Here is a 130,878-nt window from a genome sequence, read left to right as displayed (position 1 = left end):
ATGTTCATATTTAAGTTGTAAACATTATGCTTATAGCAAACATAAACAATCGTGCTTTCTGCATAACTTAACGATGAATGAGAGTGCCCTATATTAACTCTATGAAGCAACAGTGCCACCTAGTGGTGGCTAAGTCAATACTGAACTATTCAGGAACACCTAGATACAGGTTGTTAGGGCTTGTATCTGCACAGAAACTTACCGAATTTGTGTCAGTGATGACTTTTTACGGCAATTTATATTTTCTGTAATATAATAGACCAGTTCCTCTCACTTTGCCTCACTGAAATGATGCACACTCTACCCAAAGGAGGGCATTGGCTACCTGCTGCTTTTGCATACTTCACCTGACATTCTAACATTCTTTGTTAAAGAAATGAATTCCTGATGCCCAAGATGCTTTCTTTATAGAATGACCTCAAGTGGACTTTGAGATTCTCACAAATTTTCCTAACTCTATCATTCACTGAAAACCTTGGTAGAAGGGGAGGGTGAGGCGGAGAGAGCTGGAAATGTGAAGCTTGAGACTTAATCAATTATCAGCTTCAAAATCTTTTCCTTCTATGTAGGTTAGAGATTTTTTCCTTCTCATGCAGTCAAGAGGATCTATGCTTTTCTTTGGGAAAATATATTACTCTCCTGAAATTCAAATTGAGGTATAAATATTGTATTATAAATTTGTTTCTGTGTTAATTGGGGACCAATGTCTACTCCAGATTTATTTTATAACTTCTGTCCTGGGGCTTCTCAAAGAGATGAAAGATTTACAGTTCATTGGTTTATGCATGTAAGTAAAATTTTCAGAAGTAATGAATAGTGCAGTTTTTGTTCACTTCTAGAAATGTCAAGAGAAATTAAGATAAGAATCCCAAGTAGCCTTTTGGGGAGATTTTACTCTGACCCTATTTAATCTATTTCTTATATGAGAATAATATAGAAGTCCCAAACCAGAATCCCATGGCCTAGTGGTCAGCAGACAGTTAAATTAAATAAACTTGGCATTAAAACTGGTAATATATCAACTCAGATATGACTTGAGAGTTATTAATCAATGACTGTACAATATTTCCTGAGTTTGTGAGAAATATATATGTATTTTAAACATCCGTTAGGAATCAGTCCTTTTAAAGAGCCAATCTTTTTTTAGGTATATATTTTTTTAATCCCCAGATAATGACTCTCAATTACCCAAGAATTTCTGTGGCTCCCAGACTTTCCACAGTTCTTTCCTCCCCCAGACTCCTTCATCCAAAATCTTTCATAAATATTTCATGGTTGACATTGTTTCATAATGTTCCTAGACTGGTGGGAATTCTGACTTTCCCTTTTTCTCCTGATAGGAATGAGTAAGGATATGCACATGGATAATTTATTAGGGAGTGCATGCCAGAGTCCCTAAAGTCAGTCCTAAACATGAGCAAAAATATATCTCCTGTAATTTTTCTTTCCATCTCCTCTGGTTGTTCCTGCTCCTCTTGATGCCTATTTTTAGAAGTTAGGGCCTAAGCTTTAAATGACCAGAAGCAGATAGCCGAGACACAATTCTGCCTTGCAGAAATGCCAGGCATCGCAATGGAGCCATCACTTAATCCTCTAAGAAACTTCAGCTCCTTCACACCTGGGAAACCAGCTCACTATGTCATGTCTATTTGCAGGACATGGATGACTGCCATGGCAAGAAAAGCTCAGTTTGAAGTAACAGATGATATTGCACATTGCACAGTCCCTTGAACTCATTTATGAAAGTGAGATGAGGAAAACAATGACATGTCCTTCCATGAGCTTACTGCTTATCTGAATATGTTTGAGAAAACCAAGCAGCTATGCAATGACTGTTCAACCATACCAAGTCTATTCCTTGAATAAAAAAATTGCTTTCAATCAGGAACATTTACCATCTGAAAAATATAGGGTTCTTGTTCAGGTTTGGATGTCTTATTTAAGAGCAGCAAATACTTCAAAATTTAGTTTCTCAATTTCCTCACTAGAATTGAGAACGGGCCATTATTGTTGCAAATGAAAAGAACACAAAGATATGTGCCCTTCACTGCCAGTCTCTCTGCAGCATTTTCATGAATAATAATAAAGGAGTCACCCAATTTTAACCCATGTAAAAATAAGAACAATGATGCATATACACACATATATTTATGTAACAGCTTTAGTAATGACTTAATGGTAAGCAGCTTCTCTACATCTTAATCCACTGAGTAAGAGATCTAGAAGAAATTCCTAATACACAAACCAACAATTGAAGCTTTGTGGGGGCCACTCTGAACAATAATGGGTTTAACACTTTGAGCAAGAATTAAAAAGAAAACTCTGATATGACCAACAGACTTGATAAAAACCATTTAGGTTACAAAGCTAATGATCTCCAAATACATTCCTGACCAACATTCTATACCCAGAAGTGGTCATGCTTTGAAGAGCAAGTAAAAAACAGATATTGAAACTTTCAGAGAATTGAGAAGTATACTAGTTGAAAAGAAATTAAACTAAGTATGAAAATGAATTACAGTTTCATCGCACACAGGTATTAAATCCAATCTTCTTACTGTCCCAGCCTTTTACATCTGCATCTGATTATTTGGAATAATCAGATGTTTCTGCAAACTCAAATTAGGAATATCAGACTTAAGGATATGGAGAAAAGATAAAAAACAGAGTGAAGGAGATTCATAGGGGTGGAGGACAATAACTACATTTAATTGTCTAAAGAATAGCCCTTGAGTAGCAACAAGAAGTGAAAACAATGTAAGAAGCCTGCTTTTCTGGAAGATCCTACGGGCACAGCCATATTGGAAACAAACCACATTGAACTAAGCAGGGAGCTGAGTTTAGGCTTTCCCACTGACACGGTGATTTGGGGCAGATTACTGAACCTCTTCAGATTTCCGAAACATATTTACCTGAAATGTGAGGTGTCATTTTCCAAGCCTACAGTCTTTCCACACTATCTGTCAGCAACCAATTCTTCGCCTTTTTCTCCTCGTATTTCCTCTTCTCCCCTTGTGGGCTCACCCAGCTCTACATTACTGCAAGTGTCAACCTGCTGCATCTTACCCAGGCTGAGGTGAACTAACCTCTGCTTTAAGGTTGTTTTTTTTTCAGGGTTTCAAAAGGATACCAAAAAAGCACAACTTAAATACAATCAGCAGAGACCATGGAAGCATCTTGTAAATCCAGGGCATTCTCCACCATCTTAGAAATGTCCTCAATTCTCCCAGTGGAATAATTGGAGAACTCAACATCCTTCAATTCTCCCAATGAACACTGAGCAGCATTCTTTGCTAGAATTGTCAGACATTAATTTGTCAATAATCACCAACTTCAGAAATGCATAGCCTTTTTAGGAGTCACAGGATTAGAAGGAATCTCCTCAGGTCTTACCTCATTCAATCATCTGTACTTTCTGACTCCTTTTTTCCCTAGAAATACCAATATTTTGTTTAGACTGAGGCTTCACAGAGGTATTGTATAAGCCTGCTAGGCATAGGCAGAGCCTGATTCTTTTCTACAGTACTTAGAGTGCCAAGTGCGTTCTGCCAACAAAGACAAATACCACGGAACAGTCCAATTCAGCATTGCCCGGCCATCTGCACTATTTCCCCTCCTGTCACCTGCACAAGCATTCTGGCTCTCCAGTTTCCCCATCTGTGCCAAGCCACTGTGACTTCCTTAGGTGTTTCTGAAATTCAGCAAAACATGTCCAACGAGAAGAACTGATGGTGGGACATGTGCCCTGGAAAATCTGTCATTCTAAGAAAAAGAGAGTATCCTTAGCACTGTGAGGAATACAGTACAGTGGAAAAGTATCTTTCTAATGAGAAAAGATTCCTTTCATGAAATGAGAAGTTTGGAATTACCAGGTAGATATCTGGTGTCTGTTACCTGAAAGAGTCTCTCAGTTTCTCAAATACTCTCCAGAAACATAATGTATTAGAATATTGCTTAGTAAATCAGACCTCATATGAACAAAAATGCAAATAGCATGTTCTGAGCAGATTCCTTGGGTAGAGAACTAACCCCTGAAAATACTTAGATTGAGAGATTTTAATTCTATTAATATTTCTATCAGGAAGGTAGCATTTTATGTGTTGCCCATTTACTTTTAGAATACATTCAGAGAAAAAAATTAACTTCAGCTCAGTTTCTTTCTCCTTAATAAGTAATTCTGTCCTAAAAGGACTTCTCAGCTTGGAAATCCTAATTTTTGTTACACCCCACTCTAACAAAATTATACAGCAAAACAGATGGAGATCATATATACCTAATTTTGTACAAACTGACCTAAAGCCCCACACTATGATTAGGAAGTTTTTATTAGCTCAAAGGAAGGCCATAGCAGCCATGCCAGATGCTTCTCTGAGCCCCAGTTGCTGCCTAGTGGTGGACAAGAATCAAAGCAAGGCGGACAGACACACACACACACACACACACACACACACACACACACACACACACACACTCCTCCCTACATCATGTAGTACTTGTCTCTTGCCTTGAAATCAGGAACCTAACACCTACCTTTTGGCTCCATCTTTTTCCTCACAGTTTTAGGATTTATAATAATCCACACTAAGCTCCAAATTGGAATGCAGTGATTCAAAGTGCCAGAGTCTTAATCCTTCAGGAAAAAAAAGAAAAGAAAGAAGAAAGGAAAAGAAAAGAAAAGCATTTCATCACAGTCACAGTCAGACATTATTAAGTGGCTCCCTTTGAATGGTGCCTCTTCCGACATTCAAGCAGGCTCCTTCTGTGTGCCTTTGACCCTCTTACACTAGCAGAGCCTTCCCCACATATCCCTACACCTTGTTATCTGAGGCTAATGGAAAAGGAGCAGCATTGTTGACTGGTCAGAATACCATCCAGGGTGAGTCAAAAAAGACCTAGGTTTATAGGAGAATAGCAATAAAGGCATCACTTTTTTGTTTCCTGAAAACATATTCCTCAGATGATACAAGGATATAATCCATGCCTTTGGCTAAATTTCCTTTCCAATGGCCCTATGCACATTTCCACCAATTTCCAGTTAGCATCTTTAATTTAGCATGTCTGAAATCAAACTCATTTTTCACAGAATCCAGGCTCTCTTCCTGAATTCATTATCTTGCTACTTGGAACTAATACTGCTACAGATAACCAAGACAGAAAGCTTAGAGATCTACCCATGTCCCCACCTTCTCATTTGCTCTTTGATATTTTAGTCAGCTGGTCTGTCTCTTAAATAAAGGTCTGACTCTATCTCCCATTTTCAGTTCTTACTGTCATTAACTCAACTTCCATTGAGTGTACTCATGTGGACTCTTGCTGTAAACTCAGATCTGGTCTTTTTCCCTCTTGCTTGCTTGTCCCCCCTTAGTTCATCTTCTACTCTGCTGACATCACCTGCCATCATTCCCTGAGCTTAGTATGCACTGTATGTAAAGCAAAAAAGCTCCCAGAAATTCAAGGTCCTCCACAATATGGAGTATAAACATTGGCTGAACACTTACTGTGGTGCCAGGCTAAGGGCTTTCCATAGGCTAATTGAGTTCATCTTCATAATAATTCCCTGAGAAAGAAACTATTATTATTCTATGACACATGCAGAGGGATTACAGAGAGGTTCACAAACTTGCCCACGGTCACTGCAGTGAGTAGAGGACATAAGCAAAATGTACCAGGTGACCAGTAGGAAGAAATACTGCTCCAGTTGAAGGGAACTGCACACGACAGGCCCAAGGTGCGAGCAGCACGGAAACCTCAGGGCGCTGAACGGAAGATGGCTGGAGAGTACGGAGCTTAAGAAAAGAGTGGCAAGAGGTGAGACCAGGGAAGAGGTAAGAAAAGCTGAATTACAAAGTGCCCACAAGGTAGTGTTGCTAGATAAAATGCAGGATTCCCAGTTAAATTTTAATTTCAGATAAACAACAAAGAATTTTTTTAGTATAAGTATGTCCTATGCAAACTTTGAGATACTATACTAAAAATGCATTCATTGTTTTACTAAAATTCAAGTGTGTTTTCACTGAAATTCAAATTTAACTGATGCCCTAAATATTTATTTGTGAAGTCTGGCCAGCCTGTAAGGAAGGGAATTGAGAGAATTTTCTGGGATGCCGGTAAAGCTCCCTCTTGCTGAAGTCATGTAAATTTGTGTATGTAAGCATATGCATGAAAATTTTACCTCAAAAGGAAAAAAGGAGAAACAGGTATTAAACTCTACTTAGTGACATGCACACAGAAATATTAGAAGGGAAATACATGATGTCTGTAACTTCAAAATACATCAAAAGTAAGATGGCTTAATGACTGCATAGAAGGATGAATAGATATGAAATGAAGCAAATACAGTAAAATGTTAATTGAAGAATCTAGATGATGAACTTTTGGCTGTTCACTGTAAAAAAATTTAACTTTTCTGTATGCTTGAGAATTTTTATTATAAAACGTTAAGGAAAGAAAGCCCTGCTCTCATGGAGTTTCCATTATAGTGGTAGGAGGCAGACAGTGAATGAAATCAGTAAGTGAATTGTAGAGTGAAATAGAAGGTGATAAGGCAGAGAAGAAACAGAATGGAAGGGATCTGGGAGTGCTGGGGGTCATAATTTTAAATATGGTGTCTGAGGCCGGCTACCCTGCAGCATGTAGGGGAATGGTCAGGCACACCGGGGGAAGAGCTATCCTGGTGGGGGGAGGGAGGACAAGGATGAGAGCGAGACCGCAGGGAGAGAGGATTGATCTGATTCATTTTTAAAGGAGTTTCTCTCTGCTCATTATGTTAGGAACACACAGAAGCTCTCCAAGGCCTTGTCCATTCCTAGGTTTAGAGAATGTCTTCCCTATCAGAGGCATCAAGAAATAGTTGTATGATGAGCAGTTAAAAACATAAAATGGGACTCTTTCAGAACCATAGGTTTGTTATTCTCTTAAGTACTTTTTCCTTTCAAGCCAATATTACTTATTTGACTAAGACATTTTACACAGTGAGCTTTAAAACATTCTTAATGCCCTTTTTGTCTTCTATTTTGAAAGATAAAATAATAAGTCACATGTAACCTCTGATTTACAGTGGAAGGAAATCAAAGGCTTTGGTTATAACTCAGCTGACGGGAAGTTTTTTCTAATTTTACTAGGGGTGGTGGTGGCGAATTATGATCCTTTTCTCCCTGCATTCAACTTCCCTCTTCTCACTTGGTTTTTCTCCTCTGCAAATTTTTGTCAATTTATTTAAGGGAGTAAAAGGCAGGGGTTTCCCCTGAAATGCCCTTGTGAAGCCCCTGCCCCATGCTACTTGGCTGCGAGCCACAACTCAAGCTGGATTGTAACCTTGCATCTGCAGTGATTTCTGACAAGCCCCATCTCTCTTCTTGAGACCCAAACACTTGATCTTGAACGTACCAATCTCTCAAACCAGGCTCTTGGATAGCCTGACTCCATAAAAAGATAGATTCCTGTCTTCCCCACCCCACCTTCCACAACAGCCTCGCTCCTTCCATTTGAGTAGCTCCACCAGCCCCCAAGTGTACGTACAATGTACTCACTCCAGCCCTGTACCTAGAAACAGGGCATGTGTTTCTCCCTTCTGAACTCCCTTCTACCTCAGCTGACTGCTCTGACAGCCCAGGAAACCCCCTCTAGGACATGGGGGTTACTTGGACATCCCCTGATTAATCCTGGTGTAACATGGCTGGTCTAGGAGTCTCTAGGTTCCTTCTGAACTGCAGGTCAGGAGCATTCATGCGACTGGGAGCCCTGTGGCCTGCACAAGGCTCCCCAAGTCCCAACAGCAGGTTTGCAGATTAAGCTGCCCAGGGACTTTGCCTGTGCCAAGAAGCAAAACAATTCTTTACCAAGTGCAAGTGACTTCCAGCCATTTATTTTCTCACAGCTGCAGTCTGGAAAATAACCTAGACAACAAAGGACATGCAAAGAAGAAATGCCATAAGCATTCCAAGAGTTATTTTGGTTTTTTAAAGCTCTATCAGGTGAAAAAAATTTAATCTACTTTCATTCAAAACTTTCTCAGTAATCACCATTACTGAGTGTAAAGAAAACAACTTTTTTTAACATAAAGTTACAAAAAAGGCAATATCCTTAAATGGGTTTTTGCTCTGATTATGGAAAAATAATGCCAGTACTTTAGCCAGATCTATGGTTCTTTAACCACTGGATTCAAACCAATGCAATTCTGAAAAGTTGTTGGAAATATCCATCTGGATTGTGTGGACAAAGGAGATAGAAAATATCAAGCTTCAAATAGTCCTAGTAGCTGGGGACACAAAAACTCATCAATAGAACTAATGACTAGAAAGAAATTAGTAACTGGGGACAAACAGAATTTATTAATAACCCTAAAATAATATATATACTTCTGTTTGAAACCACTTCCCCACACAACAAATGATAACAGTTTGTAACAAACAATAAGAGAATTGAGTCTCTCTTTTTCACTCTCCTGTGTTCTTCTGAGGCAAATGTAAATGAACCGAAAAAACTCCAGAGAGCACCACACAGAAGACACAGGAAAGAATAACACTTGGATCCAAATAATTCACAAAAAGTTAGGGCTCCCCTTTTTACAACAGCCAAGATATGGAAACAACCTAAGTGTCCATCAGTAGATGAATGGATAAAGAAGATGTTGTACATATACACAATGGAATACTATTTGGCCATAAGAAAGAAAAGAAATTCTACCATTTGCAACTACATGGGTGGATCTAGAAGGTATTATGCTCAGTAAAAAAAAACCAGGTGGAGAAAGCACATGCCAAATGATTTCCCTCATTTGTGGAGTATAACAATGAAGCAAAACTGAAGGAACAAAATAGCAGCAGACTCAGAGACTCCAAGAAAGATCTAGTGGTTACCAAAAGGGAAGGGTGTGGGAGGGCGGGTGGGGAGAGAAAGAGAAAGGGATTGAGGGGTATTATGTTTAGTACACATGCTGTGGGGGATCACGGGGAGAACAGTGTACCCTCCTCACCTGGCTCTGGCCCATTGCAGGCCCCATAATAATCATTCTTCTCACCTGTCTCTTCTTACCCTGTATAATAAAGTTCATCAAATCCCAAGTCGGAAAAATCTCTAATCAAGCTTTCAACCAGCTTTTACTCAGGAACTACCAGCTTCTGGCCACAGAAGATCCCTCACCCTCACGTGACCTCCTCACCACACGCTGTGGCATCTTACTACACTGCTGGACAGTGACTGCATTGGGGTATGGGTGGGGACTTGATAATATGGGTAAATGTAGTAACCACATTATTTTTTCATGTGAAACCTTCATAAGAGTGTATATCAATCATACCTTAATAATAAAAAACACAAGTTGGTGCTCCCTTTATTTGAACTTCATCTGAATAAGTGAAGGTTAGTTGGAATTGTTAAAAAATAAAAATATTTTACAGTGTTTCAGATTCCAACAATAGCATTTCAGACGGATCAGAGATTGGCAAGATGAAATCCACAAAGTCACATGCACATATGTACCCACATCTATGTGGAGTAAGATTAATTAAATTTCTGATTTAATTAACCAATGAATCAGAACATGGACGGCCTCACAGGGCAGAGGCAGACGTGTCTGTCCCCAGTTCGGCTCCCATGCTGACACCTGATGCATGACCATTTATCCAGCAATACTAAATTTTCTGACCTCAGATCCATGAATTTTCTTCAGCACACAATTAATTATTTGGTGCTTTCTAGCAGCATCATAGCTTTCAGTATTTCAAATACTCAACTATTTGATTCCTATTCATTAAACACACCAGAGTTCATTCCCTCACTTGCTTCAGATCTCTGCTCAAATTTACCTTATCAGACCATCCTACATAAAAAGTATCCCCATCATTCTCTGTATTATTTCTCTTCCTAGTACATACCACCATATTATTTATTTTTTGCTGATTGCCTCTCCTGCCCCATTAACATGTAAGCTTTCTCAGAGCAGAGGCACTGTCAGCTTTGCTCATTTCTATATGTAACAGAAAAGTTCCCAATATATAGTAGCCCCTCAATAAATACATACTTGTTTAGTGCATGAATAGGAAGACAACAATTTGTGAAGAAGAGAATTAGTTCTATTTATTCATGTTAAAGTTGAGGAGCTTGGAAACATGGATTAAAATGGAGAATGATTGAGGAGCTACCCTTCCAGGTGGGATAAATGAAGTCCAATGAAACTGGTGGGAGTAGATGCATTCCTTCAGATAGAGAAGAACTGCTGAGAGAAGAATATGGAAACTGAGTAGTGAATCTTACAGAACCCTTGTTTTTGAAAGAAGGCATGTAATAGAATTCAGTCAAAGCTATGGAGATGATGTAAACGGATAAATAAAAAAATGAACCTAAGGCACATAGTTCCAAGAGGCAGAAGACTGTCAGTCAAGCCCAAGCAGGAGCCCCAGCCATGGGGCAGGGCAGGGACGTGGGACAAGCATGTGTAAATTTTCCTGCCTATGATGAAAAATGATGAGATTTAAATAGTATAGTGAGAATAGGAGGGACCCCATCTTAAGGCTAAGATTCCATTTTAAAAACCAGGGAGTTAGGAGTAAGATTCCTAACATATTTTATGGTAACTAGCTGACAACTGACCCTATCTTAAAGCAGGGCAAGTAGCTCTGAACTAGGTTTCCACTGCTCAAGGGCAACCATTATCTTGGTGAACATGATCAATAAATTCCTTGTGTTAAGTTTGTCTTACAGAATATCTAGAGGACTGACTATGGATGGTGACACAATGTCTCTCACCAGAGACAGACATCATGAGAACCCCATTCTTGACATCCTTAAAAACCTCAGTCCTAAGCCTCTAAGCACATCTCTCCTCTGAGGCTGCCCACTCCCCTCTCTTCAAGTGCATATTTTGCCTTAAATACAGCCTTCTTGCTGCTTGCCTTACTTAATTTTGTCTCTGCACTCTTCCAAGTCTCTCAGGAGGTTAATAAGAGACCCCTTTCCCAGGGTAAGTGTGTCATTTTGTTACTTCATTCAATTTTCTAGACTTTAAGCACAAGTATTCTCTCCTACTTCAGACAAGAGGGGAAGGGCTCCTAGGGTCTCTGATTTGGGCTTGCAAGTTCCCGTTGCCTGGGTGACCCAGACAGAAACTGCAGCTGTGCAATTAGATCATGCTCTTTAGTAGCCTGCCCCAAAATCTGCTTTCTTTGCTTTGGTGAAATTCTCAGAATATAATCTCACTCCATCCAGTGCTCTGCAGCTCCCCCAAATCCTGGGGTGGGCGGGACTTAATTCCCACACAGTGCAGAGTCTGGCAGACACTCATGCCAGGTGACCCTGGCTTCAGGGGTCGGCAAGGGATCTGCCCTGTGTCAAGCAGTTCAATGAGCTTCCCTTTCCTCCCTCTGCTTCTCCTTGCTCTCTCCTGCCTGCACAGCAGTTGTCATTCGCCTCTACTCTCACTTCAATGAATTCCTTACTTACCTATACTCATCAGACCTGTTACTGAATTTTCTTGCCAGATTCAAGAACCCTCTCCCACGTGAGTATCACCAAGCACACGGGGATATCGCCCCAGAATGGACTGTCCAACAACAGTGAAATGAGGAGCTGGTGGACTGATTGGTAGGTGTAGAGAAAATGAAAATTCTTACAGCCAGGATTCTCACCTGACCTTGATCAGCTGGCTCACTGCACACGTGCGGGCAGTACATTATTACTGACTCCATATGAAGAGCTCCGCTGTAAATCTGGGGAAGGGAAATCCCAGGGCAAAATACCTAGCTGAAACCGAGATCAGTCTAAGGGAGAAATGAAGTTTAAAACCTGTTCATTGCTTACAAGCAGCCGTCCAGCATCTCTCTCCTGCTGTGGCAGAAGCAAGCAAAGAATCCCCCCAGCCTCCCAGGTTCAGATAAGCCCTGCTTGCCCAGGTAATTACCCATTGATATGGAGATGAACTACTTCTCTCCACTCCTTGGAAACGCCTGTTGATATGGAGATGCACTAAAGCCAGGGGAGAGACTCTGGAAATACTGCAATTTTACCCACATCCACCCAGGGCTTTCAGCTGTACAGCTGCAGGAGAGCAGAGGCTGCAGTGGTGGCAGCGCTGAGGACAGAGACTGACGGCTGAGGGGACGGAGAGGCCCAGAGGCCGAGACTGGCTTTCTGCACGCAGACTTGCTCTGAGGCAGATGGGATTCTAGTGCTTGACCTATCACTGTGGGAATAAAGTTGGGTATGAACCCTTTCACCCCAAGAACATTCCGTTGTCATTTTTTGGTCTCACTGAATCAAGAGTGAACTTGCCTGGGGCTGAAACCCACTGGCAACTAGGAGTCACTGATGACCTCTGAAAGATCAGTTTTGGAATAGTGGGGCAGAAATCACATCTCAGTACCCTGACATCTGAAGAGGGTGGAATGAAAAGATGCAGGTAGAGATTCAAGATTTCGCTTCGGTGTGACTTGAGCTTCAAGGGTACCTGAAATACTTGTTGAATAAATGAGTACAAAATGAACACATACAATTTCCTCACCAGAAACAAATGTGGCTGAGGTCATGAGTAATGGTAAACAAAACATTATTTTCAACAGCAGAGGTTGTATAAAAATATTTTCCTAACCCAAATCAATTTTAAGAGCGGTTCTCTCTCAATATACAGTTTATTCCTGTAGCTCTATTTTAATGAGCTCCTTTGACTTTCATTTGTACTTTTTTTTTTTTGTAAAAATACATTCTTGGTTAATGCAGCCTTTAGAAATTTACCTTGAGGCACCATCTCTCTCTTGGGGGAGCTAACTTTTGTATTCTTTGGAAATGAGAGCCTCTTAGCTGTGCTTCACTGATTTAGCTCCCCAAGTATTGAAAGGAAAGGAGCGACACACAGCAGCAATTCACCAGAGAAATCCATTTTATTAGGGAAAGGAAGGGGCATAGGGTGATTGTGGTGTTACTTCTACGGGGCTGGTGGCTGGTGGCTAGGTGCTGGGATTGGGAGGGGGGCGAGAGGTGATTGGGCTTCAGGTGGCGCCGGCGGGAACCGAGGACCCCGAAGAGAAGTCGGAAGTTTGCCATCTTACTGGTGGGGGGCCCTTCATTCCCCCCTTTCTCCTCTATGGGGTTGTGGACGTTGCTTTCTCTCTGACTGCTTCCTTCTGAACAGGGGCGGAGAAGGGAGTGAGGGCTTGAGGACTGGGAGGAAAGGGTTGATAGGACTCCCCACAATAAGGACGAGTAGATGTGGACTTCTTCAGGTTGGAAATCAATGAAGGTTCCCTGTAACTATAGGTCGAGGACTTGTTGATTATAATGGTGGTGCCAGGAGGATACGAGTGCCAGAAGCCAGGTGCCTGTGGCCATTGTTTCTAGGAACAGTTTCCAGCAGAGAGAGGGGTCCAGCTCAGCGTGTGGTGAGGAGGTCACGTGAGGGTGAGGGATCTTCTGTGGCCAGAAGCTGGTAGTTCCTGAGTAAAAGCTGGTTGAAAGCTTGATTAGAGATTTTTCCGACTTGGGATTTGATGAACTTTATTATACAGGGTAAGAAGAGACAGGTGAGAAGAATGATTATTATGGGGCCTGCAATGGGCCAGAGCCAGGTGAGGAGGGGGTTTGTTAGTATTGAAGAGAATGGGTTGGAATTGGAAGCAGAGTGGAGGCTGGATGCAAGGTCAGTGAGTTTGGTGATGTAATAGCAGCACTCTTCCCGGAGGAAGACGCAGGTGCCGCCCTTCTCGGCTGTAAGCAGATCTAGGGCCCGCCGGTTTTGAAGGGTGACTTTAGCTAGCGAAGTGACCTGTCTTTGGAGAGAGTCTAGGGAATCCGCAGTGGATGTCAGGGCTCCCTCAAGTTTGGCATTGAGATCTCTAACTGCCCATGGAGAGTGACCCAAGGCTCCTCCCCAAAACCCTGCCCCAATGGCTGAGGTGATCAAAGAGATACCGACCATGATGGGAAGGAAAGCAGCCCTTTTTGTGCACGAGGGCAAGGGAGGTTGGAGCTCAAGAAATTCTGCCATGCTGTAAAGTGTAAGCTGTGGGATTATAGTGACGAGAATGCAGGGTGTATCAGAGTTGAGAGGCAGTGAGTTGAAAAGGCTGCCATTACACCAAAAGAAGTATCCTGGTTGCGCAAAAGTCTTAGGGGTGTAGATAGAGAGGCAGTGAAGTGCGCTGGAGGGGGTGGACTTGGGCCTACACAGTGGTGGAAGGTGAGATTATCTGCGTATTCTGGTTCCCATAGGGGTATGTCTGCCAGTGGGCGAAGGGGTTGTCCTTCTGCATGGAAGGAGTAGTTGGAAATATTAAGCGGCACGGTGGCCAGCAGTGGGCGCTGTAGTGATGCGCATAAGAAACAATTGGCGGTGTTGAGGGTGTGGTTGAGAAAGATGGTGGTGTCTTGAATGAGCTGTAACCAAGAGTAGGAGGAATAAGATGAAGAGGCGCCATCAAGAGTTTGGATAATGACTTTTTCGGAATGTCTGATATCTGATGCAACTTGAGAGATCTGGGAGTGAGAGAGAACATACTCTCGAGAGATATGAAGGGTACCGTGGGGGATCAAGGACCCCCCGTAGATAAGTGAGGCTGTGACTCCGGCGGCCCATCGAGAGTCCCAGGGATCTGGGATTGATAAGGAGAATGAGCCGTTGGGATATTTCATGAAATGGTTGGAGGAGTAATACTGTGGGTACTGGAGGTTCCCCATGTAGTGAATGGTGCAAGACTAGTAGAGACATCTCCTGTAGGTGTCTGGCCATCGCCTGCAATAGGCTTGTTTTTGGTCATAGAGGAAGCAGAGGTAGGGAGAATAAGGGTAGCTGCTAGTGAACACTTCGGTGGAGGGAGGAAAGTGGAGGTATAAAGGCTCAGAGCAGCTTTTCAGAAGGCAGTCTGGTGTGGCAATGAGGGCAGTAACTTTTGTTTGATGCTGTGTGTAAGTCTGTCTGACTTTGAATCGCCATACAAAGGAGGCTGGGGTGGCGGGGAAGACAACAGGAATGAGGAAAAAAAGCGAGAGAGCAGTAAAGGAGGAAAAAGTCATGATTCGGGTATAGATAGCAAAGGGGGTGAACAGGATTTTGGAGGAAAGAGGACAGTAAGATCAGGAGTCTGGAGGGAGGGAGAGTCTGTAAACTTTTATAGGTTAAGAGATCTTTTAGTTGATGTGGGGACAGAATGGTAAGGGGCGCCCTGAATGTCAGTTTATGAGCTTCCTTCTGCAAGAGCTGTCTAGCGGCTAATGCCTGTAGGCAGGGGGCCCATCCCCGAACTGTGGGGTCTAATTGCTTGGAGAGATAAGCTACTGGGGCAAAGGATGGGCCATAATATTGGCCTAGGACTCCTAGGGCTTGACTGGACCTCTCATGAATGTATAATGAGAAGGGCTTCGACAAATCAGGAAGATGGAGAGCTGGCGCTTCCACAAGAGCTTGACGGAGCTTAATGAAGGAGTGTCGGGGTGAGGATAATGGTTCTTTAGGGGGGCCCTTGCTGAGGTCGTATAGGGGTCTTGCCAACAGGGAGAAGTTAGGGATCTATGCTCTAAAATACCTAGCCAGGCCTAGAAAGGAAAGGATTTCTGTCTTGGTTTTGGGAACGGGCAGGTCAGAGAGGAGCCATTTTCTGTCTAAGGTAATGGACTTTCTTTGTTGAGATAGAAGGAATCTGAGGTAAGTGACAGGAGGGGAAGAGATTTGAGCGTTGACGGGGGATACTCAGTAACCTCTGGAAGCTAGAAGGTTAAGTAGGGAGGCAGTGTCAAGTCCAGACTGTTCCCACAAGGGACTGCAGAGTAGAAGATTGTCCATGTATTGTAATAAGGTGGACTTGGAGTGATCATGATGAAACTGTTTGAGGTCCTGAGCTAGGATCTGTCTAAAAATATGGGGAATATCTCGGAAGCTTTGTGGCAAAACTGTCCAAGTGAGTTGTTCAGAATATCCTGTGTATGGGTCCATCCAGGTGAAGGCGAAAAAATCTTGGGAGGAGGGGTCCAGGGGGATAGGAAAAATGTGTCTTTGAGATCTAGGACTGAGAAGTGGGAGGCCGAGGCAGGGATCTGCGATTAAAGGGTGTACGGATTTGGAACTAAGGGATGGATAGGGACAACGGCCATGTTGATGAGGCGAAGGTCTTGGACAAGGCGGAAAGATCTGTTGGTTTTTTTAACAGCTAATATGGGGGTATTAAATGGGGAGTGAGTGGGTCTGAGGTAATTTTTGTTTAAGAGATCTTGAATGATGAGTTGGATGCCTATGAGGGCTGAAGTGGTTAGGGGGTATTAGGCCTGACAGATATACTGAGAGGGGTCACATAATTTGATCGAGGCAGGGGGACATAGGGCCATGGAGGGGCTTGTAATGTCCCAAACTTTGGGATTTACAGGGTGTATGAGGGCGGACCCAGAGATTTCATTGGGTAGAGGGGGGTCGTCGGCTATGAGGGCCATCAGAAAGGGACTACTGGGGGCTGTGGGAGTGGATATAGTTATGGAAATGTGGAGGAGAGAAAGGATGTCCCGTCCTAGTAAAGGGATGGGACACTGGGGCATAACCAGGAAGGAGTGGGAGAAAGGTATTGGATTGTCTTGGATTGTGCATAAAAGGGGGGGGGTTTAATGGGAAAATCTGTTTACCTCTTACCCCGACTATAGGAGTAATGGCTGGCATGGTAGGGCCCCGGTATTCTTGCAAGACTGAGAAGGTGGCTCCTGTATCTAGGAGGAAGGAGATGGGGTGACCGTCTACTGTTAAAGTAACCCTGGGCTCCTGTTTGGTGATGGAAATGGTCGGGCGAGAAGCCCCTGGGCCCTGTCAATCTTCTTCTGCCAGCCCCACTACAGTGGGCTTAGCTTAGGATGGGGGTTGTTCGTCCAGCCTCCCCTTTGGGTGGTTGGGCAATCAGACCCCAGTGGCCCTTTTGTGGCATCTGGGGCATGGGGTGGTAGGAGATCTGGGGGAGGGGCACGCCCTTGACCATTGTCCCTCTTTTGCGCACTTGAAACAAGCTCCTTGGGGGGGTGGGGCTTGTTTGTAGAGGGGTGCCCAGGTTGTGGTTTTATCAGCTGGGCCAACATTTGGAAATTGGCCTGATCAGCCTTTTGTTTACGGCGTTTTTTCTCCTCCTCCCTGTTATGGAAGACTTTAAAGGCCACTGTTAGGATCTCAGTCTGTGGGGTAGCGGGGCCCTGTTCTAACTTTTTGAGTTTAGCTTTAGTGTTGGGGTAGCTTTGAGCTAGGAAGTATGTCATAAGGACATGTTTTCCTTCAGGTGTTTCTGAGTCTAGGCTGGTATACTGTAATAGGGCTTGAGTGAGTCTGTCTAAGACCTCGGAGGGGGTTTCATCTCTCTTTTGAATTATGTCTTGGAGCTTTTGAAAATTGACTACTTTACGAGCTGCCTTTTTCAGACCTGCTATTAAGCAGGAGGCAAAAATATCTCGAGAGCGGAGACCTACGGCAGTGTTATAATCCCAGTGTGGGTCTTGTTCGGGGACAGCAGTGGGGCCAGGGGGATAGGTGGGGTCAGTCCTGTGGGTTTCGGTAGCGTGCGTTTGGGCAAAGTCCCAAACTCGTCTATGCTCTTCAGTGAGGAGAGTATTGGTCAGGAGCATGAAAATGTCATGATGTGTGAGGCTGTAAGACTGGAGGGTCCATTGAAACTCCCTGATGTATGTCATGGGATCAGTGGAAAAGGAACCTAGGCGTTTCTCTAGTTGGGCTAAATCTCCTAAGGAGAAAGGGACGTGAATGCGCACGATGCCTTCGGATCCTGCTACCTCCCGGAGGGGGGCGATAATTTTGGGAGGCCCTTGGGACCGAGTCTGAGGGGGACTGAAGGGTTCTGGCTCAGTCTGTGGGGGAGTGACACGGTCTAGCCGCGCCTAGTCGAGCAGGTCCTGAAGTGCGGAAGGGGGGCAAAGAAAATAAAGAAAGATAGAATTGGACCCACGTGTCACCAGCCAGCAGCCCAGCTGCTTCCCTCTGCTGCTCTAGTTGGGCTTGAACTCATGACTCTGAGGTTAAGAGTCCCATGCTCTACTAACTGAGCTACAGCAGGGCTCCAGTTAATTGCTTATGGAATGCGTAAACAGAATGTTCTTTGTTCTCCATTCCTGCCACATTGGCAAGTGGGGGAAGGGCATAGCTAGAAGCAGGGGTGGTGTTTCTACACATCTTCAAGGTCTCTCACTATTTTTAGAGTGAGGAGTCTTGGCTCATCTTTGAGGACAAGATATGTTTTTGTGGACAGATAACTTCCAAGGACTGCACCAGTTGTTCACAAGCTTGTGCTTTCCCATGCTACGTTCAGACATGGGCGAAGGTGCTTTCCCATTCTCCCTACAAACATGTGAGAAGACAAAGGCGGTCCCTAACAGGGGAGAAACAGGTGATGAGGGCAAAGACAGAGGAGGCCCCCGGGACCTAGTTAAAGGGGGGCTGAAAGGCTCAGGCTTAATCTGCAGGGGACGAAGGCGGAGGAGGTGAGATGGGGGAGGAGATGGTGGGGGAGGAAGGGAGAAAGGCTGTTGTAGGAGAAGAAGGGGAAGGGAGTGAACGGGAGGCTTCTGTGGGGGTGGCGGCTTGCAGGCTAGGAGAACTTGGGAGGGGGTGGGGGGAGGAGGAGGCAAAAAGCTTCGATATAGGGAATCTCCTTCCATTTTTCAGGCACTGGCAGTAGTTAAAGAGATTGCAAGTGATGTTAGGATCAAGAGTTCCCCCTGTGGGCCATTGGTTGTTATTTTCTAGGGGATATGTTGGCCAATCTTGGGAGCAATATTTACGGAGAAGTTTTGGTTTTATATCAGGCATCAGGGAGAGGGTAGCCAGATGCTTAAGCAGGCATTCAAGAGGTGAACTTTCAGGGAGGGATGAGGAGGCTCCCATGGCTAAAGGACAGAGAAGGAGACAAACAGGGAAAGACGAACGGAGATCCTCGGACTGGAAGCAGACCACAAGGAGACAAAGGGCGTCCCCAATGATCCTTGGTGGTCTGCGGAAACTCGTATACGAGTCGGAATTTCTTAGGAAGTGTGGGTCATCACCCAGACTTCCCTAAGAAGGCAGAGTGCCGGAGTCACGAGGTACCTAGTACTAGGAATTTTCGGTGGATGGAACAGAAGGAGGAGGGGGGAAAAAGGGAGCGTTCTCATCCACAAAGGAGTCACCTCGTTTATGGCTGTTGGAGGGGGGGCCTGAGGGTCTGCCGCAGCCATGAAGGCCTGAGGCGGGGATTTATGGCTGTTGGAGGAGGGGCCTGAGGGTCCGCCACAGCCGTGAAGGCCTGAGGCAGGGAGAGTTCCCTCCTCGTCCCCGAGCATCAGGGCCTTGCCAGATGATCATGGTCAATGGCACTGCGATAGCTCAGGAAGAGTGGCCCACTCCAGGGGGAAAACTTACCTAAAGGCCAGAGAGGAGTGGTGAGTGTGATGAACCAGCGCCGGATAAAGAGGACTAGGGCAAGCTGCTGCTGGTGTCGGGGGGAAGATGGGGCCCAGTTGGGGTGTCCCGTCTCCCGGGTTTCGGCACCAATGAAAGGAAAGGAGCGACACACAGCAGCAATTCACTGGAGAAATCCGCTTTATTAGGGAAGGTGCTGGGTTATATAGGAAGGGGTATAGGGTGACTGTGGTGTTACTTCTACGGGGCTGGTGGCTGTTGGCTAGGTGCTGGGATTGGGAGGGGGGCGAGAGGTGATTAGGCTTCATGTGGCGCCGGCGGGAACCTAGGACCCCGAAGAGAAGCTGGAAGTTTGCCATCTTACTGGTGGGGGGCCCTTCAAGTATACCAGAGGCAACTCTGATGCATGAAGAAGTATGTCCTGAAGCGAACTAATAAAAAGCCTAGTAAGGAAGGTAACATGGTAATAAAATTTGCAGAAGATGAAAATCCACTGGGCTCTCCACTAGGAGGACCACCAAATAGTTACATGTGTAAACATATTTATAGTGGTATTAATGAAAGGGCAAGCTCCCAGATTCTATTTCAGCCAATTGGGACCTGGATCCTATTTCAGCCAATCGGAACCTGGATCCTATTTCACCCAATCGGAGCTTAGTCCCTCTCTCCCCTCCAGTCAGCAAGAACACCCACCACCCCTGTACCCTGCCAACTGACCAAAGCCACAACTCATCACCCCCCAACTACCCCCAGGCCCAGCCAATCAGCCAGGGCCATGGCCATCACCCTCCCAAACCGCCCTGGAAACCCGTAAAACCTTTGTTCTGGGGAAAACGCGCTCTCTTTCTCTGGCATCTTGCCACTGCATTGGTGTAGATTAGAGATTGAGCTCGAGCTAGCTCGAATAAAGGCTCTTTGTTTTTGCATCAGTGTTGGCTCCTTGGTGGTCTTCTGGGATTCGTGACTTTGGGCACAACAATTAACATATCGATATAAGTGTATGATTCAATTTCTTAAATTTTCTGAATCCACAGAAAATTTATCTTAGTTTGTCTCTGTGGTTCTGAAATGAGAATGTGCATCTAAATAACCTCGAGTATCTGTTAAAACAGATTGCTGACCTGTACTCCCCCAGTTTTTGATTTAGTAGGTCTGGGATGGGGCCAGATAATTTGCACTTTTAACAAGTTCTCATGTGATGCAGATGCTGCTGGACATAACTATACTTCCAAAACACTGGTCTATGCAGACTCTCCCCTGCAGTTCCTAACTTCCTTCCCTACTTTTCTGTTGTCCTTCTGAGAAAATGAGGCAAATTCTCATTTCAACCCTACTTCCCTGGTTTCTGTTAATTTCTCTTGAGAAAAATAAAATAAAATAAAATAAAACCTTAAAGCAAGAACAAAGTGATGTTAGTAGTAACCAAGCCTGGGTTTCCAACCTTCCACACATTTTTAAGTGGAATGAAGGTTTTATTTTAGTCAATAAGATGTCAGTGCCTCTTAAAAAATAAGAGCTCAACTGAAATAATACAAATGTGATACAACTGACTAGCACTAAAAAGAGATTCTCTTTCAGTTGTAAAATATGCATAAAAATGCATAAAATACTTTTCTTCATCCATGTCTCTTAATACTTAGAAAAGAAGTATGGTAGTCAGAAAATGATAGGAAACAACAGAACTCACTTGCCACAAAGATCTTTATTTTTTTGTTTATTTTGTCAAAGAAGAAATAGCACATCTACAGTTTAAACAATCTAAGGTAGACTATAGTGTTTAAACTGGGATCTTTACAAGTAAGTTAATTATTTCCTTTTCTTAATGTATTGACAAAACGAAGAGGCACAGCATGGTATCATAAGTAGGGCATAATCTGATTGCTGTGCAGAGCTGATGGAGCAAATCATGTGAGGCTCTAAATGAGCTTCCCACCTGCTCTACACCTGAGCAATTCCAAAGAGGTTAGGGCCACGTTGATTAAAACATTTGTAAGAACAAATTAATATTCGAAGAGGTACCAGGTGTAGGTTTCTGCTTATCTTCCATTTCTAAAAAGTAGAGATTAAAAATAAAATTAAGGCCTTGTTTAATAAGTATTTTTTAATAAAATAAATATTAGCTTTCCTTAGAGATTTCACAACACTGATTTCAATAAGGACACACTATTCATTTATGCTTGATTTGCTCTTTTCTCATACAACCAGCTAAGAAAGGCATACTCAATACTAACCAAAATTCAAATAATAAAGGATTATCTATGCTTTTAACCAAACATATTAGTACATTGTCTAGCCAGAAAGTGTTTGGGATAGAGATAAAAAATGCACAATCCACACAAACCTGACTCTGTCCTACAGGGATGTTAAGTTGATTGATTAACATTTACTGAATTCCCCAACGGACATGTTGGTTTGGCCTATCCAGAGTTCATTTCCCATGGAAATTAATTGTTCTAGAACTCTTTGTTCGCTGTCTACAATGTTCATTAAGATAGCCACTAGCTGAGTTTCAGGCAAGTTGCCCAATATATGACTTAAATTTTTATACTTAAAATATTTTTGATTACTTCTCAATGCACGAACAGGCCATCACCTGACCACTAATGTTGGAAATAATGGCAACCTCAAAAGCTCACCATTTGTTTTATAAACAACTTCTGAAGTCAAAACAGTTCTCAGTCACACAGCTAGCAGTTTAATTAGCTGATAACGCTGCTTGGTTTTATCTGAACCCATTGGGCCATCATTGTCATAATCCACAGTGAGAGAATTCATGATTGTTCTGTTCACTGTTCCACAAAAGAACTTTGAGGGCCCATTTAAAGTTTCGAACACCTAAGCACAGTTATTAATCCATCCTTGAGAGTAATAGCCTTTCAGCCCTGGTAATAAATTAGTGGACAGTCAAGGTCATACATAAATGTTACCTTCACATCCACCTCCAACAGTCACTATGAAGTATTCAGAGGATAATGGCACTATTCTAATGATAAAATATTTTGAATGAAGGTAGACAATGGTACAAAATCTTTACAAACTGGACCTCTTTCCTAGAAGGAAGTTCAATTGATCAATCACCAAACATTTACTGAAATACCCAATAGGCATTTTGTTTCACTTGTCCAGTGTCCATTTCCTATTCTGCTGGCACAAAAAGTGTACCTTTTCCTTTGGGTGACCACCCCTTCTCCAATTTCAGTGTATATGTTACAGGTGGGACAGGGCAACTTATCTCACTCCCTGACTCAAGCCACATCACTCAGGCCCAGCATATATATTAAGACAGCCCAATAAAGCCAATGAACATCAGCCCCAGGGCATTCCCTGGATCTCATGCAGAGGGAAACTCTCCCTCTACTAACAGAAGGCACAGTTTTAGGGAGCTTCCTCCTGAGAGCAAACCAAGACAAAGGAAAACAGATAATACATAGAGAAGAACAGATTCTTTGGGTACCTAATTCAGCATGACTAAATATTCACCCAGACCGGTCCCTGGGCCTTCTTTATTACTTGAGCTAGTATGTGAGTTGCGTTTCTTTAACTTGCAATTAAGAGTTCTAACAAATGATAAGGAATAACTTAAAACCTGTACCACATTAGGCAAAGTGACAAGCATACAAAAACATATAACAAACAATCCCTGATTCTAAGAAGCTTTTTTACAAAGAAGTTGTAAAGATAAGACATAAGCATACACAAAAAATACTAGAAACAAAAGGCTTAACCCAGTGGTAGGTTCCATATGAGTGCAGAGAAGGGAGACACCACCATAGGCTGCATATTAAGCAAGATTTCAGAAAATAAGAAAATGATGAGCTGGGTTTTGAAGGAGACTAGGAAGTGGCTGCCTGGAAAGTACATGAAAGGACATTCATAAAGGGTGAACCATGAGAGAAGAAATTCAGGAATGTGTATACTGTATTGTGGAAACAATACAGTATAAACAATAAATAGACCTTAAAATGTTGAATCATAGGATATGAACAATAAATATATTAGTCCAGGGGTAAAAAGAATTCATAAGTGGTGTTCTAATGATAGACATATTATGTATAACATTTTAATTCTTTTCCATATAAGAACATATTGATTAGTTAGATTATAATGACTAACTGGTGTTGCAATTGTGCTCGGAGAACTAGTGATGAAAGTCTAAAGCTACATGGTCCTTTTCCTTTCCATATAGCAGAAAACCCTTTCATCAATCAGCTGTTCCTGCCCACTACTGTGACACGTCATCTAGAACTAAAGGGCCATCAAAATAAACCATGCTACATACATTTTGCTCAGCTTCTGTTTAAGAAACTAGAACAAAGAGTAGAGCCATGAACCAAGAGGAGGTTACTAAAAAAAGACAAACATAAACCAAGGAAGCAAGTGGGGTCATACAGTTTTCTGATTTGCTTAGTCCAATTTCTCCATGAGATAAGAAGTTTATAACAGAAACTATTAAAGGCATTTTCTGTTTCCATTAAGGCTTTAGCCATTTACCTTTTGTCATTATGTCACTAAGAATTTATATGGCCAGAATATGGATTGACTTTTGCTACAAGCAGGAATGCAAGGTGTCTGTGCTCCTTTTTCCTCTCCTTGGTGTACTACTATTTAGTTAATTAGAATTAAATGCTTTTTTTAAGGAACTTATTGTACCAAAGCCCATTTTCAGTTTTGTATTGAATAGGGAACTTTGCTTGTGATTATTTTCTAACTTAATAATTGCTATTTCAGATATAATATTTCTCAGGGCTATGAATTATTTCTTGGAAATTTTACTGAGAACAAAAGAACTCAATATAATTCTTTGGTGACATATTTTTTCATCTAGAGTCATTGGGCTCAGTAATGTCTGCATGAAAAAGAAGTCTCTAATATCTTACCCCTTGGTATCTATTTAAATTTCTATTTCCATTTGTGGCATCATTACAGTGGTTTCTATCTATATGACATATGTCCATTTGAAATGAACATATTACAAAGGAATAATGACACACTCTCTTTAAAGGACATCTTTTCACAAATCTCAATTAACAAAACCTCACGACTGTCAAAGATAATTACTGCTTTGGTCATTGTTTACGATAGAAATTGAAACACTGAAAGATCTTTTTTGTCAAGCTGAAGTCAGAGAAGAGGAAAAGGAGTTGGTCTATGATTAGACATGCTTTTATATTGAAAGTATATCTTTTCAGCAAAAAGCTTTAAAATCTGAAATGCTATACTTAAGTCTAATTTGTTGCTCTTTACTATTCACAGTGGAATGCATTATTTTATTTCCTAAAACAAAACACATGATGATATCTTCTCCCTATTTTAGGGAAAAGTAGTTTCGTACTTTAAGTTTAAATATGAATGTTTACTAAGTTTTATATTTGTTGAATGGTAGAATAGAGAGATTTTAAAATATCACTCACATACCTTGGTGACAATCATTGTCATATTTTAAACTTTGAGAAACCAAAGGTTATTAAATAATATGTTTATATTATACAGTAAAGCTTTGGATAAAGTTTCAATATTACTTGAAGTACAAGGAATAGGAAAAAAGAGTAAGATGGTTTCCCGTTTTATCAGGAAAAAGTGTCACGGTAGGCAGGATAATGGCCCCCCAAAATGCCCATGTCCTAATCCCTGGACTGTGTATGTGTGTTACCTTACACAGCAAAGGGATTTTGCAGGTGTGATGAAGTTAAAGGACTTTGAGATGAGGAGGTTATTCTGGATTATGCAGGTGGACCCAATTTCATCACAAGGATTGCTCAAATTGGAAGAAGGAGGCAAAAGAGAAGGTCCAAGTGATGTGGTGTGAGGAGTACTAGATCTGCCAATGTGGCTTTGAGGGTGGAAGAAGGGGTCCATGAGCCAAGGAATGTGGTTAGCCTCTAAAAGCTGGAAAGAGCAAGAATATGGATTCTCCCCTAGAGCATCCAGAAAGGAATGCAGCCCTGCTGACATCCTGATTTAGCTGAGATGAATGGTAGGCTTCTGACCTAGTAAACAGTAAGATAAAGAAATTGGTTACAGTAGCAAAAGAAAACTAATACTGGTAAAATGTTTCAAATTAGCAGGATCATTAAAAACATGACTATGACAGCCCCTTGTCCTCTTAGGAACTAGAAGAGATTTTGTTATAATCCCTTCATTGTCCAGACGAGGAAAATAGTCCAAATATAGTGAGAAGAATGGTAACTTTCTTTAGGCTTCACAGTTCGAGGCAGAGAAAGGACTAGAATCAAAGTTCACTAAATTCTAAGTCAGTGTTAGTCACAGTATGCCTCCCAGCTTTTTTCACCAATGTGGGGTTTTGATTATAGTTTAATAATAATTTGCAGAACTGTTTGGAAGAATGAACCACTGTTGGAAAGTGCATAGGTTTTCAGATAATGCAGGGAAGTATATTGCCTTGCTCTTCTGATCTGCCTCCAATTGGTTAAACATATTCACTTAAATTATCCACACATCACTTGAAACTCAGCCTGTCCAAGATGAAACTTGGGATCTTGCCTCCAAATCAGCTCCTCCTGGGATTATCTGGTTTTCTCCTTCACACGCCTCCAAGGTTTCCCACATCCAATCCTTCAACAAGTTCTGTCATCCGAATTCCTCAAGGTGCTTCCTTTCCTTGCATTCCTACTGTTGTAGCTCACACCCACACTCAGCAACCAACATAATAGGTCTCTTCTTCAGCTTTCCTTCTCTACAACTTCCAGTTAATCTAACACAGTAGTACCAACTCACTCCTTCTGAAACACATTTTTCTTTATATCATTGATTTGTCCCCACACATTAAGTAGGACTCCATTTCCAAACAGGATCAAGTTCAAACTCTTTATTCTATCCTTTGACAGATACAGAGAATTTGACTCAATTTATGGAAATGCCTCTTCTTCCCATTCCCATCCACAAACAACTTAATAGATTCACTGCCTGATGAACATGATCTATTCTCCTTTACATCATTCTTTTCCTCTAAAATAGCCGTGCTGGTTCTTTCTCCATGTATCTGAATTCTGCCTGTCAAGATCCTATACAAGTTCCAGCATCTTTCTGGGCACTTTCCAGGCCAGACAACCTACAGTGATTTTACCTCCCACTTTGACATCCTAAATCAATTGGTCTCTACCACTCATTTAACATTTAGTTTTTATTGTTAGCATATTTTACATGTTCAAAATTTAAACTCTGAGATTTTAAACCATTTGGGACAAACTAAGTCTTCTTATTTGCCTTTAGCACCCAGATTTTCTTCTTAAAGCAAATTCTCAAATATTTATGAAGTAACTGAAAATGATTTTAAAAATCCAAGATGAACACTCAGAGTGACAGCTCCTCCCTACCAGCAGTGATAAGGGCCAGCAACGAGCACTGCTCTAAAGCTAACAGCTATATTTAGGAAGTGCAGTAATACATTCAGATTTGCCCAGATAGCTTGGTTTCCTGCTATTTTTTCCAGCTCTTAATAATGTCCATTTTCACTCTCAAAAGCATCTTGGCTTAGATGATACATTATATAGTCATTCCACCCTTAGGGCAGTTTTGACCATGGTGAGGGCAGAAACCAGAAAGCAAATCCTGCTCACATTCCAGCCACCCAACCCAACAAAGCAGCATTCTCTCTTCTGCAGTGATGCTCTTCTCCATCGCCACCTCCAAATAAATCAGTGGCCTCTGGATTTCATGTGGGAGGTTCAAACACTTTGGTTATGCTCAGCTTCAGATAAATGTACTGAAGTTGAATGCAGTTTAAGATTTTTAGAAGAAAAAAAAAAAGATGCTGAATACAACAGTGACTCTACCCAGCAGTTTAAGAACAAAAGAAAGAGTTCTCTAAAGGGAAAGGAGAATTCAATGCATTCCCATAGGAGTAGAAGTAATCAAGACACAATATGGGAATTCATTTATACTATAATTGCTTTGCTATTTTTCTGAATAAAATAATAACATTCACACCATTTCAATTTTTCTGAACAATAAATACATATTACTTTCAGCACTGTTTAGAATTAGAAATGTGATTCCTTCTGATCCTCTTAGTGCCTAATACACATCCAATTGACTAACCACTGCCTAAATGTTTTAAAACCTATATTCATTTTCACAGTTGACTGGTTGAAATGATCAGTTTTATAAATGAATGCCAGTGGTATCTAAACAGTAGTAACTTTTTACTGCAAAGTAAGATTTTGCTCTATAAGTAATGAGTAAAATTATTAAATGTAATCTTATGTTTCATTACTGACAGCTTGTCATAAAAAAGGAATTAAGGTTGCAAATTTTCATTTATTTTCATAAAGTAGATCAGCATTTTCACTCATTTGTAGTGAAAACTACTCAATCTAATCTCTTTTGAGGGTAGTTTTAATTACATTACATCACTCAATACAGGGTTGAGAGTTCATGTTTCAAACTGTTCCCTCCCTAAACTCTTCAACTTTAAAGGAATCTGGGGAAATGTTAAGTTCAACTAATGTAACTATATGAAATGAAAACTATCAAATGCATAACTTGGGCACAGGATCACTCAAGTGTTTGGAAAGGATTTTATGAGACTATTAGATTACCTCTAAGTCACTAGTTCAAATATGGCCCAAGTTGGTAGTAACTAAAAAGGATTAATTTTTGTTACCATTTCAAAGATTTATGTCATTAGTAGTTAATATTTAAATATCAAATTACATTAAAATTATTGATAATTCTTTACTTGCTGAGGACTAACTGAACTCAGATGGCAGGGACTAATCACATTTGGAAAAAGACAAGAGCATCTGGAGGAATTATGGTAAAGTTTAACATTTCAAGTTGAATAAAATTGTTCAATGACTATTTTCCAATCCTCATCTCACTACTTCATAAGATAAGCATGACATAAATTCATATTTGCCTGAAGAGAAGCAATTACAATTTGGTAGTTGGTTGTTTCTAGTTCTATGTCAAGAATAAAGACCCATTTGTCATCAAGTGTCTCCATCCTTCAACTGTGCCTTCAAATGGCAAACTCCGTCAAAACAGAACATTCTGTAAAACATAACAGCATAACCAGACGTTGGCATTATCAAATGGGTTTTCCCTTCATGATAAAGTATTTACTCCAAAGGTCAGAATTCTCTAAGCTTAGTTCCTGAAAAGATAATTAAGATATTGAAAATTTTATAGAAAGGGAGGCTTCTAAGCAAACTAATTTTGAATTATCTCTCTAAAGTAGAAAAGCAGCATAAAACCCTAAAGATATATCAAAGCAACTGTTTACCAACATAGTTAATCTATCATTCTCACATATTTTGTGCTTGTTTTCAGTCTAGAAATAGGGAGGTAAACAACACCATTCAAATAACATGTTTCAATTGCAAAGCACATGTAATGTATATTCCAAACTAAATTTTCTTCATCAAATTTATAAATATCCTTAAATTTATTTAGTATAATTTATAAAGTCATACTATACACTTATTCTAATTCAGTTATCATATACATTTTTCACTGTCACATTCTTACTAAATGGTACTTGTTAAATTTTTTTCAGTTATTTTAATAAGGTTAGAATCAATGGTTATTTCAAAACAAAACAATTTTCTTTTCAAAAATTTTCTCTCACAATTTCCACCACTCCCATTTATTTTACCTATCAATTTACCTAGGTATATAATTCCAGATTTTGAGTTATTTTCTCTTAGTGCTTTGAAGATATTACACCATTTTATTCTAGCATCTGCTTTCAGTCCATTTCCATTTCTTTGTAGGTGATCTATTTTTCTTAGAAAATTTTATCTTTAGCTCTTAATAGCTTCCCTTTGGTAGTATGCAGTTTTATCAAAATGTGTTTAGGTATGGATTTGTTTTTATATAATCTGCTTAACACTCGGTATGTTTTTTCAATATGAGAGACCATGAATGTTTTTCTTCACTATTTGAACACTTTCTGTCATTAACAAGGTTCACATGCAGGTCTCTGAGTTATTTTTTAACCATTACATTTTTAACTCATGCTATATTCTTATGAACTCCATTGCTGTTTTTGTAATGCCCTCAGAACATATTTAATTGATAAAAATGTACCTTACTTCTGTTTTAAGTTGTAAAATAAAATGTAGATAAACAAATATATTTATTCTCCTATTCTTTCTTCTATCCTTATTGCTTCTTCAGTGATGATGAATGTTAACCTATATATGTGTGTATGTATACAGTCCTGTAAGAAAATTCTTTCATAGCCCAAATACCAGTGGCTCTATGTTCCACTCCACAGATGAATAGAGAAGCCTCATCTTCCTTCCATATGCCAGTCTTTCAAATAGGTTAAGGCAGCTGTTGTGAATAATTGTATCACCACTAATCAATGAATTTACTTGTGCTTTCTCTTGTGGTTCAAAATAAAAATATGCATGCTATATTACAATGAAAGAAACCTCAAGGTGATATCAGGAGGCATAATCTAAAGTCTTAATTCTGTTATTTCCCAGTTTTGAAACATACGAGCAAGCTACTTGGTTGCCTCACTTGTGAATGGAGACAATGAAAACCAAGTCACTGAGTTAATATAAGAATCAGGAAGTCATGTTATTAAAAACTACCTCCTCGGGAAAGTTTCCCTTAAGCCTCCTGATACAGGCTGAATGTTTGTGTTCCCCCCAACCAAAACTCATATATTGAAATCTTCATGGCTAATGTGATGGTATCAGGAGGTACGGAGGCCTTTGGGAGATGATTAGGTCATGAAAGAAGAGTCCTCATGATCAGGATGAGTACGCTTATAAAAGAGACCCTACAGAGCTCCCGAGCTGCTCCTGCCATGTGAGGATACAACCAGAAGTCTGCAACCCAAAAGAGGGCCCTCACCCAACCATGCTGGTCTCCTGATCTCAGACCTCCAGCCTCTTCTTTTTGGCTTACTCAGTCCTGTAAGGTGATGGAACAGATGAGGCTCATCACTTGGTAACCAAATTCTAGCCCTATTAATTACTTAAAGTAGGAAGTACATAATCAGAACATTAAACTCTTCCTGAATTGGCATACAACAGACACTAATTTCAAGTTTCATCTTCTACTAGCTCCTTCTACAGCCTACAATCATGCACATATTTCCCCATCCTCAAAATCTATCCTCAAGCCTTCCTCAACCCCCAGGGAACACCCTATTGCTATTTTCCCTTTCATCCTGTACATTTCATGGAGATTAGTCAAAGCATGCTGATTTCACTTTCTGTTCCTATTCAAGGTTCTGGGTAATACAACCTGCTTCTAGCCCTTCCACTTAATGACGCAAGGGACACCATCTTCCACCCCAATTTTCTAGCCTGGTCTTTTTCTCCTCCCCCCTGAATTTCTCAACTTTAATCAACTCACTCTTGAGCCCATATTGTAGTAAGAGAAGAGCCAAGTTTTCTCATGACCAGAGAATAGTGTGGAAGTGGCTGAAAAAGGACCAGTGGGCTGAAGAGACTTCAGTGTCAGAACAAGAAGGCACAGGACACAGGGGTAGATAAGCAGAGACCAATGTCAAGTGGACAACTCATCATGGAGATAGGACCATATCTGAGGTCTTGACAGGATGACCATATACCTCAAGGGATACCCAGATGGAAGAGAGGACATCCACTACCTATTGCTTGCTATGAGACTACTTAAAGAGCTCCAAAAGTTGGAGAATACAAGAAGAAAGGGAGGGGAAGGAAATCCTGATGGATCAAGAGTCAATCTGAAATAACCAAGAACATCCTAAAATTACCACATAAACCTGGAATTAACTAGAATAAGTTTTCCAGTAGAATAGGGACCCAAATAGAAGTTAAGCTCAGCAGAAGAAAAAGTAAAAACAAAAAACTATTTCTTGCCTGTGTTATAGCTAAAAAACTGTACCTGTTCTACTTGGTTTTGCCCCTCCCTCCTTGATTGCATTTCCTTTGCTGACTCCTGCTTTTGTACACACCTTTAATATTGTTGTCCTCAAGGGTTCTGTCCATCTGATCTTCTGACTTCATAATGTAAGTCTTTTTAGGAAATCTTCATTCCTGGCTTCAAGTGTCACTCTTATATATAAACAGTCCTTACATCAACATCACCAGATCCAACTTCTTTGTGTCAAAAAAAAAAGTTTTCATCTTCCACTGCTTCCACTGCTCTACTGTGAGTAACTGTTACAGGCTGAATTGTGTCCTCCTCAAATTTGTATGTTGTAGTTTTAACCCCTAGTACGTCCAAAGGTGGCTGTATTTGGAGATAGGGTCTTTAAAGTGGTAATTAAGTTAAAATGATGTCATTAGGGTGGACCTTAATTCACAATGTGTGTTCCTATAAGAGGAGGAAATTTGGACACAGACATGAACAGAAGGAAGACAATGTGAAGACACAGGGAGAAGATACCCATCTACAAGCCAAGGAGAGGAGCCTCAGAAGAAACCAAGCTTTCTGATACTTTGGTCTTGAACTTCAAGCCACCAGAACTGTGAGAAAATTAATTTCTGTTGTTTAAGCCATTTAGTTTGTGGCACTGTGTTATGGCAGCTATATCTAACTAATACGGTACCTTTCAAATTTAAGTTCAAACTTCACATCAAAAGTCATCCTGATCTCACACCTGCCTCTCTCTCTAATCTCAACTCCTATACCTCATACTCACTGAGTTCCCTGTACTCATTGTACAGTTTCTTTATTTGTACAATGTTACCTCTGCCCAGGCAGTTCCTTCACCTGAAATGACTGTCACTGTTCTTTATCTATTCTAATGTCTCCCTATCATTCAAAGTGCGCATTTATAAGCAGTGCCTATTAACATAATTTTAACATGTATTATGTACTCTCTAAGTACCAAATACAATCACTGTGTTTGTCCCAGAGATAGACTAGAGAATACTCCATTTAATTGAGATAACTTCTTCTCATAGCACTCTATCCACTCCTCCATCACAGTACTCATCACAAGACTAGCCATTCTTTCTTGTCTTAAGGACTTGATTAAATATATATATATATATTCTTACTAAGCATTTACTATATATTTTCTTTATTAAACACCTGCTGTGCTAAGCACTGTCTATGCATTGTCTCATCTGTAATTCATCACAGCCCATGAGATAGGTACTATTACTATTGCAGTTTTACAAAAACTTAGCCTCAAAGAGGAAATTAAGATGACACAGGTGGTAAGTGGTAGCTGGTCATCAAGCCTAATTTGTCAAGTTCCAGTTACCTTATTATACCACTTTTGTGAACATGTGAGCTCCTGGAGGGCTGTATCCCCAGCCCGAGGTAAAGGAACTGACACATAGTTGGAAAAAATTAATGAGTTTGAGTGGATTAATCAATGATGATAGAAGAAGTCTCCTTAACATAAATGCCTTAAATTCAGTTAAAGCAAATAAGGAATAACTAAGTGGGAAAGCATAGGAAAGATGGTCCAGAATGTCTGGTTAAGAGCAAGGAATTACACACATGGGTTCCCTCCCCAGAGTCTCTACTTAACAGCGTTGTGAACATGGCCAAATTAGTTTGTTCCTCTGTACCTTGGATTTCTCACTGGTGTCATGGGTTATTCTGAACATTAATTAAGATATTCCACGTGACAAGCTTACCACAATGTCAGACACACACTCAATACCAAATAGATGTTGGCTGTGGTTACTATTATTAGTTTACAATTTCTTTACTTGAAATGAGACTAGCAGCTCATCAAAGAATTGTGAGAGGGAATCTATCAGAGCAAGAACATCTTTCCCAAGAAAAAAATGTTCATTGGGAGAAAATGCAACATGGCAACTTGTCCAAGGTGTTCATGTCATGGTCAGTGAACACAGAGTGTTCTGGAACTTTTTCCAAGTAATATGGTATGTGTTAGATTCATTAAATGTCTCCTAAATATAACAATCTATTCCAGATGGTAATGTGAAAAATTTACAGATACGTTACACAAGTGATCCTGATTAAAGATTTACTCCCATCTTGAGAACTAACATACATTTCTATTTTCATTTTCCCACTGATGATCTCTCTTTCCTTTTGGTGTTTAATGTCCAGCTGGTTTGACTTTTAAATTTCTCCTCAACCATTAGCCCCCATTAGCAATGGCTTGGCCAGATTTTTCTCCATTATACATTTGGTGAAATATATTAATAACCTAAAAGAACAGAGGAGCTGGTATTCAAATCCAGATCTTGTGATTTATCAGTTGTTCTTAGAAATAAAATATGTACCAACTACTGTGCTAAGCTCTGTCTACATAATGGGTACCCATCTTTAACACTCCTACTTACATAGTACTGGAAATCCTAGCCAGAGCAGTCAGGTTGTAAAATGAAATAAAAGGCATCCAAAATGAAAATAAAGAAGTAAAACTGGGTTTGTTTGCAGATGAGGTGACCTAATATATAGAAAATGCTAAAGACTCCTCCAAAAAACTGCTACAAGTAATCAACAAATTCAGTAAAGTTGCAGAAATACAAAATCAACATACAGAAAACAGTTGTATTTCTATACACTAACCATAAAATGTATAAAAAAGAATCCCATTCACCAGTGCATTAAAAACAATACAGTTCTTAGGTAGAAATCTAACCAAGGAAATGAAAGATCTCTACAATGAAAACTGTAAGACTTTGATGAAAGACATCAAGGAAGACACAAATGTAAAGATATACCATATTCATGGGTCAGAAGTATTAATATTGTCAAAATGTCCATATTACAGATTACACATTAATTTGTAGATTCAATGAAATATCTATCAATACCTATCAAATCTCCAATGGTATTTTTCACAGAAATAGAAGAAAATCCTATAATTTGTATGGAACCACAATAGACCCCAAATAGTCAAGGTAATCTTGAGAAAGAACAAAGCAGGATGCAACACACATTCTGGTTTTGGACTATACCACAAAGCTACAGTAATTAAAACAGTATTGTATTGGCCTAAAAGTAAACCCATAGACCAATAGAACAGAATTGAGAATCCAGAAATAAATCTCCACATATACAATCAACTAATATTTGACAAGACAGCCAAGAATACTCAATGAGGAAAGGATAATCTCTTCAACAAATGGTATTGGGAAAACTGCATAAAACCACATGCAGAAGAATAAAACTGGATCCCTTCTTACACCACACTCAAAAATGAACTCAAAATGGACTAAAGGCTTAATTTAAGAACTGAAGCCATAAAACTCCTAAAAGAAAACAGAGGGGGGAAAAAACTGCCATGATTTCCTGGATATGACAGCAAAAGCATAGTAACAAAAGCAAAAGTAAATAATTGAGGCAACATCAAATTAAAAAGTGTCTGTGCAGCAAAAGAAACAACAAAATGAAATGGCAACCTATGGGATGGAATAACTCATTTGCAAATTACATATCTAACAAGGAGTTAATATCCAAAATACATACGGAGCTCATACAACCCAAGAGCAAACAAAAAGATATAGACATATACACAAAAGAATGTGATTCAGCCATGAGAAAGAAGGAAAAACTTGTCATTCACAATGACTTGCTTGGATCTTGAGGGTATTATGCTAAGTGAAATAAGTCCGACAGAGAAAGACAAATACTGTAAATCATTTATATATGGAATCTAAAAAAGACAACTCAGAGAAACAGTAAAGTGGTGGTTACCAGGAGTAGAGAGGTGGGGAAAATGGGGAATACTGGTCAAAGTACACAAACGTCCAGGTATATAATTAACAAGTTTGGGAATCTAATGTACAGCATGATGATTACAGCTAATAATACTGCATCATATATTTGAATGTTGGTAAGAGTAGATCTTAAGTGTTCTCAATATATAAAAAAAAAGAAATGATAACTATGTAAAAGGTAGCTAATACTATGGGGTAATCATTTTGCAATTTATAAATGTATTAAGTCAGCACATAAGATATCTTAAACTTATGTGTCAATTATATCTCAATAAAGCTGGAAAAGAAACATTATACTATCATCGATGTTAATTCTTAGATTTAAATCTTGCTTATATTGGTTGACTTAGATAAGGACAAACAATAAGAGATCTTATGCTCACACTCACACAAAAAACACAATTTACCTTTGATGGAGGAACAAACTCAACACATTCCAGCCATATGGTTAAAAAGAAATTTCCACATATTACACATTTTCTTCCTTGAGAGATTATGTCCCTGACCTGTGGGTACCATGTTATAGCTTGCGTTAGGAAAGGATTTTTTGCTGCTAGCTGATTCATTATAAATCTTGATGTTATTTCCTAGATTAAAAAGAATATAGTTTTTCAGATTATTTTCAAAGTAATTGTTTTACACTACATTTATTTCCATTCATTAATCTTTCTTTTGCTTTATTCCTCAGTTTCTGTTAAAGTAATTTTCTACAGTATATATAATCAATTATATTGTACTATCAGTGACTGGCATTGTAAATAAGTTCAGTTTTCAATAGCATAAGAAAAGTAAGTTACTTCTATAGTGAGATTTCTATGTCTCATTTACAGGAATCCTTGTTATAATAAACTTATATCGTTAGATAAAGTTTAGGTTCAAATTTTATACCTCTCATTACAATAAGCAAGGACTGTACAGATATTTAGATTGGATTCAAAAACTGACTGTCATATTTATTAATGTGTAAATCCTTACTACTTAAACTGTGGGTCATGGACTAGTAGAATTTGAATCACTTAGAAGCCCATTAAAAAAAATAAGATTCCAGGCTGCCCTCTAGACCTACTGAATAAAACCTGCAATTTACAAAGTTTGCCAGGTAATCCATATCTGAATCTTAATCTCAAACTGTTAAAGTTTGAGAAGCACTGGTATAAGTTATCTACTGCACTGAGTACCTGAATAAAGTTATATTAGTAAAGAGTACTGATTTCTATTAACCAAATCTCTGAATTCAATCTGTATTAAACCTATCCACATAGACATGTTTGGAAACTTCATTTTAGTTGGTAATAATAATAATATAGTAACATTAAAAAATAAAGGGGTGGTGAGGAAATTTAAACTTTTACCATGACCATCAACAAAATAAACATCTTAAAGTAAAAAAATATATATGTAACATTAAATCTTCACTGATTTAATTTTCACAAGCAAACAAAATAAACATTCGATTTACTCCACTATATGCCCCCCATTGTTTGAGACAGTAGCATACAAGTTCTGTATATATACAAGCATTGCATGAATTTCAGTAGCATATGGGATGATTTTTTTCTGGTCAAAACAAAAGATTTCTGTTTTATTAAAAATGTCCACAACATAGTCTCTTATAGAAATCTTTGGGAATTCATACATACACACACACACACACATACACATACATGCATACGTGCATCAATCTTTTACTGATTTACTCCAATTAAATTCTTAAAAATAACAATGAAATCCTATAAATTGCTACCTTGCTTTCCTAATTCTCTATCCTTCCACTTAACTAGCATCTGGACAAGCTGCCTTTATAACACAAACAGCCCGAGTATGGGTTCCTTAAATGTCTGATCCTTCAACAGTATAACCTCCTACCCACTTGAGATCATTCTCCTGGATGGTTACATAATGAGATCATCCTTTCTGACAGAATTACCCTTTTACACTAATATGACCGGAACTTCTAAACTAGATGGCTATTATCACCCTTTCTCTTACACAGAGCATAGCTTGTGATTCTGATGAAATATTGATTTTACAGGTCAGTTTTAGCTCCCAGAATTCAGTGCTAGGTCAGAAAACAGACAATGGTCCACTTACTCAAATAGCAGATGGTAGAAGAATTTGTTGAAATACATGGACCTATAAATAGGTCACTATTCATACAGTTCAGTTTCCGTTTATGATTTTTGGAACCAAACATGTTTGCTGCACCCAGTATGTCTCTTGTCAATTCTTACATTACCCATTATTTATATTCTCCTACTTGCTGCCAATGTGTTACTTTGAAAGAATAACATATACTATTGAAATATAAAGTTATTATTTGGATATGGGAGTATATACAAAATAAGATAGTATTGGCATGACCAATAGTATCTTTTAGGATACCTCTTAAAGATTTATACAATCTAATGTCATCTAGAAGTCAAAAAACCTTTTGTGAACAAATAAATTGTTCCTTTGGATTAGTTACATGCTATTTCATTAAAATATTTGCTAGTTAACTCTATGTGAGTCAGATTATTCATTCCTATGTTTAAGCCATCATAGGCTAAAATTAGTTTCGTTGTGTTCTTTTATTTTCTTTACATGTGATGACTGAATTTGAATTATAAAATTATCCATAAACCAATTATATGAATATAAATATGAAAAATTATAAAATGTAAAAACAAATATTAATTCTTAGAAGTAAATGATGAATTCTGGAACTGTAGTGTGGTCCATTGTCACTGTATGAATGATAGGCACTAACCAATAGCATCAAGAGCGAGGATTCTGAGTTAGAGTCAGATATACAAATAGGTACAAGTCCTGGCTCTGTGACTTACTACTTGTATGATCCTATTTGGCCAAGTGCTTAACTTCCCTGGCCTTGGATGGCTAATCTGTAAACAGGGATTTTTCCCAATACTATCACACAGAATTCAGAGAATTAAGTCAGGTGACATGGGAAAAAGTCTTCATCTAGCATCTACCAATGCAGTATTTTCTGGCTCACATTTTATTATAACTGAGTTAACATTAAATTTTAGTTCATAAATCTCTTAGGTAAAGAAGTATTTTAAAATATTAGCCAAAGCATAGCCTGAATCAAAAGCCCTATAATTCTTTGACAGCCCACATTATTTAATCAATAATGTTAACCAAACATCCAGTAGAAATAACTTATATTCTAAGTACAAATACGAAATGTATAGTAAATTTGTCACCTAAGAAAAAATCTTAGAGATACTTTCAAAATGCCCAAATCATTTATAGATACAATAAATAAAAATCATTATTTCTACAAAGTATATAAAAAAAATATTAACTCTTCTGTTCCTAGACCCTTACTGTTTAGAAAATGAGAAGGAAGAAATACTGCTTTCTCACCCTGTGTCTTGGTCTCAGCTATAGGGCAACATTCTTGGCCTGAACGGCTGCCTGTAAGACCACTGCCACATTGGGTTAATTGCTCATCCAGCTACCTCCACAAACCAAAATCCCCTCCACCAAGGGAGTAAGTACTCTTGTTTCCTTTCCCAAGCCTTCCAACAGCCCTTTCTGGGGTAACACTGCAGGACAGATTCTGGAGCTCAAGTGCTTGGTTGGCATCTTCATCCCAATACATACAAGTTCTGTGAACTCAGACAAGGTAATTTACTTCTCTGGGTCTTAGTTTATCTATAAAAAGGGGACAATAATAGTACCCATCTTTTTGCAGTTATTAGAAAACTAAATTACTTCATTCCTGTTAAGCACTTACAACAATGCCTTGCCCACAGTAAGTTTAATTAGTGCTAGTTGTTATTATTATTATTGTTATTTAATTATTATATGAAATGCTTGATTCCAGGAGAATGGGTTGTAAGGGATTAAACAAATTCTGCAAATTCTTGGAATTTGCAATTCTTGGAATTCTATGCAATTCTTGGAAATCTTAAGACTTCCCTGCACACTCAGTTATAGACCTAAATAGACCCAAAAAGTCCAAATTCTTGATGGAGACTCATACTCAAAGGAGGGAAGATCTGCAATCTTTAATTCATCTACCACCAGAAGACACCCAAAGACAGTCCTCTACTATGCTTTCCTATTCCTTCTTTTAATATCATCAACTTACATGACTAAAGTAAACATTTTTTCTGGATCACAGTCATTCATCCACTAGGGATAGGACAAATGAAAAGGGGTTGGAAGAAGCAAAGGAGCCTAGTAAAAAAACAATCAAATACATCCTTAGATAACAGTGAAAAAATACTTAGAGGGTTAAGGTGAAAACAAAGTGCTCCCTTTTCTTTTTATCCAATAAAATGCTTCCATTTCTCTGAATTTAGTTACTCTAGAAATCAGATATAGTCACACAGGATTCTGTAAGCAAGTCAAAGATTATGTCTAAGATCCACATTGCCAGTGGACTTGGGTTACATTAATTATCTGCTGCTTTGGCAATAATACTTTAAAATAAAACTCTTTAAAATTTAAATCATAATTTTAGTTAAAGACCTGTGTGAATAATATAAGGCTTCACCTGTAGACTCCAGACATCTTCCTGTTTTATAGCAGTAACTGGTTGTTTCAGAAACAGCGGGTTTTCCTCACAGTACAATTCCCTCAGCTTCAGAAACTGAAACTTTCAAAACAAAACAAAATCTTCATTACCTGCCAAAATAATAAACCACTTCTGAAGCTACATCTTCAATAAAATTAGACTAAAATTATTTAAGACTTATATTGCAAATCAGTATTTTAATAGCAGGACATAGTCTTGTTAGAAGCATGAGAATTGTCATGCTGGCATTAATGGCATTGACCTTAGAGGTCACTGGTGGCATTCTCCCATACTAGACAGCTGAGAAAACTTTTTCAGGATCATAGAACTGAAGTAATAAAACAGGAGTTAATTAACTAAATGCTGAGGCCATATTACAAATAATATATTAGTTAGAAAACCAAGTATCATAAAATATAACATTTTAACATACACCAAAATCCAGGTCTCAAAGACTGTCTTATAATCCATTTATGTTCAGTGAAGAAGGTAAGAGAGACAAACGAACATCAAAATGTTCTCATTATAACCTGCTGTGCACAGTGAAAATGAAAAGGGAAACATTCAGTTGGCAACTATACTGAAACTTCTATGAAGAAAACCTAAACTCAATTGGAGTTTACAATTGGAGTAGAAAAACAAGGAGTTCTCTTATATTATGGTGCCTTGCCTCCCAAAAACTCATGTGGTTTTCAAAGTTAAACACATTTGGGATTTCCTTTTCTGAACCTTAGTTTCACCTGTGAAATGGGGAAAGTAAGACCTATCTTCAGTGGTGTGCTGGTTCTCTGGAAAAAAAAAGCTCTGATTTCTGGCATGTTTTGATTCCATGATGTAAATGCTACTAACATGGCTGATTCCCATCACTGAACACAGAGTTGAGATGTAAAAAATCTGCTCTTGTAAGCAAGAACAACCTGTAGCCATTATATTAGTTCATCTCATATTTATGGGAGAATTAGAGATACTTCCCTGATTTCAGACCAGGGTTTGAAACATAGCAGGCACTCAACAAATTAAAAGTAATTGATTTAAAACATTTTTCCAGGGTATCATGTCTTTAAGGTTTCAACAGTCTCAGGAAGTATCTATAACACAGACAAGATGTAAGAATAAATACAAAGCTCAAAGTTGTGCTGGAATCACCTGTCTCTTGGTCTCACACATTCTCATTTTTCTTAATTCAGTTTCCTATGTTACCAGTCAACAAGAAGCAGCCTAAAGAGTTGAATCCATTGCTAGTCTCCAGTCAGTGCTAGGTGTGCTGAAATGAAAAGGGCACTTCTTGTGCTTAATGGAACCACCATTTTTTCCCCTCTGTCCTAAAGAATGAGATCCTATAACCTAAACCAAAACTCACAGGCCTTTTCTCCAAAACTCATACAAACTTGGACATCTTTGGTATATATAAATATCATTAACATATAGGAACCTCATTTCAAATTTGACCTTGGTTCAAAGGGCGTATGTTTCTCTTTAGGGATCATGTTTGTCTTCCTTCAAATTCTGTCACTATTCTTCCATTAAACATGGTAATAAATAACCTAGCTTACTAACTTACTATAAATAATTTATCAGAAAGAAGTTCTCTCAATGAAAAGAAATTAATTAATGAAATTCATTAGCATGCGTTTTGCAGTTTTGCAGCAAGTAAGTTTCAATAACCTGAAATCATATAATCTTTCAATGTATACTCTGAATATTCCCCAGAGCAACATTCCTTCCTATCTTCTCTCTATATGGACTACTGGTTTCCTATCAGTAAATCAGTTCTTAAATGGAACAATATTCTTTGCTTTTGTCCTTGCCCCATTAATGTAATCAGCTACATTGTCTTTTACTAATAAAGTTGTTTTAGCTTTCCAGCATCTCTTTACCATGCCTACTCAAACAACCGCTGTTACCTGAGCTAACCTCAGTGAACAATTTTGTGCTTCCCCACCAAACAGGAATCTACAGACAGTTTTGTCTGTCTCAACTGGGGTACAGAGAAGTATCACTGGCACTTATTTAGTAAAGACCAGGGAGGCTGCTGAACACCCTGCAATGCACAGCAGAGTTCCCACAACAAACAATTATCAGACCCCAAATAATGCTAAAGTTGGGAAGACTCTGGTTTGAAGACATGATGTCATAAACATTCACTGACCCATCTTATCTGGAGAGGGGTTGGCAGCTGGAGGGAAATAAAGGTTCAGATGTGAGTTTTATTTTTTAAGAAAAAACATGTAAAAAGTAAATGCCAACAGAGAGACTGATGTGGAGAGGAAGGAACAATTGAAAGAGTAATCATCAGTTGAAGAACACAGAATGACCTTTGAATACTAAAATCTTTGAATTGCTTCTCTTCTGTAGCCAGAATGACAGTGTAGACGCAGACATGAACAAGTTTGAAGGTGTGGGATTGGATAGTTGAAGGAGTCAGACATGATCCCTTAAATTCAGTCTTTGAAATAGAGAGTAAGACCATCTGCCAATTGAGTTGTGAAACAAGGTGTCAATATGGACGAAATCATGAAGAAGGGGGTGAAAGTCCGGAGGATGTGATAGACTTTGGAGGAAGGAACCCATTCAGGGACAAATAAAAATATTACACAGAGATGTCGAGGGACCCACTAGAATCCACCTAATTGTCAGGGTCACTCTCCTTATGTGGTATGCCTCTGCATAGCACCCAGCAGTCCAGATCCAACCCTAAGAATCCACAGAATGGTTATGTCAGAAAGAAAGGGAACAAGCACGTTGTATGTACTAAAAGTAAATGGCTTGGACTGGGTCTTTTATGACTAAATAGACAAAGAAGTAGCAGTACAAAGTTTCAGTGGATCAGGAGCAAAAGAAAAAGTGAAGGGACACGAAGTCTCAGTGACCTAAAAGAAAAGATGAGCTACAAAGCAATAAAGAGCTGGAACCTAGGAAAAGCCTGTGATCAAACTCTGACGCTGAACTTTATTTCTTCAAATTTAGAGCAGGTGAAGGTGATGTTAAGGTGTCGACATGCCTGTGGAGGTGGCTTGGTGAAGCGAAGACCATGAAAGTTTATTAAAATCAAGGATTCAAGGAACTTTAGACTAAGCTGTTTGTATCACACCTTCAAAAACCAACTTCCTGAGAAATGCTTCAAATATTTGGATGTCTACTGGACATTCTCCACCTGGAAATCTCACAGTCACTGTAAATACTAACATTTGTAAAATGAACTCATGTTTTCCCCCAAATTTCCTCCTTCCTTTTCCTCATCACCCATATCAAATTTCCCACCATGTCCTCTCAATTCTATCTTCTGAAAACTTCTGGAATTATCCTTTATTTCCATGCCCTATCCTACCCACCTCCTCACCACCTCTGCACAATCTCCTCCTACTCCCCTCCTCAGTCACTAACTTTTGTTTGATTGAGGCCCGCGTCTTATATGAATTATTGCAATAGCACTCAAACTGGTCTCAGTGAATATTTTTGCTGCTGAAGTGGTCTCTTAAAATGAGACTTTGGTCATAATACAACCACAACTGAGATTCTATCCTAATACAACCTTTCAAAGCTCCCTTTTATCCATAGGTTAAATCCAAAAACCCTAGTGTGTCCTAGTTGGCTCTCCTTGACCTGTTTCTCCAACCATATACCCTGAAAAGCCCCACCTTTGCCCTTATACACCAGCCTCTTTGAGGTACCCAGTAGTCTCACAAGAGGCCTGCACCTTATCTCACAGTTACTATTCTTGCTGGGCCTTTTACTCACCTCACTCATGAATCATCTCTTCAAGACTAAACATCACCCCTCTAAGCTTCTCCAGCTTCTACCAAATGTGTCTTCTCCTTGGGCTTAATATATGAATTTATCATACCACCTATAAATACCATGAGGCAATCATTGTTGAAAAGTCTATCTTCATCTATCAGGTTTTGTTCTAAGAACTGCATCTTAAGTGACTATATAATGCAAGCTCTAAATTCAGTACCTAGTACATAGTTGATGCCCAATAAATAATGGATAAGTAAATGAATGTCTTCTCAGAAACTCAGCATGCACAACTCTCCCTCAGCACTCAAGATTTTCACAAGCCTTCTCCTCCAGACTTGGTCAATTGTTATAATTGTTCCTACAAAGTCTCCTGCCTCAGGAACAATGTATTAGTTCAGCAAATCCTTCCATTGCTTCAGACTAACCTAAAATAATGAAGGGCATCAGAAGGAGTTTGGTCTAGCAAGAACATTGTTTATGCAAATACGGAGGAAGGAGGCTGAGATTTTACATGGACTCAAAAACAGAACAGGTAAGTAGGCTATGGCAAATTACCATGTATCTACTCTTTAGACCATCTCAAAGCTCACAGGGTTACCCTTTCACACAGAATTGGAATTTCTAAATAAGGTAAAGATCAACATGACAGGAAGGTAAGATTTTACGTATGGGGATTATGGCATCCAAAATATATTAACTAACAGTTTTAAAAAAGGACTGAATAAGATTTAGGATCAATGGGAAATATAAGAAAATGTATGATAAACTTGGTATCTACTCAGAATTGTGGAGTGATTAGGCTGGTAATACCATCTGAACATAAGAAAGCCAAAAACAATGTTTTGGGAATTCCTCTTTTACACACCCTACATGAGTGGGAGGAAAAATAGGCAGAAGGTGACCTAGAGTCAGAATCCTTCAGTATCTACTAGATGTTTATTCCAAAAGAAGGCCCTTAGAAGATGCTAAGAGTGGAAACCAAGAAAAGCCTGCACGGGAGGAGATCAGTGAACTCCCAGGTTCTAAACACACACACACACACACACACACACACCACAGACCTTCCTCATTCTGGGCAGGGAGAAGCAGCTGAAGGTCCCCAAGCCCACGTCCCTCCTTGCCTTCAATACCCTGGGCCTTAAAGCTAATAGGACAGTGGCTCCAGTGTCCTCTTCAGGACTTTCCATTTAAATACCACTGTAGAAAGAACAACTGATATGGGAAGGCTTATGTGTATCTACTCACAATCTTCATTCCATATGTTCTCCAGACCCCAGTCCTGTCCTTGAACTACCCAAGACCAGTGGCTGAAGAAGCCTTGTTCTTACTATGTTCCATCCCCAACAGTGTGATCTCCTCACAATGTGAATCAGATCACATCACTCCCTTGCTCAAAACCATCCAGTGGTTCTCATCTCGCTCAAAATGAAACACAAAGTCCTCACCTTGGCTTACAGGACTGTTATGACTGGACCCTGTACTGTCTCCCTGACTTCATCGCCTAGAAGTCACTCCCTCTTTTTCTTTTTCTCTCTTCACTCTGGCAACAGAGGCTTTCTTTCCAAGCATTCTTCACCTCTGGGCTTTTGTACTTTCCTTTACTTGGAATACTTTGGTCTCAAATATGTCCATACCATTAAAATTCAAAATAAAATGAAATCATATGGTTAGCAGTTTGAGAGAAGAAATACTTATGACCTTATGACCCATAGTTTCAATAACCAGACAAGTTTTCATTAATGTGCAAAGGCAATGGAAAGACATTCTCACATGCATGAGTTATGTACCTTAACAAAAAAAAATTACTCAAGACACAGCAGCTGAAAGAGAGTAACAAAAACCAACACTTCGGGAAATATATTCATTTTGCCTGTAAAAATGCTAAGAATGAAAATTAGAACACCCACTGCCCCAATACAAACAAGATTAGGGCAATCTGTTTATAAGCAAATTTGCAATGTCATTAAGAAGCCTGAAAGTTATTCTTACACTTTGTTAATTCTAGTTACAGGAATGCATCCAAAATAAATATTTGAAATGAGGACAAATACTTATGCACAAAATTTATTTCTCAGAATTATTTAAAACAAAAATCCCATCCTATATTTTTTAAAATTTGTAAGTTATATTACATATCAAATCCTCTGGCCCTCTGCCTTTTCAATTCCTATGTCTAGCAAAACCTAACCCTGGGTTATCACTGCCTTCAACTTTCCCTGCCTCTGCATCCAAGCAAATAAGTGCTATTTGCAGAGTCCCACCTCAGGACAGAGAGCGATCACAATAAATTCATCATCACCAACTTGCAATATGCCCTCAGTGGCTGCCAGAAATTTTACTCTAGTCAACATGTTCTTCAACATAACTCTACGTTTTTATTACTAGCCTGTCACTCTTTGCTCAGCCATGAAATACTTCTCCCCAGAGCCTAACACATTCTCATTTCACTTTATTTTCTTTTCTCTTGGCAATTTTTACCCATATCCATGACTTCAATGAAATCTCTATGCCTATGACTCTAGTTCCATACTCTATAGCCAACTGCCTACTCAAAATCTTCACCTAGATGTCTTTAATACATGCCAAAAGCACTGTGTCCAAAATTGAACTCATGATCTGCCCTCCCAAAGTCTTTTTCCAAATGTTTTCTATCTCAGTCCATAGAAAGCTTACTAGATCATCACCACTTCCAAATTCACCTCTTAAATGTCCAGGTCTTTCCACCCTGACTGTACAACCTTAGTCCAAGTTGCCATAATTTTTTTACTTGGCTTCAACAAGGTCTACCCAAAGACCTCCCCACATTCCCTCTGGCCTCCTTCCAATGTGTCTCCCAGACTTTAGATAGATGATCTTTTTAAAATACAAACCTGATTATTTCACTCCTCACCTAAAACCCTTTGAGATTTGCACTGTCCTTCAAATAAAGATCAGAATCCTTAGCATATTCTACATTCCCTGGCCATGGCCTCCTCCCACCCAATCTCTGAACTCCAGCCACAGTGAATTTCTTCCAGTTCCCTGATCATATTCATGGTCCCTCTCACACCAAGGTTTTCCACATTCTGTTCACTGTGTCTAGAATGTGCCTTTCCCCTTCACCAAACTGACTCCTACTGATTCTTCAAGATGTCAGCTTATGTCACTTCACCTAGGAAGCCTTCTCCAACCTACCTGTTCAGACAGGCTCCTGTTCTCTCTCATAAATCAGTGGTTCTTTATTTTGTGTACTAATCTGAGTTCATAATGAGACACTCATAATGTTAATTATTTGATTAATATGTTTCCCCACCACACTACACCTCGAAGAGAGCAGAGATTATGTCTGGTTTCCTCTCCATTATATCCCTGGTTTCCAGTGTAGGGCTTAGAATACAGGCATACCTCAGAAATAGTATGAATTTCAAACCACCACAATTAAGTGACATTGCTATAAAGTGAGTCAAATGAATTTTTTGGTTTCCCAGTGCATATAGAAGTTATAATTATACTGTACTATAGTCTATTAAGTGTGCAATTCTGAAAAAAAAGATGTTTGTGTTCATTAAAAAACACTCCACTGCTTTAAAAATCCTGACCACCATCATCGTTATCATGTGAGCTTTCAGCAAATTGTATTCTCCTTGCTGGTGAAGGGTCTCACCACAATGTTGATGGTGGCACAATGGTTAGCATGGTGGGTTGCTGAAGGTTGGAGGGGCTGTGGCAATTTCTTAAAATAATACAATTAAGTTCACTCCAGCAATTGGCTACTTCTTCCACAAATGGTTTCTCTGTAGCATGTGATATTTCATAGCATTTTACACACAGAACTTCTTTCAAATTAGAGTCAATCCTTTCAAACCCTGACATTGCTTTATCAACTAAGTTTATGAAATATTCTAAATCCTTGTTGTCATGTTAACAGTCTTCACCACATCTTCACCAGGAGTAGATTCCATCTGAGAAGTCATTTTCTTTGCTCATCCATAAGGAACAACTCATCTGTTCAAGTTTTACCATGAGAGGCAGCAATTCAATCACATCTTCAGGCTCTGCTCCCAATTCTAGTTCTCTTACTCTTTCTACCACATCGGCAGTTACTTCCTCCACTGAAATCCTGAACCCCTCAAACTCATCCATGAGGGTTGGAATCAACCTCTTCCAAGCTCCTATTAATGTTTATATTTTGACCTATTCCTATGAGCCATGAATGTTCTTAGTGGCATCTAGAATGGTGAATCCCTTCCAGAAGGTTTTCAACTTAATTTGCCCAGATCCATTGGAAGAATCGCTATCTATGGCAACTATAATCTTATGAAATGTATTTCTTATACAATAAAAACTCCTTGACCTATGGGCTGCAGAATGGATGTTGTGATAGTAGGCATGAAAACAACATTAATCTCATTGTACATCCCCATCAGGGCTCTTGGGTGATCAGGCATACTATCAATGAACAGTACTATTTTGAAAGGAATCTTCTTTTCTAAGTAGTAGGTCTCAACAGCGGGCTTTTAATATTCACTTAACCATGTTGCACACAGATGTGCTGTTGCCTAAGCTTTGTTTCACTTACAAAGCACAGGCAGAGCAGATTTAGCACAATTCTTAAGGGCCCTGGGATTTTAGGAATGCTCAATGAGCACTGGCTTCAACTTGAAGTCACCAGCTACGTTAGCCCCTCACAAGAGTGTCAGCTTTCCTATGAATCTTGGAAGCCAGGGATTGACTTCTCCCCTTCAGTTATGAATGTCCTAGATGGCATCTTCTCCCAATAGAAAGCTGTTCCCTTCACATTCAAAATCTGTTGTTTACTGCAGCCACCTTCATTAAAGATCTTAGCTAGATCTGCATTAGCACTTGCTGCTTCGCTTGCATTTTTATTTACAAAGAGCATCTTTCCATAAACTTCATGAGCCAATCTCTGATAGCTTCAAATTTTTCATGTGGTGCTCCCCCACCTCTCTCAGTCTTCAGAGAATTGAACAGAGTTAGGGCCTTGCCCTGGATTAGGCTTTAGCTTAAGCGAATGCTGTGGCTGGTTCGATCTTCTATCCGAACCACTAAAACTTTCTCTGTATCAGCAATAAGGTTGTTTCTCTTTCTTATTATTCATTAGTGTTCACTGGAGGAGCACTTCTAATCTCCCTGAAGAGCTCTTCCTTTGCACTTCAACTTGGCTAACTGTTTGGTGCAAGAGGCCTAGCTTTTGGCCTGTCCAGTCTTTCAATATGCCTTCCTTACTAAGCTTAATCATTTTACGCAACTCTTTCTTTCACTTGAACACTTAGATGTCATGATAGGGTTATTAATGGCCTAATTTCAAAATTGTTGTGTCTTGGAGAATAAGGAGGACCACATAAAGGGAGAGAGATGGTGAAGTAGTCAAAACACACACATTTTTCTATTAACTTTGCCATATTATAGTGTGGGCACGGTTCATGGCACCCCAAAAGTATTCTTATAGTAACATCAAAGATCACTGATCACAGATCACTGTAACAAGTAAAAATAAAAATGAAAAAGTTTGAAATACTGTGAGAATTACCAAAATGTGACAGAGACGTGAAGGAAGCAAATGCTGTTAGAAAAAAATGATGCCAATAGACTTTCAACACAGGGTCGTCACAAAACTTCCATGTTTTAAAAAAACTCAGCATCTGTGAAGCTCAATAAAATGAGGTACACCTGTACAGTATAAAATGTATTAGTTTAGGAAGACAGACTTGGGAGTCAAAGTGTCTTGATTGAATTTCAGTTTCATTAAACGTATGCTAAGACAGTCAAACTTCTCCTACTTTGCTGATGCTGCCTCCGTTCCCACACATTGTAAGTAAAGCCACCCACCAAAGAACCCTGCCACTTACAAATTTTACATACTTTGACTCCAGTGCTTAAACACTTGAACAGGGACTTGATTCTTGAGCCAAAGAAAGCTAATCATAGGCCTGGTACAATCATCTGGAATCCAACAGGCTGGTCTAATCATATACTCTTTTTGGAATCTGAACCAAGAAACATGGAAATAATTTGCCATTTAGTTCTGGAAGCTAGAAGAATAGCTATTATGTCAAGGAGCTGAAGAGTCCATACTGGGCTATGTGTATGCTGAAGTTACAGGGGAACAGAAACAACGTATAAGCAAAGCAAGCATTTGGAATATGCCTAAGAGGATACCATTATTTAAAAAGTGTGATGACCTATCAGTTTATGTACTGAAGATACCAGAAGCTCCTTGAACTGAGAGCACCACACTCACTCCAGTACTTCCGAGCTCTGCATAACCTTACCATATATTCTGCTTGAATATTTAATTAAATTCCACTTGTGTTGCAAAGAATGAAATAGAATTCATTCTTGCCCTACCTTTAGCAGATAGACGAGTCTTTCCAATGTCTCTGAAATGCTCCAACTAACCAGCCAGGGTGCTGTTCTGTGCATCCTCCCTTGCAAAACATAAAAATCTATTCTCTTCCCTCAACCTAGCTAAGACTTTCAGAGCTTAGTCACTCACTCTTGGAAATAGTCTTCTTCTCAGGTTTTGAATGAGAAGTGTATATTTAATACCTGTCTATTTGACAGAACAGCTATATATCCATCTTTCATCTACATTTCTAAACCTCAGAGATCTGGTTACAAAGAAAAAGCAGAAATGAGTAGGAACCAAAATAAAAGGCACTTTCCTCAGAGAATAACAAAGAAATCAGTTCTTAATCTCTGCTTTGGGATAGTCTGAAATTTAAACTGAAGAATTTCATTTTAAAATTTACTCAGACTAGGCAACAATTCAGAGCAGTGAACTAGAAGAAAAATATTCAAAGATTTTTGTGAGAGCTGTTTATGGTCTGAAAACCAATTTTGAGATCGTTGGCCTTCTTTTTTTTGACAGGAAATTAAAATTTGAGTGGCCAAATTCATGATGGGAACTGCAGAAAGAATGTCAGTTTGTATCTTCTGCCTTGGTTTCCACAAAAGCTCCAGTGTTGTTTTAAAGTCTCTCAAAGGAATAACACCTTTAATTCCATTCCATGTATCTTTGTTCTTCTTTATTTATATTAGATAGCAGTGTTTCAAGGGATTCTTGAATACTTTACCTTCCATTAAGTCACTGCTATCTTAATTAAAACACCCTTTTCTTTTAGGTTTTCCATATAACTTAATCTATATTTAATAGAAAAGAGAAAGCACTGGGCTTAAAGGCTGGGGATGGGGTTCAAATCCATGTATTCCATGCAATATTTTTGTACAAGTTAAAGTATCTGAGCCTGTATTAACAGATATAATTCATCTTACTGGATCGTGAAGATCAAATGAGGAATGTATAAAGTATTTGGTAAATTTTCAGGCATTCTAGAAAAATAAGGTACCACATCAGCATGTAGTCCATCGTGTAAAGTAGGTAAGTCATATTTATTACTTTTCTTTCAATAGAAAACACTTCTTAGGATCAGCTAATATTTTGTCTTCCACTTTTTACCATTATTTTGCTTCTTTTAAGCTCTACAAGAATAAATACCCTTTCTATTGCTGCAAATGTATTAGCAAATTGACATATACTTCCATTTTCAAGATGGTAAAACTAAGAAGATTTAGCAGTCTCTTCTTGAATGACAAATCCTTATAAGAGGATAAATTTTTAAAATAATAAATAGCCACCTAAAAATGAGATGAGAAAATCTCACAAGAATAGAAACTACGTGTAGACAGTGTCAAGTGAAGAAGAAAGCATCAACCCTAAGGGAATATGGAAGCCCAGGAAAGAACTCCCAAAAAGAAATGGAACTAAGGGAACTCAACAGAGTGAGTAGTGACCTCCAGAGAAGAATGGGATGGCAAAATAATAGACAGGAAGATTACTGTACCCTCTCAGAAGCAGGGAGACATGTGGACTCACCCACCCACTCTTATCCATGGCCATACTCCAACTCCCACCCTCATATCTTCTCCTTTCCCTGAATTGCACATACTTATAACCTGGTAGGAGCAGTGATTTCCTACCAGTAGAGAGAGGTGAAATGGGATCCTAAGTGGCTGCAACACAGGGAGGAATGAGGAGCTGTCAGGAAGCACTATACTTGCTGGCATATCTCAACCCTCTCCACACTTTCACTGACCAATGCAAGCTCCTCTAAGAACTTTTTCTTCTCCCAAAAAGTCAACTACAAAGATAGCTGCCAGGCTTACAGGGAATCCTGAGTGTCCCAAATTCAAAAATAAGCTGAAAATTTCAAAATAAAACTATCTTATAATCATTGAGAGCCAACACCACTAGAGATAAGAGATGTGAGAATTTATACCAAAGGAAATAAACCTAGTAGGACAGGACTTTATCCTGTTCTGTTACATAATTAACATTTTCAGAGGGATACCTGAAATATTGCTTACATAAAGCAAAAATAAAAGGCAATTTTAAAACTTGGAAATGCTGAATTATACAAACCTTATAAAGCAAAATTTGGCAACATTTATCAAAGTTGCAAAATTATGCATAATTTTTGATCCAGCAATTACACTTTAAGTATGCATAATTTTTGATCCAGCAGTTACACTTTAAGAAATCTTCCCTAAAATAATTAATGATATGTAGAGATGTTCAAAGATTAGCAACAATGGCATTCACTAAAGCATTTTCACTGTGGCAGGAAGTTGGAAATATCCTTCCTGTTGAAAAACAGGGACTGCTTAAATATATACAAAATCAATACAATGCAGCCATGAGAAATAGTAAGGTAGGAAAACACTGTAAGCCATGGGGAAATAAAAATTGAAAAGACATGTTATAAAACACTACTGTAGGTAAATAATACACTAATATTTATGAGTAGTACTAGCATTAATAACACATTAACAGATGTGAATGTTCCATTTTTTAAAGAAACCTATATATGCATGTATACACATCTATTCACAGACTTAAAAACAAAAGCGGAAGAGCAGTAAAGAAGTAAACCATTATGTTAATGGTATGCCTCCCCCCATGGTCAGATTATGGTTAGTTTTGCTTTTCTTCTTTTTACTTTTCTCTATTTTCCAAGTAATCCACAATGAAAAGAAAATTTTAAATGTTTTTCCAGAAGTAATTAAACTTATATCACCTTAATTCTAATTACCTATCTGCAGACTTTCAGAAGACAAATTTGAGAATGAGAGCAATAAAGAGATATATTTCTGTTCTGCATTAAAGAATGAAAATACAGCCTCTCACAATGACTAAAATTTTCCCAGGGCTAAACTATTTCAAGGATTTCAAGAAAGCTATCTCAACATGTGCTGATTCTAAGATTTTCTCAGAAGTTTGAAAACTCTCCCACATATCTGGCCCATGAGGTATAAAAGTAAGAATGCAAGAAATATTTTTTTAAGTTTTGTGTTGCTTCAGCTTATGCATTTCAACAGTGAGGGTGGGAGCTGATATCATCCCCAAAGAAGTAAAAATTGGTTCATGGGGGAAGCAAAAAATTTTTGATATTACAGTGGTTTGTAATATCTAAATCAAAACTAAACCCTACCTGACAATATAAACAAACACATACTTGCTCTCTCGTACTAAAATGTAATGGGGTGAGGGAGGAGTTATTAAGGGAAAAAATGTCTAAGAAGCTCCTGGGAAGGGGGACATAATGAAAAAAAGTTGAGAAGTACTGGTTCAGCTACGGAAACATGAAACCCCAATTTTTTTTTCATATGTCCTGGCAAAGTTAGGTTGCTTAGAGTTTCTACCTTCATGACCTTTTTTAAATTTTTATTTATATGCACACACAAATACATGTACACATGTTCCTTTGTGTTAGAAAACTCTTCCGATTTACTTTTCAATAACTTTCTTTTAATCAACTTTTCAATAACATTCTCCTATATTGAAATTCCTAGACCAAAAAGAATATTTTATTAAGCACTAGATTTCTTTTCTAAGCACTGTGTTACTTTCTGTTTTCAAATACAAAGGATTTTTTTATTTGAAACTCTGATAATGAACCTCTGAAAAAGTGTCCACTAACAGCTCTTCAATATTAGCTCCAAGATTTTAGACTTACAAGTATTTTATATTTGACTCTAAAATCACTCACATTATTATGACTCCTGTTATAAAGTACAAATGAGGAATTCAAAATATTCTAACTATTATTTACTGATTCCTTTATAATATGAAGAGCATACATTAATCATAAGGTAGTGATTGATAATAATATTGAGAGCATGCATTATTGCATTATCTTCATACTTGGCACTTTACAGTCTCAAAATGGCTGGTAATTCTCAGTCACATCTGGGTAACAAAGAGAAAGAGCCAGGGCTAGAGGTAATGGAGGTTAGGGAGAACCAGGTAAGCCTGTCAAATTTTATTGGCACAATAAAAGCTTTATCGGAGTCCCACCCAAAAGATTTCCATTATTTTTCTCTAGCCAGAACGTTGACAGAGGGCCACTCTGCCTGGAAGTAGCTCAAGAGAATCAGGTTGGAGATGGAGCTGCTGAACAGCAACCCAATGCTATCTATTTGCGCTTTTTTGTCATTCAAGTCTCTTCCATCACATGTCAGCCCCTCCCAGTGCCTTCCTTGGCAGCCCCCCTTTAAGTAGCAGACCCCTCTTTTATACTCTGATTCATTCTTGCAAAGTTGCAAGTGCTGAGAATAGGGCAATGTACAAAACACAAAATCTCCAGGGCTTACAGTGCCCTAGTGTTTTCTCCATGAACTGACTAAAATTAAATATCTATTTTTTTACTTGCTCTTCTCTGTCTTCTCTAGAATCTAAGTTCTAAGAGGGTAAAGAGTTTGTTTTATTCACTTCTGTATCCAGAAAACCTAGAAAAACAGTTCCTGGTATACAAAAACATGTAAAAATACACCAAATAAATGATTTAATGAATAAGGAAATGAGACTTGGGGAATTTAAGGATCTTGACATTACACTACTGTAGGTAAAACTGCAATATTTCCAGAATCTCTCGCCTGGCCTTAGTGCATCCTCATATCAATATATGTTTCCAGGAGTGGAGAGAATTATTCCATTTCCGTATCAGTAGATGATTACAAGGGGAAGCAAGGGCATATCAGTACAGGAGAGGTTGGGTGGGGACCCTATTTGCAGTTGGGCTGTGAGAGACACTTGCGAGCAGAGGTGGATGACTGGTTGCTCCCACTTTATTTCTCCTTTTGACTGATTCTGATTTCAACAGTGATTTGCCCTGGCTGGGAAGAAATTTTCACCCTAGAGTTACAACTGGAAGTAGTCAGCAGGATCTCTGAACCTGAAGTATGTGTTCATGGGTGCAATGCTGGGAGGGCTGCCCTTAGAGATGGTAGGGAGATACCTAGAAAACCCCCTGTGGATGGTGGAGAGGCTCCAGTGGCTGCAGCATGGAGGGTGTGGCTTTACCCAGGAACACCATATCCATGGGGCTTCCTCTTGGGGAGCCCCTATTAGGGAACTGGTCTAGGGTAAAGCACCTTCTAGACAGGTGGGCCCTTCCCCAGAACTGAGGAAGGGTGGAGACACGGGAAGTTGTGGAATTAGCCCTCCATGAGATAGAAGACTGCTTAGAGGCCCTGAGGGGCCATGTATCAGCTGCGATGGTGGGATGTTTGTTTCTCAAGATATTGGAAAGGGTTATCAAGAAAAGAGACTTCAGCAGGAAAAAGACACATTTTGGCATTGCTTGGAAAAGATGGGTTATGAACTGTGGAATGCCCTTAGAAAGACAGACAGTTATTGAGAAGACAGGTGGCACTCCTGGAAGATACTTTAGCAGTGAGGGAAGAGGCAGCAGGAGAATCCGCACTGCAGGATGCTGTGGGGAGGAAAGAGCGGTGCCTTCGGCCTCCGAGATGGTGGAGGAAATTTCAGGGAAGGTTGAGGGGTGGAGCCAAAGGCCAAACTGTTGCTGAGGCCATGACCCTAAGCACCAGCCTCTCCTGTACTAAAGGCATATCCAGTTGTAATTAAGGAAACAAAAATGCAACAACTGTGGGTTCCTCATGGGGAGGAGTAGTTCCCTCCCCAGGTTGTGGAGCACTCCATGCTCTCTCTGTCCCTATACCCAGAATGAGCTGGTGGACATGAGCATCTGGTTTTGGCAGAAGCCATTGGAATCTGTGCCTAAGTGGCTTTTGCAGCTCTGGGATATGGGGGTGGAAAACATTGTTATGTCGGGCTCTGAAATGGGTAGACTGGCTTTCCTGATGACTTACCCTTCCATCCAGCAGCTGTTGCAAAGCACCCACCACACCTCAGGGAATCAGGCACTTCTGGATTAGCTGACAGCAGCCATCAGGGCAGTTTGGCCTGATCAGGGTGATTTACCATACTTACCCACTAGCTGGAAAACGTATGCAGAGCTCCAGCAGGTGTTAGAGGAGCTGAGCATGAAAAACATCATCTATAATATGGATCCACAGGGCCCTGATGAGGAGTTGTTCAATGGAGGAAGGAGAAATCTGGTGCTCCATATATCCCCCCATCTCTGTTTGGGTCCCTGGTGACTATTCTTGCCCTCCACCTAGGGCAACCCATAAGTGAGGCTACGTATACTTTAGCCTATCTGATGAAGTTGAAAAATAAGAGCAAGGAAGGAAGTATGGCCTATCACTGAAAGGAGAAGGGCAAAGGGCCCTGTAAAGGTCTTGAGGCCCCATTTGTGGGTTGATTTGATAAAGGTAGGTGTAGTAAGATAAAAACTTGATGGGCAGCCCAATAGGATCTTGTTTGAACTGTTGCACCAGTTAAAGCCAGAGCAGCAGTTCCAGCCACCGAGGTCTAGGGCACGCAATGTGGAAGCAAACCCCCATGTCTGGCCTCTGTCCCTGCACGACTTCCTGGGGGACAGTACTCAGGCTTCTCCTGGGTTCTCACCCTCACAGGAAGATGGGGTGTCACAGTTTGACTCAGGTGCGGGGGTCAAGATCTCCACCTTGGGGGATGTGGTGGGGACTGGAGGCCACATGTAGAATTAGAAATTCATTGGTCCCCCATGAATGTACAATGTGTTTTGCTGCTGGTAGACACAGGAGCTGAATGTTCTCTGATTTATGGCAACACTAAGCATTTTCCTGAGCCACCTGCTGTGATAGTTGGCTATGGGAGTAAGGCAATTAAAGAAAGCCATTGGGGATAGGGCACTTACCCCCAAAGGAGTATACTGTGTACATTTCTCTCATCCCTGAATATATTTTGGGGGTTTATATTCTGCAGGGCTTGTGGTTACAGACCACTGCAGTTGAGTTCAGACTGAGGGTACATGTAGTAAAAGCAGTTCTAAGGGGACATTCTAAGCATCTGCCTGTACCTCAGTGGGTGACATATGCTAAGCCATATAAATTGTTTTGGGGACATAGGAAATTGGAGAAACTCTATAGGAGTTGGAGAAGGTGAGCAACATAACGTCCACTCGTAGTTCTTTTAATTCCCCAATGTGGCCAGTGAAAAAGCCACACAGCTCCTAGTGTATGACCATAGATTATGGGAATTGAATAAGTCACACCCCCTTTGCATGCTGCTGTCCCCTCTATAGCAACCCTTACAGACAACCTCAGTCATAAACTAGGGATGTATGATTACATTGTGGACCTTGCTAATGCTTTCTTCTCCATTGACACAGCACAGGAAAGTCAGGAACAGTTTACCTTCACATGGGAAAGCCGGCAGTGGACATTCACTGCCCTTCCACAGGGATACCTCCACAGTCCCACCATTTGTCATGGACTTGTTGCCCAGTACTTGGCCACATGGAAGAAAGTGAAAATAGTGTGGCTGTATCACTACATTGATGATACTGTGCTCACATCTGATTCTCTTGCAGATTTAAAGGGAGCAGGTCTTAGACTGCTGCAACATCTAGTTGCATCTGCTGCACCAAAGTTCAGGGACCTGGTTTGCCAGTAAAGTTCTTGGGGGTTGTCTGGTCAAGTAAAACTAAACTTATCCCAGTTATAGACAAGGTCCAGGTTTTCCCTACCTCTACCACTGTGGCAGTATTACAAGAGTTTTGGGAGCTTTTGGGCTACTGAAGAGTATTTATCTCACACTTAGCACAAATTCTGAAGCCCTTACACTGGTTGGTATGGAAGGGCATCAGGTGGGCCTGGGATGAAACATGTGCAACTGCTTTTACTGCTGCTAAGAGAGCAGTCAAGTTGTCCAGGCCTTGAGTGTAATGCACTCATCAAGGCCTTTTGAGCTAGGCTTTTCTTGCACATCATGCAGATCAGCAAACCATCAAAAGGGGCCTAGAGTGTCTCTTTTCAGCCTCTGGATGGCCACAGGTGATTGAGAGTGATCAAGGCACCCAATTTACTGGACATATGTTACAAGAATGGGTGCAGCAATTAGGAATAAAGTGGAAGTTCCATGTACCATATAATCCTACCAGGGCAGGCATGAGAGAGAGGTACAATGGTTTGTTGAAATCTGGCCTGATGTCAGACACCAACAGTCTACAGGGCTCGTCATGGACAGTGCTACGACGTTTGAGCAAGAAGCCCTGAAAAGGAGCCTTGAACTTTGTGGACATGCTAAAACACATTGCTGCCTCTCCTATATAAGTATATGTTCCTATATAAGTATATGTGCAAACAAAAGAAGAATTATTAAATAATTATTAATATTTATTATTAAATTATATGGCTAGCAGAGCAACATCCTGCTGCCAGCCCAAATTGCATTAAACCCTGGAGACACTGTTGAACGGATGTGGCCCTGGATATTTCAACACATGGACCAGTGATGGCTGGCTCTTCTGGCACCTTGGGGAAAAAGGCCTAGAAGCTGGGCTCCTTTGTGTTCCTGGAGTAACAGCAGAGTGGCCCCCAACAATCATGCTGTGTACCCAAAATGTCCAGGAGGTAAAAGCATCTTATGGGGAGGTTTTGTTTTATCTTTATGGCCAGTGCATGTACCTCCTGTAGCCCTATATATTGACCCCTCTGTAGCTCCCACAGGGAGGATGGTGAAAGTCTGGTATATTAGACCAAGACAAGATTCCATTTCTGCCACTCTCCTATCACAGGACCATACGCTTGCAGGCATCCTACCTAATGGACAAGATTTGCCTATGCTGGTGTCATTAAAACATGTATCTTTTTGCCCTTAATGTTATTTTCTTCTACAGTCCCTGTTGCCTGGACCCACCCCCTGGCTGCAGCTGCCTTGTGATGATTGCTCTGAACTCCCTACCTGTTCAGCTACTGATGACCTGTGTAATGGGCAGGGTATGGGCTTAATCTGCATAGGACACTGAACCTAGCTGGATCCTCTGGCTTAAGGATTATAGTGATTTAATTGCTGTTGTTATTGTCTGTTATTAGTCTCATTATATGCTCTAGTTTTCTTGCACAGAGGCCATTGCAGAAGATGGGTAGTGAGTAGATTGTGAGGCAAGATTTCTGGGGGAGGGGGCTGTGGGTAAAATTGCAATGTTTCCAGAATCTCTCACCTTGCCTTAGTGCATCTCCATATCAATAGGTGTTTCCAAGGGGTGGAGAAAAGTAGTCCATCATCTCCATATCAATAGGTGATAACAAGGGGGAGTGAGCACATATCTGTATGGGAGAGGTTGGGTGGGGTCTCATTTTGCAGCCAGATCTCTAAAGACAGGAGCAAGCAGAGGTGGATGACTACTTATAGGCAATAAATGGGCTTCTCCCACTTTGTTTTTCCCTTTGACTAATTTTGGTTTCAGTGGTAATTTGCCCCAGGCTGGGAAAATATTTTACCCCCCAGAATTACAACTAGACAGTTAATAAATGGCAAAGCTAATATTTTTAGAATCTCTGACACAAAAGAAAGGCATACTATTTGTTGAAATTCTATAGCAGATCCTCCATCTCACCAGTGGTGCTAAGGTTATTGCCATTAATGTGCTGACTGGTTCAGAGAGCTAATTATGAGCATCAATTTCCAACTTGGCTTTTAGTGACATGTTGATAACTTGAAACAGGCTACAGTGAGAGTATTTACCCCATGGGAATTGGCAGATGCCACATATTAGGGCTTCCCCCTTGCCCCCAACAGCTAGGTGTTTAACATGTACCAGCAAAAAGGATATTTCCTTCCCACCCAATTCCTTGCCTATTAATGCTGAAAGCACTTACATGAGCCATCCAGACTTTCCCCCTAGAAGCAGTCCTTATTTTGCTGCTTCTGTGGAACTCTGCATTTTCAGCATAGTACTCTCCTCTTGCTTTCTCCACTTTCCAAATCTCCAAATCTTTGAAGGATCATGGCCCAACAGGAGTGGAGCAAAACAGTAACTAAAAATTGTAACTATTCAGCATGCATATTAGGCAGATAACCAGTGTGTAGGTAGAGAAAGAGAACAACAGAATTTATAACCAGCTTTGTGTCTAAGAAAATGCAGAACCTTTATTGAAAGACAGTGTTTGGTTGGTAGTCCTCAGCTTACTTCAAGGAGGCCTAAATCCCCTTGTTCTTTTTGTATAAGGAAGTTAGTGGTGGATGACTCTACCTGTAATACCCCAGGGGACAGTCAGTGGAACTTGAACTCTAAAACAGGGAATACCTGCAAAAGAATTATATTGGAGAGCCTTAAAATATTTCATAAAGCAGCCTCTTCCACTCTAATAATACACAGAGGCTGTAAGATTGTCTTACTTAATTTTTTTCTTGCTTTTAAGGAAGTTATCTTTGATTCAGGAACATAAATTAAAATTCCTCTTATTGCCACAAAGTTTAAAAAAATTGCTAAATTAATTAAATTTTCAACAATATTCATCAGGTGTTTGTAGATATTTTTTCCCTTTATTCTTCCTCCAACTCCTTTCTCCATTCATTCTCTCACAGTCTGAGTTAGATTACCCTTGAAAACTTCGAGTTTTATAAAGAGTAGCCTAGAAAAAAAAGTAGGGGAGGGAGCAATAATTACATCTTCTAGCACAGCTTGTCTGAGGCCTTGACATCATGGTAGCAATCCCTCACCACCATAATAGTGTATATGAGGTGGGGGAACATTCTTGTGCTTTGATGGTGATAGGCAAAGATAGAAATTAGAGCTAACATAGTATATAAACACTAACTACATTTAGTTAGCTTCTGACTTATGGGCATTAGATTAAGAGTACAGAAATAAGACAATAGTTAATTTCAGGCTATTTAGTTATTCATTCATCCAACAAATATATATTGAATTCTTACTATTTGTGAAGTAGTACTCTGGGTAATAAGAATATAGCAATGCATAAACAGACAATTATTCTGCTCTCATGAGAATTTACATTCTATTGCAGGTAAAAGAATGGAGAGGAAATGGATAAAAACAGACAATAAGTAGGTAAACAAATAAATAAAGTATATTTATAACAGTAGTAAATGCCATAAGGAAATTTTTAAAAATGATGCAATAGAGTGATGACATGGTTGCCTTGACTGGATGATCAGGGTAGGCTTTCCACAGGACTTGATATCTGACCTGAGTCCTATATGATATAGAAGAGCCAGCCATGGGAAGATCAGAGGGATGACTATGTCCACAGAAAGGCAGGAAATAAGGAGACCATAATATTATTTAATCAGAGAGGTAGATTTAGTACTTATACATCAGCAAGAGAAAGGTTTAACTGAATCAGAGTTAGAATGCTTTGCTACTTCAAATTTTGGAACCTGCAGAAGAGTCCTAGAAATGAACAGAGGTGAATGTTTATTAAAGAAAAGGAAATTAATTGGTTGTTAGAAAAGCAAATGAGTTTTTCAGAATGAACTCACTCAAGTTTTCTCAGTGTCTTAATAAAATCTATCAGAAACTTTCAATTACAGTAATGAAAACAAAATAATTTGGAAAAAAATCTCCCAGTTAGCACAAAAAGATATTAGAAATCTTCTTAAATCAAAGAGTTAATAAGACCATCATGAATAACCAAGACAAGATCTAGGAGCAGACAGATATTCAAAGAAATGAGTCCCACATCTAAAACCACTTTTGCCCTACTGAGACCAGACAAGTTGTTTTACCTAAGAATAAGGGCCAATAAAAAAGTATCCAGCCCCTACAGATAGCAGGCCAGCTTTGAATTTTCTAGGTGACTCTTAGGCATTGAAACTAGACTAATGTGGTACCATATTATTGTCTCCATCAGATTAAAGTGACACCATATTGCTTTTTAATGGCAAAAACATATGAAAACTTCTCTAGGATGTTACATCATCTGAGGCCTCAAGTTATTTTCAAAATTAAAATTTAAAATACAAACTCTAGGACATAATCAAATAAAACCACACACATACAAAATGTGGTGCACTGGGTTAGTGTCTCCCTAGAGAACTCTAACTGATACAGACAAGTGAAATTTCACAAAAAGACAACAGAAATCAACCCAGAAGTACTCCCTAATATTGGACTTACCAGATTCAGACATTAAGACAACTATACTTAACATGTTCCAGGAAATAAAAGCCACACATAAAAATTTCAGTATATAATGGAAAATATAAAAGTAACAAAGTAGATTTAAAAAAGAACCAATCATAAATTACAGCACTGAATAAAATTGAAAGAAATAGCCTGATGGACGGGTTTAATAGCAATTAGATAAAGCTGAAGAGTATATTACTAAATTATAAAATATATAAGGAGGAAATATCTAGAATGAAGCACAGAGAGATAAAAGGATAGAAAAATGGGTGTGGGGAGAAGACACAATAAAAGAAAGATAAAATGAAAAGGTATAATATTTAGGAATTTATCAAAAGGAAAAGGGAAGGCAGAAGCAATATTGGAAAAGACAATGACTAACAATTTTTCCAAAAAAAAAAACAGACATTTTTCCACATATTTAAGAAGCCAAAATAATTCCAGATTGGATAATCAAAATTATGTTTACACCTAGGCACATCCTATTTGAAATACAGAATATGAAAGACAATGAAGAAGTTTTTAAGTTGGTAGGAAAAGAAAAACAGATTACCTAAGGAAGAGCAACAACTTTGCTGTCAGCAGACCTCTTAACAGTAACAATGGAAACAGGAAGACAATGGAATGAAATTTTAAAAATATTGAAGTATAATATTGTCAGTTTAGAATTTTATACCCAGTAAGAATTGTTCTTCAAGAATAAAGCTAAAATAAAGGTAGTTTAATTCAAACAAGAACTGGGAAGGTGAACCATAATAGACTCATTTTAAAAGATAGACTAAAAAATGCTTTTTGAGCTGGAGGCAAATATAGGGTATCCAAAGGAAGACTGGAGAAACAAGAAAAAGTGAATAACAACAAAATGTTAAACCTGCAGATAAAGGTAGATGAATACTATCTGTGTAAAATAAAAATTAAATCTTTTAAAATACAAAAAGAATTGTAATATATACAAAATATCAGAGAATGTAGGTGGGTAAATATTTTTAAAGTTTCTTAAAGTCCTTACATTGTCTAAGAGGAAGGTATAATTATCAACTAATTAATAACAAACTTTCATAAAACAAGTAGGATTTTTTAAATTTTAAGGTAATCAGTTAAAAGAATAAAATTATATAAAAATTCCTGAAAAAGATTTGAAAAACTGAATCACAAAATATCCAATCATTTCAAAAGAAGGGAAGAAAATAGAAAAAAAGGAAGACAGACCTAGTGGAACAAATTCAAAATGTATAGGAACATACTGATTTGGCCCCAAATAAATTAGCAATTACATTAAATTTAGATGAATTAAATGCTGCACTTTAAAGACAAAGGTTATCACATTGGATTGTTAAAAATGAAGAGTCATATACTATTTATAAGAAATATGTCTAAAACCTGAGGAGATGGAGAGGTTAAAAGTAAGGAATTAAAATGGATATATCCTGCAAACATGAATCAAAATAGAGCTGATACAGCCACATTAACAGAAGATTAAACTTTAAAGCAAAAAGCACTATTAACCATAATCCAGAATATATGCACATGAGGCCAAGGCATTAAAATTTCAACAAGCACCATTATGGATTCTTCAACACTCTGCAATCTATTTGACAAGGCTATATTTTATAAGAATTATGACCTGGAAAACAAAGAGGAATAAATAGTAAATCCCTAAAACTAGGATTTCCCAATCTCAGCACTGGCATTTGGGCCAGATGGTATTTGCTTTAGGGGACTGTCCTGTGCACTAGGGAGTGTTTAGCAGGCTCCCTGGCTTCCAACCACCAAATACTAGTAGTATCACCACAACACCTCAGCTGTGACAACCAAAATATTTCCAGATATTGCCAAATATCCCTTGAAAGGCAAAATACTCCCTTTTTGGCATTAGACCAACTCTTTTATTACCAAGTCTCACAAATCAGTTTTGATTTCTCAGAGCAAAGAAGTTATGGTTGTGAGGTCAAGTCCATATCTACCCAACTCATCCATCTACCCATCCACCCATTCGGCAAGTATTTATAGAGTGCCTATTTTCAGAGAGTCACTGTTGTAGGGGTTGGAAATACACCACTGAAAAGAGACAAAAAAACCCTGCCTTCATAGAGCTTATTTTGTAAGGGGTTAGGAGGGTAGATTTGAAAGATCTCATCGTCTAAATGAAAAAAATGCTTAAATAAGCTGCATAAGAGCTGCATTACTGGATTTCAATCAAAGCCTCTCTTTACAACATTACTGACTGGATTTCAATCAAAGCTTCTCTTTAAAATTTTTCTCATTTTTTAATTAAAAAATGAAAAAATACTGGCCCTCATTTTGAAATCATTTAACTCCACCTTTATCACAGGCAGAAAGGAGAGCAGCTCTGACTCTCCGAGAAAATAACCTTATCCTCCCTCTCAACGAGTGAAATCAGTGTCACTTAAATTTTAGAATCTCCATTTTGAAGACAAGCAGCATCCCTTTTACCTCCTGAATCACTTTCTTTAGCTACTTGGCTAAAATAAAATCTCCCAGGGTTGACTAATGACTGCTAACCACTGTTCAGCAGTCATCACATCATGTGGAATAGGATACTTTACAGCCCTTTCAGGCATCCGGGACCAGTCTGTCCTCAATTCTGATAAGAGCACATATAGAAGTAGAAATGAAGAAATCAGATTATTTAACTAAACAGAAAAATCACTTATAACCCCTAACTCAACTGAGCCCTCAATTTTGGAGCCAGAGTTTCAACAAAACCCTCATGGGTTTAATAGTTGATGAATTTTCTCTATGCTTTTCATTTCAAAAGTCTGTCTCATGAAATTTTAGTATTAGAAAGGTGAAAGAAGCAATCACATATAATTCAACACCCTCCTCCTTGCCCACCCCCACCTCCATAAGAAACAGCAGAAAACATGATCTCATTCTCGTAAAAATAGTGACAGGCGAAGCATTTAGTCAAGTTTTGGATCTTACAAATTCTATATTGGCTAAACTTACATCACTTACATAAACCACAGAGCCCACAAGGGGTTTTCATTAGGCAAGCATTGGCTTGCAGCCCATTTTTTTAAAGGTCACTAACTGTTGTTTTAAATGTATATCTCCTAATAAATTAAGCCACTGAAGGCAGCACTGACAACCAAAGAAAAATATACTATTTCCAAATTAAGGTCAAATTGTAGAGAGGATTTAATGAGTTTCAAGGATAGGGTATAGTTTTCCTTAATATTCAACAGAGACAGAAAATATACTACAAATAAAAAAATAAGAACAAAGTGGAACTCTAATGTTGCTATTTTTAAGAAGAAAAGCAAAGGGGATGAGGTAGACGAATGGAATTTTTCATGGCTATTTAGTAAAGTGGACGCCTCAAACCAAATCCTAGATTGTGGAGATACCTGTAGATGTCCTTGACTACAGCTTCATGGAAATTTCCCTGAATATCATTTTAAACTTTAAAACTATTTTCTAATCATCTTGCAAAAGAGTTTCAAAAGTTTTGATAGAAGTTTGATACAACATAAACATCACAATTTCATTCTCCCAAGAAGTTCCTTTTCCACAGTTGTAGTGCCCTTTTGACCACTCAAGGACATTTTTAAACATGGACATGTTTAAGTTTTTATATAACCATTTTCCAAGTGTTCAGTCAATTTCACAGAAATATTTCTCTTAACACAAAGTTAAACAGCCTCCCTATGTATATGCATACATATTTCTATGTAACTGCTCATATATGGATATCATTCTTCTAAAAGGCAGATAAACTCAATTGGAAATGATGAGTCATTCAAAAATGAAATGGTTTTCTTCACATGACTTTGTGTTAAGCACAAAAAAGTAAAAACAACAAAGGACACTAGGAGCATCTGTGAAGTATTTATGCTTTATGAATTAGACAAATATGAGGCCAAGAATGACACTAAGCCAGGGTCTGAGCCATGTTACGTGCAAGGCAAGTATCTGGAATCAAGGATGCCATAGCAAGACATGCTTAGACTGGTATGGATCAAAGTCAATCAGCATTGGCTATAAATGGGGAGACTATTTTAAACTAAAAGAATTCAAGGAAAGAAAGGACACCAGAATAAGTAGTAGGCAGCAAATTGCATAAAGGGTCTAAGAAAAAGGGAATTAATTAAATAGGGGTCCTATTTTCAAATGAATCTGGATCGACAATCAGAAGCCAAATGAACCAAGAGGTAGGGGAAAAGATGAGACTGAAATGAACAGGGAATCAAAAGTGAAGATCCAGGGAAGGAAGCACCCTCTTCAGGGAGATAGTTTGTTGGTTCTGTTTTCTTGCTTAAACAAGGTAGACCAGAAGAATGTGAATGGGTCTGCAGAGGAAAACAACCTGGGATAGTTATTCAGACAACAACCATATGGAGAATAGGAAGCTGCTAAGAGAGACTCTATTCCCCTTGCATACCAGCCCATACAGATCAGTGGTCACCCTGCTCTCTGTTAAGTTGGAATCATTGCAGAGCTCTCATGGCTCTAAGAGCCTGCAAAGTCATCAGTGCATTTGGGATGGATTTCCACAGAGGCAGTTAGCTCAGACCGAACTTTAAAATGAAAACATTTAATATCTATCAGTAAAAAAAAAAAAAGACCAGTAAAAAATGTATATATACATTATCTCATTTAATCCTTCATTAATTCTGTATTTGCTGAGCACCAACTGTTGTGTCAGACACTTTCCCAACAATGTTATGATAAATGGTTACTAATATTACCCCAACTTACAAGGGGAAAAAGATGAGACAGTAACTGAGTTATGTACTCAATGTCATACAACTGGTAAATTGCTAATCTAGGCATATTTAAATTTTTTGATTTTTTAAAATTAAGGTATCATTGATATACAATCTTATGAAGGTTTCATATGAGCAACATTGTGGTTACAATATTCACCCATATTATCAAGTCCCCCCCCACCTTATTGCAGTCACTGTCCATCAGCATAGTAAGATGTTACAGAGTCACTACTTGTCTTCTCCGTGCTATACTGCCTTATCCTAAGCCACCTACATTCTGTGTGCTAATCATAATCGGCATATTTAATTTTTGTCTGGGAACAGTGGATTCAAATCTTCTCTTTGCTATTCAAATGATTTGTGCTTCTAGGATACTTGTTTACATTTTTTTCTCCTGTGTTTCTCATACTGTAAAAGGGGAAAGTCCTTGCACTGTTCACAAATCTGATTTATGATAACAATGAAGAATTCCTGAAGGGAAAAGGGGGACATTGATAAAATGGAAGGGGTGCTATAACTTTCATTTCCCCATAATACCCAAGCATAATAATTCTTATAGCAATACCATTGCATGAGCCCTTTTCTCTTTGTATACCTTTTAAAAAAAATAAAAACACTATGCCTACAGACTTTGGGGATATACAAATTCCTAAGATTGTTTAACTCGGACACAAAATCTGTTTATGGAGGCTATAGATGCAAGAAGCAACTTTGGAAAATGTAGCATTGGCTATGACTTACATCTTCTCAAGCTTATTTCTTCAATATCTACACTCAACAATACACTTTCTCATACACTGTCACATTTATATGTGTCCATGTAAGTATTTTAGCTAAACCTGAGTTTCACTTCCAAATACGACCATCTGATGTAAATAGGGAACTTTATAAAGACAGAACTCAGAAGCCATTAAGTTTCATGGTAAAGATTTGGCCTTGCCAAACTTTCTCCAAAATAAAATTTACTGCTTAAAGTCAGATACTAAAAATCTCTCCAGTGTTTAGACTGGCTGATGAATAAATATTTAAGAAGTTGTGTCAATGGCATATATGCACCAAGTATACACACAATGTGACTGAAGAGAACAACTAACATATAAAACTCAACTTCCAACTTTATAGGCATTCCTTGTGTTCACATACCAAATCTTAGTTTCTATGTAAAGTACTGTCCAAGAATGCTTCTTGAGTGTCATTTTAGTCAAGGACACAGAGAAACTCTCAGAACCCAAACTCCCAGTGATTTGAAATAAATTTTATTTGTGTAGCATAACGAGGACTGCCTCTGCCTTTCACTCGGAGACAAACAAGAGATTGCTCGGTACCTTTTTCTCTCAGAGGCAGGGTTCTAATATGAGAAGAGTCCTGGGCTTACAGCCAAAAATCTTGAGTGCAAGTCTAAGCTCTACCACTGTTTATATTTCAGACCTGTGGTTCTGCAAGTAGGGTCTGCAGACTTGAACCAAAAGCACTAATGGAAAACTTAATAGAAATTAAAATTCCTGGGCTCTCCAACATACTGGAGCAGAAGTTCTAGGAGTAGGGTCCACCCATCTGCATGTTAATAAGCCATTCAGGGAATCCTGATGGATGCTCAAGTTTGAGAGCAAATGCTGTAGGAAAATTAGTGCTCGGGAGCCTCAATATCCTCAATGCCAAAAAGCAAATCTGTCTTCTTCACGTGCAAAATTGCTTTTCAAATCTTAAAATTACTAGATAATTGAAAAGTATTGCCTCAAAAATATAACTTTTAATGCCATTTCTCAATTTGAAGAGGAATCAGAATAAGTAAGGGTTTTGTTTGTTGTTTTTTCTTGATGCAGCATTTATTAAAAGTATAGATTCATAAGGTATCACATTCCCTGATTTCAAGTTATGAAGCCATAATAATCAAAATAGTATGGTACTGGCACAAAAATAGATAGATCAATGGAATAGAATAGACAGCCCAGAAATAAATCTATGTGTGTATGGCCAATTAATCCATGACAAAGGAGGCAAGAATATGCAAGGGGGAAAAGACAGTCTCTTCAATAAATGGGGTTGGGAAAACTAGACAGCTACATGCAAGAGAATGAAACTGGACCACTTTCTTACACCACACACAAAAACAAATCCAAAATAGATTAAAGACTTAAATGTAAGACCTAAAATCATAGAACTCCTAAAGGAAAACACAGGCAGTAAACTCTCAGACATCAGCCTTACCTTTTTCTGCCTACATCTCTTCAGGCAAGGGAAACAAAAACAAAAATAAACAAGTGAGACTACATCAAACTAAACAGTTTCTGCACAGCAAAGGAAACCATCAACACAATGAATAGGCAATCTACAGAAAGGAACAAGATATTTGCAAATGATATATCCAATAAGGGATTGGTATCTAAAATACATAAAGAACTCATACAACGAAACACCAAAAATACAAATAGTCCAACTAAACAATAGGCAGAGGAACTGAATAAACATTTTTTCAAGCATATACAGATGGGCAACCAACACATGAAAAGATGTTCCACATCACTAATCATTAGGGAAAGGCAAATCAACACCACAATGAAATATTACTTCACACCAGTCCAAATGGCAAGAACAAAAAAGACATGAAATAACAACTGTTGACAAGGATATGGAGAAAATGGAACCCTCATACACTATTAGTGGGAATGTATATTTGTGCAACCACTATGGAAAACAGTATGTAGGCTCCTCAAAAAGTTAAAAATAGAACTATAATATGATCCACCAGTTCCACTTCTGGGTATTTATCTGAAGAAAGTGAAAACACCAATTTGAAGAGATATATGCAATCCTATGTTTACTACAGCATTGTATACAATAGCTAAAATATGGGAGTAACCTTAGTGTCCACTGACAGATGAATGGATAAAGATGTAGTATATATACACAATGGAATATTATTCAGTCATTAAAAAAGAATGAAATCTTGCTATTTGTAGCAACATGCATGGCCCTAGAGGGTACCATACTAAGTGATATAAGTCAGACAAAAACAAATTCCATATGATTTCAATTACTTGAGGGGTCTAAAAAATAATACAAACAAACAGAAACCCAGAAACAGACTCATACAGAGAACTGGTGGTTGCCAGAGGGGAAGGGGGTGGAGGGACAGGCAAAATAGGTGAAGGGAGTAAAGAAGTACAAATCTCCAGTTATAAAATAAATAAGGCAAGGGGATGAAAGGTACAGCATAGGAAATATAGTCAATAATATTGTAATAACATGGTATGATGACAGGCAGTAATTCTACTTAATGTGGTGAGCATTTTGTAATGTATATAAATGTCAAGTCACTACTACATTGTACACTGCAATTATTATAATGTCAACCATATGTCAATAATACATATATATATATGTCCATATTAGTTTGGATTATGTTTTACTGCATGTAAACCAGGCTATAATTGTGTAATGAAATAAGATTTTACTTTTCTCATACAAGATGTCTGAAAGGAAGCAGTCCAGATAGGGTGTAGTTGATCAGAAATGAAGGAATGAGCCTCCTTCAAGCTTCAGGCTTTACCTCGATAGCACATGTCTTTGGTCCTAAGAACAGCTATATACTGGCTCCACCTGAAGGCATCCTGTGTGAATCTCTTTTGCAACTGCAGCTCCATAGAACAGAGAAGGCTTCCTCTCTCTGAATTCCCATTATTGTTGGTTTCAATAACTGTGCTTGGCTTATTAGTGAAGGATTCTGATCAAGAGTGTTACAGAAATGTGAAGTTTTCTGTTTAGGCCTGCAAATGTTTTATAGATGATATTTTGTTACTAACTTCACATTAAAGACAAGTGTCATGATGCCCATTAAAACCTTTTCTCACTTCTGTCAAGTCATTTTTTTCTTCAAATGATTGCAGTTTGAAAAAGAAATGGGCTCTTGAGGGAAAGAGGAAACAGACAAACATCTTTGCTTAAATGATAAAAAAATTGAAAAATAATTGTTTTAAGGGAACTGAAAAACTCAGTAATCATTTTTTTCTTGATTACAGGCTGAATCATAACTACTAAAGTAACAAAGTTTTCTACTCTTTATGTTATAATCTAGAAAGTGGTTGGTCACTTTTTCCTTTCAGAAATTCCATTATGACATCTTAATCCAAATAACAATATGAGTTTTCTTCATTATCAAAAGTTATGAAGTCAACTAATCACTTTCCTCTTCATATTTTGCATTAAGAAAGAAATTACGCTCATCTGCCTCCATTCTCTTTCCAAGGTAATGAATGCCAGTTTCTTTAATTTTTCTAATTTTAAATTCACATTTCAATTTCTAGAGCTTTCTTCAAACATGAATTCCAAAGTTCCTACAGGACAACATCCACATTTGCTTACTTGCCTACCCAGAGTTCCCTAAGAGTAGAAATTTTTCAAATCTTCATGCCTAACACTTAGAAGACAGCTCTGTCACAGAGAAGATACTTAACAGACTTTGCTGAATTGTCATATAAACCTCACACGGAAGAGTTACATCTATTATACAGACAGGTGCTAAGTAGAGTACTAAACTCATTAATCTACCCAAGTATAATGGGTTGAATAGTACCCCTCAAAAATTCATGTCCATCTGGAACCTTACAATGTGACCTTATTTGGAAAGAGTCTTTGCAGATATAATAACATAAGATGAGTAAGATATTAGGGTGGCCCTTAATTTAAGGGCCAGTGTCCTTATAAGAAAACAGAGAGATGTTATTTTAAGGTCCAGTTGTGGTACTTCGTTACAGCAATGCTGGGAAGCTCATAAACCAAATGTTTTCTGCACTATTTGAACAACTGGCAGTGTTTCCATATGGGCCACTATCCATGCCAGGCCATGTTTCAGAATTATCACTCTCCCCAAAAGAGATGCAAATAAGTCACTTTATTTCAAATCATCCTTTTCCTCAAAGGCTTGTTTATTCAAAATCCAAGTGAAATTCCAGTCATAAATAAAAATGTAAGTCAAAGTGAACATATGATACAGAAAAGGTAGAACAATACCCAATCACTAAAAATCACATATTTGAAGAATATTCATTTAAGGAAAGTGCTCAATGTGAATAAAAAAATATACTACTTTGAAATAACTGCATTTTCCAAATAGCACACAAAGTTTTATGTCATAAAATAGCTAAACACTCTTTTAAAAGAAAACAACTATCTTCTTAAAAAAGGAAGAGAAGTGAGGCAGTAAAGCAAGCCACTTAAAGAATACATTTTCAAATCTTTGCATTAAGACTACACTTCAGGATAATGGGTAGATCAAATTCCTTTTGCTTCTCTCTGTTTTTCCGTGTACAATTACTTGAACAACATTATGGTTACCAGACTCCCCCCATTATCAAGTCCCCCCCACCTACCCCATTACAGTCACTGTCCATCAGCATAGTAAGATGTTATAGAATCATTACTTGTCTTCTCTGTGCTATACTGCCTTTCCCACGTCCACCCCCTACATTATGGGTGCTAATCGTAATGCCCCATTTTCACCCTTATCCCTCTCTTCCCACCCACCCAACCCCAGTCCCTTTCCCTTTGGTAACTGTTAGTCCATTCTTGGGTTCTGTGAGTGTGCTGCTGCTTTGTTCCTTCAGTTTTTTCTTTGTTCTTATACTCCACAGATAGGTGAAATCATTTGATACTTGTCTTTCTCTGACTGGCTTATTTCACTGAGCATAACAACCTCTAGCTCCATCCATGTTGTTGTAAATGGTAGGATTTGTTTTCTTCTTATGGCTGAATAATATTCCATTGTGTATATGTACCACATCTTCTTTATCCATTCATCTACTGATGGACACTTAGGTTGCTTCCATTTCTTGGCTATTGTAAATAGTGCTGTGATAAACATAGGGGTGCATATGTCTTTTTCAAACCGGGCTGCTGCATTCTTAGGGTAAATTATGAGAAATGACAAGGGATAAAATTTTATGCTCTAGAAAATAATATTTTCAGAAAGCCTAAGGTGACCTAAACCTGATAACAAAAAAACCACTTAACCGTAACTAATATATTAAAATATTTATGATAGCAATCATGGTTCGCTTAGTCAAAAAGGTAGCGTTCCCAAAAAGTAGCGATTTCAAACAGATATTTGTATGCCCATGTTCATAGCAATATTACTCTCAATAGCCAATTCCTGGGTCAAATGGTATTTCTATTTTTAGTTTTTTGAGGAACCTCCATACTGCCTTCCGCAATGGTTGAACTAGTTTACATTCCCACCAGCAGTGTAGGAGGGTTCCCCTTTCTCCACTTCCTTGCCAACATTTGTTGTTGTTTGTCTTTTGGATGTTGGCCATCCTAACTGGTGTGAGGTGATATCTCATTGTGGTTTTAATTTGCATTTCCCTGATGATTAGTGATGTGGAGCATCTTTTCATGTGCCTATTGGCCAACTGAATTTCTTCTTTGGAGAAGTGCCTGTTCAGCTCCTCTGCCCGTTTTTTAATTGTCTTATCTGCTTTCTGTTTGTTAAGGTGCATGAGCTCTTTATATAATTTGGATGTCAACCCCTTATCAGATATGTCATTTATGAATATATTCTCCCATACTGTTCCTCTCTCTGTTTTTGTGTTTGAAAATTTTCCCAATAAAAAAAATTTTTAATGTACTTCACAAATTTAATTTTTCCTATGAATGTCAGTAGACAGTGGATAATCTCTATAATTATATATTATTAATAATATTTCATTATTGGTATATATTGCATATATAATATATAACCATAAAAGTTTCCATTCCTTGAACATTATGCACAAAATGTTTTATAATCAGTACCTTACTTAAAACCCTTATGAGGATGGTGTTATTAATACATCCATTTTACAGAGGAGGGAGTGGCAACTTGGAGTTAAGCATCTTGCTTGAGATTATAAAGTTAGTAAATGGGAATTAGGACTTCAAACCTATATGTATATGACTCCAAAGTCAATGTTCTTCATTTCTATATTATTCTGCCTCCTGAAAATCATGGCTTAATTGTTTTCAAAGTTCACTATCATCACTTTGAAATGTACTCTATTTTCACTGATGATCACATGACCTGTGATCTAGGGTCAGTCATATAGTCTCTATGTTCATCATTTGCCCCAATAGGTGACCCATCTATGAGACATGGAAAATTTATTAATTTGAACCAGTTAGACCAAAGCTCAGATGAGTTTGCAGAATTTCTTATTTCAGAGCTTTCACACAAACTTTAGTAATAGGTGCTACAAAGGCAAAAATGACTCAGGTTAAAAATTACTCTACCTGAGTAATGGTGTTTCATCAAAGCTGTAAGCACAGAATCAGTTTGTAGAAGAAACAATGAATCAATAACACTACTAATGTAAATACTGAATGTAGTTTAATCACATTATTAATACTCATTGAATTAAAATTTGAGATACTGTGGGCATCGAGGTAAAAACGAGTATTCCTTCTCTTTGGAATCCTGCAGTCTAACTGCGGCAGACTTAAAAACAATTACTTCACTCTGTGGTACAAACTATAATGGTACCATTGGAAGAGGAGACACCAGAAGGGTGCTTTGGGAGTCAGGGAAGGCATCATAGAGTAGGGAGAGCTGAACTAAGACTTCCAGGATGAACAAAATCTTGGATCATTTACCAGGTTGATATTAACAACATCAAATTCTTTTATACATTGAAAATTGTTTTTTGGAAAACGTTTTGGCAATTCCTTAAAAAAATTAAACATGCAATTACCATAGGATCCAGCAATTCCACTTTTGAGTGTATACCCCAAGAAGTGAAAGCAGCGATTTCAAACAGATATTTGTATGCCCATGTTCATTGCAATATTACTCTCAATAGCCAAAAGGTGAAAGCAACCCAGGTATCCATTGACAGATGAATGAATAAACACAATGTGGCATATAAATAAAATGGAATTTTATTCAGCGTTAAAAAGGAAGAAATTCTGACACATGCTATATTATAGATGAACTCTCAAGACACTGCTAAATGAAATATCGTATGAGTCTACTTATATGAGGTACCTAGAGGACTTAAATTTGTAGAGAGAAAATAGAATGGTGGTTGCCAGGAGCTTGGGGAAGAGGAAATAGGGAGTTAGTGTTCAATGAGAACAGAGTTGTGGTTGGTGAAGATGTAGACCTTCTGGAAATAGCTGGTGGTGATGGTTGCACAGTGTGAATATGCTAATGCTGCAAAATATATGTTCAAAAATGGTTAAAATGGTAAATCTTAGGTCATGAATATTTCGGCAAAATTTTAAAAACTACACTTTTTCTAAAACATAGCCATTACACTCATTTTTCATATTTGAGTCATCTCTAACATACAAAATTGGAAAGAACTAAACTCTCAATTTGGAGTTGATCAATCACAAAAAGTAATTAAAAATAAAAACTATTCTGGATTGATGGACTTCTAATTATTACCTTGCATGTGGAAACATGCTAGCTTAGAAATAAAATTGCCAAATGAAAAACTGCCAATTCTTTCCCAAAAGGTAGAAGTTAACAAGACCAATTGCTTCTCACTTATTTGAAATAAAACAAGATCAAAATTCATTTACAAGTGGAAAAAAAGTGCATTTTTCATTGTTTATGGCTTTAAAACAACTAACAGAAATGTCACCTATGCATTAATTACAAGGGATAAAAATTTATGCTCTAGAAAATAATATTTTCAGAAAGCCTGAGGTGATCTAAACCGGTATATAACAAAAAAAACACTTAACCGCAACTAACATATTAAAATATTTATGATAGCAACCATGGTTCACTTAGTTCAAACAAGTTCATCAGGCACAGAACAGAAAGGAAAGAATAGGAGAGAACAACAGATTTTGACATTCAAGAACAAAGCAAATCGTTGAGTCATTTGGATACTTCAACGTTCCGATTATTACAGGTTTTATTGGCTGTCCATATTTTTCTAATCCCAATAGCATAAACAAAATTATTTTTCAATTATAATAGAAGTTGACTCTACTTACTCCTGGAGGAAATATACGAATAATATTTCCAGCTATGTCCAGGGTTCTTAGGTTCATAAGATGGCAAAGTCCCTATGTTAGAAAACAAGAGAAAGATTTTTTAAAATCTAATATGTAGAATCATAAATATATCTCCTAAGTTCAAACTTGAAGGATTTGACCATCTTTCCTAATTACCTGATCAATCTTTCCCAATGAGATCACCATGTCCTGGATTGCCAGATTCTTTGAGTTTGCCATTTCCTTTGACCACTCCAGAGCAACATAACATGATGACCAACAGTTAGACACTTCTAGATTCAACTGTCACCTCTGACACCTACTATATAACTATAGACAAATTTCTTAATCTACTTGTATTTTAATTTCTCCAATTAAAAAGTGGGAATGCTACTAGAACCCCCTATTTCAATATGGTTGTTTAATAAACAAATTATCAACTAGAAAATACTTACTAAAGGGCCTAATACATAGTAAGCACTCAATAAACCTACTTCCATTAAAACAGAAAAAAACCTTTGAGAAACAGAAAACAGAATTCTAGAAAGTTCTGTCAACAATTCCATTGGCATTTATTTCACATCTGCCTTTGGCTTAACAATGTGCTAACACAACTTCCTCCATATTAAGAAAATAATATACATCAGTGTCTCTATCTACATGCTCTCTACAACTACATGAGCATATAAAGACATACACATGATGTACATGTACCAGAAAATGATTAATAATTTTTTTATTATTAAAACAAATGAGCATTTTCTGTTATGCCTTATAATTTATAATGCAGACCAAAAGTAAAATGATAAACTGAGTCATATTAAATGCCTAAGGATATTAATTATCATATAAATTCTTTATGTGATAATTCAGGATAGGACTCAATAACATTTAAATTTTTTAAAATACAGACTCCTATCGATTTATAAAATTGTAGTAAGCATACTGACTTGAAGTACAGACTTTTAAGTTAGACTGACATGTATTTGAGCCCCTTCTCTGACCTTTGCAAATTGTGTTCAAGTCACATAATCTCTCTGTTTCTTATTCTACAATTGGTATAATAAGAAGAGCTACATCAGAGTTGTTCTAAATACTAAATAGTAAAATGTTTCATGATGACAATTCTGTTGCCGCTGCTATTGCTTTTCCCTCAAATAAAGGAGGTAACACTTTTAATAGATTGATTCCATAATTTCAAGGTATTTTATTACTTGTTCATAGAAATTAGGATATTTAAGGAATTTAAGAATAAAATCTTTGAAATATACTTATTTATAGCTTACACCTTAGAATATTTTCATATATCACATTACAATGTGCACAGAATTTTTGAAGGGAAAACCCTGAGAGAAAATGAAACAGTAGGAATTGATCTGCGTTTTTTATTCTTCAATTTACTACATGACATGCATTTCGTCCTATCAAATTAATTTTAATTTGCATAAGGAATGAACCTATTGACATGTTCCTAGTAGGAACCAGTACTCTCAGGCTGAAAAATCTGAGTTTAATAAAACTACTATTTATAAAAATTTGACAACAAGATTCCCTGAAACAAAAAAGGTAGGTCTCTAAACCCACAAAGTTCCCAAAAGCCCACAACAGCAGGGAGTTCTTTACCACCATAGGCCTAAGAGCCAAGGTGAGGTAGTAACGTTTCCTATGAGGACCACCTGACATTAGCTATGGCCTTCCAGAAAGGTGTGAAGGCAACTCACAGCACCCTGTCAGGGGAATACCTGGCACTCACTCTCCTGCTGTTTCACCTTCTGCTAGAACCTCTCCTTGGCCATGCCTAAGAGAAAGCCAGAGGACAAAGCAGCTCACTGAAGCCTGTACAGGTCAGTTCCTTGGGCACAGAGCAGGTTAGAAAAGGATGGAGAGGCCATATGGAGGGAAAATGGAAGCTAGCATATATTCCAAAACCAAAATGTACTTATATTTTTCTCTATATAGGATTGCCAGATAAAATATAGGGGAGCTCACTTAAATCTAAGCTTCAGATAATGATTTTTCTTTTAGTATAAGTATGTCCCATGCAATATGTAAAACATAATAATACTAAGAAATTATTCATTGCTTATCTGAAATTCAAATTTAAGTGAGCATCCTACATTTTTATTTACTAAATCTGGCAGCCCTAGCTATGACTAATCCAAGTTATAGCTCTCCTTTGTCATAGAGATTTGGGAACTAACTGCATCTATTCAGAGGGAAAGTAAACGATGGATTGCACTTGGATGCCCTAATCTATTCTACAACCTCTCCCCATTGGGTTGTAATGAGTACTTCCCCAACCAAAGAAAAATCTGGTTCCATTTTTTGTTTACCTCTGGCAAAGCTTCAATGTTGTTCCTGACCAGAAGAAGCTTCTGGAGCTTCTTCAAGAATTTAATCTCTTCAGGTATGCAGACAAGCTTATTGTAGCTGAGTTGAAGTTCAGAGAGGTTGTTAAGGAAACAAAGTTCTTTAGGAATGCTGTCCAGCTGGTTATGATTTAGACTCAAATATGTAAGGCTTTTTAATCTAAAAAATAAAATACCTGAATGAAACTCACAAGAATAAGGAAGTCCATTGTAGTGACACCACCTATCAGGAGCCATGTGTCAATTTATCTTTTGTGGTTCATCCAAGTCTTACTTTAGTCAAGTGTTCACAACTACTATGAATCATTTAAGCATAACAATCTCTGTTGTAATTTCACTTTTAAAGATATTTTTTAATAAGAAAGCATTTGTTAAAGGTATTTTATGTAATCAAAACCTAGATTTCAGAAAAAAAATTCTGTTTTCATTCTTTGTACACATACATTGGCTATATTGAAGAGGAAGCCAGAGGACAAAGAAGCACACAGACATGTACAAATATACATATATATAAATATACATACACATATACATGGTATAAATAGGCATAGATATATAGACAAAGATACATAAATGATACAGATACAGATTATATATCCTGTACCAAACAGAAGCGAGAACCACTTAGTTGCTGTGGTAGATGCAAAGATAGAGCAGCCACAAATTCTGCCCCAGTGTGTATCATGGTCTAGAAGGAAATATTTGATAGAGCCATAAAATAAGGATAGAAATGTCATTGAACAGGGAGAAGAGAGCTAAAGGAACTGAAGTGTATAACTGCAGATATGGTACCTCAAATATATCATAAACATGTTGAAAGAATCAACATTTTGAACCTGGCTCTGAATAATATAACTTGCAAAATTAGGGCAACAGGAGGGTATAGTAAACTGAGGAAATATTATTATACTGAATAAAGAAGCAGAAAGAAATTAGCACTACTGATCACCAATTATGTAACTGTGCATTAAATTTAATCATGTGCACAACACTAAGGTTGGAATTATTACCCTTAATTTAGAAATCAGAAGCAGTTATTAGTTTGCCCAAATTACCCAACCAGTAGATAACAGTGTCAAGATTCAAATGCAGAAGTGTCTGTTTGCAATGCTAAGAATGAAGCTATATAATGATCTCAAGGTTAAGTGTTTTGAGCAGATTAAGGTAATAACAGAATGAGATGAAATTTTTAGACAGTTAAAAATGGGGGACTGGAGGTTAGCAGAATGGTCAGTGCTAGTGAAAGGGATTTGGGGAAGCTATAAACATGACAGTAGAATCCATTTGGATAGATGAGACTGACAGAAGAATAACAACAAAAAGAGGGAGGGAGAACAGAGAGAGGGAGCCAGAGAAAGATTCTTGAGAAATGTCAACATCTGACAATTTTTTTAAAAAGGCATCCAGAGAAGACACAGTAGAGAAATAAAAGATGAACCAAGCTGTCAAGGACTCTCAAAAGGCATGGGAGAAGAGGATGTCAAAATTAAAGAAATAGTCCAAACTTTGAATGGTAAAGAGAGAGAATGCAAACAAAGATATCAGAACTAAAAAAAAGCACTGTCACAGACTATACAGTTACTATTAAAAAGTCCATTCTATTTCTATATTGTGCCACAAACAACTGGAAAATAAGAATTCAAAAAACTCCATTGTGGTAATATCAGTGAAAAGAAAGATAGTTAATACATTTAATAAAAGAAATGAGAGAACTTCACACTAAAAACTATAAATCATAACTGTGAAAATTTAAAGGGGCTCTAAGTAAAAATAGAGATATATCTTGTTCATGTATAGAAAGGAACAATATTGCTAAGATGCCACTTCTCCCTAAATTGATCTACAGATTTCATTCAGTTCAAATAAAAATCCTGTTTCACTGTGTAAAAATTGACATATCAATTTAAAATGTATATGGAAATTCAAAGTACCTAGTATAGCCAAAACTATTATAAAGAAGACAAAGTCACAGGACTTGCATAACTGATTTCAAAGCTTACAATACAGCTGCGGTAATAAGATAGTATTTTATTGTAGAAATGACAGAAAAATAGATCAATGGAAAAGAATGGAGATCCATAAATGGTCATTCGATTTTTGGCAAAGGTGTCAACGTAATTCAACTAAGAAATTATAAATACAGAAAATTTTAAATATAGAAAAGTCAAGAAATTATAAATGTAAATGTAGAAAACGTCTTTCTACAAATGGTGCTAGAATAACTGGCTAAATACATGGGGAAAAAAATAAACTTTGACCATTACCACACACCATGCACAAACATTAATTTTAGATGAACCACAGACTTAAATATAATATAAATATAAAACCGTAAAATAAAGCATATGGAAGAAAATATAGGATAATGGATTGATAATTTGGGGATAAGCAAAGATTGCTGTAAAAGGCCACAGAAAGCACTAATCTTAAAAAATTTATACTTTGTGCTTCATCAGAGTTAAAAACTTCAGCTCATCTAAAGGTACCATTAAGAAAATTAAAAAGCAAGCCACATACTAGAAGAGCATATCTACAATATGTACACTTGTCAAAGCACCTGCATCCAGAATACATAAAAATCTCTTAAAACTCAATTCTCAGACTGAGACACAAACAGGAAACAAACGTCACAAAAGAAGTATATAAATGGTGAATAAGAACATGAAAAGGTGCTCCACATTGTTAGACATCAGGTAAATGCAAAGTAAAACTACAGTGACTATGACTTTAAACCCATGACCACAGCTAAAAGTTTTAAGACTGCTGGGATGCAAAACGGCACAGACACATTGCAGAACTACTGACAGTATAAATTAACATATATACTTACTCTCCTACTCTATAACTCTATGATTCTGTTCTCCAGAATTGGAATGAAAAATAAACAAATGTTCAAAAAGACACAAAAATACTTGTACAGGAATATTTATAATAACATAGTTTATAATAACCCTAAATGCCAAATGACCCAAATGTCCATAAACAGAAGAAAATAATTTGTGGCATATTCATGCATGAAATGCTATTTAGAATAAACAAAACACAATAACTACTGATAAATGCAACAATAAGGCAAATGTCAAAAAAAATATGCTTAGCAATAGAAGTCACAAAAGAACACACGTTGTATGCTTCCATTTATATGGTTCTAGAACAAGTAGAACTACTTTTAGAGATGGGAATCAGCATAGTGATTGCCTATAAGGGGTAAGAATTCATTGGAAGTGTGCATCAGCAAATGTGTGGATGAAGAAACAGTCAATATCTTATTGGCATGTGTGCATTTGTCAAAACTCACTGAGTTGACCACTCACGATTTTTATGTAATTTTTAAACAGCAGAGAGTTTATTTTTTTCCCCATATATTAGCCAGTTATTCTAGGTAATACCATAATCAAAGGGCATTAATGGCCTTTGAAAATGATATTCTGTAGAATGGAGAGGGAAGAAGAGAATGTAAGGGAGTAAACAGGAAACAAAAGCAATAAACAAATGGCATGTTTGAGAAGGTTGGTTATGAAAGAAAGAAGAATGAGGAAGCAGAAGAGAAAAGGCAAGAAATAGACTTTGCCTTAAGGTCTGTGTAAGGCAAGAAAAGAGTCTGAAAAGGAAATTAGGTAGCCCGAATTTCTCAGTAAAATTGGGAGCAAGTCATTTGCAGAGAGTACAAAGGATCAAAGAAGGACATCCTAGTGTTAAAATAGAGTACAATTGTGTGGGAAAAGGGACAGGGAATTTTCTTTACTCATCATTGTTAGAGTAATTATTTTAATTAAGTCTACTCTGAATGACTACTGCGATGGTTGGCTTTTCCTTTTGTTATTTTAGGGCACCAAACTGAGTTCAGAGGCTATTGTTAATGTGCCCATCAATAGTTTGGTTGAGTAAAGAGCAGAGGGGAGAAACAAGTATCTGCCATTGTTTCAATTTCCCTAGAGCAGGGAGAACTTCTACTTTTCCAAGAGAAAACTAGAGGAGGTACACTTGTAATGCCTTCCTGGTCTTCCACTGCAGTGGTGAAGAATAACTTCACTGACTGACGAATTTGGACAAAGAATGGAGCCACTTGTCCCTTCCTCTCTCCCTCTCTGTTCTTTCAGAGATCTGCCCCCAGGGTGTCCACGTTCTTCCTCTGCTTCTGTGGTTGTGCAGCTTTGTCCAACAGAGTTGTTTAGGGACAGAACCCTCACCTGCTCAGGTTTGATTCCAAGTCCATGAACTGATACTCCATAGTTTAAGTAAGCTAACAAATAAAACTCCTCTCTCCCCTTCACAGGCTCTAAACCAATTGAGAAATAAAACGGGATGCAGAAAGAAGGGAATCATACATCAGCACAGAGCTGACATGAACACTGGCAAGCTCTCCACCAGCCCTCCCCTGAATTACACTAAACATTCCAACCCAGTCCCAGCCTTTCCTGCTAAGGCAGCTGATACTTGGCAAAGCAAGAGGAGGATGCTGAGCCATGCATGCTCAAGGCTTTTTTGCAAATTGACCATTAAGTCAATCTTTTGCCTCTAAAAAAGAAAGAATGAGAGGAACAGAAAGAATAACAAAAAATAACAACGAATAATAGTAAAACCTAAACATCCATTGTTTGGACATCCTTACTATGTCCAGGCTCAACCATAAATATATTTAATGGATTAGTTTATTTAATCATCAAAACAACTCTATGAAGTAAGCACTATTACTATTGTCCTCATTTTGCAGGAAGGTGAAGAAACTTTCCCATGGTCAGAAAAACTGAATCCTGCTTGAAGAGGTAACCAACCAATCAGCTTACATCTAGGGCAAAGCCAGAATACAGGCAATCCAGAATTATCTATAAACAGCATGGACCTATACATTTTGCAATCCTGCTTTTTTCAGTGAAAGTTTTCATTCACTTTTCTGTCAATGTAAATTTATACAATTCCTTGGATATTGTACTTTGTATACTCCAAACAGACCTAAGTTTACTAACATGTTATAGCTGCAAGAATTTTGAAGTTCATCTACTAAAACTTCTTCCTTTAGAAATAAGAACACTAAGGTCCAGCTCAGTTAAATTATTTGTCCAACGTCATAAGGCTAGTTGCACAACCTAGGTCGCCACATCTTCCAAGGTCCTTTTTTCATTACATCATCAATGTGTAAATGAATGATAAGCTGAATAAGTAAAAAGGCAAGCAGACTTCTGGCATTTTCATTGCTATAAATATTGTTCTTCAAAAATTAGATTGCTTCAAAATTTTTTCTAGTCGCTTTAGCTGAAAACATTACTTTCTCTATTAAAAATCTGAGAAACCTAATACGTTGGCTAGCGAACTGAAATAGACTTTAGGTGCTGCAGGAAGCCCTTTGTTGATGACTGTTCATAGCTTTGTATCCCCTTTTAAAAATCTGGATGTTCTTATGTTGTAATACATCTGTTTCTATTCAACAGGCAATAAAGAGAGTCTCCCAAGTGAAGTAAACCAGAGCAGGATTCTCTCTCCATCTGTCAGTGGAAAAGCCCAAGAGGGTGTTTTGCCTGCAGAAGGGCAAGCCCTCAGCTGGCTCCAGAAAGCCACCGTAACAGCAGCCATCATGCAGATGTGCGGGATAAGGAAAAACAGCATTTTGTTGTTACTGACAATAAAATGTGGGTTTTTTTTTTAAATGACAATGACATCTTGGTTTCAAATACTTTGTTTTTATATTACCTTTTCCATCAGGCTGAAAATAGTTTACAGTACTTACATGAAATAAAATTTAATGTCCCCAGTTCTGCAGTATAACAAGATCCAAGAACCCCAGAGTTGGGAAATCAGTAACACCATCAACTTTCGAACTTAATGATTCAACCCTCCACTTTTACCCATGGACTACCAAGTCTTGCGGTTTCCCATGTCTCTTAAGTATTTAAGGAATCATCTGCTTAAAATCAGTGGCTTGCCTCAGTCCTTCAGATGCCTTTTTGCTATGTACAAAACCCGATTTAAGGGCTAGGCATAATAGGTTCAGATGACCAGGGTGGAGATGGGAGTGGGGCTGGCAGAGAGTTAATCAAGTCTCACTATGACACAATTACCTGCTGATTTCTTCAGGAATCTGTGTGAGCTGATTGTTGTTCAGATTAAGCAGGATCAAATTTTGTAAGCCATCTGTTAGAAAATAATTCGTCACCTTAGCTGTGTTGGAAAATAACTTGTAGCCATTTCTGTGTGTGCTTTTCTTTTCCTTCTCGTTTCTTGCCCTGGCTCTTTGGGTTACCGGTAACAGATACCCTCTTAAACTAGCTTAAGCAAAAAAGGGGAAATTATCCCCAAATGACAAAGCTAAATCATGACGCCTGAGGACCGAACCATGCTCTCCATGAACTGGAACCAAAAACTAAGGCACTGGAACCCAATTTTTGTTTTTGTTTTTAACTTAGAACGGTAGTCCCATAAATGTTTGTTGAGCGAATGAAGTAAGTTCAAATGCTGCTCTACACAAGTGCCCTCATATATTCAATAGAGAGACGGCAGAGAGACACCCATCTAAGCGCCACTGCCGGCAGGCATCTGCAGGGTCCACTCCCCCGCGGCGTGTCCCGGCAGAGCAAGACTGCGCGCCTAGCTTCCTGGGAGCTCCGGCTGAGCGTGCCCCGCACGTGCGTGGGCCTATGCAGACACGCACGCACACGCAGCTCCTCTCTGCATCTGCACACAGGCCCTGGGGCTTACCTTTCCTTCCCCTGCACCTGTGCGCGCGCGCTCCCGTCGAGGCCCCGCCGTCACGCTTGCACTTAGGTGAGGCCATCAGTGACAGCGGTCTCTTTGCGGCCAAGCAGGTTGCACTACCGGATGAAGAGGATGAAATGGACAGGGTATGTTCAAGTACCCGTGCAGCTTCAGGGCCAGGGTCGACGTGGGACGAGATGTGCACTAGCACATGGAACATGCACTTGCGGATCTTCTTCACCAGAGACTCAAAAGGAGCTGGGGAATTATCTGCCATATTTCATGGGGAACACGTCGTTGTGGGTCACCAGCTTCTGCATGCCTCTCAAGACAAAGTCGACATACTGGGGGGCTGTGCACTGACCTTGTTTCCCCTCTCCTCATACCAGGAGTACTGTGTGTGGCAAAGGGCTGTCGACTGGCACGCCTGTCCAATGTGGAGCTCTGAGACGGTGCTATACTGCAGGTGGACATAGTCGAAAAACGTCGTGATGTCGCTCCCCAGATACTCACCAAGGTCGATCTCCTGGGGCAGCACCACCAGCCTTTGCACTCTAAGGGGAAATTCTGGACTTGGTGTACTCTGGCTCCACATATGTCGTCTTTTACACGGCAGGCTTCTTCCCATTGGGCTTGGCTTTAAACTTCCCCACAAGCCAGTCAGTGCCTATTAGGTGCCCTGTGCCTGCCTCTCAACACCTCGGCCCTCAGCCCATGGCTGCAGCAGCCAGAAGTCATATTAACATGTTTATATATATACACATAATATTGTATAATTATAGGATCACATATATGTATATATATTGGCTATGTATATATACATAGTGCTTTGGCTGCTCTTGGTAGTCACAGAAATGCTCAGGCTTGGGTCTCCTAGCTTTCTGATGCTTCTTCTGAACCAGTAAACCAGGTTATGAACTCCAAGGAGATCCACACCATGCTCCAGGCTAGTAGTCTGTCGTCCCCCAGGAACTTCTCAAAATCTGGTAGAATTATACCACCTGGGAATCTCTGCTGAACACAGTTTCATGTCCCATTACAGCTTCTCTCAGCTTCACATTCTTATTTTCTCTCTTTCTCCACTCCCCAACTTCCCATTCTTTCTCTTTTGAACAGATTCTAATTTTTCACATATTCACAGCCATCCCAGAACAACTACTGTGTTTGAATGTTTGCAGACAGAATAGACAGAGTCCTCAAAGTGAAATGCCTACAGAAACCAAAAGGATAACTCAAGACATAGTGGGCCTAGCGGGACTGTACCTGTGCTTGGGAGGAGTGCACAGGTGAGCACATGCTTTAACAGGGCAGCAGCCATTCAGCCAGATCCAGGCACTTGCTGTCATGTGGGAATGTGATTCCAGTGTTGCCTAATCTTTCTTTGTTAATATGGGTGAAACAGAGCCAGAGAGCAGACTTTTATATGAACTCTCTTCATTTGAAAATTTTAGAACCCTAATTCAAAATTTTAAAAAGGCAGACAAAATAACCTATTTGTGAACCAGATTCAGCCTATAAACTACCAATTTGCAGCCTCTGTCTTAGTTCATGTGATTAGCTAAGACCAGTCAAACTTTTTTAGACTCTATGGTAGTTCCCAAGAAAGAGGATATGACTGACCCAGCTGGGGACATGTGTCTAGTTCTGGTCCATTCTGTTCTGGTCAGGGGGACAGGGTCATGTAACATGCTGGACAGGGCTCAACTCCCCAACACCAAACTACTATAGCTCTTGGATAATCAGGACCTGACATTGAAGATAATTTATACCACTCAACATGGGATTTTCAAAGTTCAACAGCCCTAAATCAAGAAATATAGAACCTACAGACACTCAGGGGCACTGTACACAGATCTACATATATTTCATAAACCTCAAATTTAAGGGCATCATGAGAAGAAAAATTTTATTTACAGAAACCTAAATTATCATTAAACAGCTTGCTTAATATCCGCCATCAGATTTTACCTGTCTGTCCCCTCAGTATAGTTCATAAAACATTATTGTCTATTTCTTTGCATGCCCTTAATTTTTCCTCACATATACTGTTTTCTTTCTAAATAAACTGTAACTGAACCCAGAATCTGGGTTTGCATAAATAATATGCATAAGTATCAATATGTGTTTGTTAATAGTTCTTAATCTGAGGAAAAATTTTCTCCAAGATACATGACCTAAGATGTTAAAGTACTTTAAAGAGATGGTACCAGAATCCATTAGTACCATATATGCCTCTAATTCAGTGCCACATGCAATAATACCCTTAAAAAAATGCTGCCTGATGATGATAGTGATTATATATATAGCATCCAGGCCTCAAAATTCCACAGAACCTTAAATTCTATAATATATCTCTAGTTTTGGGAAAAAGACATGGAGTGCTGAAGTACATTACATGAGTTAATAAAACTATACACATCACTCAGATCCTTTGTCATGCATTCTGTTCTTAAGCCCACTCTATATTAAATAGGAAGAGTGTCCTACTGAATGGAGAAATTACAGGCTTACAGGCAACACAAAGAAAAGAATGCCAATGGTTGGATCTCATACCTTTTCTTTAAAATCCTCTTCAAATTGATTTAAACTTAGCATCTTGATAAGAGATTGTGACTCAATATTGAGACAGAATAAAAATGTGAAGAACAAGGAGATCTGTGGGGCACAGCCTTTTTTTAACTGAAGCATAATTGGTATACAATATCCTGTTAGTTACAAGTGTGCAGCATAGTGATTCAATGTTTTTATGCATTACAAAATGATTGCCAGTATAAGTCTAGTTACTCACCATATAAAGGTATTATAATATTTTGATTACATTCCCTGTGCTGTACATTACTTCCCCATGACTTACTCATTTTATAGTTGGAAGTTTGTACCTCTTGATCCCTTTTGCCTGTTTCACCAGCAACCCCAACATCTACCCACTCTGATAAACAAGTTATTTTTTTCCCTGTTTCTAGTCTGGGTTTTTTTTTTTGTCTGTTTTGTCTAAAATATTCCACATGTAAGTGAAATCATAAAGCATCTATCTTTCTCTGACTTATTTCACTTAGCATAATGCCCTCTAAGTCCATCCATATTGTCCCATCTGGCAAGATTTGTTTATTTTTACAGCTGAATAGTATTCCATTGTATATATGTATACATACATATATACATATATATGTATATACATATACATATATGTATATACATATATACATATACATATATATGTATACATACATATATATGACATTTTTATCCAGCTATGTATTAATGGACATTAAGGTTGCTTCCATATCTGGGCTACTGCAAACAATGCTATAATAAACTTAGAGGTGCATATCTCTCTTAAAATTGGTGTTTTTGTCTTCTTCTGATTAATATCCAGAAGTGGAATTAATGGAACATATGGTAATTCTGTTTTTAATTATTTGAGGAACCTCCAGCTGTTTTTCATAGTGGTTCCATCAATTCACATTCCCACAAATAGGAGATGAGGGGTCCCTTTTCTCTACATCCTTGCCAACACTTACTATTTCTTGTCTTTTTGATAATAGCCAATTTAACAGGTGTAAGGTGAGATCTCACTCTGGTTTTGATTTACATTTCCATGATGATTAGTGATATTGAACACCTTTTCATGTCCCTTGTTGGCCATCTGTATGTCTTCTTTAGAGAAAAACGTATATTCAACTCTTCTGCCCATTTTTTAATTTTTTAAAAATATTAAGTTAGTAAATTCTTTATTTGGGATATTAATCCCTTTCAGATGTCATGACATGTAAATACCTTCTCCGATTTAGTAGGTTGCTTTTTCATTTTGTTGATGGCTACCTTGGCTGTGCAGAAACTGTGCTGTGTGATATAATCCCATTTGTTTATTTTAGCTTTTGTTGCCTTGTCTAAGGAGACTGGTCCAAAAAAGTATTGATAAGACTGATACCAAAGAGCTTACTGCCTGTGTTTTCTTCCAGGAGTTTTATGGTTTCCAGGTCTTATGTTCAAGTCTTTAATCTATTTTGAATTTATTTTTGTATATGGTAAAAGATAGTGGTCCAGTTTCATTCTTTTGCATATAGCTTTCCCAATACCATTTATTGAAGAGACTGTCTTTTCCCCCTTGTCTCTTCTTGCCTCCTCTGCCATAGATTAACTGAGCATTTAAGTGTGGGTTTATTTCTGGGCTGTCAATTCTATTCCATTGATCTATGTATCTGTTTTGGTGCTAGTACCATACTGTTTTGATTACTGTAGGTTTGTAGTATAGTCTATAAACAGGGAGTGTGATGCTCCATCCTTGTTCTTCTTTCTCAAAATTGCCTTGACTGTTTGGGATCTTTTGTAGTTCCATACAAATTTCAGGATTCTTTGTTCTACTTATGCAAAAAATGCCATTGGTATTTTGATCCTCATCAAATTTTGACCCCCATTGCATTGAATCTGTAGATTGCTTTCAGTTCTGTGGACACTTAGGTTGCTTCCTAAGTGGACATTTTAAGAATATTCATTGTCTAATCCATGAGCACAGAATATCTCTCCATTTATTTGTGCCTTCTCCAATTTCTTTCATCAGCATTTTGTAGTTTTCAGAGTATAGGTCTTTTACCTGCTTGATTAGACTTATTCCTAGGTATCTTATTCTTGTGGTACAATTGTAAATGAGATGGTTTTCTTAAATTTCTCTTTCCAATAGCTCATGAGAATATAGAAATTCAACTGATCTGTATGTTAACTTTGTATCCTTCAACTTTACTAAATTCATTTATTAGTTCTACTAGTTTTTTGGTGGAGGCTTTAGTGTTTCTCTATATAATATCATGTCTCTCCAAATACTGACAGTTTTACTTCATCCTCCTTAATATTTTGCCTTTTTTTTCTTGCCTAATTGCCATAGGTAGGACTTTCAATACTATATTGAGGAAGAGTGGTTAAGAGTAGACATCTTCATGTTATTCTTAGGAAAAAAGGTTACTTCTCTTCACCATTGAGTATGATGTTAGCTGTGGGTTGGTCATACATGGCCTTTATTATGTTGAGGCCCATTCCTTCTATACCCAATCTTTTGAGAGTTTGGGGGAGCTTTCCTTGATGTGATTTCTAACTAGTGTTCTCTCTGGCACAGAGAAAAAGCCCCCAGATTTGAGAGCTGAAATGCACACTGATTCTGAACAAGAAAAAGTCACTAACACTAATGCTAACTTTCTTTGTAATATCAACATGTGAAGAACTATATAACACAATAGTTGAATAAAAAAACTATTGTTCCCAGTTTCCTTAATATCAACAGTAAATATCTCTAACAAAAAAAGATAAAAATATAAAATTCCTTTTTTACTTTACTGCCAAATTGTTCAACATAAAGAGACTAATATAATGTTGCTCTTCTTTGACTAACTTACCACATGCTCCAGGTGCAAATCTATAAATCCCATTTCCAAATAAATGGAGCTTCCTCAGAGATGTAAGATATTTCATCTCTTTTGGAACTTCTTCTAAAAGATTGTTTCCCAGATTTAGTTTTGTTAACTGCAAACATAGAAAGATTTAATGAACTCACACATCATTCACCTTCAAATGAGGAAAAAAAAACATAATTAAGCCCCTCTGCTGAAATACATGTAACCTAAGAAAACTTGAACATAATCTTAAACAATTATTTCACATACACATAATATGATCTTTATAAATAAAGTTCATTTGAACTTCATGTTAATTAAAGCAGTTTAATTTCCAGTTGTAGGTAAAGTAGCAGTATTTCCAGAATCTTGCCTGGCCTTAGTGCTCTCCATATCAATAGGTGTTTCCAAGGGTGGAGAGTAGTAGCCATCTCCATATCAACAGGTGATTACAAAGGTCTGGGGAGCAAGGGTATAACTGGACTGTAGAAGATTGGTGAAGTCTGTTTTTGCAGCTGGGTGGTAAGAGACATGGGAGAGCAGATGTGGATGACTGCTTATAAGCAATAAATGGGTTTCTCCCACTTTATTTCTCCCTTTGACTGATTTCAAAGGTAATTTGTCCTGGACTGGGAGAAATATTTTCCCCCTAGAGTTATACCTGGCGGTAGTCAACAGGACCTCTAAACTCAAAATCTGCCTTCATGGGTGCAATGTTGGGCAGGCTGCCCCTGTGGATGGTGGGGGGACCCCAGTGGCTGCAGCTGTGGAGGGTGATGCTTAACCCAGGAGCCCCCACCCATGGGGCATCCTCTTGGGAAGCCCCTAGTGGGGAACTGGTCTAGGGTAAAGCACCTCCTAGACAGGTGGGCCCTTCCCAGAATTGGGGAAGGGTGGAGATAACAGAAGCTGTGGAATTAGCCCTCTGTGAGATAAAAGACTGATTAGAAGCTCTGAGCGGCCATGTAGCAGCTGGGATTATGGGATATATGTTTGTTGAGATAGTAGAAAGGGTTATCAAGAAGAATCAGGAGAGAGACACACTTTGGCATTGCCTGGAAGATCTGGACAATGACAAATGGGATGCCCTTAAGAAAGAGAGATGGTTATTGAGAAGATGAGACACGACCCTGGAAGATTCAATAAAAGAAAGGGAGGAGGCAACAGGAGAATCTGCATTGCAGGAGGCCATGGGGGAGGGGGAGGAAAGAGTGGTATCTTCAGCCCTGGAGATGGTAGTGGACATGTCAGGAGAGGATGAGGGGGTGGGGCCAAGGGTCAATCTGTTGCCAAGGCCACGTCCCAAAGCACCAGCTTCTCCCATATTAAAGGCCCACCAGGTTGTAATTAAGAAAGTAAAAATGTAACAACCACAGGCTCATCTGGGTAGGAGCAGCCTGCTCCCAAAGTTGTGGAGTGCTTGATGCTCTGCCCCTATACCCAGGATGAGCTGGTGGACATAAGCATCTGGTACAGGCAGAAGCTATTGGAACCTTTGCCTACATGGCTTTTGTGTCTCTGGGATATGAGAGTAGAAAAAATTCTTATGTTGGGGTCTGATATGTGTAGACTGGCTTCCCTGCTGACTCACCCTTCCCTCTGGTAGCAGTTGCAAAGTACTTGTCACACTTTAGGGAATGAGGCGCTTCTGGATTGGCTGACAGCAGCCAACAGGGGAGTTTAGCCTAATCAGGGTGATTTACCATACTTAACCCACTAAGTGGAAAATGTATGCAGAGCTCCAGCAGGTGTTATGGGAGCGGGCATTAAAATTATCTATAATACGGACCCGCAGGACCCCAATAAGTTGTTGTTTACTGTATGAATGAGAAATCTGGTGCTCCATACAGCTCTCTGGGTTGCTAGTGACTCTTCTGTACCCCACATGGGGCAACCCATAAGTGAGGTTGCTCATACTTTAGCAGATCTGGGGGAGGTTGAAACAATAAGAGCATGGAAGGAAGTATGGGCTATGACTGCAAGAGGAGGTACAAAGGGCCACATGAAGGTCTAGAGGACCCAGGTGTGGATTGATTTGATAAAGGTGGGTATAGTGAAAGAAAAGCTTGATGGGCAGCCCAATAGGATCTTGTTAGAACTGTGGCACCAGTGAAAGCAAGAGCAGCAGTTCCAGCCACTGAGGTCCAGGACACGGAAGCCAGAGGCAAAGACCCATGGGACCTGGTTTGTCAGTAAAGTTCTTGGGATTGTCTTAAGGGTAAAACTAAAATTATCCCAGAAGCAGTCATAGACAAGGTCCAGGCTTTCCCTACCTCTACCACTGTGGCAGTATTATAAGACTTTTTGGGTCTTTTGGGCTACTGGAGAGTGTTTATCCTGCACATGGCACAGTTCTGAGGCCCTTATACTGGTTGGTACAAAAGGGCATCAGGTGGGACTGGGATGACACATGTGCAGCTACTTTTACTGCTGCTAAGCAAGTAGTCAAGTCCATACAGGCCTTGAGTGTTATCATCATCAAGGCCCTGTGAGCTAGATGTTCATGTAACTGAAGATGGTTATGGATGGAGCCTTTGGTAACAGCTTGAATGGACACACCACCTATGGATTCTTGTCACAACTATGAAAAGGAGCAGAGGTCTGTTACACCTTGATAGAGAAGCAACTGGCTACTGTGTACCACACCTTGCTGGCTACAGAGTCCATCACCAGAACCATTATAACCAAGGTAATGACCACCTGTCTGATCACAGGGTGGGTACAAGACTGAACCTACAGGCTACAGAGTGGTATGGCACAGATGTCTACATTGGCCAAATGGGGCACACACACACACACAGCAACTGAGTAACCAATCTACTAGCACCTTAAATGGACAACTCCAATGCTTACTGGGGTCAGTGACATATAACAGTGGAAAGCAGGAAGAAGTTGCTTTTGAGCTATTAGTAGCCAAGAGCCTCTATACCTGAAGATGCTTGGTATACAGATGGCTCCAGTCATGGCAGCCCCCAAAGTGGAGGGCTGCGGCTTTCCATCCTAAGACTGAGACAATATGGATGGAGGATGGAGAAGTCAATGGGCTGAGTTATGGACAGTATGGCTCATGATCACACAGATTCCTCCCCCATAGTTGTCTGCACTGACAGCTGGATCATCTATCAGGGCTTGACCCTGTGGCTGCCAACATGGTACCATGTCAACTGGGTGGTTGGTTACCATCTTCTTTGGGGGCAAGAATTGTGGCAAGACCTACGGGCCCAAACTAAGACTGTTACTGTATATCATGTGACTGGCCATTTGCCTTCGGCATCCCCAGGGAATGCTGAAGCAGACACATTGGTCCAGGTGCAGTGGCTAAAAAGAAAGCCTACCTCTGATGCAGCCCAATGGTTACATCAGTGTTTGTTGCACGTAGGACAAAAGACAATGTGGGCTGTAGCCCATAGGCAGGGCTTGCCATTGACCTTTGAAGAAGTCAACAGAGCCCCGAAGGAGTGCCTTGCGTGCTCTAAGAGAGATGTACACCGAGTCCTGCAGCAACATGGGACAATAGTAAAGGGGAAGATACCCTGTGTGAGGTGGCAGATAGACTGTATTGGGCCTCTGCCCATATCAGAAGGATATCGGTATGCCATGACTTGTGTGGATACAGCTACTGGACTGTTGGTTGCTTTTCCTGCAAGTCATGCAGATCAGCAAACCACCAAGAGGGGCCTAGAGCATCTCTTTGCAGCCTATGGCCAGTCGCAGGTGATTGAGAGTGATCAAGGCACCCACTTTCCTGGACATGCATTACAAGAATGGGTGCAGTAGTTAGGAATAAAGTGGAAGTTTCATGTACCATATAACCCTACTGGGGCAGGCATGATAGAGAGGTACAATGGTTTGTTGAAATCTGGCCTGAAGTCAGACACCAGTAGTCTATTGAGCTAGTCAGCTCACTTATGGACAGTGCTATGGTGTTTGAATGAGAATCCCCAAAAAGGAGCCTTGAGCCCTGTGGACATGCTAACACACATTGCTGCCTCTCCTATACTACTGAATGTGCAAACAAATGAGGAGTTATTGAAGCCAGCATATAGTCAGCAGAGCAACATCCTGCGGCCAACCCCTACTGCATTAAACCCTGGAGACTCTGTTGAATGGACGTGGCCCTGGACATTTCAACACATAGACCAGTGATGGCTGGCCCTTCTGGCACCTTGGGGAAAAGACCTAGAAGCTGGCCTCCTTTGTGTTCCTGGAGTAACAGCAGAGTGACCCCAAAGATCACGGTTGTATACCCAGGGTGTCCATGAGGTAAGAGAATCTTATGGGGAGATTTTGTTTTCTCCTTATGAGCAGTGCATGTACCCCCTGTAGCCCTATATATTGACTCCTCTGTAACTCCCACAGGGAGGAGGGTGAAAGTCTGGTATACTAGACCAAGACAAGATTCCATTTCTGCCACTGTCCTATCACAGGACCATACGCTTGCATGCATCCTACCTAATGGACAAGATTTGCCTTTGCTGGTGTCATTAAACATGTATCTTATCGCCCTTAAGGTTTTTTTCTCCTATAGTCCCTGTTGCCTGGATCCGCCCTCTGGCTACAAATGCTGTGTGATGATTGCTCTGAACTCCCTACCCATTCAGCTACTGACCACCTGTGGAATGGACAAGATATGGACTTAATCTGCATAGGACTTTGAACCTACAGAAACCTCCATTTGAGGATTATCAAATGCTATTGTTTTTGTATGATATTAGTCTGGTTACAGTGCTCTAGTTTTCTTGCACAGGGGCCATTGCAGAAGATGGGGCATGAGTAGATTGTGAGGCAAGATTTCTGAAGGGGTGGGCTGTAGGTAAAATTGCAATATTTCCAGAATCTCTTGCCTCACCTCAGTGCATCTCCATATCAGTAGGTGTTTCCAAGGGTGGTGAGAAGTAATCCATCTCCATAGGAATAGGCGATTACAAGGATAGGGGGAGCTAGAGTGTAACTGGACTGGAGAAGTTTGTGGGGTCTGTTTCTGCAGCTGGGTGTTGAGAGACACAGGCAAGGAGAAGTGGAGAACTGCTTGTAAGCAATAAATGGATTTCTCCCACTTTATTTCTCCCTTTGACTGATTTTGGTTGCAAAGGTAATTTGCCCCGGGCTGGAAGAAATATTTTCCTCCTCGAGTAACACCAGCTAAAGCACTGAGCTTCATTAAAATTATATTACAAATGATTCTAAGGGTATTTAAAAATAGAATTAATGATACAATCATCACATGAGCAACTTAAGAGTATTGTAGCATTGTGACCCATAGAAACAAAGCCATTTTAACACTCAGTAAAGGACTAATTTTCTGAAATCAGAAATGTAGCCTAAGGCCTGAGGTCCTACTTATATACTACTGACAAAGTGTTCAGACATAAGAAGGAGGAATTAGAAACGATATACAAGGAATTAGAAAGATTCTCCTTGAACCACTAATCCAGCTAAGTCAGTGATACAGTATTGGTCTCTTAAAAAAATGGTGTTTTTCTTTGATTCAAAATCTAATTGTATCTTCCAAGATATAAAATGATACTTTACTTTTACTCCCAAATATAATCTACCACTCAAATTTCATTACCAACTCTAAACTTAAGAATTTTAATATTAAACAGTAAACATTTTGATATGGGAGTTTTGACAAATTAACGAGCTTACATAAGACAAGAAAATTTAGGCAAGTTATGATCTATAGTTAAAATAACACTGGTTATTTGGTATGGAGGTGTGTTAATGATTTTAATTAAAGTGGACAAGATATATTTACAATGAAATTCCATGTTCTTGGAATTCATGGAAAAGATTTTGCTTCCATATATGCTCTCCTCTGAGAATTACCATTGTCCTATAAAGAACAATAAATCTACCATCTTGGAGGCCTTATTCTTTCCTAAAGGTGAAGTTAAAGAACACTCGTATAGCCATTCTAATGAAAAACTTTTTCCAAAATAGTTGAACATTTTAGTTTCCTATTGAACTGTAACAAATAACCACAGAGTTGCTTAAAATAACATAAATTTATTATCTGAGAATTCTGGAGATCAGATTTCAGAAATGGGTCTTACTGCCTTAAAAACCAGTGTCATCAGGGCTGTTTTCCTTTCTAGAGACAAGGGAGAATCTGTTTTCTTGTCTTTTCTAGCTTCTATAGGGTGCCCACAGTCCTTGACTTCTCCCCACCCCCATTTTATCTTCAAAGCCAACAGTGGCTAGTGGAGTCTTTCTCAAATCACATCACTCTGATACTCTCTGTCCTTCATAATTACATAGGGCCTATGAAGATTATCCAAGATAATATCATTATCAAGGTCAGCCAATTTATCAATCTTAATTCCATCTGTACCTGTGAGCCCCCTTTGACATGTAACCTAACATATTCACAGATTATGAGGATTAGGATGAACATCTTTGGGGAACCATTATATGCCTACCTTAGTGACTATTTGAAGTCTTTCTAAGAAGGAGATAGATTTCTTTGGTTTGCCTAAATTTAGTGAAACATTCATAGCAGCCAACCAGTGCTGCTTGACAAAATTTCTGTGAGCACTGGTGAGAAACACAAGAATGTCAGGAACTGTGAAAGCTCAGAGATTTTACCCAATTGCAAGCTAGTAGTTACCCTGCCACCATTTTATAAATGCTGGTAGAAAGCATGAGACCTCTGGGAAAGAGACAAAGGACAGTTTGTTATATATAGCAACAGCAGTGCCCAGAATATTGGTCTTCTTGCACCTGCAATGCACAGTCAGATAATACCTGGATATTTGGTGGTTGTATTACAGATGAGGAACATGAGTTTAGGGAACTGAATATTTTATAATAGGTAGTAACCATGCTATTCCTTTATACTGAACTCTGGAGGAAGATACACTGCCTGATTTCCAAGATTATCTGCTACATAAACATCTTTGGAAAGTTAGTTCAGAACAAAGACAGTTGGTGCTTCTGCTTATAGGATGTGCACAGGCATGAGAAACTCATGAAGAATTGCTAACAAAGAGACAGCAATATGTATTTTAAAGTAAATAGGTAACAAGGAACAGAGCTTGAGATTTCTCACATCATCAATGCTTTCCAGGTGTTGCTGAGGGCACAGACCATACAGTGTTCATTTTGCATGTTACATCAGAAGTTTTCATTTATGAGCTAAATGTTTTTTTGTCATTTATTTTACAGAATTAAGGATATGGTCTAGATACATGAAGGTACATTTGATTTCATGGTGTATCAAAGGGAAATCACAGAATATAATTAAGCTTGACTATAAAGTGGGTTTTTTTTGATGCTTAAAAATATATCTACAAATAAATTATGAAAGAAATGCAGTCTAAAATGCCCATATAACAATTTCTAAGGAAGCATGTGGGTCAGGATTCATTTTAAAATATGCACTGTATGCCTACTATGAATCACCAGTCCTAGGTGTTAGATAGACATAGGACATGGAAGATCTTTACCCTCAAGCCTCTTACACAGTAACAGAGAAAATAATCCACCAAATTAATGAGTAAAGGATCGAATCTAACCAAATTATTAAGAAAAATAACAGACAGTAGGAAGTGTTCCATAGATCATTAAAAGGAGGAGGAGATAGTGATTGGTTGATCAGGTTACGTTATCTTAGAAGTTGATATTTACACTGAGATCTAAATAAGAGAATAAATGGCCAAAATAAAGATCCCAAAACAGAAAAATTCTTGGTGTGGTTGAGGAGCCAGGAGATGTGGCTGATGTGACTGAGCATAATGGGTAGAGGGAAACCCAGCAAAACTTGAGTTTGGAAAGCATACTTGAGCCAGGTTGGGTATGGTTTTGTAAACCAGGGTAAGGGGTTGGGATTTTACTCTTAAGTGCAGTGAGAAATGCCTAGGGTTTTAGAAGATGTGTAAAGTTATTTGATGTGTGTTGTAACAGGACCAAGCTATATTAAGAATATTTTTCAGGGGGTGCAAGAGTTGAAGCACAGAGATAACATTCAGGTATGACCACAGTAGTGCAGGTGAGAAATGATGGCTTGGTAATGGAGGTGGGAAGAAATGGATGGGTTAGAGATATGCTTTGGATATAGAGCCAAAACGTTTTAAGTGTAAGACAAAGAGAAGATTCATGGACAGGATCCAGCTTTGAAGGTTATACATCTGAAATGAGGAAAACTGGGACAAGGGCAAGTTTGGAGGAAAGACAAGGAATCAAAAGTTTTGTTTTGCCCACCTTAAAATTAAGATGCCTTTTAGATCTGTAAGTGGAAATATCAAGTGGGAAGTTATAAATGCAAGTCTAAAAGTTCTCTAAAGTGTGGTCAAGACCAAATGATAAATTTGTGAGTCTTCAGCAAATAAAAGGTAGCATATGGGATTGTAAAAGAGAAGGAATCACCAGTGAAGTAGAAGGGAAGGGTGGGACACCTACAGGATCTGGTATACCAGATCCCTTTTATTGAGACAGTGCTTAATCCTCAGAATCTAGAATTTTCCTGCTGAGAACTTTCTCCTGCATACTTCTCTAAGGAGTTTCCCTCAGCTACGAGGATATGAGGAGAACCTTTACCCGGAGATCATATGCCTCTACTCCATCTCCCAGGGTGGTCTATAGCCCATAATGGGTGCATGATTATAACAGCTAGTCCCTTTGCCTCTGTGGTGCAAATCATGTTCCAGAACTCTGACGGGATAAGGCTGGGGCTAAATTTCTCCTGAAATCACATGTTTGCCTAGATTCTTTTCCTGCTCTGTTCTGCTTCCCTCACACCCTTACAGATTTCTCCTGAGAGCATACCCTCAATAAATTACATAAATGTATGACTCAGGCTCTCCAAGATATATGTGTCACAGAAGCCAAGGGGGAAGAAAAGGAAAAGAAAGCTATTTTAAGAAGGAAGACGTGGGTCAAATTCCAGAGAAAGGTTAAGTTAAATAAAAGCATAGAAATAACCACTGGATTTAGCAACATAAAAGTCCTTAGCAACTTTGACAATCAGGGAGAAGAGTTGGGGAAGAAACCTTGACGGAAATGGGCTGTGGAAAACATGTGAGAAAGCAAAAACAGTGAGTTATAAATGATTCTTTAAAGAACTTTTGCTATGAAGGGACACTAGAAAATTAGGAGGAAGCTGGAGGGTTTGTTTCCCCCAAAATATAGTACAACTTATTTATATGCTGATGGAAATAATCCTGTAGAGAATGAGAAACTAATGATATAAGGGGAAGGATAATTGCAGATTCAAAATCCTTTAGAAGAGAGAGGATAGGATCCAAAGTACAAGTGGGTGCTGGCCTTAGATAGGAATAGGGACTCTTCATGGGGCTGAGGTCCCCCAGGGAGGTGGGCAGGAGGTAGTAGGAAGAAAAGGTGGCAAAGGTGAATACAGATGAGGGCACTGGAGGATTTGTGATAGGAGGATGAGGAAATTCCTGACAGTGTCTGTTTTTTCAAATGTGAAACAAAGTCATCTGCTGGGAGGAGATAGTAAGAGGTTGAGGAAATATAATTTTAAAGAGCAATCTATGGTAATATAGTAGGGCAGTTGACAACCACAGGTGGCTTTCTGATTCAACTTAGTTCCCAAGAAGATGATATACAATTGTTAGATGACCTAGGAAAATGTACTTTCTCTGGGTGACACATTAGCTACATGGCCCTTTGGCTACCATGTGAAATTCTGGGCTTGCACAACCAAGAATATGACATATAAGAAGATGAAGAGGGTTCAACTGAAAATGTCAAAATTTTTAAAATTTCAATTTACTTAAAACTAAAATGAAATGAATGGAACTGGGATTATTCTTGATCAAATTAGGATAACAAAAAAATATTTCATAGATAGAATGTAAATTCATAAAGGTATCTTAAGGAGCATGTGGTTATACTCTGTCAGAGCTTCAGCCTAGATTATATCAATTATACAGAAATTTCCAGAGACACTGTAGCAAGGACTGAGTTACCTGTGATAAATACCTAACTTTGATTAATAAATTACATAAAGTAAATGTTTTACTAATTCATATTTGTTAGGTTCTATTATGTATGTAGTATTAATTCTGAATGCTAGAGTAAAAAAGCTACACAAGATCCCTCTCTCACAGTGCTTACATATTGGGAAGTGAAACAGACAACTAAGTAAACAAATAATTTGTTAGTGGCAAGTGTCCCATATAAAGGAGAGAAAACAGGATAATGGGGTGGAATGTAACTCAGGGCCAGATTGGGTCTTTAGGGAAGACTCTGAGGAGGTGGCTACTTGTGATGCTTTGACAAGGTTGTTCAAGGTGAGCTATTTGGGATACCTTGATAAGGTTTTTCCAAATGGCATTTTACTCACAGAGGGTTTCAGAAATTGCAGGTACCCCCAAAAAGCACATGCAGTGTTTTATTAGTAACACTCTATGGTTATGGGTAGTTCCTGAGGGAAGGGTTTAGTCATGTAAAAGAAAACTATTTGACAAATTTAAAACTTGTATTACTTCAATAATTATCTCTACTGAATTTCTATTAGTATTCTCAGAATGGTAACTCTTCTGTCCTTTGAAACTAACATATTGCCATAGATTGAAAGATACCATTGCTGCTAAATGGTTGCTCATGGGCCTATGACACAGGGAAATCAGAGCATCTTACAATCAGAAAGAACTTTTATATGTCACCTTAGCGCAAACATATAAAATTCAAGTGGGCGACTATGTACCTTCCTCATGAACACCCTCAGTAATGGGTAGATCTTTTATCTTGTTAGGAACTTTTATTATTTACTTAAACTTTTTGCTTTGGTTATGCTCTCTGTAATTTCTCTCCAGTTATTCCCACAATAATCATAAGAAATGGCTTTACTCCCCCTTCTGTCTTCCACATAACAATCCTTCAAATATTTGAAGATTGCTGTCATATTCCCTCTGAATTTCTTTCATTCTTCCTTCACTATTTCCCTCAGGACATAATTTCCAGACCCCTCACCATCCTGGTGACTCTCCAGTGCCTGGAACCCCCCTCTCTGGAAATACAGTGCTGAGGTTGAGACAGGAAACATGGTCTCACAGGGTGGATGCTGGTGAGACCACAGAATTTTTCCAGCAGATGAGTGCACTTCCATTAGTGCAGCCTAACATGGCATGCACTCTTACAGCAGCAATGCACATTGGTGGTGCATAATGAATTTTGGGGTCAACAAAAACCTGCTGTCAAGGAGACAACATCCACATCCCAGACTTGCGCAGCTGAATTATTTTCTGAACTTAAATATAGGAATTTACAGTTATTCCTGTAGAACTTGTATCTTGTTGATTTTGGCTCAAAAGACATCTCAAGTGGATGTAATGTTGTCACTTTAAATTAGTCTAAAACTGGACAGTGTCAGTGTACAAAGCAGATCTGTTTTTCCCAGCCCCACTTTGGTTAATGCATCCACCATTCTTGTAATCCTATGGTGGCCATACGGAATCACTTAGAACTTCTTTTCTCTCTGCCCAAATTCAATTAGCCACCAATTCCTTTTCTCAAAATCCCCTTTAGGTGCATCTTTTTCAGCTCTCATACATCTCAGTCACCCTAATACTAGCAGTTATTATTGCCTGCCTATAGCATTACATAGCTTAAGAATGGAGAGAATGGACTGTGTTATCATTTAAATTTCCCTTATCTAATCCTACTAGATTACATATAAACAGTTGCCCAAATAACCAGTCCATGTGGATTTTCCCTACTCAATATGTCCTAAATGTCTCCAATCTCCCTGCAGTCTTTTCTCCGTCTTTGTACACTTTTGTACTCTGCCTCAAATAATGTCTATCCCAACTCTTCCTAAATTTGATTACATTTATTTGATTACACTGGCCTACTCATACCTCTAACTTATAAACCTATCTGTGACCTGCCTTGAATAGATATGTTTCCTCTTATATCTTGGAAATGAGGTGTCTCAGTGTCCATTGATGCCTCTGGATTATGGAATCCACGCTTGATGTATAGCAATCTTTATACAACTAGGAAAAAAGCATGAGAAATTTGTGAAGAAAAAGTACTGATTAGCTTATTGATGATTACACTAATGAATAACATTTAAATATAACTTAATATGTGCCAAACATTGTGCTAAGCAGTCTGGTCAAGGACGGTGTTTTACTAATAAGGAGTTTCAGGAATAGCAAGCATCATAAAAAGCATATGCAAGTATTTTGTTAGTAATACTCTTGTTATGGGCAGTTCCTGAAGGAATTCTTTGGTTCTTCTAAGAGGCAATTACTGGATAAGTTTAAAACTTATATTACATCAAGAAATACCTGTAGAATGAACTTCTGATGGTATTCTCAGAGTTTAACTGTTCTGTCCTTTGGGAACTAGCATGTGGACCTCTTAGTACCCACAATTTTACAGAAAAGGGATTTCAGGTCCAGGCTGTGATTTATGGCGATACAATGTAGTTTCAGTCTATGGCCTATACTCCTGAATTCTATACTACCCCATCTGTAGTAGTGTGCTGTCTATTTTTTTATTGAAATATTACTAATATACAAACTTGTATTAGTTTCAATATACAACACAGAACTTCAACAGTCACCCACATTATCAAATCCTCACCCCAATGAGTGTAGTTTCTATCTTGTCAGCATAGGAAGATGTCACAGAATCTTTGGCTATATTCCCCATACTTTACTGCCATCCCTGTGACCAACTTATATTGTGACTGAGAATTTTTGTGCCCTTTTATCCACCTCACCCTCTCCACCTACCCACTCCAACCCCTCCCCCATAGTGACTGACAGTCACTTCACAGTGCCTATGCGTCTACCTCTATTTTGTTCATTTTGTTTTGTTTTTAGAGTCCATAAATAAGTGAAATCATATGGTATTTCTCTTTCTCCACCTGGCTTTTTTCACATAGCACAATATATTCTGGGTCCACCCATGTTATTGCAAATAGTGGGATTTTTCTTTTTTATGGCTGAATAATATTCATTGTATATCTATACACATCTTCTTTGTCTACTCATCTATTGATGGATACTTTGGTTATTTCCATATCTTGGTTATAGTAAATAATGCAGCAATAAACATAAGGGTTCATATATCTTTTTGAAGCAGGGATTTTGTTTTCTTTGGATAAATTCCTAGAAGTAGAATTACTGGGTCATCTGATATTTCTTTTTTAGTTTTTTGAGGAACCTCAATACTGCTTTCCACAGTGGCTGTACCAATTGACATTCCCACCAACAGTGTAGGAGGGTTCCTTTTTCTCTACATCCTTGCCAACACTTGCTATCTCTTATCTTTTGGATAGTGGCCATTCTAACTGCTGTGAGATGATAACTTATTGTGGTTTTGATTTGCATTTCCCTGATGATTAGCAACGTGGAGCATCTTTTCATGTGCCTGTTGGCCATCTGTATTTCTTCTTTGGAAAAATGTCGTATCAGGTCCTCCATCCATTTTTTAATCAGGTTATTTGTTCTTTTAGCGTTGAGGTGTATGACCTCTTTATACATTTTGGATGTAAACCTCTTATCAGATAAATCATTTATGAATATATTCTCTCATACTGTAGGTTGCCTTTGTTTTCTGCTGATAATGTCCTTTGCTCTACAGAGCTTTTTAGTTTGATGTAGTCCCACTTGTTCATTTTTTATTTTGTTTCTCTTGCATGAGGAGATGTGTACAGGAAAAAATTGCTCACGCTTATGTTCAAGAGATTTTTTTTTTTTTGCCTGTTTTCTTCTGAGAGGTTTAGTTTCATGTATTCCATTTAGGGCTTCAATCCATTTTGAGGTCACTTTTGTGTATGGCATTAGATGGTAAACCAGTTTCATTCTCTTGCATGTAGCTGCCCAGTTTTCCCAACACTAGTTATTGAAGAGATTGTCTTTTCTCTATTGTATATTCCTGGCTCCTTTATCATATATTAATTGACCATATATGCATGGGTTTGTATCTGGGATCTCTATTCTGTTCCATTAATCTATGGGTCTGTACTTGTGCCAGCACCATACTATTTGATTACTGTAGCTTTGTAGTATAGCTTGAAGTATGTGCTCCCTGTTTTTAAAAAGAATTTACTGTTGTTCAGAATATCATATATGCACACAGTACATACATCCATTCAAATACCCATACAAAATGGAATTGTCTTGTATGCAATGCATGGAATTCTTGTTTTAAATCTTCTTGATCTACTGGTGTGCACACTCTTTAATCAGTATTATGCAGTCAGTAAAGCATAGCCTTGGGAGACTATTATACAGTGTACCAGCTATATAATCTCAAGCAAATCCCCCAAATTCCAAAATCTCTTTTTCTTTTTTTAAAATGGGGATGCTAGCAACTACTACTCAGAGCTGTATTAAGGATTAAAGATAAGATAATAAAGTACCTGTCAAATAGCAGATACTATAAAATGCTAACTAAAATAGTAGATACAGAAGACAATGGGACAAAATATAGAGAAGACAATGGGACAAAATATATACACACACACACACACACATATGTATGTGTGTGTGTGTATACATATATATGTATATACATATACTGACACTTTCACTTGGTTTTCAACTTTTAAACCTATTTTATTAATGATTTCTAACACTTTTTTTTGAAGATTTCTAAATTCACAGCTACTTTTAAAAATTGAAATAAAATTGACAAAATATTTTGCAAATTTAAGGTATACAACATATTGATTTGATAAATTTATATATGCAATATGGTTACCACCATAGTGTTAGCTACACCTCTATCAAGTCACATAATATTCATTTCTTTTTTGTAGTGGGAACAATTAAGATGCAGTCTCTTAGCAACTTTGTAGTTTGTAATACACTACTATTGACTAATCACTATGCTGTGCATTAGCCCTCTAAGAGTCTACTAGTTCCCAGTTTGTCCCCTTAAACAATATATTCCCCAGCCTAGGGAACCACCAGTCTACTCTATCAGCCTCTTTTTAATGACATCTTCAGGAAAGAGAAAAATCTTGGCCACAGGGTAATGACTTTCTGTTAATTTGGTAGATAAAAAAAATGTACTGTTTCTACAGTGATAATGTGTTTCAGGATTCGGTTTCTATTAAACTATGACTATACCTTGGTTCTCGAATTATTATAATGGATTTCTGTGTTTAGTGGCACTCTTTGGCATTTACCACCTTCCCCAGGAAGCCATCTTCCTTCTGTAGTTGCACAGCACTGTGTACTTTTGATGGCTGGTTCTTATCTTCTGCCTTTTCTTATAATTATTCATGTATGGATCTCGCCTCTACTATTAAGTAGGAAAGTTTACAATGACAGGATCTCTATGCAATTCATCTGGCATTCAAAGAACATTTCTGGAATATAATAGTTGCTCAATAAACAGCATTCAATTGCCACCTGCCTAAACTAATGATTCAAACTGTAGAATACTTGTTACAGCTTCACATTTTTATTTTTGCAAAATCAAGTATACCTGTTGAGCTCAGTCAGCTTCAGTCTTCTCAGCTTGATCACTTCCTTCTAATGGGCAGCATGCTTTCTTTATTCTGGCCATCTGTTCATTTTTACTAACCCCTATATTCAGTTCAGTGTAATGCCTATCATATGTATGTCTAGAACTTGGACCAGGCAACTTCTCCTAACATTTAATTATGCTGTGCTTGTAGCTATTTATTACCACTAGAAAACTATATGCTATTATATCTTTCAATTACTTATTTAATTTTTAAATGCTATCTATGACTAAGGTGGATAAAAACATTTTTTAAAGTATAAAAAAAATGCAAAGCCAGCTGAGACATCCATCTTATCTGGAAGTTTCTGAACTAAATTATGGCTTGATGATACCATTTTGGAAGAAACTATTAGATCATTTGGCTATAGCATATAAAAAATTCAGTTAAGCTAGTATTTGAAATATTAATTCTTAAATTCCTTAAGGACAGTGAACATTCCCATTTGCTTTACCTAAATAGTACATAATACAGTGTTAGGCTCTATAAACTACTTAATAAAAATAACTGAATCAAATTAATGAGAGAATAACAAAATTTTCTCATTTTTTAATTAGTATGTATATGACAAAGGCATATGGGGAAAGGCAGCATTATGGGTGGGTCACTCTGCTAATACTTATAAATGCCTTTTTTTAGAAATCTGTGGCATCTTTAAAAGCAGTTCAATACAATTGCCAGATGCTTCTTCTGAGTGTAGCTGTTCCTGAAAGAATTTTGAGTAATTTTGCTAATTTCAAAACTATTTTTTAATTTTTCATTAATTTAACTAAGCCAGATTTCTCTAAACAATTATAATTTCATTGGAAATAGAGGGGAAGGTTCCAAGGTCCAGCAGAGCAGCTCATCCCAAGAGATCCCTGTAGTCTGGAAGCACTGGCTGCTTAGAGCCTAAAGTTAAACCCAGAGCCATGGGATTGGCACTTGCTACTCCGTATAAGGAGGAATCTTTGACTGGCATTTATGGTACAAGCTTACCAAGGAATTACCTTTTAACATCCTGTCAGAAGCTTCTTATGGAAAGAATGAGTAAGAAGCAAAGACAAGCATACTAAATCATCAGAAAATGGGAATTACAACACAAGACTGACAGTCAATTAAAATGTACAACCTTATGTGTTAGCATTTGTATATGTCTGAGTAAAGGCAGGGGCTAAAATTTCTGAGTAACCAGCATGAGTAAGGCATTCTATATGAGGTGATGCTGACAGCAATGTTAGGAGTTAAGAATGATGAGGCCCATTTTACACATGAGCCAAGGGAGGCACAGTGAGAGAATGTGAGTGGTTGCACATCAGTCAGCTGGAAAGTGAGAAAGGAGGGTTGGGCCTCTTCTAGACACCTCACTGCCAGCTAGAGGAGGAAGTTTAGTTCCAGTATGGGTGCAGGAGTCTTAACACAGGCTTGGGCAAAGAAGCAGAGGAGGAGGAGGAATTCAAGATTTTGGAGGGAAGGAACTCACAAGGTGCCTTTGTACCAGGACAGGATACAATAAACCAGGATAATAAGTCTATTTTGATAGAAAAGCCAGGCTTAGAGAACAGACGTATTACCTACTTGATGGAGCAAGAAGAGATGACCAGTGGATGGGAAAGAAGAAAGGACTGTACTGCTGACAAACTACAAATGACATCAGATCTTTTCTGTTCTGCTAGGCTCAGAGAGTGAGCCCCAGGAGGCCCTAAAAGGGAGTGAGGGAAGTCTGCATATGCTGTCCCTACTGTCTTCCTCTGCAAAAATCTTACCCTTCAGATCTTAACTCAGTTGTACTTCTGCAGGTTCACCTTCTCTGATCTCTGACTAGAGGTGCTCATAGCACGGTATAATTCTCCTCCACAACATTTTTCATAGTTGTAATTTTGTATCTATTTATATATTTGATTAACTTTCCCCTACTAAACATGAGGATAAGGACACATGTTTTTGCTCCTTTTTGTATTGCCAGCAGAATGCTTAGTCCACAGCAGGCACATGTAACTATTTACTGAACATGGGAAGGAGAGAAAGGAGAGAGGGACGGAGTGAGGAAGTCAGTTAAGGATCATCAAGGACAGTAAACATACGCAAAGGAAAGACTAGGGACACAACAACAAATTTACAAACTGCCCAACTCTAGCGTTGGTCTTATTTACTGTCAATTGTTTATGGTCAAATAAAAAGCTATGGTGGACCATGTCTTCATCCTGGGCAGCCACATACGTGAGCCACTTGAGGGAACATTGCTGTACTGCCTGCCATTGGACTTATGATGCATGTCAGCAGTGCTACACACAATGAGATGGTGGCTATTTGTTTCTTTAGGGATTTTAAAACTGTGACCAATTTACCTATGGATAAACTTTTTTCCTAGATACCACCACAATCATGATAATACTGTTTGGTTAAGCTGAACCCTGAAAATGGCTTCCACCCCATTCCTCTCAAGTCGATATAATATGGTTTACTAGGTGCTGGCCACTAGGGATAAGACAAGGTGTCCACCCTCAAGAGTTATAAAGTGCTTCTTTGAAAATTGTTGGTATGTCAGCATGTCATCAGTCACAGGCCAAATACATTCACAATGAAGTTAGCACATTAACCCAGTTTTTTTGTGGCAGTAGAAATGACTGAAATTTTCCAGTTTCACTAGTCAAATAAGCAAAGAAGGAAGGGTAGCACGTGTGTTACCATTAGATCCTTGTTGTTAGTTATGCCATAATGGTAATACTAATCAAAGTAGCAACTATAATTTATTGAAAATTTCCTATGTGCCAGGCACTGAGCCTTACATATATTAATAATTAATTGAATCCCTAAACATGAAGACAGGGAGAATGTTTTTGTCACATCTGTATTGTCAGGACCAGCGTAGACACAAAGAGATGAATGGTAAATATTTGTTAAAAGAATGTATATATAAACAAATGGGGACAATCCATGTGGTGTTCAAACCTGCCATCTTTATGTAATTTAGTTTTTGTTTTTAGGAGCTATAAACTGAGCACAACACCCTGGTAAATTTCACACTAAGTACTTAAATAATAGAACAAGAAAGCTGAAAGAAACCTCAGAAGAACCCTCATTTTATAGATATATTCACTGGTTGAGTGACCTTGACAAATGACTTAACCCCTTCCTGATAAACTTTTTTAACAATATGAGTGTAATAACTTCTTTGAAAGTGAACCAAGAGTCCTAGCATTGTGCTTGCCTCTCAATAAATAATTGATACTGTTATTCTATTGACACATTTTATGAGTGCTGAAATCTAAAAATAATTTTGTTGTAGGAACTTAAGAAATATCAAGACTATTTTAATGCTTTGCATTCTATGAAAAATATGATGAAAAAAATCAGTATATTGGGGCAAACTGGACCTCCTATGATGATAAAAGAAAGGCAGGTCCAAAAGGCAAGCACAGTGTAGACCCCCAGACACTGTGGTGGGAGAGACAGTTTCAATAATTATTAATAAAGGGTATGACCGGTGGCAACATAAGAGTTCAAACTAACTTCTGAAAAATACATTCAGGCATTTCATAGAAAACTGTTAGAGTACGAATTGTTAGGCTTTTAGAACCATGACATTATATACATCATCAAGTTTTAAAGTTCACAGGACACTGTGGCATAGGTCATTCATCAGCATCTCAGCTGAATGTGACACCATGCCCTGTGCTTTCTCTGCTGTCTTTTTCTCCTTAGCACTAATTACCAACTCACATCCTGTTTTGCTTGTTTGTTCTTAAAGCTCTTCTGACTGGAATGTAAGCTCTATGAAGGCAGGGATTTTCATCTGTTTTGTTTATTGCTGAATCAGTTCCTAATGCCTGAGGTACAGACAGAGCACAATACTTAAGTGTGGATTGAATAAATGAAGGCAGAAATTGAGGACCAGTGAGTGGATTTAAAGGCTTTATATTTAGCTGGTTATTGGCTGCACCAGTTAAGGTATCCAGGACTTCAAACTCTCATCCATAGCTCCTTGCAGCTCTGTGAGCTCTCTCTTTTCTGAAACCTTCAACTGCTCTTTTTATTAGCAAACACAAGAATGACTGAGCAGTATTTCTGAACTGTGTGAACCATCTGTACTCATCTTTTGAAGGTCTCCAGCACTTCTATAACCCCCATTATAAAGGGGAATTTGATTTTTTCAAAATTCCACAACCTTGGAGACTCTATATAAGAAAAATGTCTAGTTCATGAACAGCTAAACAATAATGCCATTAGTTTGAATATGAATTGTAAAGCACTTTCCAAGTAGACCTAGTTTTTAAATCAGTTGAATTCTTTAAAAAGAAGGTGTGATTTCTTCATTAAAAGTAATGAATGAACTTAGGCAGATAGCTACATGAAGAAATTGTGAGCAAACAAGTAAAAATTTCAGGTCCCTCCTAAATAAAAGGATGCGAAAGAAAGTAATGGGGGAGCCACCAGAAGAAGATAAAGTACTGATAACCAGACTCAGGCTTTTTTCCCTGAGAAAACATACTTTACAATCTGTAATTTTTTACTCAACAACTACTAATCAAATGTCAAGAAAGAATATGTTTTCAGATATGCAAAAGTTAAAAAAACTGACCATATACCTAGACTAGGTTGATTTGGGGAGACTTACTCCTACAAACTAAGAGAGTAAACCAAGAGGAAAATGAGGTCTACAGGAACAGTGAGTCCAGGACAGCTGCAGAGGGCTATCCCGGGCCAGCAGACCTAGATCAGTATCAGCTTACATCGGGGCAGGAGCACAGAAGCTCCTGCAGGGAAGTCACTCAAGGAAGGCGTGCATTTGATAGAATGTGTGATATTAATATGTAATCCAGTTTGAAAAAATAAGGCCATGACAAAGGCAAAAGGCACAAGAATAAAAGAAGGCAACTGGAAACTCCAAGGGAACAAAAATGGTATATGTAAATAAGGAAGAGAATAAAATCATAGTACATGAGTTGACTCCGTGCAAGTGAGATTTACTTATTAACGATACACATTTTAGAATTTAAGAATTCTCCAAGAGATAGACTATTTACTCATGGTTATAACCGAATACAGTGTAAATGCTGTACATCTTACAAAAGTAAGTTTAAAATTTGTGAAGGGGAAAGGAGAAGGAGAGCCTAAGGTGGATTACAGATGCTAACATTGTCATCTTACAGAATTGGGAGTAGAGAGACTAGTTGATGAAACAAAGATTTAATAATACTAAGTTTGAAAGATAACTATGGGGAAACTAAACATATTAACTGTATTTGGAAAATGAAGAAGAGTGATATCTAAAATGGACTAATAGAAAATGGTGAGTTCAAAGTGATTATGCGTGGAGATCAGGAAGGACAAGAGGGAGTGGAACAGAAAATACATGCTTTTTATTACAGGCCTTTAGTAGTATTTGATTTTCTTAAAATAATGCACTATGTTACTTTAATAGAAAAAAAATTCAGAGGGAAAGAGTCAGTTGATGGATGAGTCAAATTCTAAAATCTTTTGCCTAGAAAGTTCTCTCTCCTATTAGAAAAGTCCCAATACTTACTTTCCTGTAACTATAAATGCATTTTTGGAAGTTAGTTTAAGGGGGAAGGTTATATTACCCTATTTCATGTGAAGACTTGGCCACAGATTACAAGCTCAAATAATCTTGTGAACCTAAAAGTAAATGAGGCAGGTGAAGGTAATAAATATACTTTTTTGATAACTGAACTCAAAACAAACTGACTTAGCTGCTTACAGGTTCTTTCAGTGCTGATAGTTTAGAAGTGAACAAAAAGAAAACCAAGAAGTTAATATCCCTTGCCTTCTCCCAACCTCAAGATTTTTAGCAGCTGGAGGTTCACTTTGTTCTGCAGAAATGTTTAACACAAGCATCTGGGATTCATTCATGTTAACTGTTGCTCTTTAAGAAGAGTATTCTTTATTTAAAATACTACCCTTCTTTTAAAGACTACTTCAGAAGAAATGAATGTTCCCTCCTTCTCATTCCCTGCCAACACTCCATTTCAAAGTTCAGCCTGCTCTAGGAAATTGAAAAGGAACCTCCTTTCTACATCTGAAAAGTCTCTTCATTCCATATGCAAAAGCTTGAGGAGAGTCCCCCTGGTACACAGCATCTCCGGGATCCTCAGAGACCCACTTCCAGATGGAGCCCCCAAGGTAGACAAGCAGATCCAGGCTCCCAACCTCTTTCCACATGACAGCCTCCAGAAAGATGAGTGTGGCACAGACCTAATCCCGATTTCAGATGTGGGCCAGAGAGCACAGGAATAAATTGAACCATCTTCTCCCCTACCATACGCAATTCCCTAAGGGAGAATCTTTCTGATGCGTCTCCAACACTCCACAGGAATCTCCAGGGAGCTAGGCCTCCAGAGATTGAAGCCTTATTGTTCTCACTTCTTTCCTCTCTTCCTACATTCCATCCTCAATTCAAATATATTAGATACGCGGTTCCTCACCTGAGTCAAGGTGTTTATTTCTGGGCACACCTTGGAGATTAGGTTATTCTGAAGGTCTAGAGTCCTCAAGCCAGGCAGTCTTTCTAATGATGAGGGCATCTTTGTTATCTTCTTTCCATTCAAGGTAACAATCCTTGTGTTTTTACCACCTTTCAATGCTCTTACTAATAACTTTTCAGCCATGGGCTTGGGAGAGAAATAGAAAAGGGAGAAGGTAACCATTAGGAATTACATGCCTTATGCATCTTTGGAATGCTTGCAGTATTGGTGTGTCATGGAAACAAAAACATTCTGAGATCTACCATGTTCAAGGTGGGAGGCATCAGATAATTTCCTATGCAAAATGTAGGGAGAGGAAATCGCTGTTTCCAGATTTGTGGCAGGAAATAATGTGCAAGATGAGCCTAGGATGTCATATGCCAGAATCAGAGAAGTTATCAAAGACAGATGAAATCACATCAAAAGGACACAGAAGCCAACTTCTAAGGGGCTCCCCCTGGTCTAAAATGGGAAAATCTTAGGATCAGAGAGAATAATCTAGAATGAACTGAAATATATCAAAATGCATTAAAACCTAAGTGTTCATAATGATATTTTAAAAATAAGTCACTGATTATGTAAGGAACTATAGGTTCTAGGAAACCAACTCATAAGTCTGAAAATTGATGAAGAAAAAAACTTAAGTATTTACACTGCTTTTCAAGTACAAACTGTATTTTAGTGTAACTTAATAGTTAATAAGTTCCTATTCATAGAAAAATTGAACCTAATAAACGAGGAAGGGAAAATTTAGAAAAATCACCATCTTTGCAAATCCTAATGAAATAATAAATCTAGACAAAGATCATAATTGGATACTAAAAGCATCAGGTGAGAGATTGATGAGGAACTTTACAAGAACGAAATCAACTTTTAGCATCATTAAAATTGAGACAATCATGTTATAAGTCTTATGATGTGTGGTGCAATAAAAGGTACACAGCACCACTTATGAAATTATGGTGCCCAAACATTGAATTTGAATCTAATCACACTTTTAGATCTAACTACCATTTACAGAAAACATGAGGACTACAAAACAAGTTAAGTTCATCTCAAGGAAACAGTGATCAAAATCTAGAACATGGGGAATTCTACATGGCAGATGACTCAAGGTTTAGCCAACAAATCAATGGCATTTAAAAAAAAGGAAGGGAAAATTACTAGATAAATAAGACCCAAGAGAAATAACAGCCAAAAGCAGTTGTCTTGCCAATGGGTTTCAGCCCTGCGCAAGGTCGCTATGGATTCAATGTAACCAAAGAAATTGACAGCAAAACATTCTTGGGGTGAAAGGGCTATACCCAACTTTATTTAGAAGCAGGTGGCAGGTCACTCACTAAAATCCCATTCACTCAGACCAAGTCTACATGCAGCAAGCCGGTCTCTACCTCTGGGCACCTCTGTCTCGGCCCACAGCCATCCTCTGGGCCTCTTGGCCTGCACAGCTGTCCCACACAGCCATCCTCTGGCCTTTGTTCTCTGCGCTGCCACCACTCCAGCCTCTGCTCTGCTCTCCTGCAGCCTTGCAGCCATGCCACCGTGTCACGCCCAGCACACTGGGCAGAGCTCTTTATATAGAGTCAACAGCCATGTATTGCCCACAGGTGTGCAGTGAGCTAGTCAACCGGGGCCAGGTGAGAATCCTGGCCACAGGAACTCTCATTTTATCCACACTTCACCTCTCCAAGATTCTCTCCTCTCAGTCTATGTGCCCTTAGTCCTCTGCAATGGTCCCTGTGCAAGGGAGCTCGAACATTGTTCTCCAGCCTCTCCAGCAAAAAAGTCTTGCAGAAACACAGGCCGGACTCGTGGCTCTGTCTCTGACCTCTGCTTCTTTAGTCTTAATGGCTTGAACTGCTGCACTGGTTTCAGTTGTTGCCATAGCTGCAGTAAGATCCTATTTAGCTTCCCGTCTAATTTCCTTCCACCTACTCCTGCCTGTATTAAATCAACCCACATCTGGGTCCTCGTAACCTTCATGTGGCCCCTTAAATTCTTCTTGTGAGTCACCTTGCATTTTTTAATCGCTGCCTCAAGGCAGGCTGCACTGTCAGGGAAGACAACTTTCCCATCTCTGATCCCGACAGAACAATTCCATCCACCCCTAAGTTCCACAGCCACCGGCTCAGCCTGAGTATAGGGGCAGACCATAGAGTGCTCCATGACCTGGGGAGGGGGCTGCTCCTCTCCTTGGGGAACTTTCAGCTGCTGGGTCTTTATTTTCTTTACAACCATCGGGTGTGCTTTCAATACAGGAGGGGCCAGTGCCTCCGGCACCATCCCTTCATCCTGCTCCAGCTCCTCCATTTCTGGGGCTGATGGCACCTTTCTCTCCACTCCCCCAAGAGCCTCCTCTGCTACAGTGCCTCGCAACAATGTCAGCTCAGTCTTCAGAAGCTCTCTTACCTTCAGCTCAGTGCTTCGCAGCTGACGTTCTTGTGCCACCTCTGCCTGTGCTTCCCTCAGAAGTTCATCTTTTTCCTTAATGGCCTCTTCCTCCTTCAGAACACCTCGCAGTGCTGCTGTCTTGTCTCCAATGGCACCTTGCTGTCAGCGCTCTCATGCTGCCTCCTCCCACATTAAGGCCATCTCCTTCCTCAGGGCATCCACAGAGGTTTGCAGCTTGTGTTCTCATGCCGCCATTTCTTGGGTCTCCTCTGTAGACCTTTTTAATACTGTGGATAAAATGAGAGTTCCTGTGGCCAGGATTCTCACCTGGCCCTGGTTGACTAGCTCACTGCACACCTGTGGGCAATACATGGCTGTTGACTCTATATAAAGAGCTCTGCCCACTGCTCTGGGCGTGACATGGTGGCAGAGCTGCAAGGCTGCAGGAGAGCAGAGCAGAGGCTGGAGTGGTAGCAGCACTGAGGACAGAAGCCCACAGGATGGCTGTGAAGACAGAGGGGCCCAGAGGCAGAGACCAGCTTGCTGCATGCAGACTCACTCTGAGTGAACAGGATTCTAGTGACTGACCTGCCATGTGGAAATAAAGTTGGGTATAACCCTTTCACCCCAAGAACTTTTTGCTGTCATTTTCTTTGGTCATACTGAATCCATAGTGAACTTGCCCGAGGCTGAAACCCATTGGCAAGACAAATACTGTGAGAAGCAGCCAACCCACAGTCCCCGCTGACTCACGGGCACTCTGCTTCTCAAAGGATCTGCTTACTATACCAAGGGCCACCCCTACAGCCTCAGATGTCACCTCCCCTTACCTTCAGTCCTGGGGTGGGGCCCAGTCCTCTAGAAGGCAAGCCACCTCAGACCACATACCCACTGGGGGATGATCCACTGTCCCCCCATTCACAGGGGCAGCCCGCTGAAGCATCTCTCCCATAAGGGCAGCCTGTCTTTTCCCTTGGTCAACAATGAACCCTGCCAGCTTCCATCAATTGTCTTGCCAATGGGCTTCAACCCCGGGCAAGTTCGCTATGGATTCAATGTGACCAAAGAAATTGACAGCAAAACATTCTTAGTGTGAAAGGGTTATACCCAACTTAATTTCTAGGTGGTAGGTCAGTCACTAGAATCCCATTCACTCAGAGCAAGTCTGCATGCAGCAAGCTAGTCTCTGCCTCTGGGCCCCTCTGTCTGCACAGCTGTCCTCTGGGCCTCTGTCCTTAGCACTGCCACCACTCTACCCTCTGCTCTGCTCTCCTGCAGCCTTGCAGCCCTGCCACCATGTCGCACCCAGAGCACTGGGTGGAGCTCTTATATAGAGTCAACAGCCATGTACTGCCCACAGGTGTGCAGTGAGCTAGTCAACTGGGGCCAGGTGAGATTCTTGGCCACAGGAACTCTCATTTTATCCACAGCAGTATATGGACTTTTGTTTGGATCCTGATTTGAATAAAAATGTCATGGAGTCATTTGGGAAATTCTTCATGGATTGGGTTTTAGATGATAGTGACAGTTCTGTTGTGTGTAATAATGACATGGTGGCAGTGTTTGTTTGTTTTTAATGTACTTAATATTTAGAAATGCATCTGAAATTTCTAGGAGAAATTATCTGATGTCTGAATTTTCTTTAAAATAAGAGGGAAAGTGAGTGGAAGAAACAGATCAAACAAGATTTACCAACCATTGATAATTATTGATGCTCAGTAATAGGTACATAAGTGTTTATCATATTATTCTCATCTTTGTGTATATTTGAAATTTTCCAAATAAGAGATTAAGACAAGCAGAAGAGCTAAAGCCATGATATATGCTTACTGTTAGAACCCCATTTGGGCCAGTTATGAGGTGGAGGCATTTGGGTTACATTATATATATATATATATATATATATATATATATATAATGTATATATATGTATATATATATATATATACACACACACACACACACACTCACATACATGCCTATACACACATTATACATATACATACACATATATATACTGTATATATATATATAAATATACATGTCACCTTTAGATTTCTGATTTCCAAAAGCCTGATTACTATATAAAATACATTCTGCATTGAAAATATTCAGAGCACAATTCACTTCTTTTTTTTAATTCACAGATCACTTTATTCATTCAACAAATCTTTAGGAGCACCTATATGTGTTCAACACTGTTCCAGGCACTGGACAAAGAGGAGTGAATTAAAAAGACCAAAATCCCTCTGTCCTGCCAATGGGTTTCAGGTCCGGGCAAGTTCACTATGGATTCAATGTGACCAGAGAAATGACAATAGAACATTCTTGGGGTGAAAGGGTTATACCCAACTTTATTTCCATGTGGCAGGTCAACCACTAAAATCCCATCCAGTGAGTGCACGCAGCAAGTCGTCTTCTGGCTCTGTCCTCAGCAATGCCACCACTCCAGCCTCTGCTCTGCTCTCCTGCAGCCTCTCAGCTTGAGCTCTTTATATAGAGTTAAAAGCAAGGTATTGCCCACACGTGTGTAGTGAGCTAGCCAACCAGGGCCAGGTGAGAATCCTGGCCACAGGAACTCTCATTTTATCCACACCCTTCTGTCAATAAAATTACATAGTAGGAGTGGGAGAAAAACAATCAAGATAACTAAGTATCTAGTATGTTAGATGGTGTTAGATGCTAAGGAAAAAAGACTAAGCAGTAAGAAAAATTGGGAATATGGAAGTGAGCAATTTTAGATGGGATGACCAGAGAAGGCCTCTCTTAAAGGGTGCGATTGGAGACAAGAGCTTTTCCAGTAAGAAGGTAAAACAAGTGTCAAAGTCCCAAAAAGAATTATTAAATTTAAAAGCAGTATTATCATTGTAACAGTAAAACAAGAGGTGCTGATTAATAGTAACTTTCAGTTGCTATTGCTAGAATGATTAAAATCATTTTCATCTACTTAATCACTGCTCTTTGTCCCCTCTCTTCTAAACCTCTGTATGGCAACTCCCTTACTCTGATGTTGTTTTAGTTTCCTAAGAACAATCATGTTGTTATCTAAAACAATTTATCATAAGACTTTGTTTAAAAAAGTCTCATGGACACTTGTCTCCTCTAAAGAAACTCTCTGTGACTGGTATCCCAGCTCATACTACCCAAGCACTGGTAATTCATTACTACTTTAAAATGGGCAAACAGGCCACTACAGTTTGATACTTCTTTCTCTTAATTTGCTTCAGCTAGAAAATCTGGTAAACATTCTTGATTCCTTCTTCTCTCTTACTTCCAACATGAAACCAGTCCTATTAATAGCACCTGTTCTACTTATCTACTGCTTAGTAACCAACTATTGTAAAATTTCATGACTTATATAAAACATCTATTTTATTCACAGATCTACAATCTGGGCAGGACTCAGTGGGGACAGTTTGTCAGTGTTCCTCTTGGCAACAGCTGGGGTGGCTCAAAGACTGGGGCAGAAATCATCTAAAGGCTCATTCACCATCTAGTGCTGGTTGTTGGCAGAGATCTTAAGGCAGTAGTCATAATGCCAACATGTAGCCTCTCCAGTGTGGCCTGAGCTTCCTCCCAATATGGTGGCTTTGTTCTGAGGGTGAGCATCTGTCTTGCCAATGGGTTTCAGCCCCGCGCAAGTTCGCTATGGATTCAATGTGACCACAGAAATTATAGTAGCATTCTTGGGGTGAAAGGGTTTATCACCCAGCTTGTTCTCCCAGCAGTAGGTCGAGCACTAAAGTTACGTCTTCATCCATTCAACAGTCTGCAGGTCTGTAATCCTCTGTAGTCTCTGCCTCCGCCCAGAGCACTGGGTGAGCTCTTTATATAGTGACTCAGTCAATAATAGCTTATTGCCTATGGGTGTGGATGCAGTAGCCTAGCAACAGGCCAGTTACATCATCAAGTGGTTTAGGTTCAGTGAGGGTCCTGGTCATAGGAACCCCAACTTTCCCCACAGCATTCCAAGAGAGAAAGCAGAGTGGAAGTTATATCGCTTTCATGATCTAGCTTTAAAAGTCATGCAACATCACTTCTGCCACATTATGTTCTTTAAAAGCAAGTCAGTGAGGCCAGGCCACATTCAAAAGAAAAGGAATTAAACCCCACTCTTGATGGTAAGTATACATGTCTTACAACCTACCACAAGGCACCCCTCAGCCATGTGTTGTGCATTCCTCCAGCACACAAAATAGAGACACTTTCTCCCAAGAGTCCCCCTCCCCATCAGTTCATCTGTTTAGAGCATCAGATCCCAAGATCACATCATCTAAATGAAGTACAAAGGCAGATGTGGCTCCTCAGGGGGCAGTTCTGTGAGTCTAGCTCCTGTAGTTTATCTTGATCTGAAGGCCTGTGAGCTAGAGACAAGTTATCTGTTCCACATACCCAGAATTCAACAATAGATCAAACATAGGACAGGCAATAGACAGTCCCATTTGCAAGAGGGAAACATTAGGATGACAAAGCAGCTACTAGTTCATAGCAATTCTGGAACCCAAAAAGGTACATGTTGTCAGCTCCTAGGTTAGAGTTCAATCCTACTGCCTGGGACTGGCTCTTAAATCATCTCTCCTTTTCCTTAAAACATAGCCCATGCTTGCTGATATTCTCAGACTACTTCCTATCCATAGAAAGTTGAGGGTCCAAAGGCCTCTTTTCATTTTCCTTTCTGATACCAACTTTGAATTGTAATTCACATACCATACAACTCACCCATTTATACAATTCAATGGTTTAAGTATATTCACATGCAAGTATACATGATGTGCAGCCATCACAATCAAGTTTCAGATACTTATCACCCTAAAAAGAAACTCTGTATCCTTTAGCAATCACCCTCTCATTCTTCCCATCCACTCTAACCCTAGGCAACCACTAATCTCCTTTCTATCACTATAGTTTTGCCTATTTTGGTCATTTTAGATAGATGGGAACATACAATATGTGGTCTTTTCTGTCTTTCATTCAACATAACATTTTCAAGGCTCATTATGTTAGGGAACGTATCAGTACTCCATTCTTTGTTTTTGCCTAAAAATATTCCATTATATTCCACTGTAAGGCTGCACTATATTTTATTTATCCATTTATCAGTTGATGGACACATTGTTTCTACTTTTTGGTTATTTCAAAAAATTCTATGAACATTTGTGTACAACTTTCTTAGATATATGCCTAGGAGACAAATTGCTGAGTTATATGGTAGCTTTTGAAGACATGATCTTGGTATTGTGTTATAGCAGCAAATTCTGTATCAGGGTTCAATCACAGAAAAAAAACAAGTAGAAATCATACAGATTTTCCGTAATCATGGGAACTGGTTAAACCATCTGGAACTATGCAGGAAGGGAATTCTGAGATATAGTCTGAGCTTAGCTAAATTGATTTGATGCAAATCCACCACACCAGCACCCTTCATACCTGTCTGCTTCTCTTTAAACTGCTACTATCGTAGTCCAAAGGCTCATCATCTCTACTTGTACTACTGCCCGCTTGTTATATACTCTAGCACTTTATCATTATATACAGGGTCACTGTCACCAGTCATCTTCCTACAATACATCTATAACTCTAAATAAAATATTTTAATGGCCTCTCATTGCTTGTAAGTTGAAATCCCAGCTATTGAGTTGGGACTTAAAACTCCCCTGCCCAGCCCCAGCTTTATCACATCATTTCCTTTCCCAAACCACATACACTACCTTTAGGAGACCACTTGCTATTCCCTAACAGTATTGAGTACACTTACACCTTTGCTTATACTGTTCATTGTGCCTGTATGCCCTTGCCATCTGTCTACCCGCCTAAATGTTCCTCATCCTTTGAAAGATTTGTTCAAGTATTTCCTTTACCATTTTCCTTGAACTTTAACCTCTCCAAACTACTAATTGCTTTCATATTTGTGGTTCAAGAGGACTTTATATAAAATCCAGTTTAACATTTAATGCTTCATATTATTATTATTCTCATAGTTCTCCCTTGCTATACTTTTTAACTGGACTATCTAACAGCATGCATAGCATAGAGCAGGCATTCAGTAAATGTTCATTCAATTAAATTGATAATTTAAGCTTAGGTGTTGTCTGAAAGCATAACATATAAAACCCATCAGTAGCATAAACTAATGTTTATATAAATATAGGAAAAAAACGTGAAGATCACATAAGTTAAAAACTGTGAGTGATTGTTTGTCAGGTACAGCCCAAGATGCCTAGTATATAAATCTAAGTGAGAGTCATTGCCCTCAAGGACCTAAGAGTCTAGACAGAAGTTAGAAATGTAAATAGGTCATTGATTCATCAAATAACTTTTTTTCCTAGTTTTACTGAGATCTAATTGATATATACTTAAGTTGTACAACACAATAACTAGATATATGTGTAAACTACAAAATGATCACCACAATAATAAAGTATTTAATAAGTGCCCATAATGTGCTGGACCTCATTACGGCACTGAGGCACTGGAGATAAAGTAATGAACAATGTAGATTAGGTCACTTCTCTCATGAAGCCCATATTTCAAGGTAATTTAAGTATACAAAGTGGTGAGAGTCTGATTTGTTGATTCAAGGAAGATTTTTTGCTGTTGACTGCTGCATCCAGTCATAATGGTTTAAAAAGAATCAGTTGTTGAGATAAATGTGAAGGGGAAGCATTTAAATAAAACAAGCATGAAAAAAAATGTTCATAGGCATGAAATACATGAGATCATTGGTAATATAAATAATTGTAGTGCATAAGTCTAAAGAAAGAGCAAAAGGAGGTGATGCTGAAGAAGTACACTGGACTAGCCACTAAGGACCTCCCTTAAACGCCATGGTAAGGAGTGGACTTCATCCTACAGGAATAGGAGCCACTGGGAAGTTTAGATTAGGAAGACAATAGTCAGATTTGCATTTTTTGGCCATGAAGGACGAAGGGTTTAAGAGAGTAAGACTAGAAGCAGGGACAGCAATTATGAGGCTTCTCTACTATTCTAAGTGAACAAGTAAAAGGGACAGAGAGGAAATGATGGGGTATAATGTAAGATTGTCACTAGAACCTGATCTAGGTACATCTGATAGAGTGAACCACAATTCAGGATGTTAAGTGGGGAAATGACAGTTGGATAATATTTGGTAGGGTAAGGCTTTAGCACAGGCCCAGGTACATGACATCAATAGAAAGCTAGGAAGAGAAATGTAGAAAAGGAAATGGGGTTTACTACTTTAAACTTTTGAGTTTTAACTTGCATCTTAAATGTACTTCCTGAGAACTTGCAGCTGAAAGCTCTGATCTCTCTGCTGCATGGCTTAGTCTTGTGGAATGTTAGCATTCAGAGCTTTCCCAGCAACCAGAAATCAGTCTGTTTGGCAGGAAAATTAAGAAATCATGCTTTCTGAGACAGCATCAACCTCTGAGCTCAGCACAGAACCAGGAACCTTCAATTCAGTGTTAATCCAGACACAGAGAGCAATTGAGTTATTACATAAACTTAAACAAGTGAGTCACATTGGCTCTCTCTCCCTTCCTCAGTAAAACAAGAACACCAGTCTACTCCACTGAGACTGTGTGGGAAATTATTAGTTTTTAACTAATAATTAAAAACTACTTCAGAAGTATGAAGTGCTGTAAGAATGCTTATATATATAGCATACTAGAATCTCAAAGACCTTAAAGAAAAAATCATCAATTTTGACACAGAGAGGGCTTGTTCCACTTATTAACATTATAATACTAAAGAACCTGCCTAATTCCTACTATGAGAAGTGTCCCTTTGACAAATTAAAGGATACTGGAATGCATGAAATGCAAAAATTCATGAATTCATAAACACAGGTTTATGGCAGAAACTAGCATACTTGTTTGATTTGTTTTGCCAGGCTTGTTTTGTGACTGAAATGTGTTCTGAGACTTGGGGTAAAAGTTTGCAAACATTAGCAGATGCTTCATGTACTAGCAATCTACTATAGAAATTCTCTCCCTGTCATAAAGAAGGTTTTTAAGTTTCTCTTCGTTCACTTTATTTTTAAATATAGAAATGAAAGTTTTGATTTAAAGGGTTTTGAATTCTGAAAGGCCTGCCTTCTAGGGTCAGCCTTACCACTTCCTAGCCATGTGGCTTAGCAAGTTTTTCATTCTCAAACTCTCCAAGTCTTATTCTGATTATCTATAAAACAGGGATTATAGATACATAGATCAACTGATTGATTCTTTTTAAACCATTATGACTAGATGCAGCTGTCAACAGCAGAAAGCCTTCCTTGAATCAAATCAGATTCTTTACCACTTTGATTACTTACTTAAATTACCATTTATTGAATTGAAATATTGGTTTCATGAGAGAAGTGCCTAATTTACATTGTTCATTGATTGTTCAACCCCAGCATTCTTTGAGGACTAAACAAACCCACTTAAGTAAAGCATTTAATTTAGCACACTGCCTGACACATAGTAAATGCTCAATTAATTACATTTTGTACAACCTCACACAGACAGACATTTAAACCAAGATCTCCACCTTTTGTTAAATCTCCACTACTCTTAGGGACTGATAAAAGGTGCTAACATGCGTACAGTGCCAGGGACATGTATCCCTGATGCAACTTGCACTCCACCCTTTTCTTTTTTTTGGTATCATTAATAAAAAGTCACTTGAGCAACACTGTGGTTACTAGATTCCCCCCATTACCAAGTCCCCACCACATACCCCATTACAGTCACTGTCTATCAGCATACTAAGATGCTAGAGTCACTACTTGTCTTCTCTGTGCTATATTGCCTTCCCCATGCCCAAGCCCTACATTATGTGTGCTAATCGTAGTGCCCCTTATTCCCCTTCTCCCTCCCTTCCCACCCACCTTCTCCAGTCCCTTTCCCTTTGCTGTTAGTCCATTCTTGAGTTCTGTGATTCTGCTGCTGTTTTGTTCCTTCAGTTTTTGCTTTATTCTTATACTCCAAAGATGAGTGAAATCATTTGATAATTCTTTCTCCATCTGACTTATTTCACTGAGCATAATACCCTCTAGCTCCATTCATGTTGTTGCAAATGGTAGGATTTGTTTTCTTCTTATGGCTGAATAATATTCCATTGTGTATATGTACCACATCTACTTTATCCATTCGTCTACTGATGGACACTTAGGTTGCTTCCATTTCTTGGCTATTGTAAATAGTGCTGTGATAAACACAGGGGTGCATATGTCTTTTTGCAACTGGGATCCTGCATTCTTAGGGTAAATTCCTAGGAGTGGAATTTCTGGGTCAAATGGTATTTCTTTTTTGAGCATTTTGAGGAACCTCCATACTGCTTTCCACAATGGTTGAACTAATTTACATTCCCACCAGCAGTGTAGGAGGGTTCCCCTTCCTCCACATCCTTGCCAGCATTTGTTGTTCCTAGTCTTTTCTATGATGGCCATCCTAACTGGCATGAGGCAGTATCTCATTGTGGTTTTAATTTGCATTTCCCTGATAATTAGCAATGTGGAACATCTTTTCATGTGCCTGTTGGCCATCTGAATTTCTTCTTGGGAGAAGTGTTTGTTCATATACTCTGCCCATTTTTTAATAGGATTATTTGCTTTTTGGGTGTTGAGGTATGTGAGTTCTTTATATATTTTGGATGTTAACCCCTTGTCAGATACATCATTTACAAATATATTCTCCCATACTGTAGGGTGTTTTTGTTCTGCTGATGGTATCATTTGCTGTACAGAAGCTTTTTAGCATGCTATAGTCCCATTTGTTCATTTTTTATTGTTTCCCTTGCCCAAGGAGATGCGTTCAGGAAAAAGTTGCTCATGTTTATATTCAAGAGATTTTTGCCTGTTTTCTTTTAAGAGTTTTATGGTTTCATGACTTACATTCAGGTCTTTGATCCATTTTGAGTTTACTTTTGTGTGTGGGGTTAAACAATAATCCAGTTTCATTCTCTTGCATGTAGCTGTCCAGTTTTGCCAAAAACAGTTGTTGAAGAGGCTGTCATTTCCCCATTGTATATCTATGGCTCCTTTATCATATATTAATTGACTATATATGCTTGGGTTATATCTGGGCTCTTTAGTCTGTTCCACTGGTCTATGGATCTGTCCTTGTGCCAGTACCAAATTGTCTTGATTACTGTGACTTTGTAGTAGAGCTTGAAGTCAGGGAGCGTAATTTCCCCATCCACTCTCTTCTTTATCCATCACTGTTTCAATTTATTACTTAGATATCTGTGTGCACTCTCCTTAGAAGAGTTCAAAGGAGGGCTAGGTAAGGATCTGTTGGAGATGTTCTACAAGGAATTCTTAGAATAGTTATGAGGTTAGAAACATATACATATACATACATATATATATGTATGGATATATGTATGGATATTTTTTGGAAGTCTCCATCAAAAACCAAACATATAGAAAACAGAAGGAAGTAACCAATTAAAATTAAAAGCACAGATAAGAAGAGAACAGTGAGATAAAACCAAGCTTAATAAGATATTTAAACATCTACAAAGTCTAATATAAGGATGGAATCAAAGAAGCAAAAATGGGAGCACGAAGGGGAATGGTATAAAATAATGCCAAGCAGGGTTTTGGCTTGGGAACTAGGCATTCTTGACTGAGACATAAAATAGCAGACCAGGTGGTGATGGTGGTGGGCAAATACAGAGTGTATGGCCCTTCATAAGGTCACAGCCACAACTCAATCCTTGCCCAGTGCTACCATAAGGAAATCCTGGCCAGAGTGACCGTTCTAATTATTTTGAGAAGCTGGAAATAAGAATTTTAAGTGAAATCTCCAAGTTCTTAAATACTACCACTGAATTCACTTTTTCCTTTTCTTTAAATCACTACATAGGACAAACAAAATACATCTCTGGACCATATTCGGCCCATCAATTTGGAAGCTCTGGTGTAGTGAAAAAGGAGGGTCAAGGATAACAACCTGAGATACAGAGGAAGAGGTGCAGCCCAGGACAGAACCTTCGGAGGAGAACCAGCAAACAGCAGTGTGTGAGAAGTAAGAGAGTTTAAAGGAGTGAGGGGTCCACACTGTTAAATGCAGCAGAGATACCCAATAAAATATAAGAACAGGTAAGTGATCACTGGTGCTACTTTTAGAAGCAGTTTCACTGGGATTGATGGAAGCTAAAACTAGCCTGTTGTAGGCTGAAGTATACATATATATATATATATATATACATATATAATTCCATGTGCAAAAAGTATCACTCTTCAGCAATAATTACAAGCTTTGTAAATATATCACAACACACACAAAATATTTCTAAAGAGTACTTGAACAGTCTTTGTTAAACTTAGTAAAGGTGTTTTCTTAATTCATATAAATTCACCCACAATATCAAAAAAGTTTGAGAATTCATATAATATCATAACCAAACCTGACAAATTCTGTGATCAAAAGTCTTGACAGTCATTTCCAAAAAGAATATAAATGTCCAACTTTGATAACAGGAAGGAAAATAAATATTATGAGACTTTTTCTTTATTATCTTAAGTTACTTCTTTGGTCTCATAATGGCCTACAAACCACTGAAAATTCCTCCATGCTGAATTTCAAGGGCAACAGTGAAGTTTCTCCTCATTCTAGCATTGTGAACCACCTTGACAACCCCACTTTTCCAAAAGAAATCAATGCCCTTTACATCATGGGTCTGCCTCAGTTTCAACCAACATATAGGCAAAGAAAGAGGAGAGGGGAATGGAGGGGAGGGAAAAGGAGGGAAGAAAGCCAGCAAAATAATAGCCATTATTTTCATATTTGCCATAAATTATATAGCATATGTTAAAATTCTAAATGTCTAGACTTTCATATTTATTTTTATAATTCTCTTACTAGGTAAATATTATTCCTATTTTATAATGATCAGAAAAGCTTTGAAAAGTTAAATATATTACACAAGCTTAAAAAGTAAGTGCCAAGGTCAAGATTTAAATCTAGGTCTGATCCCAAATTCCACTATCTTCAGTACATGCAAAAATCCTTAATAATGCTCACCAAATATTCCAACCTTAAACATAGATGGTAGGGCTCTATCTCTGGGTACTTTCCTGTTTGGGTGAGAACATATAATTCCAGTCAATGAATGGAAATGTGTTTCTTCTGAAGCACAAAATTTATTTTCTGAAATGAGACTCTCCACATACTCTCTTTCAGAAAAATTTAAGACAGTGACAGCTCCATCTAGTAACTTGGGTCCCAGAATGTACAAACATGGAACAGAGCTCCCAGCCAACTTGCAAAATGTAGCATATACAAGAAATACTCCTTTGTTGGTACAAGCCACCAAGATTTCTGAGTTGTTACCACAGCCTAACTTAGTCTATCCTGACTGCTACTACTAGTGGTATCAAAGTCAAATAAACACATCTCAGTGGGTCAGGATACAGTAGGTAGAGAAGGAAAAAAGGAATTTAAGGTCCACTAAGCTTTTCAAAGGGGGTTCATGTAGTTTGGCTGTAAATAGTTGCCAACGTTTAAAAAAAAACCAGATGAGTCACTACCTAACGCATCCATTTTTAAAATCTAAAATGTTTTCCTTACAATTTACCAACCTCATTAGCAGTAAGTTTTATGATTTAGTAAGGGTTCTCAAATGGGGACGATTTTGTCCCCAAGAACATTTAGCAATGTTCAGAGGTATTTTTTCCCCTCACATCTCTAGAGCAGTTAACTACTGGCACCAAGCAGAGGTGAGGAATGCTGCTCACCACTTATAATGCACAGGATAACCCCAGTAATAAAGAATTAGCCAGTGACAAAGAATTACTCAACTGAAAATGTCAATACTGTCACTGCTGAAGAACTCTGATGTAGGTGTATAAAGGGGGGAAGAGATGCCTGATTCACAAGCAGCGATTTACTTTATAAAACAAAGTCATTATTTTCACTCAGCAGTCTCATGCATTGGGGTTCTTATTAACCCTCATGTTGCTACTTTATTGGATGAGATTATAAACAATAGGACTTTCTTTTTTGTCAAGGTAAGGATAACACAGATAAGAAGTCATCCCTGTTCAGCAAACTGATAAAGTTCAGCAGTCTTATAAAAAGGCAGGAATTTATTTCACTAAGGCACACTAGTCATCCACATTATACTGAAATGAGAAAACTATAAACTTCTTCCTGATCAGTGTATTGACAAAGTTTTTAATATTTTTTTGGTCTGTACCATTATTTTAGAAGACCTTTCTATTTTGTAGATTCATTAGAATCAGACTGTCATAGATGACACATGAAAGTAAATTAACTGTATCACATTATCAGAAGTTAAGAAAAAAAGCTTTCTTGGGTCCCATTCCTCCTTTCTCTAGACCAAAAGCCTTAAGAATCCATCCAAGGGTAAGGTAAGTTAGAAAGCAGCCCTTCTATGAACAAGCACAAGCACTCCAAGTCAATACCTCTCTTTATTCCAGCTGGTCCATTAGACTAATACAACTACTCAGGCATACCCTAGCATCTCAATTGATCTTACAACTATCAACAAACATTTATTAAGCATTTAATATATAGGCCAAGCAATGTGCTAGATATTTTAATAATAGTCAACAAGTTCTTGTTTCTAAGTACTTACAGACTAAGAAAATAAACAATAAACAAATAAATGCAAATAACTAATTACAAGTTTGTAGTTACTAGAAAGCAACATGCATGAACTGGGATACCTAACCAGCCTGGCAGGAGGAATCTGGGGAGCTTGCCTCGGTTGGTGCTACTGAAGCTGAAACCAGGAGGATAATTAGCTAAGTGAAGTGGGTTGGGTGAAGCATTCATTTTGAAATGAAAACTCAAAAGCCTCAGATTAAGACACAATAATGGTGTGGCAAAGAACAAGAACTGATACTCCCTAAAATATACTTTAAAAAAGAATTAGGAACACTGTATGTTCTACTTTGATCACAGAATGGAGAAAGATTATCTTAAACAAGATGTATGATAGCAGAGAAGAATTAATGTATGTGAAAACATATGGGAAGGAAGCAAGCACTCATTTATTGAGTTAAAAACAGTATGAAATTAACAATTAAATTCTCAGAGAAACAACTAATCCGCTCCTTTAGCTAGTTCATGACAACCTGTACCAAAACAGCGTAGTAATTTTGTGCCAGCAATCATTTGTACAAATTTCCTTCTTAGTGCTTCACATCCTTACACATAATTATTTTACTTTTCTTTAACACCCACACAACCCTTAAAATATTCTTCTAATTTATTTGCCTTAAATAAACCTTCACCATGCTAAAAAGGTTCTGAGCTTCAAACTGATTTCTAAGAGCCATGGCTTAAAAGGTTATTTATCTCCCTCCCTGCCTGGAGCATGCTATACTTACATGTTTACTCCAAATCCCTTAAAGAAGCTGTGATTGTATTACTCTCAATTACATGTAAGAACAAAATAAAGGATACAGTTCTAAAACAAAATGGGTTTTCTCTATTTCTAAATTATTAAGTTGTTAAAGAGTAACCGTTTGAACACATAAATGCTGATTTAATTCATATATCTTTTATTCTTTTGGCAAACATCAAATAATATGAGCAAAACTGTATTTTTCACTATAGTTATACACATTCTTTCTTGCTTTATACAAGTTGTAAACATATTTAGGTGGATAAAATTCTTGGCTAAAGACACATTCCAAAATTCTGACATATACTTTTCTGAGTTAGGACAAAAGAAAGCTTATGAAACTTCCATTAGACCATTATCATAAAGCAAACTAAATTATATACGCTGCTTTTAAATTAATATCTGTTTCTTTCATGTTCCAAAAACATGGAAATTTAAAGGCTTCAAATTTAGGTTACAGCTAAAATAATTTTCACCTTTTAAGTTTTATGAAAAAACAGAAGCTGACCAACAAATCTTGTTCATAACCAAACTGGCTATTTGAAATAAATAAATAAATCTGTAATCATGAAAATTCTACTCATCTTGTTAGAAAGAAAAAAACAGCAATCAATAAGTTATTTTAGAATACTTTAGATGGAATTTATAACTAGCTATAATGATATCATTTTATTACTTCTTAATGTTTATCTTTTAAAGTAACATATTATATCAAAATAAAACTAAGTTGTTTAGTATTTTATAACTTCATTCTTTTATAAATTCGACCCCCCAAAAATTCAAAACAAAGATTACAAAACAGGCAGTCTTCAGAATATATTCATTTGGCAGACAGAATGGTTTTTAATCTCTTGAACTGGAATGCCTTCATGCAGTGCTCACTTGTTCTCATTGACCACAGTCCCTACCACCTTCTCACGTTGTCACCAGCCCGGCATGTGAGGCTGACACCCTATTTTCAATAATATAGAACCCAATATATACTTACAAAAATGAGTTTCATTCATGGAGCAAAAATTCAAATATTAAAGCTTGATGCTTAATCGTACTTATTTCTAATGTAGGAAAAACAGATCAAACCAAAAAGGTCTCATTTTCGTAACAGTACTTCCTTATATAACAAATCATTAGATACATATGGGTACTATCTTCTTAGAGAGAATACTGTTAGGACTAACCTGAAATCTGAGCTAGATAAATTATTCACAGAAAAGTACCACATACTGATTTTGCTTAACAGCCTTGGCTCCCAAACAGTGGCTTTCAATTTTATCCATACATGTAACAAGAAGATTCTCAAATATTTGATTTAAAGGAAAAGTTATTATTAATAAGATTAACAAAATAACAAGCAAAAAAAGGCTTTCTTCTAATCCTAGGGAGTGAAGCAAAGAGAGAGATCTTTTAAGACAAATTGGAAAAAAAGAATTGAAAGTAAATTTGGTCTTGGACCTTTTTTCATTGCTACTCCTTCAATTTTTAAAAGTTATATGACAGAAGAGGCCACAAATTGTTTTTCACTGAAACAGGCTAAAGGAGAGCAAAGCAACTGAGTTGTGACGGAGAAAACACAAGAATATACAAATTTGTAGTTATAAGGTTATAAAAAAACAATGGTATTAATCTCATTTTGAATTTTAAGAAACAGCAAGAAGTAATGAAAATTAGAAAGACAATCTGTTAGGCTTTTTAAATTACACACAAATAAAAGGTTAATCTTTAATTCTTTAGAGATTTAAATCTGATAGAGAACACTTATTTACCTTTGAATTTATCTCATTTCTTAAAACTTAACAAGTGATTCCCTTGTGAATAAATATTTTAAATCATTAATTATTAAAGCAAGCTTCCTAGCTGCACTTTGATAGCATTAAATAAAGCTTCACATCATGACCCCAACAATACCAAAGTCACTGCAATCAAATTCATTTCCAAACATTAACTAAATTTGCTATCACCATCACATTATTAGAATGACAAAGAGATTGGGTCATTTTATTTCTTCAAGAAAAACTATATTGAAATGGTTACTGAAAGCTTTTAGTAATGTGGAAAAAAAACATTCAAAATTTATTTCAATGAAGAACAGACGTTAAGTTCCTATATTAATTAAAATATCAGCAAATAGGGTGGCATCTCAGTATATAAATGATGTTCTCCACAAAGGACTTAAAAGTGTTTTTAAAATACCACTAAGGCAGGTTAGTTTCTCTGACACATTTTTTAAAAACTGTTAATAGCTTTGTCATAAAACAGATTTAAGATAGTTGTGTTTTTCAGTAATGTTTAGAACAATCCAGCACTTAATATGAATACCCAGATCAGCACACTGTACTAAAACATAATTGTGCAACATTTTGTAAACTAGCTGCAATTTTCAGTAGCTGTGTTCACCAACCGTGTAACAGAATTGTAATGTTCTCCTAAGCCGTATGCATGTCTCATATATCTGAAATGAAAAAAGGAAAAATAAGTAGT

At 38.4% G+C, this 130,878-nt stretch overlaps 2 protein-coding genes and 1 pseudogene across 4 annotated transcripts in view; all 3 read right to left on the bottom strand.

Annotated features, from left to right (window-relative positions):
• Positions 1 to 21,098: 21,098 nt before the first annotated feature.
• LRRC69 (leucine rich repeat containing 69) lies at positions 21,099 to 111,873 on the bottom strand. 2 transcript variants are annotated; one of them, XM_017680849.3, is made up of 8 exons: positions 111,631 to 111,873; positions 89,752 to 89,878; positions 83,731 to 83,803; positions 77,639 to 77,834; positions 75,306 to 75,377; positions 39,488 to 39,589; positions 35,388 to 35,567; positions 21,099 to 21,406 (listed from the first exon to the last, which is right to left on the bottom strand). In XM_017680849.3, exons 1-8 carry the CDS (start codon positions 111,850 to 111,852, stop codon positions 21,296 to 21,298), a joined length of 1,083 nt encoding a protein of 360 aa, XP_017536338.3. In that variant the 5' UTR covers positions 111,853 to 111,873; the 3' UTR covers positions 21,099 to 21,295. The 2 variants fall into 2 exon arrangements, with proteins under 2 accessions (XP_017536338.3, XP_073075551.1); XM_073219450.1 differs by lacking the exon at positions 35,388 to 35,567.
• LOC108409984 (MOB kinase activator 2 pseudogene) lies at positions 84,430 to 85,682 on the bottom strand (annotated as a pseudogene).
• Positions 111,874 to 128,536: 16,663 nt separating the features above from the next.
• Positions 128,537 to 130,878, bottom strand: part of OTUD6B (OTU deubiquitinase 6B) — a 21,431-nt gene continuing 19,089 nt past the window's right edge. For both annotated transcript variants that reach the window (XM_036995567.2, XM_036995568.2), the window contains one exon: positions 128,537 to 130,849. In XM_036995567.2, coding sequence (XP_036851462.1) covers positions 130,765 to 130,849 — 85 coding nt within the window. In that variant the 3' untranslated portion in view covers positions 128,537 to 130,764. The remainder of the gene's footprint in view (positions 130,850 to 130,878) is intronic.

This window comes from Manis javanica, chromosome 2 (genome assembly GCF_040802235.1).
Source record: "Manis javanica isolate MJ-LG chromosome 2, MJ_LKY, whole genome shotgun sequence".
NCBI classification, from domain to species: Eukaryota; Metazoa; Chordata; class Mammalia; order Pholidota; family Manidae; genus Manis; species Manis javanica.
Note: the sequence above shows the minus strand (reverse complement) of the source record. Positions and strands in the feature narration are given on the sequence as shown.

Bases quoted from the DNA above. Each gene is read 5' to 3' on its own strand.
- LRRC69 (XM_017680849.3), bottom strand. From the start codon at position 111,852: ATGGTTACCTTCTCCCTTTTCTATTTCTCTCCCAAGCCCATGGCTGAA. The intron at 83,804-89,751 runs GTAAGTTAGTCA...ATTTTCTAACAG, and splicing joins ATTTGCACCTGGAGCATGTG to ATGGCTTACAAAATTTGATC. The intron at 75,378-77,638 runs GTAAACAAAAAA...TTTCTAACATAG, and splicing joins ACATTGAAGCTTTGCCAGAG to GGACTTTGCCATCTTATGAA.